This window comes from Apiospora aurea (genome assembly GCF_038362705.1).
Source record: "Apiospora aurea strain CBS 24483 chromosome Unknown utg000010l_segment0_segment0, whole genome shotgun sequence".
Taxonomy (NCBI): domain Eukaryota; kingdom Fungi; phylum Ascomycota; class Sordariomycetes; order Amphisphaeriales; family Apiosporaceae; genus Apiospora; species Apiospora aurea.
This window is the reverse complement of record NW_027117397.1, coordinates 2,217,293-2,352,348: the sequence shown is the minus strand read 5'-3', so window position 1 is coordinate 2,352,348 and position 135,056 is coordinate 2,217,293. Positions and strand designations below refer to the sequence as shown.

Here is a 135,056-nt window from a genome sequence, read left to right as displayed (position 1 = left end):
ACCCCTGGTCTACAAGCCTTGGCGCTTATAAACGAGACAGCCCTCAACATGGACATGCATATGCAGCTTACTCCCATAGAGCCCACTCCTCCATCGTCTTTTCTTCGCTCCCCCTTCTTCCATTTCCCCCACACAACCAAGACGGATCCCTGACGCCTCCAACGACGCGGGGATGTCGCTTACTATCGAAGTAGGATGGGGTCCATCGTCAGACGAAAAGTACCCAGTCACTTATCTTGACAGAGATTGCGGCATTGTCCGCACCGACTACTCTGCTCTTGTCATGCCATTGAGTGAGCGCACCTAGGCCGACGTGATGCCTCTTGGATTCGCTTTTCGTTTCGACCGACAGAGCCAACATGCAAGCGTAGTTGGGGTCCTCATGTCTGGCTACCGACGCTTGCCATCCGAGTCTGTATCAATGCCTGAGGAGAGTCGCCTCCAGCGATATTTTGAAGTCATTTCATCTGTCACTCACACTCTCAATCATATCCGTATACTTCTTCCCGTACTCCATGTTTGAGGGCAACACGGAGACCCATTATCATTGAAAGGCTATTATCACTATGCGTGTCGATGTGCAGTTCCCACCGACGACAGCTTCGGCTGCTGGCCTCTTGACCACGGTCTTACTGCTGTTCGTGGTACGGACAGCGTACAAGGCCATCGTCAACTTCTACCATGCCCGCTCCATCGGCCTGCCCCTAATCTTCTCCCCCACCGACCAGACTGGCATCGTCTGGTCCCTCCTGTCCGTGCGGTACCGCTCGCACCTGGCCCAAGTCCTTCCGGCCTGGCTGTGGCGGCGCGTCGCGCTCACGGTTCCCGGCTGGGAAGTGTACCACAAGGCGAAGCCCTTCGACGATGACGCCTCCGTGCGCGAGGGCAAGAGCCAGTCCTTCGTCCTGGTCGGACCCTCCACCTTCGAGGTCTGGACGGTCGACCCCGTCGCCGTCCACGACGTCCAGCAGCGCGTCCACGACTTCGAGCAGGCCAAGGCGCTCGCCGTGCTCCTGGGCAAGTACGGCCCCAACGTCATCACGTCCAACGGGGAGCGCTGGGCGCGGTACCGGCGGCCCGTCGCGACCGTGCTCAACGAGCGCATCTCCGGGGCCAACTTTGAGGCCGCCGTCCGGCACACCGAGGAGGTGTTTGGTCCCGCCCTCCCGTCGTCTTCGGGCCAAGGCAATGATGACGCCACCAATAAGATAAATGTGCCGCAGCTCTTCGACATGATCACCAAATTGACCTTCAACGTGCTCATCAGCGCCAGCATCGGCGACGACAAGTTCCCCTGGTCGTCAGAGGAAGCCCAGGGCCGCCGGGAGTCCGGCTACAAGTTCACCTACACCGAATCGCTTCATCTCTTCCTTGACAACTTCTACGGCATCAGCATGCTCCCGCTCTCCGTCATCAACGGCTGGCCGAAATGGCTGACCGGGTACGACAAAGTGTCAGCTGTCGGCCAGGCCATTACCGAGTACCGCCAGCGCATGCGGTCGATGCTCGACCTGGAGCGCGACCGCTTGGCCTCGGAGAAGCAATTGCAGTCCCAAGGCAAGGCCGATCTCCTGGCGCTTCTGGTCAAAGCGTCCGAGGACGAAGCCCACACCGGCATGGCTCTCACGAACGACGAGCTGGTCGCCAACTTGTTCGTGTTCATCGCGGGCGGCTTCAAGACCATCGCGGCTGCTTTGCAGACCGCGTTGGTCGCCCTGGCCGCGTACCCGCAGTGGCAGGACTGGCTTCTGGAAGAAGTCGACGCCATCGTCTCTTCCTCTTCCGAGAACGCGGACTCTTGGGAGTACGCCAAAGTCTTCCCGCAAGCCGTCCGCCACGTGGCCTTCATCTTGGAGATGATGCGGCTGCACGGCTCTTCGACCCGCCTGACCCGCATCGCGTCCGGCCCCCAGACGATGCAGACGTCCGGGGCGACTGTGCACATACCTGCCAAGACCCGGGTCCACGTCGACAGCATGGCGCTGCACGTCTTACCTTGCTGGGCCGGGATCAACCGGAAGTCCGACCCTTCCTTCGTTCATTCGAAGCCGACGGACGCGGGGGACGAGTACTCGTTCCGACCATCGCGGTGGATCAACCCGCCCGGGTCCCACAAGACTCACTACCTGCCGCCCAAGGGGACCTACGTGCCCTGGGGCACGGGCCCGCGGGTTTGCCCGGGTCAGAAGATGGCGCAGGTGGAGATCACCACCGTGATGCTGCGGATCCTCAAGGATCACCGCGTTGAGGCCTGCCCGTCTTCGCCCGGGGAAACCAAGTGCCAGGCCGAAGAGAAGTTCCAAGCGGCGCTGCACGATGTACAGTGGGGTGGTATCTTGCAGCTAAAGAGGAACAAGGATCTTTGCATCAAGTTCACTAAGCGGAAGTAAAGATCAGTGCGAGCTACTGGGAACTATTGGGTTGGAGCTAAACTCAAGATTAGGTAGTGTACCCCCAGAACCCAGGTGATGTGGCAAGGGACTCGGCATCAAGTTTACTAAGCGAATATGAAGAGCAAATCGAGCAACTGGAAACTGTTAGGCTTGGGGACAGATGCGAGATTAGGTAGTGTACCCCTGAACCAGGGGAGGGGTGGGGGGGAACGTAAAGATGGGCCCCGAACGTCTGTAGATGTGGTAGATAGAGCTATCTGCGAACCACTCAACTGGTTTCAACCTATACCGTTGATATTGGGTATCAGAAGTTCCAAAACGACCACATGCTAGAAACCCCTACTCGAATTGCTGCACAGCAGGAGAGTGCGTGTTGTTGATGCATCCTGCACAACTCCGGTCCGCTTACTGTGGCTTTTTGTAGCAATCAAAAGTCCTACGCTCGTCTTATCAAGCAAGGTTGGGTTGTAGATAGTGCACTTTCCAGCACCAATTCTTCAGCCTTGGCGGATTGACAGATAGGGGTTTCGTCGGTGAGTAAGCCCATCATGGAGTGGCTTGCAGCTTGCAGCTTGGCATATCAATAGAGAAAGCATAGATAACCAACGGCCAATTCTAGCCAGGCTTGTCCAATGGCGTCATAGACGGGGAGATATCACACAGTAGGATTGAAATGCTGGTGCTTTTCCACCGGTACCAGTATCTATGTATCTATCTGTAGGGTTCTTTCGCAGGCCACAGGTACAACCAATACTATGCATGTTGAAGTGGCATGTACATGGACATATGCAATGGCACTTTTGGGTTGGTATGCAAGGCCAAGACGGCAAATTCCATCGTAAGCCACGCACCGCGTCAGCTGCAGGCCGGGCGCCTATGTGGTAAGGCTTGCAGGCTTGGCCATGGATGGCGAGAACCTTGATGCGAGGCGGTTGCAGGGGCATTTTAGCTGGTCCAATCGGCAAATAGACCGCCCCCTTGGTCTGACCGCACAAGGATGACACTGTCCGAGAAAGGAACCCCCGCCGGGGCCCTTCCCTTGTTACTCACACGCGGCATGCATCGACAAATGCGACGCTGACAAGCTATTCCTAACAAGACGAGTGGACCATAACGAACCCCGCTGTCTCCCACGTAATCGTGGTTTGATATCGCGGGACAGGTGGTAGAATCCCAATATATTGTATCGTCATCCAATTGCGGAAAAAGGGGTTACAGTGGGGGCGCAGTCTTCCCTATTCCAGCCTTTGCAGAGGCGAATCATGGCATCATTATGACATTGCATATGCTATGGACCCCTGATCTGGAACAACAATTTTGTGTCCATCGTACCCGAGACATTGTCAACCCGAAGACGATGGCCACCATAATCATACGGCCGTATCCTGTGGGGCTTCGCATTGTGCTCCCCATCCTCCGAGCGATCTGCAGGCAAGGTGAGGGCTGTGTTGCCTGAAAGAGGACCTCTACACAACTATGAACTTCTATATTTATCCGATCGCGAACGGGGAAGGGGGAGGGGGTGTGGGATCACTGATATGCGGGGGCTTATCTTGGAAGACCGAGATGCTGCCGTTGGTGATGCCACCCCTTCCCCGGTCGCCTTCGGCGACTACTTTAGTCATGGTCAAACCCGGAGACGCACACTCTTCCTCCCGGAAAACCGCGGGGGAGTACGGATCTACGCGATCCGCCAAGATAGGATTTACTCCCTGGATGATGACTGCAGGCGGGCCAATGATCTGACCAGCTACTACAGTCCAACAAGCAGGCAAGTAAACAAACATAAATTCAACATGCAGACTTATCAACCTCGGCAAGGGTTGCGGTACTTCAAATTCGCCCGGCTTATACTCGCGAACTGCATGATGGGTGTCCTACTACACAACACACCTTCCAGAGAAAGAAAAGGTCCAAGGCTCCGGTCAGCGCGGTGTATACAGCTAAGCGACTGCAGTTGGCCATCTCGTATGTTAGACCATAAGAATCCCACGTTTCAGACCTCGAGCTGTCCCATTGGCTAGCTTTACCAGTGTATACTGACCCCATAGCTCCTCATATCTCCCCCTATAGTAGGCCCGCGGGTATCCCAGAGACTGTTCCAGGCGATGACTGCGTATATGGATGATGGAGACCAGCGGGAAGGTGTGTGCCAGGTGAGACGGGACTTCTGCACCTTGTGGCTTACTCAGATCATGACTGAGATGGAATAGGGGGGTGCTCCGGGAGGGTCGCTTACAGAGGATATGGTGAGAAGTTTGTTTATCAGCATCCATCCAGATGGAAAGTAATGCGCAGAAAGCAGAGGCTAGAACGGGAAGGATTCGGTGTGTGCTACCGTTCAGGACTGGCTTCGTTATCGATGATGTCTGATATGGGTGTCTGAGGGCTTTCACCCCATGGGGAGAGGGGGCGCTTGGATGGACAACATCGTTACGCGATACCAGTGAAGGGGGGTAGGGAAAAGATAGCAACGGATGTAGTGACAGAATTCCGAATAAGCGATTGCGATACTATTCAGCCTTTTGTGGAGGTGTATTTGTATCAGCTTAGGAGAGCATATAAAAAGGGGGCAGATGTAGAATCACGAGTCTTAAGTGTGTTTCGGACGAACTATGCTCATCCTCATCACGCAGGTCCTTGCAGTACTATTAAGCACCGTCCCTTTTTTGTTTCACTTGTATCCCCTTGATCACTAAACGTCACACATAGCCATCTCGGCTTACCATCTACTCTACCCTTTTGATACTTCCCCGTGATTCAACACCACAGCCACCATCATGGCCAACCAAGAACCCATTGCCATCTGCGGCATTTCCTATCGGGCCCCCGGCATCGGCCGCAAGGGCCTCTGGGACTACCTGGCCCAGGCCCGCTCGGCCTGGACGCGGGTGCCGGCGGACCGGTTCGAGGAGTCGGCCTACTTCCGCAAGGGCGGCGACCGGTCGGGCGTAATGAGCACGCAGGGCGCGCACTTCATCGACGAGCCCTACGGCTTCGACGCCGCCTTCTTCAACATGCGCGCCGAGGAGGCCAAGCACTCGGACCCGCAGCACCGGCTCATGCTCGAGGTCGCGCTCGAGGCTGCCGAGGACGCGGGGCTCGGCCTTCAGGACATTGCCGGCAAGAAGATCGGCGTCTTTGTCGGGTCCGGCCAGCACGAGTACGCTCAGCGGCTCGGTGATGATGAGCACGTCGTCCAGACCTTCTCGGGTACGGGAAATGCCGTCTGCATGGCTGCTAATCGCGTCTCCTACTTCTTCGACATTGACGGGCCCAGTGTCGTCTCTGACGCTGCCTGCGCCAGTAGCGTCTACGCGGCCCATGTGGCCGTCAATTCCTTGCGTAATGGCGAGTGTAATGCGGCGTTTGTGGGCACCGCATCGTTGAACTTGAGTCCGGCCGGCTGGCTCGTGCTTGAGAAGACAGGGTGAGTCCATGTTCCCCTCACAAAGATCGCATTATCATTCTATATCATAGGCCATAGCGGTCAAAACCTCATACCAAAGAAAGAAGGGCTACCGCTAACAGAATCTAATTACACCGATTCAGAGCTCTATCAGAACACGGCCGAAGCTATTCGTATGATTCGAAGGCTTCTGGATTCGGTCGGGGTGAAGGAGCAGCGTGTCTGTTCATCAAGCGTATGGAGGATGCCATCCGTGATGGTGATCCCATCCAAGCCGTGATCCGCGGGACGGCATGCAACCATAGCGGCAGGAGCGACGGCATCACCATGCCCAACGGGCTGGCCCAGCAGAAGTTGCTGTGGGCGGTACACAATGCGGCCGGGCTGGATCCGTCAGACACGCCGGTTATCGAAGTGAGTGTAGCCCCCACCCAGCATTAGCATCATTCTTCTTCTTCAACTTCCGGTACATGAGGTCGGATGCTGATTGTGACAACGCGACCAATAGGGCCATGGTACCGGCACAGGGGTCGGAGACCCCATCGAATCAGGGGCATTTACAGCAGTGCTTGGCAGAAACAGGACATCAGCAAACCCCTTACACCTTGGTTCTATAAAGTCTAACTTTGGGTGAGTGTGCCCATTTCAATGTCGAATCCCTGATATCATCTTCGAATACAAGCCATATGCTGACCCTCACGGGCTACCAGACATCTCGAAGGTGCCAGTGGAGCCCTTGCCATGGTCAAGGCCATCATGCAGGTCAAGAATGGCATCGTCCTACCGACTGCTGGCTTCGAGAACATCAACCCCAAGATCCAGGACCCGGAGAAGGTCCGGATCGCCCAGATGCCCCTTCCGTGGCCTGAGAACGAGCCTCGGAGATGCCTCATTACCAACTTCGGTAAGATCAACGTCCTATGCAAAGACTGTGTAGGCAATCGGCTGGGGTCACGGCTAACACTACTCGCTTAGGCTTCGGCGGCAGCAACTCGGCCATCATTATAGAGAAGGCACCCGAGCAGCCAGGGACGCTGAATGGAATCACGAATGGCCACAGCAACGGCGTGAACGGCCACAACAGCGTCGCTACAAATGGAACCAACGGCCACACCAATGGCACCAACGGCACCAATGGACATAGTAACGGCAGCGCAGTCCAGAGTCGACGACTCTTCACTTTCTCAGCCAAGACACAGGTGAGTACCTATACAAGGCAAGACTTGTAATCAATTGGACCGTAACTAACGACTCATGCTATTATAGAAAAGCTTGGATGCTTACTTGACGTCCTGGGATGATTACCTTGACGAAGCACCCGAGTCGCCCGACTTCTTCCGGGACCTCAGCTACACACTGGGGCAACGCCGCACTCATTTTCCCTACCGTGTTGCTGCGCCAGCAGACTCGGTAGAAGGCCTGCAGGAGGCTCTGTCTACACTGAAGCCGGTCCGAGTTAAAGATCGCATCTACAACTTCGTTTTCACCGGCCAGGGAGCACAGTAAGTGGCCCGTTTTCTAAGCCCCCGGAAGAACTTCCCGTTAGCTGACCGTGGCGATATCACAGATATGCCCGGATGGCCTTGGAGCTTAGGAGCTTCAAAGTCTTCGCGGAGGCCCTAGCAGAGGCCGAGTCGCACCTCCAGCAGTTGGGGTCACCGTGGTCCCTGCTCGAGGAGCTCAACAAGCCCGCAGAAGAGTCTCGCGTCAATGAAGCAGAGCTCAGCCAGCCGGCCTGCACATGCGTTCAGCTCGCGCTAGTGACGCTGCTTACCAGTTGGGGCATTGTACCAACAGCAGTCACCGGTCACTCCAGTGGAGAAATTGCGGCCGCCTTCGCCGCCGGCTTGGTGTCGTTCCAAGAGGCCGTTGCCGTAGCCTATTTCCGTGGTCAAGCTGCTGTTCGATTGTCCAGCCAGCAGAGTCCCGACCAGAAGGGCGGCATGTTGGCCCTCGGCGTGGGTGCCGAGGAAGCGACCAAGCTCATCGACGAGCACGGCGGCGGCTACGCGACAGTGGCAGCAGTCAACAGCTTCAACAGCGTGACGATCTCGGGTGACAAGCCAGTCATTGAGAAGGTCTTCAAGGCCGCCGAGGCGCAGGGAACCTTCGCCCGCAAGCTGAACGTGGAGATGGCCTACCACTCCCGGCACATGGAGCAAGTCGCCGGCTACTACCTCGACGCCATCACGCCTTACTGCGGTCAAGTCTCTCACGGAAAAGATGACGCTCAACGTCCGATTTTCGTTTCGTCCGTGACCGGCCAAGTCGAGGACTCGGTTGGCGCCTCGTACTGGATCAAGAACCTGGTTCGACCTGTCTTGTTTGCCAATGCTGTCCAGGGCATGTTGACGCTCTTCGAAGACAGCGACAACAAGCTGCTGAAGGCGATGCCCAAGGTCATACTCGAAGTCGGACCACATGCCGCCCTCAAGAACCCCATCAAGCAAACCGTCGAGATCGTCCAGGCCGAGAAGAACTGGGGCCCTGCCTCCTTCAGCTACGTGCCGACCCTCGTGCGCGGGACCGACGCGGAGCAAGCCGCGCTCGACCTCGCGGCGGCCCTCTACACCCTGGGCGCGCCGATCCAGCTCGGCGCCGTCAACCAGACGGGCCAGAAGAACGCACGGGTCCTGACCGAGCTGCCGTCGTACGCGTGGGACAAGACGCGGTACGAGCTGCGCCCGCGCGCGACGCACGAGAAGTTCTGCCCGGGCGAGGACTACCACCCGCTCATCGGGCGCAAGATGCCGAGCAGCGGCGGGCAGGAGCGCGCCTACAGGCAAGTCTTCACCCTCGACGAGATGCCGTGGATCCGCGACCACGTCGTCGGCGGCTCCACCATCTTCCCCATGACGGGCTACATGTCGTGCGCCATCGAGGCGGCGCGCCGGACCGTCAGCACCCAGGCCGAGGCGTTCCTCGTCACCGACTTCCACGTCTCCCGCAGTCTAGAGGTCCTCGAGGAGCAGACGGTCGACCTTGTGACCAAGCTGCGACCCGCCGCCCTCGGCGAGGGGGCCTTTTCGACCAAGGCCTGGTCGTTCGAGATCACCACGTGGGCCGAGAAGGACGGCTGGACTGTCCATTGCTGGGGCCAGATCGAGCCGGAGATGGCGGAGATGACGATGGACACGCCTACCCTCAAGAAGGGTATCCCGCTGGTCAACAACCTCGCCGCCCTCGACGAGAAGAACATCGAGGACGAGTACGCCAAGGCCGCAGTGAGAGCCACGCAGTACGGCCCCTCCTTCAAGAACAACATCAAATTCTACGAAGGAGACGGCTTTACCGTCCTGGAGCATCGGTTGAGAGATCTGGGCGAAGCGCGGACCGACCCTTTTGCTCGCGGGTCGCCGGTGAGCGTGGACCCACCCACCATCGACGGCTTCCTGCAGGGTGGTGGTCCCCTGCAGTACGATGAACAGGGCAGGAGACCGGCACAGATGCCCAACTACATCAGCCGCTTCCGTGTTTCCAACAAGATCCCATCAGAGCCCAACTCGCGCTTCGACGTCGTCATGCAAAAGCTGAGCTACGACGTCAAGGGGGCCGCTTGTACTGCAGCGTCGCCGTCTACCACCGCGCCGACAACGGCGACCTGACGCCGGTGTGCGAGTTCGAATCGTCCCGGTTCCGCAACATCGGCTCGGCCGAGGAGATCGCCGATCCGGCCGCCAATGTGCCCGACAACTGGGCGTGGGAGGTCCTGCCCAAGTTCGACTACCTGCCGGCGGACCAGCTGCGCAAGAAGGTGGCCGAGTCCGTCCCGGAGCTGGGCATCGAAGAAGACATCCGCCTCGAGAAGCTGGGACGGGCCGGTTGGTACTACATCGGCGAAGCGCTCAAGCAGACGGCTGGCGAGGACTACTCGAAGCTGCCGCACCACTATAACCGCTTCATCCACTGGGCCGCCCGGGCCTTCATCGAGTCCGGCCTGGAGTTTCCCGAGGAGCCGACCGAGCTGCTCAACGAGGTGCGAACGGCCGACGCGCAGGGCCTGCTGTGCTGCGCCATCGGCGAGAACCTCGTGGACATCCTCCACGGCGAGGTCGAGCCCCTGGAGATCATGCTGACGGACAACCGGCTCACCAAGAACTATGAGAACGGGACCAACAACTACCTTAGCGCAGTCCTGGGCTACTACGCCGAGATGCTGGCGGACCTGGAGCCCAACCAGCGCATCCTGGAGATCGGGGCCGGGACCGCCGGCTCCACCCTCCCCATCCTCGAGGGTCTTTCCAAGGACCGCGACGAGCCGGGCTTCATGAGCTACACCTTCACCGACGTGTCGACGGGCTTCTTCGAGGGCGCGCGCACCAAGCTGGAGAAGTGGACGCAGCGCATCACCTACAAGAAGCTCGACATCACCGAGGACCCCGTCGCGCAAGGCTTCGCCCTCGAAGAGTTCGACGTCGTGGTCGCGGCCAACGTTCTGCACGCGACGCCCGACATGATCAGCACCATCGCCAACGTGCGGAGCCTGCTCAAGCCCGGCGGCAAGCTCCTCCTGCTCGAGGGGAACGTGCACAACAGCATGCTGCTGCCCTTCACCCTCATGCCCGGCTGGTGGCTCTCGGAGGACAAGTACCGCGAGCACGGCGACGGGCCCATGATGACCACCTCCGTCTGGAACCAGCTGCTGCTCGACAGCGGCTTTTCGGGCGTCGATACCACCATCCCGAGTAGCTGGCACGCGGATGTGCCGCTGATGAGCGTCATCTCCTCGACGCGCATCGGCAAGCAGGACGAGAGTCACGATCTTATTATCAGCGGCCCATTCGTCCATGACGTCGAGGTCGAGTTCGCCCAGGGGTGGCCGACCTCGTCTCGAAGCAATTGGGCTGCACGGTCGATGTGAGGCCCATTGCCGAGATCGATGTTGACGATTCACCCTACTACATCTTCATCGACTCCCTCAAGGAGAGCATCATGCAAAACATGACGCGCGAAAAGTTCGAGCACCTGCAGAACCTAATCCTCCACAACACGGGTCTGCTGTACATCACCCCCGAAGGCGCCAACCCCGACGCGAACATGATCCTCGGTATGCTCCGGACGGTGCGTATGGAGTCGGACCCCAAGAACCTGACCCTGCTCCAAGACGTCCCGAGCACGCCCGCCGGGGCTTTGGCCATCCTCAAGGTGGCCGAGCGCCTCCGCGACCCCGAGGTGACGCGCCACCAGGACCAGGACCTGGTCTGGAAGGACGGCTCGATCCACTTCCCGCGCATGCTGCAGCTGAAAGACGTCAAGGAGCAGTTCGCCGTCGAGCAGAACATCGCCTTCCTCAAGAACCAGAACCTCTGGGGCAAGCCCGGCGACCGCGCGCTCGAGATGACCATCGACGTCGCCGGCAGCCCCGACACGCTCTACTTCCGCCGCACCGAGGTGGGCGAGAAGCCGCTGGGTGATGACGAGGTCATCGTCCGGGTTGAGGCGGCGGGCCTCAGCCACCGCGATCTCGAGGTCGTCTTGGGCGCCGTCCCGTGGGCCCCGCCCGGATTCGACGGGTGCGGCAAGGTCATCAAGACCGGGGCGCGCGTCTCGCACGTGCGCGAGGGCGACGATGTGTTTTTCCTCTCGCTCGAGTCCAGTGCGCTGGCGACGTACAAGCAGCTTCCCTCGTGGCAGATCGCCAGGATCCCCGAGGCCATCAGCATCACCAACGCCGCGACCATGCCGCTCGCCTACTCGCTCGCCGTCCTGGCCCTCATCCACACCGCGCGGACCCGGAAGGGCGAGACGGTACTGGTGCACGCCGCCACGGGCGCGGTCGGCCAAGCCTGCATCACGCTGGCGCAGCACCTCGGTGCCACCGTCTTCGCGACGGCCGGGACCGAGTCCAAGCGCGAGTTCCTGCACACCAGCTACGGGATCCCCAAGGAGCGCATCTTCTCGAGCCGCACGCCCGCCTTCCGCGACAGCATCATGGCGGCCACGGGCGGGCGGGGCATCGACGTCCTCGTCAACTCGCTGAGCGGCGAGCTGCTGACCGAGACGTGGGCGCTCGCGGCGCCGTACGCCCGCTTCGTCGAGGTCGGCAACAAGGATACCTTCCTCAACAACAGTCTGCCGATGCGCCCCTTCAACAGCGGCGTGACCTTCGCCGGGATCGACCTGCGCGACCTGCACAAGCACCGCCCGGACGACGTCCGCGACGTCTTCGCCGAGGTCGTGCGACTGGTGCGGAGCGGCGTCGCCCGCCCGATCGGGCCCGTGACCGAGTTCCCCGTCTCGAAGCTCTCGTCGGCCCTCAAGAAGCTCAAATCCAGCGAACACAGCGGCAAGATCGTCGTGACGCTGGGGCCGGACGAGAGCTTCGTGGCCGAGACGCCGCTGCGGCCATCCACCGTCACCATGAACCACCACGCCACCTACGTCGTCACCGGTGGGACTCGCGGTATTGGGCTGGAGCTAGCCTATTGGCTCATTGAGCACGGGGCGCGCTACATCGTCGTGCTGGGCCGGAGCGGCGCCAAGGGTGAAGACGTGCAGAAGCTCTTGGCTAAGTACGCAGATACGGACGTTACGATCCGAGCTCTCGCCTGCAACGTCGGCAAGCGCGAGGAGCTTGCCCAAGTCATGGAGTCGATCTCGGACCTTCCTCCCGTCAAGGGCGTGGTGCATAGCGCCCTTCTTCTCAGTGTAAGTCTCGTCCTCAGCCGGGCATCATGTGGTGCGGTTTATCATTCCAGGACCACACTAACAATATCTGCCTTACCAACAGGACAAACTCTTTGTGAACGCCACCTACGAAGACTGGGAGATCAACACCACCCCCAGGGTACACGGTGCATGGAACCTCCATGAGCTCATGCCAGCTGACCTCGACTTCTTCATTGCTCTCTCTTCGTTCAGTGGTGACACTGGAAACATTGGACAAGCCATCTACGCCGGCACAGCTGTAAGCACCTCCTACCCCCTATCATTCGATGCTCGGGGAAGTGGGATGACTGGACCAAGCTAACACACAATGCTTCAGGGTTTCTACGACGCCTTTGCCAAGTACCGAAACAAGCAAGGCCAGTACACCGTCTCCATCGCGCTACCCGTCGTCCTCGACGTGGGCTACGTGGTGGAGCACAACATCACGGAGCTGCTCAAGATGGCACTGGGCGCGTCCCTGACCATGGCCGACATCCGAGCCCTGTTCAAGTGCGCCGTAGCGGGCTCGCTCGAAAAGCCGACCCCTTACGTCCAGGCCTCCGGGCGCGCCACCGCGTTCAAGGTGTACGTCGACGGGCAGGCCGTCTCCAACGGTTCGTGGAAGTACTTCCACCCGGTGCACACCAAGGAGCGGCTGGCAGAGGCCGCCGCGCTGAAGAGCCGGGCCGCCGAATCCAACGCTGCGACAGGCGGCGGTGGCGAGGCGACCTCGTGGACCGCGGCCGACGACCCGGAGCAGGGGCTGACCGAGGCCCTCATCACCAAGGTCGCGGCCATGACCATGATGGAGCGCGAGGAGGTCCTGGCCGACGCGCCGCTCGACTCGTACAACTTGGACTCGCTGGTCTCGGTGGAGCTGCGCAACTGGATTCGGAGGGAGACGACGGTCGAGTTGACGCTGAGTGCTATTATGCATGCGGATAGTCTGCGGGCTCTGGCCGCTGGGATTCTGGCTCAGAGAAATGCGGAATGAGGCATTGAGAGAAGAGTACACCTTTGTTTTGATCGCTACTCTATAGGCCGTGGTTAGATCTCGTATCGTATAGTTCAAGGGCGGAAATATCGTTTCAGTTAACAACGTTTTCTTCTATCGCTAAGATGCAACCCCTACTGGCTGCCCCCCTTCACTGACCCCCCCTAAAATAGATGTAAAAATCAACAACAACAGCAATAGATAGGTCAATTGAGCAATATACACTGTATTTTAAGGTCTGTTTCGGCTCGTGCGCACTATAATAGAGTCACCCTCACTACCAGCTCGATTTGCATTAATTTCCATTACCTTACCGGCGCCCCTTTTCGGCCTTTTCCTTGGCCTTCCTTCTCTGATGTCCTTTTGAACCTCCCTAATGTTTACTATATAAACAAAGCCCTTATTGGGGTCCTTATCGACCTTCCTTCTTTTTTAAGCCCTTGTTTTCTCTAGATCTGCCTCTAGACCGGCCTTTTCCTGCTCTAATCGGCCGATCCGAGCCGTTAAATTATTAATACTCTTATCGAGCTTTTTTTTATAGTAACTTTTTAGTTAAATCACCGGTAGTAACCTTTATATTAAGTATTGTAGCCCTTAGATTTTTAACCTGCCGGCTGTTTTTCGGCGTCTCGATTTTTTTAGCCTTCGGTTTAGCCGGCTGGCGCGTATTCTCGGCGATAATGGCCTCGTCGATAACTCGTACTATGTTAAAACGCCGGAGCCTGTTATTTATCGGCTTTTCGATATTAAAGGGGTAAATACTAATTATTATTTATTTATTAGCGATAACTTTAAGGGTAAAAGCTATTTTACGTGTTTTAACTTAGGCTTAAAAAATCCCCCTTTTTAACGTAGCTATTATTAGTAATAATGTATACTAAGTCGAGCTTTTTTTAAAACCTCTTTTTTAAGACTTTAAAATAGTTAATATTTAAGGGCTAGAGTATATAGGAATTATATAATAGTAAGTAAAGGAGCTATACCTTAGCTTTTAACGCCGCTAATATAAAATTATTATCGATATAATTTCTATATTTATTAAAAATTAAGAGCCTTTATTAATTAAAATTATTAAGCTTCGTTAAGGGGATAAAAATCTTTTTTAACTATTTTAAGGCTATAGGATTAAAAGTTTATTTTTTTAGTAACGTTTTAAAAGCTTAACGTAATTCACGGTTTAATTAAATATACGGTTTAATTAAACACTTTTTTTTAATTCCGTATAACTTATATTTTATGCTTTATACTTTTATTACCTACGATAATAAATTAATAAAAAGAGAACGATATATAATTAACGCTTTAAGCGTTTTAAAAAAACTTTAAATTACGCGTACAAGCCGTAACGCGAATATATAATATTCCCTATATAACCTTATATTATCGGCGTCGCGGTGATATTTTATAACGAAATACGTAATCGTTAACGTAAAAGTTTACGAATTCCGAAAAGCAATTAATCGTAACGTGGTTTACCACTACGCGACGCATATCACTTGGCGACGCACCTCAATTCAATTCCAATACAATTAAACTTCAACGCGTAATACCTCCACAACCATAATGCCTAATCAATCCCAAGAAGATCGGATAGTTTTAGCAATTCAAGCGACACGAAACGGACCGAATCAAATAAGCCAAAGAGCAGCAGCAAAAGCTTACAACATACCCGAATCAACTTTACGCCATCGAATCCACGGCCGAACTTCAGAACGCGAAATCCGACCGAAACGACGTAAAATAAATCCAACTGAAGAGGAGGTACTTCGCAAGCATATAATTGATCTGGATATCCGAGGGATGCCTCCCGATCTCGCTGGTGTAGAAGATATGGCTAATCTCCTTACCGCGTCGCGCGGCGGCGACCGCGTCGGCAAGCACTGGGTCAGGCGCTTTATCGACCGCAACCCGGACCTGAAGACCAAAATGAATCGTCGGTACGATTACCAGAGGGCTCTTTGCGAGGATTCTAAAGTTATTTCTGCCTGGTTTGCGCTGGTCGCGAATATAAAGGCGAAATACGGGATCGTCGACGAAGACATCTGGAATTTCGACGAGACCGGCTTCATGATGGGCATGATCGGGTCAACACTCGTCGTAACACGCGCCGAGCGGCGTGGAAAGGCGAAGTCGGTCCAGCCTGGTAATCGGGAATGGTCAACGGCGATTGAATGCATTAATTCGCAGGGCTGGTGCATTCCGCCGTTCTTGATCGTTCAAGGCCAATATCACCTCGCGAACTGGTCCCGCGAAACCGATTTACCGGGCGACTGGGTGATCAAGCCGACTTCCAATGGCTGGACCAACAACGAGACAGGCCTAGACTGGATCAAACACTTCGATAAACATACCAGATCGCAGACGAAGGGTCGCTACCGCCTCCTGATTCTCGACGGCCACGAGAGCCACATTTCGGCCGAATTCGAGGCATACTGCCAGGACAACGATATTATCACTATTAGTATGCCTCCCCATTCATCGCACTTGCTCCAACCTCTCGATATAGCACTTTATTCGCCTTTAAAACGTGCTTATTCGAAAGAAATCGAGCTATTTATCAAGGCTTCTATAAACCATATTACCAAGCTCGAGTTCTTTATCGCCTTTAAAGCCGCGCATTTTACTGTTTTTACGGAAGCCAACATCAAATCTGGATTCAGCGCATCTGGTTTAGTACCTCATAACCCTGACGAGGTAATTAGCAAGCTGAATGTGCGTCTCCGGACGCCTACACCTAACCCATCCCGTCCAGGGACGGCCAGTACCTACGACCCTCAAACGCCGTCCAACCCCAACAAACAACTAAGCACTCTACTTATATCAAAAAGAGGGTGTCTACCCATCAAGGAAGCTCTCCGACGCCGATTTTAGATGCGGTAGACCAGATGGCGAAGGGTATGACCAAAATGGCCCATGAAATGACCCTTATGCGCGATAGGATGCATATGCTGGAGGAGGCTAATTTGGCACTTTCTAAGCGCCGGAGAGCCAAAAAGTCGCGAGTCCAGCTTGGAGGAGCCCTTACTATTGAGGAATCTCAGCAGCTACAGGACGAGAAGGCAAAAGGGAAGCGTTCAGCGCCCGATGAAGGTGAAAATGGGGGTTCGTCGAAGCGGAGGGCGACCGGTGGAAGGCGCTGTGGTGTTTGCGGCGAGACAGGTCATAATGCGCGAACATGTGAAAAGGATATAGAATCAAGCGAGGAATCGGATAGCGAGTAGTTTTAATTGATTTTAAGCGTTGTGGTTGAATTAATTTATGTAAAAGGGTTGAGAAGTGGAAAAGGTGCGTCGCCAAGTGATATGCGTCGCGTAGTGGTAAACCACGTTATAATATATAATTAATTTAAATTCGTAATCGTTTTCGCCTCGAATAAGTAATATTAAAAATATAGCGAATCGATTATTTAATTTATACGACGCGGGATGCGTTAGCGTTAATTAAGCTTTTAATTTCGTACGACGATAATTAAATTTCCGGATACGTTTTAACCGAAAAATCGATTATTAAAGAGTTTTTTACGAAAATCCCGACGCGTATCGCGCGTAATTTATTTTCGTACGGAATACAATTAATAAATATTTAATTTAAAAAAAGATATATATAATTTTAACGAGACCGGGTTTTTTATAGGTTAAATCTCGTTCGAAATAATCGTAATCACCTTCGATCGACGCGAAAGGCCTAGGGTAATATAATAAAAAAACCGGGAATAAGTTATAATAATATAAGGCGTCGAATTATACGGTTACGCTATCCCTTCGTATATTATTTTTATTAAGAAAACGCACTTTTTTTCTTAGTACGAAAATAGCCTATTATAGTCACGCAATCAGGTCTTTATAAAGCGGGGCTATAAATAGGTCCTGAAATAAATAGAATTTGCAACGAAGAGGAAAGGAAAGAGAAAATCGAGCTAGGGCCGATGCGGCAGATCGGTTTTAACAATAAGGTGGTGGGGCTAGTGTAGGGTTTCTATACTAATTAGCGCACAGGTTAACGCATTATATTATTACCCCCCTTTTCGTAAAAAAGCGGCGCCTCGACGGCTTTAAAAGGGATTTAAACGAAGGTGCTTTTTAATTAGAGCAGGGATTTTTTATTATAATGTATTTAGTTTTTCGCCTCGTTAATTAACGGATTTTTTTCGATATTAGTAACTCGTTATTTAAATAATTTTTATCGAAGCGGTCCTTTTTAACCGTAAGTTTTTATTACGTTAATCGTATCGGGGGGCCGGCTTTATCGAGGTTTTAACGATAAAAATCCTTTAATTTATCCGGAATATTTTTAAAGTTAAAGGCCGGGTATTAAATATTATTATTTTCTTAATTAACTTAATTCGCCTTATATTACAATTTATAATAATAGGTTCGAGATGCTTTAATTCTAAGTATTTTATATTCCGAGCTCTTAAATTCGTTAAGGTTTACGATTTTACTAGCCGGGCGCCCCGGAGCCTATCTAAGCAACGGGTTATCGAGGTCTTTAAAAAGTCGATTAATATAATAAATCCTGTTTCTTTATAAATTAAAAATATCCAGTTTATAAATATAATTATCGCGGGATAAAATACGAAAGGATTATTAAGTATAAAAAAAAGTTAACTTATCGCCGGGTTAATCCGTCCCTAAACCGGCGATCCTTTTAATATAAACCCGGTCGCTTACGTCGAAATCCGGTTTTTTTCGGTGTTTATTTACTTATTTTTTTTATCTTTTTTTAAAAAGTTAATATTACTCGCTACGCGGTTTTAATATATTTTTTAATAGTTTATATATTTTATTAAGCTTAGGTTCGACTTAATTTCTCGTTAAAAGGAAGTCTTTTTTAAGTTTTAAGTTCTCTTTTTTTAATCGAAATAGCTCTAGGGCTTAAAACCCCGTTCTATTTCGAAGGGGGATATTTTTTTAAGGGAGTTATACGAGATTATAGCCTAAACGTAGTTTAAAACGGGTAACGTATTAACCTAATTATTTTAATAATAAGTTAAGAATAGTCGTAATTATTAGTTTATATATTTATTTATAATTTCTATTTAACCGGTTATATTATAATATATCGTAAAGGCGAACGTTTATTTAATACCTAATATTTAATAAATCTCTTTTATAAAGGAGGCCGTAAATTAGGTGCTTTTATCGCTAATTACGGTTCGTAGTAATCCGAACACTCGAAACGGCTTTTAATAATAAAGCTAGGCGGTTTTTTTCGCGTTTACGTTTTTATTATAAAGGGAGGTTTAATTATATTTTATTAAGTAATCGACGACCGTTATTATTATATCGTAGTCCGTTTTTTTATCCGGGGGTTTATAACTTTGAAGTTTATTACTACGTTTTATTACGATTAGTTAAATACCGAGAGTAATTAAAGTTTCCCTTGTATTTTTATACATAAGATTTTAATTAGCCTGTATATATAATTAATAACGAATACGTTATAATCGTTTATTAATCCTAGCTATTAATAGTTTTAAAAAACTAGCTTTTTAATCTTAATTATTTTTAAATAAGTAATCGTTATTCGGTAATAAATATTTTCGATAATCCTCGTTTAAAGGTTATTTTTTAATAAAACCGCTAGTTTTCCTTTATAAACTAATAGTTTATTAATTAATATAAAGTCTTTATAACTTATATACGCTTTTTCGCGTAAAACTTCGAGGTTTTTCGATTATCGATTAACGTCGAGTAGGGTATTTAAAAGGGATATTTTTAATAAATCGGGGGGCAAGATATTATCCCTTAATAATATAATTTTAATATCGGCGGCTTTAAGGCTAAATTTTAATAGCGGGCTTAAGCGTTTAAAAATAGTTTAGTGTTTTTCGCTTTCCTTCTTAGTTTTAAAAGTTTTTAATTCCTCCGCTTTTCGAAATAACGCGTTTACGACGATGTTATTTTTTCCGGGCCGGTAAATAATAATAAAGTTATACTGGGTTAAAATTTCGGTTTAGCGGATTTATTAAAAATTGAAATATTATTTAATATTAAAATATTTAAGCGCGTAATAATCGGTAATAATAGTAAACGGTTTAAAGCGTTAAAGCTCGATTAATTTTACGCGTTAATAATATAAACTTCGAATTATAATAAGTAACTTTTTATTATAAATAAAGTAATTAAACTCTAGTTTTTAAAGGGATTCCGAGAAATACCCGACTAGGTGTTATTTCGTATCGTTCTACTTTTAAAAAAAGACGCTAGTAATAATATAATCGAACGAGTCGGTTTCGAGCTTCGTTTTCTTTTCGTAATCGAAATACGAAAAAACTAGTACTTATAATAAAATATTTTTTAATTCGTTAAAAATAGCTTACTATTTAATTCTTTAAATTTATAATTAATCCGATTTCGTTAATATTATTAACGGTTTAATGATTTTATTATAATCCTTAACGAACTTATAATAAAAATTATAAAATCTAAGGAACGATTATATTACCTTTATATTTATCGGTAGAGATTAATCCTTTACCGCGGAAATTTTATTAAGGTTTACGGCGATACTATCGGTTTTAATAATAAAGCCGAGGTATTTAGTTTTTATTACGTTAAATTCGCACTTTTTAAGGTTAGTTTAAAGGCCGGCTTCTAATAGTTTCTAAAGAACCTTTCTTATATACTCTTCGTATTAAAGAGGATCTTTAAAATAAATAAGGATATTATCGATATAAATATAATAAAAGTCATTAAATTATTCCCGTAATAAGTTATTAATAAATCTCTAAAAAGTAAATAGTCTATTAATTAGCCCGAATAAGAGGACTTTATATTTATACGCTTCGTATCGGGTTTAAAAAATCGTTAAGTTTTTATCTTTCTCTTTTAAGCGGACTTTATAAAAGGCCTACCGGATATTAATTTTAATATAAATTTTTATTTTAATTATTTTATTAAGAGTTTCCTCGATTAATAATAACGAATATCGGTCTTTTCGCGTAATAGCGTTTAATTTCCGGAAGTTTATATAAGAACGAAGTCCGCCGTCGCTTTTAAAAGCTATAAATACTAGAGCCGTTTAGGGGGCGTCGTTCGATATAATAAAGCTTTTTTAAAGGTTTTTCGAGATATATTTTCGGGTTATAATAAGCTTTTTAGGAATATTTTATAGAGTAAGCTATAGCTTAAATTATTTAGTTTTATACTATCTATTAATTCGATTTTATAGTTTATTAATCCGCGGTATTTAATTAATTTATCGGACTATGCCTTACTAAATATATAATAAAAATCCTTATATATTTTAAGTATTATTTCTTTTACTTTTTAGCGTAGCTTATTTTCGTTCTCGGGCAAAGAGTTATCTCGGAAAGTCTCCTTTTTTTAAATAAACTTATCGATTTAGTAAAGGGTAACTTTATAAATTTAACATAAGTCGTTCTTTTTTATACTCCGATAAAAACTTAAAGCGTTTAAAATTACTATATCGGGTATTCGTTAACGGTATTAGCCTATAGCGTCGCGGGCGAGGCGATAAAGTCCGCGCTTATTTTTTTAATCGTAATAAGGCGTATATTTTAATGTCCGTTCGCGATTATTACCGAGTTATTTTAGTTCCCGTAGTTTATTATTAAAATTACGCTATATTTTAATTATTTTTTTATTTAATCGGTAAATAATACGCGAATAGATTTTTAAGATTTAAATTTCTTCCTTTATAGCGGGGGGGACTAAGAGTATTAAATAACCGCGTACCTTCCCTTTATATAAAACGGGCTTTTAATTAAAAAAAATCGGCCGTTTTATTCCCGTTTATCCTTTTTAATTTAAGCTTCTAAAGCCTTATTCCTAGTATCCGTATTTTTTTAATAGCTCGGATATTATAATAATATACTTACCTCGTTCACCGGTATATTCGTATTTTTAATAGGGTTTTAATTATTAAGGTAGTTTAAGTAGCGAGTCCTTAGGCAAATAACGATATCGTGTTCCTCGAATCATTTTTGTCTAATAATAAGGTTATATCCTATATTAATTACTACGAAAAGGATTAGCCCGGTGTTTTAATAGTAAATTTATAAGTTAACGAATATTATTACGTTAAGGAATTAAAAAAGTTTATTATTAAAACTCTTAATTTCGTAGGGTTAAAAAGCGGTTACTCGCCTTATATTTAATTATTTAATTACTTTACCCGTAAAATTTACGCTTATAAATAAATAACCGGATACTCCCGTATTAACGAACATTACAGTAATAAATAACGATAATTTATTACTATTTATAATATATTTAAAGGTTAAAGAAAGTCTTTTAATTAGTTTCTATAGAAAGTCGAATAATATCGTTATTAAATTATTTTTAACGGTAATTAATATTTATCCTAAGAGGGAGTCTTTATTCCTTAAAATTAATTTTTTAATTCCTCTAGCTCGATGAGGGTTTAATTAAGTTTACGGTTATTAAAGGGGAGGTTAAGTAACGCTCTTCCGTATTTTTAATAAATCTCGTTAATATCGATAAGTTTACGTTCTCCGGCATTATATTATTTTAAGGGGTAGTTAGTTTTCCGATAGCTAGTTTAATAATAATTAAAGTATTATCCTTCCTTTATTAGCTTTTAAGTTTTTTTTAACGGTAATAAAAAGAGGGTAAGTTTTAATTAAAGAGATACTTACCTACGGGGTGGGCTTAATAAAAGCAGGGGTTTTAAAAGTACTAGCTTTATCGTTTTTATTACGGGAATTATTTTTACCCGTTTACGAGGAGAAGGGTTTATTAAATCGCTTTTTTTTCGTTCGCGTTTATAAAGCTTTAAATTATTTATTTATAATACTTAACGTAAACGTTAAAATTAATAGTTTCGTCGAAATATATCGTAATAGTAATAATTATAACGCGGGGTATAAGTTTATCGTGGAAGCTTTCTTTTTAAAAAGTATAGGGGAGTTTTTTTTCTCCGGTTAATTTAACGAAATCGGAAAGGAACTTTTAGTAACCGGCTAAAGAAGTTATTTTTAGTTAATCGTATTCTTTTTTACCTTTTCGCGAAAAGTATAGTCGAAATATCGCTTTTAAAAGTAATCGAGGAGCTCGTTAATAGTAATAATATAATTAAGGTAGTAATCTCGGAGGAAAAGTAAAAGTTTACGAATAATATCGCTTTTTACGTAGTTACGAATAGCGCTAAATACTTAATTATCGGAAAAAAATAATCGGTATTTTTAGTTCGTATATTTTTAATTTAATAGAATTAAACTTTAAAAAAACCTTTATCCTTATTTTTATTACTATAGAAGTTATTAACCTTAACTTTACGATTTTTTTATAGCGAGTGCCTTTATTATTAATAGTCGTGAAAGGAGTATTATTACGTTTATTTATAATTAATCGAGTAACGGCGGTTTAAGCGTTATATAATTATTTTAATTAGTTCGTTAATTCGATATTAGCCTTTATAAGGTCGGTGGTTAAGTCGTTTATAATTATTTTTACCTATTTTTAAGTAATAACGGCTTTATTATAAGCCTTAGTTAATTTTTTAAGGTAATTTTTAACGAGTCGAGTTTATTATTTAATCCGTTAATTTTAAGCTGCTCTTTTATTAAGTTCTCGCCTTTATAAATATTATAGTAATCGAAAAAAAGAGCGAAGCTAAGTATTTAGTTTAAATAGCGGTTAATTTTAATTAAGAGTTTACTTAGCGGGCCTTAACGTAAAAGTTAAATATTTATACCGTATAGGTATAATTTAATAAGAATATAAAGCGTATTTCTTAAAATAGTTCGTTCGGGTTATTATATATTTTTTTAAACTCGTTAAAGGTAATAAGTTTACTTTTAAAAGGTTATTTAGCTTTTTCGATTTTAATTTACGGGGCGAAAGGGAAGGTAGCTTTATTACCGTCGCGAGTGTATCGATTAAATAAGGCGTTTAACCGAGCTTAAAGGTCGTTACCGTTTAAGTCGTTAATTATAATATTATATCGTAAAGATTAGGCCTCCTTTTATAATCGTTCGAAGTCGGTGAGGGTGTAAAAACCCTATCCGTTTTTTACGTTATCGGGGTTATTTTAAGCGGTCTGTATTTATTCGACCTTTAAATTAATTAATAGGCTGTATCGGTTTAAGGATCGGCAGAAAAGGCGAGTTAACTTCTTATCGGATTTTTTAAGTGTCACGGGTAGTAATTAAATATTAAAATAGGTAGGGCGACGTTAGTTTTATTATTACAGTTTCTTAAGTATCGGTAATTATATAACGAAAACGTAATTCGAAGAGTTACGAAATAAAGGATCGAGAGTAAAGGTTTTCGAAAAAGGGCGCTCTTTGAACGTTCGTATATAGCGTTAAATATAATAGTTAACCCGTTAAGGGCCGAGGGTTTATTTTAATATTTAAAGCTGTAATAATACCCCTTTTTTTTAAAACGAAATACCGTTAACGCGAAATAATAGGGTAAAATTTAAACGGTTTAGCCGGTTTAAATAATATAATACTTAATTAGTTTAAATAAGTAATTTTTAGCGTAATTTTTAGTTAAGCGGTAAATTCTTTAATTTAATTTAAGTAGGTTTAAGTTTATTCGAATAACGGCGATAATAATTCGTTACGATCTCGGTATAATTTTTTAAATATACGGCAGGTTTTTTAATCGGTTTATTATATCTTATTTATTTAACGGTATATTTTAAGCGAAAACGGTTATCGCGGCCTCGGCGGTCTTAACGGGAGTTTAGGATCTCTTTAATATTCTATTTTTCGATACCCTTTACCTCTACAGATAAGGGAGGGTTTTATCGTTATTTAAGTAAAGGGTTCTCGGTAACGAGCTTTAATAGGTTAACGTAAAATACGGGGTAAATTTTTATCGAAATAGGTAGTTTTAAACGGTACGCGTATAAACTAATAACCTTTTTAATCGTGAATAGCCCCAAGTTTTTCTAATCTAATTTTTTTATAAACGGAGCGTTTATATATTATAAGTATTAAACTATACTTTTTAATTAATTAAAAATCGGCGGGCAGGTTTACGCTTATAGTTTACGTATTTTTCTTATCGGTTTTAAGCTAAACGAATTTCGGCTTAAAAATATTTATATATTTCTTTTATTCGGCGAGCGAGGTTTTTAACGTTTTTCGCGGCGATTTTATTATTCGGTACGGTAAATTTAAAATTAAAACGCGGATAAAACCCGTAATTCGCGAAAAAGGGCGTTATACTTATATTTTCGCTAATTATATTATTAATCGCGAACTCGGTTAACGGTAATTATTTTACGTAGTCGTTTTATAAATATAATACCTAGCTTTATAAGTATTATTTTAAAAACGCGTTAACGATTTTTATTTACTTATTAGTTTTAAAGTAATAAATAATAAATAGGCGGGATTTTATTCCTAAACGGCGGATTAAATATTTCTAGAAATTGGAAACGAATTAGGGGCCTCGGTCCGATACAATCGTTTTTAGGAGTCCGTAAAGCTTTTATATATATTTCGTGTATAAACGGGCGATTTTTTCGGAATTATAGGTACCTTTATAATATATAAAGTGTTTTATTTTAATTAAACGGTTAATTATAATTAGAATAGCGTCGTAGTTTTCGTTTTTCGGTAAGTAAATAATAAAGTTTATCGATAAATTTTATTAAACTTTTTAAGGGATAAAGAAAAGTCTTAATATTTTTTAGCGGGGCTCGCGAGAATTAATAATTTTTTTATAAGTATAATAGTTTTTAATTTAAGTTTTAATATATATTAATATATTAAGCTAATAATAGTTTCGAAATAACGCTTTATAAGTATATAAACGTTTTATATATCCGGTTACGGGGAAAACGTAATATATTTTTAAAAAGTTTTACGTATAATTTCGATAAATTAAGGATATATAGTTTTCTTCGATAAAATAAGTATTAATCCTTTATTTCGTACTCGATTAAAAAAATCCGCGGGTAACGGGTTTTTTCGGTTTTTAAGGCGTTAATAATAAATAAAAATTCTTTATTTTTTAAGTAGCCTTCGTTAAAAAGAAATTATAGTTAAGCCGGGACGGTCGGGATAAGTGTTTCTTTTTCCGGGGGCGGTTTAAAAGCGGCGAAGTCGGCTAAGTCGATATCGTCGGTAAACTCGGTATTAACGGTAGGTTTATTAACGGGTAAAACTATTTAAAACTTAGTTTAGGATCGAGTAATCGAAAATAAGCTTAAAAAGTTAAAAAATCGGCGAAACGAACATATTTATATAAATAAACTAGCGGTTATCCGGGGTTAAAAATGTTTTATTCGTAGTCGAAAAGGTATTCGAAATTAACGCGCTTTAATACTATTTAATTTTAATATTTTAAGCGTTTATCCCCCTTTTTTAATAAATTTTTTAACCTTTTAATTAAAACGTTAAGCTTAATTCTTTACTTTTTTAAACGATACGTAATCTTAAAATTAAAACGTAATAAAAATTCGGATTATCGAGCTTATTTTTAGTTTAATAATTTCGTTATCGTAAAGTATTTTAAATTTTTATAATCCGTAATTACTTTAATCGAGAAAACGGCGCTTTTTAATTCGGGCCGCTATTTTTCGAAATAGTAAATAATAACTAATAGTTTTTTATTATAAATTTCGTAGTTATATTTCGTTATAAAGTATTTTTTCGAATAAAACGTTACCGGCCGTAATATCCCTTTTATCGTTATATTATAATAATACTCCGGCTAATATAAAATCGAACGCGTCGGTTTTTAAAACGACCTTTTTATCCTAATTAAATAGTATTAATACCGGCGCCTTTATAAATGCTTTTTTTAATCTTTAAAAAGCGTTTTTATAGTCTCGGGTTTAATAAAAAGGTACGCCTTTCCTTATTAAGTTTATTATTAACGCGATAATCTTAAAAAAATCGCGGATAAACCTTTAATAAAAGTTTTTAAACTTAATAAAGGCTTATATATCGGTTAAATAGGCCGGCGTAACTTAGTTTTTAATCGTTTTAATTTTTTTCGGATTTATCCGGATCCTTTTAACGTTTACGATTATTCCTAAGAATATCGTTTCCTAGACAGCGAATTCGTATTTTTTTAGCTTTACGAATAACCTTAATTTTTTAAGGCTTACAGAACTTTTCGAACGTATTCGGTATATTCCTTCCGCGTTCGGTTATAAACTAAAATATCGTTTAAATACGCGGTATAAAATTAGTTTAAATAAAACCTTAGGGTATCGTTTATAAACCTTTAAAATATTAACGGTGCGCCCGTTAAGCCGAACGGTATAACTAAACTTTTAAATAAGCTAAACTGTGTATAAAAAGCGGTTAGGTACTTTTATTCTTATTTTATACGTATAACGTTAAAAACGGCAATAATATTTAATTTCGTAAAATATTTTATTTTTTTTAAATTATTTAATAACTTTTTAATTAAAAATAGCGGGTAACGGTCTTTAACGGTAATATTATTTAACCCTCGGTAATTAATATAAAATCGAAGGTCTTTATTAGCCTTTTTAACGAATAAGACGGGGGACGCGGTAAGGGAAAAGCTAAGGCGTATAAACTCTTTTTATAGGTTTTCGTTTAATTATTCTCTTAACGCGGTTAGCTTATTCCTCGATATCGGGTATAATAATTTAAAAAGCGGAGTTTTTTTATACGAATTAAATACGGTAATCGTAATTACGGTGTAACGGTAAGTTTTTCGCCTTTTACGGCGAGAATACGTCGGTATAATTAAATAGTTTAAAAGGGATAGTCGATACGGGTTTAAAAGCTCCTCTTTTTTAATAGCTAGTCGATTTTTTTTAATATAATTATAAATATACAGTAATCGCGTCGCTAATATAATTAATAAGCGCGGAGGGATATTTTCGCAATATTTATATATTTTAATTTTTTAAGTCGAGCGGGCAGGTTTATTAGGCGGTTTTTTAACGGTACGTCGTATATCGCTTTAATTTTCGCCGGATTCTTTGGCGTATTATAATATTTCCGGTAATAATCGCTATTAAAAGTAAAAGTATGTCCGAAAAACCCGATCTTCGGGTCGTGCTTTTTTAATTAAGGTAGGCCTAGTATTATAAGGTAATGCGCGAGCTAAGTAACGAATAGCTTTACGGTTTTAATATAGTCTTTAATAATTAAGTTAACGGTAATATAATAAGTAACGGCGCCGAAGCTATAATTCGAGCCGTTAAAGGTTATTAGTTTAATAGGGTTCGATAATTTATTTAAGGGTAAATTGTAATGGTCGGCTTAATTTTAGTTTACGAACTTTATGCCGTTAGCGTTAATATCGGTTATAATATAACGTGGTTTACCACTACGCGACGTATATTACTTAGCGACGCACCTTAATTTAATTCTAATATAATTAAACTTTAACGCGTAATATTTTTATAACTATAATATTTAATTAATCCTAAAAAAATCGGATAGTTTTAATAATTTAAACGATACGAAACGAACCGAATTAAATAAGCTAAAAAGTAACAATAAAAGTTTATAATATACCCGAATTAATTTTACGCTATCGAATCTACGGCCGAATTTTAAAACGCGAAATCCGACCGAAACGACGTAAAATAAATTTAATTAAAAAAGAGGTATTTTATAAATATATAATTAATTTAAATATTTAAAGGATGCCTCCCGATTTCGCTGGTATAAAAAATATGGCTAATCTTTTTTACCGCGTCGCGCGGCGGCGACCGCGTCGGTAAATATTAAGTTAAACGCTTTATTAACCGTAACCCGGACTTAAAAATTAAAATAAATCGTCGGTATAATTATTAAAAGGTTTTTTACGAGAATTTTAAAATTATTTTTACTTAGTTTACGTTGGTTATAAATATAAAAGCGAAATACGGGATCGTTAACGAAAATATTAAAATTTTAACGAAACCGGTTTTATAATAAGTATAATCGGGTTAATATTCGTCGTAATACGCGCCGAGCGGCGTAAAAAAGCGAAGTCGGTTTAATTTAATAATCGGGAATAAGTAACGGCGATTAAATATATTAATTCGTAAAGCTAATATATTCCGCTATTTTTAATCGTTTAAAGTTAATATTACTTCGCGAATTAGTCCCGCGAAACTGATTTACTAAGTAATTAAGTGATTAAGCCGATTTTTAATAATTAGATTAATAACGAGATAAGCTTAAATTAAATTAAGTATTTTAATAAATATATTAAATTATAAACGAAAGGTTATTACCGCTTTTTAATTCTCGATAACTATAAGAGCTATATTTCGGTTAAATTCGAGGTATATTACCAAGATAACGATATTATTACTATTAGTATATTTCCTTATTCATCGCATTTATTTTAACCTTTTAATATAGTACTTTATTTATTTTTAAAACGTGTTTATTCGAAAAAATCGAGCTATTTATTAAAGTTTTTATAAACTATATTATTAAGCTCGAATTCTTTATTACTTTTAAAGCCGCGTATTTTACTATTTTTACGGAAGTTAATATTAAATTTAGATTTAGCGTATTTAGTTTAATACTTTATAACCTTAATAAAGTAATTAATAAGCTAAATATGCGTTTCCGAACGCTTACACTTAACCTATTTTATTTAGGGACGGCTAGTACCTACGACCTTTAAACGCCGTTTAACCCCTAATAAATAACTAAGCACTCTACTTATATTAAAAAAGGGTGTTTACCTATTAAAAAAGCTCTTCGACGCCGATTTTAAATACGGTAAACTAAATAGTAAAGGGTATAACTAAAATAGCTTATAAAATAACCTTTATACGCGATAAAATATATATATTAAAAAGGTTAATTTAGCACTTTTTAAACGCCGAAAAATTAAAAAATCGCGAGTTTAGTTTAAAAAAGCCCTTATTATTAAAAAATCTTAGTAATTATAAAATAAAAAGGTAAAAAAAGAAGCGTTTAGCGCCCGATAAAAATAAAAATAAAGGTTCGTCGAAACGGAGGGCGACCGGTAAAAAGCGCTGTAATATTTATAGCGAAATAGGTTATAATACGCGAATATATAAAAAAGATATAAAATTAAGCGAGGAATCGGATAACGAGTAATTTTAATTGATTTTAAGCGTTATAATTAAATTAATCTATATAAAAAGGTTAAGAAATGAAAAAGGTGCGTCGCTAAGTGATATGCGTCGCGTAGTAATAAACCACGTTACGTTAATAATAGTTTTTTATTTAATTTTAAAGTAATAAGTAAGATTAAAAAGTTTAAGCGTAGCCCGGCTTTTTTTATACGGACTGGCTTCGTACCGCGGCTTCGGAAATTCGGAGCGTTTAATTTCGAGGGGTACGTATAATACGAGCTTAATAACGATTTATATTAAGCTTATTCTATTTATCGAATTCTAAGTGTTTAAGGTCGGGCTAAAGGACTAGGCAAGGAGACGAGTGGTAAGACGAATAAGTTTTAATAAAGGGCTAGTGGTTTTAATAAATCGAAGTCGGGATTAAAAACGAGTATTAAGTAGCGAGTAATTAAACATTAAGTAGCTTTTTTCGCTATAACGAAAACATTCTCTTTATTTATATCGTTCGTTTTTATAGGTATAATTAAAGTTTATAGGGTTATTTTTAAATATTAAAACGGTAAAAGAAACCCGAGACGAAAACGAGGACGGGCGGCGAACTAGTTTAAATACGAGCGGAGTACGGATAGTATTAAACGGAACCGAGCTAAGGGCGCGAACGGACTATTTTTTCGCGGCTTATTATTTATATTAATAAAAGCGGTTATTTAAGAACTATAAATACTTAACGTACTAAGTATATTTTCGAGTAAGCGCGGGGTTATAAAGCAGTATATTTTATAGTTTTTACGATATATTTTAAAATAATAACGGTTAAAAAGCTTCGAAGGGCATTTTTTTTTCGAATACGAAACGTTAAAACTCCGCGTAGTATACGTTAAAATTTTAGTTTTTTTAACGGTATTAGTATAATCGGTTACGGGCGTTTTAAACTCGGTTAAAATCGCTAAAAACGGTTTCGATATATTTTAAAAAGTCGGCGTAATCGGGGAAATTAAGAACGTTTTTATAAACACGGGGTAAAATTAAATCGTAAACCCGGCTTTTTAAACGGCCGGCTATATATACTAAGCGGGACGTAAAGGTTAAAAAACGGTCTTCGTTTTAAGTTATTTTACCGTATATTTAAGCGAAGAAGCGACGGAGGTTTTAACGGGACTTATCGAACTTTATTAAGTTAAAAAGCTTTTTACTTTTAATAAAAAATTCGAAACGGCGAATAATAAGCGGCGTATATAATCCCGGTATTAAGCCTATAAATAAATTAATATCGGCGGGGGGTAACGAAAACGAGTATAAAAGCGTTTAAAGTAAAAGTAGTCGAAAAAGTAATTATAATAAAAATAGCGGCGAAAAAGGTTAACGCCTTTTTTATACGTAATTATTTAATAAGCTCGTTTTTTAAAAACAACTTATTCCGGTAAGCTTTTTTTAATAGGTTACGATAACTTATTTTTAAATAAATCGAACCTGCGTATCCGCGAGTTAAGCTTACGTGTTTACGAGTTAAGATTTCGCCGAGTTTAGCTCGATTTTTAGCTTATTAACGTAATTATAAAAACCGAAATTATATTAGAACTAAGCCTCTAGATTAAACGTAACTACGTTTTTAAACGCATTAAAAATACGGGCGTTTATAAGGACATTAAGTTAAATAATTATCGCGGCGAGGGTCGCGATATTTATAAAAAAAGCTACGTAATATTACGGGCAGTAATTAAATATTAAAATAAATAAAGCAGCGTTAATTTTATTATTATAATTTCTTAAGTATCGATAATTATATAACGAAAACGTAACTCGAAGAGCTATAAAATAAAGAATTAAGAATAAAGGTTTTCGGGAAAAGGCGCTTTCCGAGCGTCCGTGCGCAGCGCTAAGCATAGTAGTCGGCCCGTTAGAGGCCGAGGGCTTATTTTAGTATTTAGAGCCGTAATATTAAGTTTATTAATAGGCTTTACGAAAGCGTTTTAATTAAAACGTATATATTACTTAGCTTTCGCTTAAAAGGCGCGGTTATTCTTATTACGTATTATAACGCGTTTATATTAAAATAAGTCGTTAAATATTAAGAAATTTAGCGTTAATTAATTAATACTTATTTTTATCGCACGGCGGCGAGAGTAATATTAATTAATTCGAATAATTAAGTAAAATATTATACTATTAAATAATAAAAAGGGCGGTCGCAAATAATTACGCAATTAAGTCTTTATAAAACGAAGCTGTAAATAAGTCTTAAAATAAATAGAATTTACGACGAAGAGAAAAGGAAAGAGAAAATCGAGCTAGGGCTAATACGGCAGATCGGTTTTAATAATAGGGTGGTGGGGCTAGTGTGGGGTCTCCACACTAACCAGCGCACAGGTTAACGCACTATATTATTATTACCGAAAAACTAAGTAACGTGGTTTACTAGTACGCGACGTATATCACTTAGCAACGCACTTTTTTTACTTCTCGACTTTTTTATATAAATTAATTTAATTATAACGCTTAAAATTAATTAAAATTACTCGCTATTTAATTCCTCGCTTAATTTTATATCTTTTTTATATATTTACGTATTATAACCTATTTCGCCGTAAATACTACAGCGTCTTTTACCGGTCGCCTTTCACTTTAACGAACCCCTATTTTTACTTTTATCGGGCGCTAAACGCTTCCTTTTTACCTTTTCGTTTTATAGCTACTAAAATTCCTTAATAATAAGGGCTTTTTTAAGCTAAATTCGCGATTTTTTAGTTCTCCGGCGCTTAAAAAGTGTTAAATTAGCTTCTTTTAATATATATATTTTATTACGTATAAGGGTTATTTTATAAGCTATTTTAGTTATATTTTTCGCTATTTAGTTTACCGTATTTAAAATCGGTGTCGGAGAGCTTTTTTAATAGGTAAACACTTTTTTTAATATAAATAAAATATTTAATTATTTATTAAAGGTTAAACAGCGTTTAAAGGTTGTAAGTACTAATCGTCCTTAAACGGAATAGGTTAAATATAAGCGTCCGGAAACGTATATTTAATTTATTAATTACTTCGTTAAGGTTATAAAATATTAAACTAAATACACTAAATTTAAATTTAATATTAATTTTCGTAAAAATAGTAAAATACGCGGTTTTAAAGGCGATAAAGAATTCGAGCTTAATAATATAGTTTATAAAAGCTTTAATAAATAGCTCGATTTTTTTCGAATAAGTACGCTTTAAAAACGAATAAAGTACTATATTAAAAAATTAAAGTAAATGCGATAAATAAGGAGGTATACTAATAGTAATAATATCGTTATCTTAGTAATATACCTCGAATTCGGCCGAAATATAGCTTTCGTGGCCGTCGAGAATTAAAAAACGGTAATAACCTTTCGTTTATAATCTAATATATTTATTAAAATACTTAATCTAGTCTAAGCTTATTTTATTATTAATTTAATTATTAAAAATCGGCTTAATTACCTAATCGCCCGGTAAATCGGTTTCGCGAGACTAGTTCGCGAGGTAATATTAACTTTAAACGATTAAAAATAGCGGAATATACTAGCTTTACAAATTAATATATTTAATCGCCGTTACCTATTCCCGATTATTAAATTAAACCGACTTCGCTTTTTTACGCTGCTCGGCGCGTATTACGACGAATATTAACCCGATTATACTTATTATAAAACCGGTTTCGTTAAAATTTTAATATTTTCGTTAACGATCCCGTATTTCGCTTTTATATTTACGACTAACGTAAACTAAGTAAAAATAATTTTAAAACTTTCGTAAAAAACCTTTTAATAATTATATCGACGATTTATTTTAATTTTTAAGTCCGGGTTACGGTTAATAAAGCGTTTAATTTAATATTTACCGACGCGGTCGCCGCCGCGCGACGCGGTAAAAAGATTAGCCATATTTTTATACTAGCGAAATCGGGAGGCATCCTTTAAATATTTAAATTAATTATATATTTATAAAATACCTTTTCTTTAATTAGATTTATTTTACGTTGTTTCGGTCGGATTTCGCGTTTTAAAGTTCGGCCGTAAATTCGATAGCATAAAATTAATTCGGGTATATTATAAGCTTTTATTACTACTCTTTAGCTTATTTAATTCGGTCCGTTTCGTATCGCTTAAATTATTAAAACTATCCGATCTTTTTAGGATTAATTAAGCATTATAATTATAGAAATATTACGCGTTAAAGTTTAATTATATTAGAATTAAATTAAAGTGCGTCGCCAAGTAATATACGTCGCGTAGTGGTAAACCACGTTAATCGTAATTACTAAAAATAACTGGACCACGAATAAAAAAAGCGAGGACTAAATTTAATACTTCGATAAATATACGAAGTTTTATATAAAAAATACTTACCGCCTATTAATTCTTAACGGCTATAAAAGTTATTACTCGATAGTTTTCGAGCTTTACTATAAAAAGAATTCGATTATTATACTCTATATACCTTTTTATTCGTCGTATAAACTCTAACTTTTTAATGTCGGCTATTTTCGTACGTTAAAAAAAGCGTACGGAAAAAAAAAAAAGGTTTTATACGGGCGTATATTACCTATATTTTAAAAGAGGACTTCTTACTAGCGTTTTTAAAAACGTTCTAAGCGATTTTTACCGTTTTAAATATATAAGGAGGTTTTCGAGGAACAGGACTCGTTCCGTACGATCCGGAATATATTATTTTATAATTAAATATAAAGTTACGTACTTTAATATTTCCGGGGACGTTTTCCGGCTTACTTATTCTTTAAGAATTAAAAACCTTAAATAACCCGATTAAGGCTTAATTTTAAACCGAATACGTTCGAAACCGTATTATACGGTATTAAAATAGTTCTCCGACGTCGATTTTAATTAAACTTAATTAAATTACGAAAAGTATAACGTAGATAATATATCGGCTCGCTTTTTTAAAAAGTAAAATAACCGTACTACGAGAGGTAAATAAGATACTTAACCGGCGCCGCCGTACGAAAAAAAAAAACGGCTATAAGATAAAGGATTACTTCGTATATAAATTAAAGAAAACCTATAGTTTTAAAAGGATATTAATAAACAATTATAGGATAAATCGCGCCGAAATAATAATTATACGAAAAGGCTTAAAACGCGCCCGCGACGCTATAAAATTTATAAGGAGCCCGGGTATAATACGCGCACTTATTAAAATAATATAAAAATATTTAAAAAAAGGATTCCGATTAATTTTAATATATGAAATATATTATAATAAAATTAATTTATATTTCGTTATACGAGGCCTTAGAAAGTATTTAATTAAACCGTGTATTTAATTAAACCGTGGATTACGTTAATCCTTATATTTATAGTTAATTTCGTTCTTTTTTTAAAGGAATTATTATTACTAAACCGATTAGCTTTTAAATATAATTAAAGGCGGTAAAGTATTATTAATAGTATTAATATACTTTAAAATAATTACCTACTTACGATTAACCGAGTCGTTCCGTATTAAACTTTAATAAGCGGCAGGTCCGATTATTATAATACCTTCCCTTATTGTTATCGCAGTTTTTACTTTATCGGCGTTAAATTTAAATCGAGCGGGTATACTATTAATAATAACAGTGTTAAGCCGATTAAAAAACCCTCGCACGGCCCCGTTTAATGTGTATACGAAGCGCCGAAAATCCATCGCTTTAACACGCACGGTCCTAAGGGCCGGATAACGTCTTAGAAAACGGTGTACCCATCGCTTGCCGATAAGGTAATCGACCTTTTTTGTAAGGAGGATGCGCTGAGTATATATGCGAAATAACCGATGCGTTAATACGTAGCCTAGGCTAACCTGGAAAAGGGCCTATTTGGCTAAAAAGGTCTCTTCGGCAAGGGTGAAGAGCTGAAAGGCCTTATACTTCTCTTTTTTCGAAAGTTAACCCCTAAGTCGGTTGCGAAGGGTGCCCCTGTTGATGTTGTGGTCTTTGGCCGCACGGTTGATGCTTCCGCCGGCCAGCACGGCCTGGACCGCCTGCGCAATGCGTGCTTCTTTAGTCATGTTAGTAATAGTGAAAAGAGGAAAAAAAAAGAAAGAGATTAATCTACTTCAATTGGGAGACGAGTAAGATTTAACCCCTTTATATACTGTTGTTGTTGCTCAGGGGCTCTAGAATCATCTGAAATCAGGAGGGGTCAATCAGAGGGGGGGCAGCCAAGTAGGGGTTGCATCTTAATCCACCCAAACTGTTACCAACCGTGGGAGCGCAATCGCTCTTCATTTTGTGGTGGTTTGTATACCTGTATAATGGAAGGTGCTGCTCTTGACTGTACCTCTCCTGTTTCGTTCGCGGGCCATTCGTTTCCGTTTCGTTTCTTCCGAGGCATGGCATAACTCTTTTGGCTTCTATCCTATCCAGGGCTTGGTATTTCGACTTGTCGTGGGTACACATGCCTACCATCCACTTCGTGAACAGGAGTCACATAAGGTTTCGCTTCCGCTTCGTTGAGACGGTTACCTCCCACCTCGGTGCCAAAAGTCCTCTTGTTGTTGCTGTTGTTGTTGTCACCATCCGCGCCAATGCTGCCCACTGACGAGTGCGGGCCCGCAGTCGCTGTGTTGCCTCCTTTCGGTCTTTCCTTTTTCCAGATTCGGGACGCCCGCCACACTCCCGCCATTAAGAAAACCAGGGCCGTCACGAACCCGAATAGGATGCCGAGCACGGTACCTGTCAGGAGAGGCTTGTCGCCGACATTGGGCTCTGCCGTCGCCGTGTACCAAACAGTCGCCGTCGGTGCCGCCGATGAGCTGCTCGGTTCCGGTGGGTCGCTCCGAGACGATGAGCTTTTCGAAGACCATGAGTTGCTGGGAGCCGATAGACCATCGGCGGTTTCTGCTGGCTCTTTGCTGGTGATGTTGTAGTGCGTGGTGGCGGTATCCAGTCCGTTGGATACCTGTGAGTAATATACACTGATGAACGAAAGGTCGAGGCCGTCGGTCGAGACTGTACAGTCATACATTGAGCCTCGGATATCATCTTGATACTGCATCAGCCAAGTAGATATGGTGTAGTAAGGCCAGTTTGCTACTCACTCTCAATTTGGGCAGACAGGCCACCCATTCTGCCTCCTGGACGGCTGTCTTGCCACAGTTCCAGCTCTCAGCGCCCTCCTGAATTGTTCAGGCTCCATTCTTCGCCCATTGCGTCACCGAATACGAGTAGCTTATTGTTTGAATAGTCCTTGTTGGGGCCCCGCAGTCCATGGTGCCAGGAACTCGCCGGCTCGTGTTGCAGGGATGAGGAAGACGGCAAGAAGGGTAACGACTCGCTTCCAGGATGCCATTGATCGTGTATTGAGCATCTGTTTGGTACAATTCCAGCGATAGAATCCAGTGGTCCCGAAGTTATGGAGTGGAAATCGAGAGAAAGGGAAACCCCTGGATAGGGGGTAAACAACGAATATTGGCAGTACAGCCGATGTATGCCAAGTCTAAAAGCAAGCGGTAGCTTACGTAGTTCGATTTTGCTAAGGACTTTACGGAGCTTTATATTAAATATACTATAAATCGTTTTTCGTCATAAGTTACGGCTATACTCCCGTATCGTTATTCTACCAAAATCCGCCTCAAGCGAAGGTGCGAATCCGTTGTCTGCTAACGCCTTTTGGCCCCTGGATGCCAGATTGGGAGATCTAGATGTCAGAACCTACAGACACGTTCGCGGGAGAGTTATGGCATTTTATCGAGCACCCTGAGCCACAATATGTCCCCAGAGCTTGGGTGGAGGAGATGGGGTAAATAAGAGAAGCGACAGCGATCATGGCCCCTGAATACCACAACAGGGGGGGCTCAAGGTGATGTGACTTGGATACCCAACATTCGGTACTTTATTCTCTTCCAATGGCGCATAAAAGCTCCATGTATTGTGCTACTTCCGTACTATGTATTGAACGCTTGACTACGCACGTGCTGCCTTTCTCATTCAATTGAGGTATACGCTGAACCAGGCCCATTCTCACTCATTCACTTACTATCAGTCTATCTTATAGAATGTCACCTAATTTGACTGGCTTGTCGTTATTATCCGAGCTTCAATACACTCCTCCCAGTCTGTAATATAATTACCGACCTACGCCAAGAACGCCCAGCACATACGACATCACGCAGTTCACTCGTATGAAATTTGGGGTTCCCGGCCTCGCCTCTTGGGTATATACCTACGCAACCATAGGCAGTGGAATCTTGGATTGCAGATTCGGCCCCCAAACGCAGCCGTCTCCTCTGCAATGCATACCGCCCCCAATCTCCCCCTTCCCCTCACCACCCTCCCTCTTTCCCCGCCTCCCCTGACCTGCCACGTCCCCAAAGGAGAAAGAAAAAAAAGTAAGGAATGCATACCAGTGTTTGCCGCGTGGCCGTAACGTCTTGAATGGGTTTAAGAATGCGAGGTGTGAGTAGCCTTTTCTCGTGTGTCTGACTGCCCCCTCGGTCGAATTGGGGGCCGGATCGGTAAGGAGGGTAACAGGCTAAGACACGCATTCAATCGGTCCACGCATCGTGGGGGCAATCAATCGCCTAAGGCTGAGAGAGCTTCAGTGTGTGTGTGTGTGTGTGTGTGTGTGAGATGGGTGCCGCCGCCCCAAATGCAAGGGAGAGGGCTCAGGGGTTCGGGGTCGCCGAGAGAGAGGAGTAGGTTGTGGTGCAGCTCACTCGACGCAGGTAGGTCGTGCTGCATGTTGGCGCGTCCCCGATTGCCCTGCAGCTCCCAGCACCGACTTCAATCTCATTGGGGGGCTCGCTCACTTCTCTCTAAGCAAGTAATCTCCCCTCAATCGATTGAACCCGGGATCTTATCAGACAATGGCGAAGTAATAGTAGCGGAAGAAGAAAATTGATGATCATCAAGAGGATGGCTGCTCCATGCATGCAGGACTGCATGCAATCCACCCCGCGCCCCCTTCTTTGATCTGACGGGAATAAGCAATCAAGAAAAGTCGACATCCATCCATTCCCCTCATTGGTGCCGGATGCAGGTGGCACATCCCTGAGCCCCAAAGGGTCAATCTCATGCATGGAATGACCCCAAGAAGCTTCGGAAGCAGCACAAGGTGAAGAGCATTCCTTGCATTGGTCTGCCCACGGCCTGTAGTAGGTCCACCAGTCCATCTCAAAACATGGGAAAACCAGCATCGCATCACAAGGGAAGGCAAGAAGGCGCTAGGTTAGAGTAGAAACACGCTCTATATTGTTTTCGACTCGATCTGGCCAAGAGAGGATAGGCCCTCCTGCAGTTGAACCAGAATACATCCCAACCGCTTCCATTATTTCAGTACCCTAGAACGCCAGATTTGATAAGCTTGTGGCCCCCTCCACGTCCCATACATTGACACGTGAAGCTGTACTTTCGCAGCACATTCAGTCGTATCAGTAGAATGTATCCATCTGCGGTGTCATGTGACTTGATTGGCATTCAGTCTTGATTTGCGAAACTGTACTCCTCCAGCAGTGATGGCATCGTATATCCAAACATAACAAGCCAATAATCCCGCTTTACATACTTCAGGGCCAGAGGTGATGTGACACCTGCGGGTATCCAGTTAATAGAATGATCGATCGCTGATCATAATGATGTCGTGTTTTACTCGGAAAAGTATGCCGTACGGCTGCCGTAGTAGATGATGTTGTGGAAGAATAGACCGAATGGCTCATCTAGGACTTCTCCTTATTATCCCAACCCCATACTTGGGAGAGGTATTTCTCCATGTTGACGCGCTTCGTCTTCATGTCTAGCATCCAAGGATGCTCGAGCATTCTCCACGGGCTAGCCCGACGCGTGGGCTCCTTTTCGAGACTGCAAGATAGGGTTAGCGTGCGTCGCTTGTAAATGAGCTACGACGTAGTACTTACCAGCACTCAATAAAGTATTTGAAGCTGTCGCTCCAGAGAATATTGGCGTCGGGCTCATCCTTGAGCTTGGGAATTGGTTGCCGTACGATATATGTGAGCAGGTCGATTAGACCGGCCTTGGGCTGCATCTCAGTACCATCGGCAGGGAACGGGAAGCGATGCTGAGCCACTTCCAATAGCGTAACTCCTGTGGACCATACGTCGCTAGTAATGGTGTAGCTTTGACCCGTGATACGCTCAGGAGCCATGTAGTAACTAGTTCCAATGAAGGTATTGGCCTCTCCCTTGGTACCGAAATCTCCGGAAACACCGAAATCGCAGAGTTTCACGTCGCCGTTCCGGCAGATCAAAATGTTGCTAGGCTTGATGTCTCGGTGGATAATCTTCTTGGAGTGGAGATACGTCAAGCCGGCTAGGACGCCTTCGGCAATTTTGCCAAGTACCTTTTCGCCGGTACGGCCGCCCAGGCGTTTGACCTCCTTATATATGCTGTCGAGAGATCCGCCCTCGCAAAATTCCATGGAGATGGAAATTGTCGCAGTAGCCGGGTCAACAAAGGCGCCGTAATAGCGGCAGATATGTTCCGAGGCGCATTCCTTGTTGAAGTTGATCTCGCGCACAATTTGTTTCTTCACATCCGGGTCGGGGTTGGTCGTGATGACCTTCAGAGCAAATACTGTCTTTCCGCCTGTCAGCTTGCATCGGGTGACCGCACCTCCCGCACCCTCGCCTAGGCTACCCAGCTCGACGATTCTCTTCTCCAGGCTTGCAATTCGCCAGCCATCGTCGTCTAGGTCCTCGACATCGGCAGTCCGAGCCTTTTCGATTGTGAGTTTATCGAATTGGGCTTCCAAGCCGTGCATGCTGCCATCGCGCTCCATACCAATGCCGCCCTCGCTCCTCTCCGAATATATCGAACCAACAGCCGATACGGGATCAGGCGTTCCTTGTGGCCGCGATCCACCGATGCCGTACTGTGATGCAAAGGACAAGGCAGAGAATTGAGATCCTGCTGATGTAGGGTTACTGGCACGGCCATCCATGGGACCAAAGCTGCCTGATCTCGAGTGTGCCGCGCTGCTCTCACTGCCTCCGCTTGCTGATTGTCCCGGCTGAATACCGAATTGCCGCGGGGGCTGCTCGGAAGGTACTATTGTGCTGCCCATAGGCGTGGCGAGGTGAAGCGTCGGCAATGCCGGGCGAGTGCTTTGCGCGGCGCCCACTGGTTTGGCATTTGGCGATGGGGGAATGGCGAGGCCCAATCTCGGTGTCCGCCCTCCGCCCGGACGTCCGCCGCCGAGGGCAGGCCTGAGCAGAGGAGCTGGCGACGACATGAGGGGGACGGGACTGCTGGTATTAGAGAGGGTCGGCGGGGTAGGAGTTTCGAGCGTCGGGATCGAGGCCTTCATTGTGAAGAGAGAGCTGTTAGCATTCTGTGACTCAAAGATCTATCGGCGCTGCAGGATCTCTCGTCCTTGGGCACCAGTGCGTGTGTGCGAAAACAAAGAAGGGTGGCAGGAGGGACATTGTGGAGGGAACGAAAGGGTTCAATTACAGGTTGGGACCCCGATCCAGAGTTCCCTTGTTCAGACATTGTTGCACCGTTGTACAGGCGACTCGAAAGCTGCAGGGGCAACAGCTAGGCACCGAGGCGTCGAGGAAGAGTTGCGCAGAGATACAGGTCCAGAGTTCGGGGTACTCTGATTGCTGTTGTTTGCCCAACTCCAGGTGCAGGCGTCGCTGGGTGTGATCGGAGACTCGGGGTGTTTGTTCTCCAGTAGGTCCGAAGCGAAGTTGTGTGCAGCAATCCTGTCGGCGAAACTGGGCAACCGCTTTACAAGATCGACAGAGACAGATCAAGTGCTTGTTGTTGTACGACAGCCGAAGCAATATATATATTATTGTTTGTGACGTAGATTATGATCGGTTGTCCGCAGAAGGGCGTTTCTGCGTGGTGACTGCCAAGGCCAATCAGGCTCAGCTAACACGATCCGGTCGGTCGGTAGGAAGTGTCAGAGTGTCAGGTCAATAAATCGGGTCAGTCTAGCGATGCCGATGATGTATGTATGATTCGAGAAAGCGATACAACAAGAAAGACAACGAATGAATGATATCTGGTCTGGTCTGGCCGGGAGCAGAAGAACAAGTCTACCTAAAAAGCCGAGAAGTTGTCAACAACAAGGGAGGAGGAGGATTGACTGTTGCAGGTTGTTCCCGTGCGTGCGTGACCCCCTCCATTTGAGGGAAGGGTTTCTGGTATGTGGGTGAGTGTGGAAGGAGTGGAGAGGGAGCAGGAGCAGGTTTGGGCCTGACTGGCCAGCCTGGGCTCGGGTCTTGGGCGTGCTGAGGGGAACGCGCCACTACTGGCCAGAGCTGCCTTCCTAGCGGGCTGGGTACGTACAGGCTGAGCAAGGCCCAGAGACGGTATGACCCTTGCTGACCCTTGGCCCCAACCTTGGGATGCAGGGATGGCCGGCATCAGATCCAGAAATCCATGCGTGTAGCCCGTGTAGCCCAGGCGTAGGCGCCTAATCTGCAGGAATCAAAATCCCAGGGTGGAGGCCGCAACGCCAAACCTGACACCTGGGCATTGATTTGATCAATCAGTTGATGATACATCCATACAGCCAGCCAGTCAGGCAAACAGCCAAACATGAATGGACGCATGGTACCTGTCATATCCTGTCAGCGTTCAATGATGCGGCTGTCCTGGAGCGACAAGTTGGCTGCCTGCTGCTGCCTCGCTCGGCATAGCGAAGAAGCTGGGGGCTGTTTTCTCGATGGTGGTCCAACTCTGGCCGACGGACCGAAGTGCAACGGGTGCATTAGCGGGGTCGCCAGCAACTGCTACTTCAATGATTGATGGCCCTAGACCCCTCCAGCCCAGCATCGCTTTCAATGTTCCCTGTCCGTCCTCCTTTGGTGCTAACCTAGGACTTGAAGCCGACTGGCACATAACCGGCATGCCACTGTTATGGGGAACCAGGTTCGAGACAAGGCCTGGCGGCTAACGATGCTGGGGAGCGAAATTCGCGAAACGGCTGATGGGACGATCAGATGCTTGAGGAGTCTGAGGAAGCCGCCATTTGATGTTTGTTTGCTGCAACTCGCCGTGGTACTGCATACGCCTGTAGCCAACCACTCGGATCACATCAACACACCCATAACATGGAAAGTTGGGGACCTCGATTACTAGGGATAGGGATTAGGTGTCGCTGGTCGTGTCGCAGCCAGCCAGCCGCCACTCCTGGCCGAATTGAGTAGGCCATCCCCACCCCAATCCAGCCAAAGGCGACCATGTGTGCTTCGAGGAGGCGTCGAGCGTCGGCCAGTGATAGGCAGTAGGTGTGGTAAGCTGTGCAGGATGCATTCCGCCCTCGCTTCATCCCCACCGCCGCATGCTACTACTTGGCGCTGATCAGATGGGTGTGCAGCAAACAGCGTTATGATGAAATCAAAATGCTGGATTGACGGAGCGGTAGGGTAGCTGACGGATGAGTAAGATTTCAGTCGCTCGTTTCCATCCCAGGCATGCCGTTCGTCAAAGCCCGTCTGTATCGTGCCGTCGGCTGCTCACTTGTCACCTAGTGTGGGAATTGACGTGTATCAAAATGCGCGTACCCAACGTTACATGCACTAGCTACGAGACTTGGACATGCGATGTTGGGATGGGATCGCCGTACGCTTCTTCTTTCCTTCTTCCCGCAATGCACACTTTTCGACAACGCCAAATGCTGCAATGTCCTTTCGCGTTTGACAGTAGTGCTGACACCGGCCGGTGGCATCTCCAAATGAAACAGTTCTACCTACTCCATCCAACCTTATGTCGGCACTGGCCGAGAGGACTAGGCATCATATGCAATTTAGATGCGGCCCAATGGGTTGCATGTATGTAGGTGAGAACAGGTAGGTCTCAGATTTCCAGTTGCCGTGCATGCTGCGAATGAACGCTTTCCGCCCCCCTCGAACAGGGGCGAATCAAAGGAAATCGTCCGAAACATCGTGGGCAGCTCTTGGTCAATGTCTTCTGTCTGAGGCTCAACAACGTATCAATCGTTGATGGGACGGTGTATTATTGCCTAGATAGGTATTGCCTTTCGCGTTTGTCGGACGATTAATCCAGCTGCGGGCCAATTGGGGCAGCAAGGCATGAGATAGTGGTTTGTTTTGAGTCTTTGCGAGACTGAAACTCTGAGTGACGACTTCGCGATTCCGTTATTGATCCATCGATTGCTTAATGGTTGGCCATCGCTGAGGTCGCATTGGCCCTTGGCGAAGATGATCGCTTGGCTTGCCCCAAGCAGGCCGATTGCATGACGGATGAGATGAAGGAGTCGATGCGGCGTGTCCCGACCGCGATTGCATTGCGCCGATCGTCTGCCTACACTGGGTTTGCTGGCGTCTAAAGATCATGGGCAGTTGCAAGGGGTCCAAATCACATATTGTTGAGACCACCATTCCGTCCAATTACCGGTCGGTTCGGTTTGTTGGTAAGGTCGGGATCGAATGGGCATCCTCCGACTCGACCGTTCCCAGCCTTTCAACGCCCCACCAGCAGCGAATTCCAAGCATGTACTGTGTTGAACAAACTCCAACAACGACATTGATACCGTATGCGTTTGCTAGTAGAGCTTTATCGTATGCGTCCCGTACATGCTAGTGTACATACCGAGGATGCAAAGAACCCCCAAGTACCCCCTGGCAGCTGGGATCTCTTCCTTCGCCTTAGTGCAGTCTCTAAGCGCCGAGCGTCTAATTATACGCGGTTGCCGGTGTTCATTGGCCGACCCAGCTCCACCCCAGGCGATCAAAAAAACGCCTACCCCACTAAAACTTTTGGTCGCTTCAACCTGTCGGCTAAATCTCACCAAAGATTTTCACATCAACCCCCAATCAGGACACCATGGCGCCCAGTATTTCTAAAAAGGAGATGGAAATCACGTCACCGTCGTCCGACGACTCGAATGTTGAGTCCCAGGCCTCCCTTGGAAGTGCCGGGGACGACGACGGAAGCGATGCCGCGGCCCTGTCCGGCTCAGACTCGGACTCGCTAGACAGTGATACGCCCAGGAAGAAGCGCAAAGTGAGCGTCGATGTTGAGGTCGACCCGGTGGATGATGAGCCATACCACGCTGGCATAATCTCTTCCATAGCGGTCCCTTCGCGCGTCGGGAGGAAAACGGGGGGACCAGCACAGGGAGCACCGGCACCTGCTGCCCCGAGTGACTTCGGTCTCGTGATGGACACCACCCCGGCCAGTGTTCCCCTGGAGCTTGATACGACATTCGAGTCACTCGGTTTAAGGCCGTGGCTCATTCAGTCTCTGTCCAACATGGCCATTCGCCGGCCGACAAAGATTCAGAAGGAGACCATCCCGCAAATTCTGCAGGGCAAGGACTGCATCGGTGGGAGTAGGACAGGTTCCGGAAAGACAGTCGCATTCGCCACTCCCATCTTGCAAAGGCTTGCCGAGGACCCCAGTTGTATCTTTGCTGTTGTCCTTACTGCTACGAGGTATGTTACTGTATCGAAGACCCTCTGCCCACTACTCCCACTGACAAGCGTAGGGAATTGGCACTGCAAATATACGAACAGTTCAAGGCCATTTCAGCTGCCCAAACCTTGAAGGCCTGCTTGATAACAGGCGGTTCGGACATGAGATCTCAAGCCATCGCGTTAGCGCAGAGGCCGCACTTGATCATTGCCACACCCGGTCGTCTCGCAGACCATATCCGGAGTTCTGGGCAGGATACAATCGCGGGCCTCAACCGAGTCAAGTTCCTCGTCCTCGATGAAGCAGATCGCCTTCTCGCCTCCGACGGCCCCGGAAGCATGGTGCCCGATCTGGAAGAGTGCCTCGGCGCCCTCCCGCCGTCCGACGAGCGGCAGACGTTGCTCTTCACCGCCACCATGACGCCCGAAGTGCGCGCGCTCGAGAACCGGCCCCGGAAGCCCGGCAAGGCGCCCGTCTTCGTCTCGGTCGTCGACAACCAGGCCCTTGCCATCCCGGCGACCCTGAGCCAGATGTACATCCAGGTCCCCGTGACGCACAAGGAGCACTACCTCCACACCTTCCTCCTGACGGACGAGAACGTCGAGAAGAGCATCATCGTATTCGTGAACAAGGGTCAGACGTGCGAGTACTTGCACCATTTGCTCCGCCTGCTCGACCACCGCGTCGTCTCCCTCAGCAGCAAGCTGCCGCAGCGCGAGCGCATCAACAACCTCGGCCGCTTCCGCGCCTCTGCGGCGCGCATCCTGGTCGCGACCGACGTCGCCGCCCGTGGTCTCGATATCCCCGAGGTCTCGATGGTCGTCAACTACGACCTGCCGCGCAACCCAGACGACTACATCCACCGCGTCGGTCGTACCGCCCGAGCGGGCCGCAAGGGTGACGCCGTCTCATTCGTCGGCCAGCGCGATGTCGATCTCGTCTTGGCCATCGAGAAGCGCGTCGGCCGCCCCATGGAGGCTTGGGAGGAGGAGGGCGTCAACCTCGAGACCCGCGTCGTCCGCGACGCGCTCAAGCTCGTCGGCGAGAAGAAGCGGGAGGCGTTGCTGGAGATGGAGGAGAATCGCGAGGTTGGCGGAAAGCGGAAGCGCGGCATGCAGAAATTACGGGCATAGATTCACATTCATGCCTACTGAGGGCATCCTTACCCCCAAATTGGGATTACATACTTGCGTTTCAGGGCTGGATTGGGCGTTGGGTGTCAAGTCCATAATAGACCTACATAGACCGGCGCATGGTGTCAAAAAGCGGATGTTATAGAAACCGTAATTTCAGAGTTTACACATTACCATTACCTTCATTCCAGTATCTCGTTTCAAGTCCACTGCCCTCTCACCATTTCCCCCTCATTGGGAAATTTGGCACCTTTGTCAGATAACGGTACCTCCGCAAGCAGCTAAGCCAGAAGAGGATGGACGATGACCGGGTATGCGGCTCCATCCATCGTATCAGATCATGGAACAGAGTAGGCGGCGCCGGAAAAAAATGTACAGTAAGCTGACGGCAGTGGCCCCAGTACGAGAAGCACGCCAATCTTATCTCTTCCTTCCCTTCCTTCCCATTGATGCATGCCCCTGGCAAAGACAGGGATCCCGAACTCAGCCCTATCGCGTGGCCTCCCTGTCGCCTCTCGCTCTTACTCGCAACCTTTGGGGTTTAGGGGTGAAACATAGCCCCCCCCCGGTCAAGCCACGTCAGGAGAACAGAAGAAGGAGGGGTGTGGGGATGGAACGGGCGGGATGGGTCGGTGTGTATTACTTCAGCTGACGCCTGCCGCCGGCTGGGAAACGTAGCATGCTGCTGTTGGCTTGCTAGTAGTAGGTATGGTCAGCCCAGTTTCCCAAGGGCGCCTTGACAAATACATATGCACTCCTCGTCCCTTTGACCACAATCTGTTGATGTGGGAACAGGCCCTGGATGTTTTCCTTTCCCCGTGTGGGATTGTCATGCTCTTCCTCTGCGTGCTTATCGGCGATAGGAGCTTCAAGACTCACATGGAAAGGATGGGGAAGAGGTTGCGCGCGCGAGGGTGCGTCGACCTTCGTACTTGCAGATATGGCAGTCTTGCTGCTCATTGCTGCATGCATATAACTTCAGGGCGAACCTACACATGGACACACTACAGGGTTAGGAGGAGGAACATTCGGGCTCGGCACGGTAACAAGAACCCGGCAACATCTTCGGGAGGGGGTGGTTGTCAGCCATTCGGACTCGCCATACGCCGAGCGCTCACGTCACCTGCATAGCAAGCCACGTACACGTATGTAGGCATGTACCTCCGAGAACCTGCCCCGGCCGAGTTTTCCTAACCCGTAATTGAATGCGACAGGGAAAAGAGAAGGTAGTTATTCCCTAGCCGATGAGCAAAACGCATCTCGAGTGCAGGTGCGCGCCTCATGGCAGGGTACGGAGACACTCCAGTCCGTATTGAACGGGACCGACAGCGTTCCGAGGAAAGGGGTGAGTTTCGCACCAATGAAATGGCAGCGCCTTGTAAGTTACCCCCTAAGGGAACTCACCCCCTGGAGCCTTAATACAAAACCGCATTGCCGTGGCAAAAAGTTTGATAGATGGAAACAAAGAGCATAATCATAATTGAACATCAAAGACATTCGTAGCAGAGAGTGTGTTCAGATAGATTCCACGGATAACATTAGGGAACACGTAAGCATATGCGGTTTTGGCTGCGAGATCCATGACCGCCAAGCCGATGAAGGATTCCTCCCCTGGGTCAAGGCAAAGAAAGACGCTTCGTATTAGCAAACGCGACCGGAGAGGCTTAATATGCCATCTAGACGAAACAAAATCGGACCTGCCAAGAGGACCCCTGCCCAGAAAGGATCCTCGGTCTGCGGACTCCCTGCGTCATGCAACCCGATCTGCCCAGACCCTCTGGACTTCGGCGGCGAGCGGTAGGCTAGGCCAAGGCCACCTTTTCCCGGCCACGGCAATCAGATCGGCAAGAATAGAGATAGAAGAAGCAAATACCAAGCATTTTCAGACCATCGAGGAATCCGATGAGGGAATAGGGAACAAGAGCTTTTCAGGGGAAGATCACCTTGGCTTAGATCACCAAGAAAGGGGGAGATCGGGACGCAGATATATCCACGATCAACAGGGCGCGTGCGGCAGTGCGCGGCCGCCCGAGCGGGCGGGCCAAGAGGCGGGCTACGGCATTGTCATTGTATGCCGTTCGAGTCACGTCGTTCCGAGGACGGGCGCGTGTGCGTGTCCCCCGAATCGGAGGGTCTTTCGAACGCTCCGAGCCTCCCAAGCGGCTTGGCCGCATAGCAGACACTGGGAACAAACCGGGGGCCCACCCCTCCCTTGACGCCCGTCCAGTGTCCAAGCCTCGCGAGCACGATTCAAGGCGGTGCGTGTATTCGCTGGCAACAACCTACTTGGGATGAATTTAGGGGCAGGGCTTGGGCTGCCCGAGCCATCCAACATTCGATCCATGCGGCGCAAAAAGATTATATATCAGCTATATTTAGTTTCCATCCTACAGATAGGATCTCGTGAGCCATATCCTGAAAACTGCCTACCTCGTTGTAGCGGATAGTGTGATCGAGAGTGGCAGGTCGCTCGCTCGCTGCTGCTGCCTTCTGATGTTTTTGAGTTTCGGGAAGCAGCCGCATCAATCGCAAGACATCGATCGCCGATCTGGGGTCAAAAGGGGTAAAGCTGCCTCGAAAGGTACATGGTTCACGCCCTGTCAGTTCGTCGCCGAAGGGTCAAATGTGGCCCACACGCACTCGATGAATGTCCATTAAAGGTAGAACCTTGATTTAAGAGTTGACGTTCCTGACACCCGCGTCCGCGCAGCTCTCTTTACAGACGCAATGACGTCTGTTATTTGGGTTTGGGGCTTGGCTTGATTCAAAGCGGAAAGGGGTAGAAAAGAAAGATGCCGCCTCCGAGCCGAGACACGGTCCCTCGGGAACATCCAGAAGTCTGAGGGTGAGGTCGATAGGTACTCGGAAAACACCCGGAGATGACTGCGCACCGATATGAGTCAAAGATAATGTGCATCTTGGCATGTCAAATGACCCCTCTCGGGATTATCCAGCGGACGACGAGCAAAGGCCAAAGGGGACATCCGCAATTGGGTTGGCGAGCGAGCGAGCGGGCGAGAAAGTTTCGAGTGCAGAGCAGAGTTCAGCCGGCCGTAAGAGCTGGCGAAAAGGTCTTGGCGCTCGGATTTACCAGATATGCCCAATACCCATATCCCCGATGGAGTTGTGCTTGCTTCTCGCTACTGCTCCACATTATCAGGGCAGACTTTGTTCTCGCTGCTTGCCCGCCCGCTGATTGATATGCGAGTGTGCGTTATGTACTTACAGAAGAAGGTACGTGCGTGCGTGCGTTTGCGGGCGTGCACGAGGCACAGGATGGAAAGAGCGGCCAAGCGGCTGCACTGCACTGCACTGCACCAGATGGTCGGATGGGCCTAAAGAGGGAGGGGGAGGCAGGCAGGCAGGAGAAGTGAACACTTATTATTAGCGGAGCACTTATTGCCCCATCCACTGTCAGCTGTCTTTTTTGCATCGTACCCAGCTGCGCCAGGGGGAGGGGGGGTAACGATATGAATTTGTGACCGACACTCTTCTTTTTCTCCAACCCCTCGACTGCCACCTTGATATTCAAATCAGGTTAAGGTAGCGAGGATGTGCAAGGCAGGTGGCCGGGGGCCCTGCCATTCTGTAAATTTTCTTTTCTTTTTGATCAAATTCTGATATGCAATACCTGGCCAGTTGTGTGTCGTCGGTGGATAGCGGTAGGGGTGCAAGTGGTGCAAGTGGTGCAGGTGGTGCAAGTGATGACTGCGATGAAAGAAAAAAAATATGGTTACAGGGAGCGTCGCTAGCGGAGCACGCGCATGGGCATTGGCATCGGCCTGCCAGCAGTGCCCGAATATCGCGGTTACCTGGGATAAAATACACAGGTCCATCTAATAAAGAATGTCGCATTGGGTATGTCAAATTTCAGAGAAACTCAAGCTTGGCGATAACTTGGCTTCCCGGTTCAGATTGATGTCATCGTCAGTTACTGTCACTTTATCCCAGCCCTTCCGTTCCGTGATAGCCGTACCTAGCATATTGATAAGGGGCAGGCCTGTCTGCCTTCGCAGAGACGCGCGATAGCGAGACTGCGAGACCGCGAGACTGCGAAGCGGCGTGGTCGCTAGCTGTTCACACACCCCCTCCTAGGTAGCAATTAGATGCTACCTAGAGTCCCGGAATCTTGTCAGTAACCACCAACCCCTGGCCTACTGACATATAAGTGAGTACATACCAGGTAATCTACATGATCTACGTCCAATGGTAGGCATTCCTCGACCTGGAGAACCCGGAAGCCCGAGCTGCGCGGGCACGTGCCGGCAACTCGGAGCTTATCATTCCCCCTCTGAACGCCGAGAGGAAGGATGTGTCGGAAACTTCAGGGCAGGAGATGCCCTCCCAACGCCGGCCTGCTGGGCTGGGAACGTTTCGATTCCATCAACTTCCTTCCCTTCCTGTTCCTTGAGACACATCCTCCATTAAAACGAAACCGTCGCGGGGCCACGCGGCGGCATGCTCGTTGCCCCGGTGAACCGTTGGGCGTGTCGCAAGTGATCAGATGGTATCCCCCAATCTGGCTGCCTGATCAGGCCCTACTGCTTGGCGGTGACTGGGCTGGGGGAGGGGTGAGGAGGGGTGTGGTGTGTAAGTCGCTTTTTTTCCTTCTTGGTGAAATCTGGCGAAAACAGAAAAAAAAAAAAAAAAAAGGATTGTCTATGGCTCCGCTACCAATTTCCCGTTCCAGCAAATACTCAGGTAAGCAGGCACGCACCCATCCATTGTCGAAACTCGATTTCGAACTCAATGGTACCTGATGGTGGCTGGGTAACAAACAAATGCTGACATGCAGTGACCTAGTCGCAAAGCACATCGTAAAGGCGGTAATGAGGATTTGGAATCGACATTGTGTGTCTCTAGTATTCCGGCCTATCAGAGGAAACCGCCGGCGCTGCTACGTTACGCTCCTGTCGTGTCCCAAAGGAGATGACCGAAGCGAGTCGGCGACAAGAGGCGTGAAGTGTGGCTTGGCCAGGTCGGTTTCTACGTTGGGCTGCTGCTAGTCAGTATCCGTATGTTTAATTGATCTCCTCAGCCCTACAGGCAGTATGCATCTTATACAATGGGCGCTCCACCACCGTACTTTTGCATGCGCAAATCATCCCAAGCTTCAACCAGCTCATCAATACGAGACTAAACTAGGGCCGACCGTCGAATGACCTCAACTATTTCCCTATATTTTCCTATTTGTCACCTCAACCATCCATCGTGGGAACACTTTGGTTTTTTTCTGCGGGAGGACCCCTGAAAACAGCCAATAATTGCTTGTCAAACCGTAGCCAGGGGCCGAAAAATAAGAAAAAGGGGAGAAAGTTAGGGCGGTGGCCCTTTTCACGATGGCCTCGCCGCAAGCGTCGAATAGCAAGAGGTCGTAGTTTCAGGCCGGACATGCGCGGGCACCACCCCCGGCGTGACGTGGCTACCCATGCGCATATCATTGAGCATGCAGACCCTGCGCGGCCAGCAGGCCCCAAGCCCAACAAAAAAAAAAAAAAAAAAGTAAAAGTAATGAATCAATTGAATGGGGATGAAATGATAATTGACGATCGGATCAGCCAATGTCAGTCAATACGATGCTGCATAACGACACATTCTCGTTATGCGCCGTAACACGGCGACGAAAGGGAATACGCATGGGTGATCCGTCATCACGAACCTAAAATACTAGGTTCATCGTAGGGCAGGCAGCAAAGCCACAATGGTCTCGGGATATCGGCCAATAGGCGTCTCTGCCAGGTACGTCGTATCGTATAGACGGCCGCTCGGCTTCTTCACGACACCACGCCCAGGCCGAGGGGGCAGCCAAGGGGACGGATTGAACTCGATAATGTTCCAACGATATGACATGTTTTAGTCGTATCGAGTCATCCCCGAAAAGGCGGACGACTGACACGGGTTGGCGACCTGCAACCTGCGACACGCTGCGGCACTGCGACCGTTCCGGTAGCTCGGGATGGCCATGATGTTCGATGATTCATCCCATGTCAGAATGAACGAGCATGGTGCAGGCGGGACAGGACAAGCCACAACATCGAATCAACGGTGAGCCGATAAGCAACCGTAAACTTGATTTCCCACCACTGCATGCAATGCAAGCAGCAGCAGAAGGGACACCGAAACAAAAGACGAAGGAGATGGCGAGAGGATTCAATTGGACATTACCGCCAGAGGCATGCAGTCCAGGTAGCCAGTCAGTCATACAACGATCGCACGTTACATACAGCGTACACAAGAGAAAATCACAATGTACTGTAGATGCGGCACGGCACACAGGCCCTGGTGCTGGCAGTTGTATCCAATAATAATCAGGTACGCTCCGACTGAAGCCAGGCCATCATGTGGCTTATCTAATGTATGTGAAACGGATACCTCGATACATGTTTGATGCGTGTCATCGCGACAGCGTCATGGATGATGCTGTTCAATGGCCAGGGCGCAATGGATAGAGTCGATCGCTAATCTGCATGCCCGGCTCCAGAGGTCAATCTAGGCCTTTCATATTCTCATCTGTGATTCGATCCCATTCTTTTCGTTTCAGAGCTCAAATGAGAGGGAAGCGCACAGAAGGGGGGCACGTAATGGAGGAGGAGCGTTGGTATAGCTCGGGAGTGGAATCCACAGTTGGGTATGAATTATTAATCGGCCGTTTGCGATGCTGAACAATCCGTTTTTTTTTTTCCCTCTTCCCTCTGGAGTGGGGGGCTGTTTTATTCTTTTCGGCGCTCTGGAAAGAGCGGAGCTCCTGCGGGCGCAGGTTTTACCACTATGTATGACAGGCACACACACACACATGGCTGACAGGAACGAGGACCGGACTTGTGGGATTCATCAGCAACCGAGCCAAAGCCGAGGCCGATACGTCGACAGAGATCGAGTCACAGCGGGAAGAAGATGCACGCCCTAAAAGGCCAGCCAACGGAGCGACGGTGACTCTTACCAATGTCACCGGCGGGGAGCTTGGCTGCACGGGCTGGGGTTAAGCCATGGACTTTATGGCTTTTACACAGGCTGCCTTGTACCCGGGAAGATTGGTAACGTCGTCCATAGTCCATCCGGAGACTTTTTGTGTGCGGTGGGGACCGGTTGTACGTGTATTGTGGCTTCCGGCATGCGCAAGAAATTATGAAAGCGTCAACTGGAGTACAACTGCTGGGACCCGCTGCTGGCAGGCCTTGCAGCCGGCGCCTGGCAGGGCCAAGATCCAGCATGGGGAGGCTACCAATGCTACTGGGCCCCCCTGCCAGCCCAGCCCATAGCCACGAGACAGGCACGGGTCAAGTTAAAGCAGGACGGCGATTATGCGAGAACGAGTCTATGCGACGCGGGCAGAGAGGCAGAAAGGAGGTATGCAGGTATGTACTGCAACGGGCGGCTTGGACTGCAAAACCCGAAATCCGTCTGGGGTCAGGTACTGTAGGCGACAAGCTCCAACCTTAGCAAGCAAGGTACATGCTGGGCATAATTCGTAATACGCACTTTTTATTGCTTTCCCTACCTTGCGAAGCGGCGGATTACATGTACACCGCCCATATACGTGGATTACACAAGCAGCTGCATACTAGCCCTGTGGCCCTGTGGCCCAGTGGAGCGGGCGACAAAGCAAAAGGCCAAGCAGGCTTGCAACTGGCGCAAAGGTTGGATTGGATGTACCTTGACCACGCCCACGCCCTTGGCCCTCGCTAGATTTCGTCCGGCCGCTCCCTCCGGCATCCTGTCTTCTGATCCGTTTAAGACCGAGACGTCGGTGTGTGGACACATGAGGACAGCGACTTTACTCCCTGCACACCCCCTCCATCAGGCGGGTCTTTCGTCTTGTTCTTCTCGCTCGCCAGCATTACAAAAGAATCCATCGCCCTCCGTCCGCTCATGGCCATTCCCTCTCTCCCTCTCGAGATCCCTCACAGTATATTCTATCTATAACCAGAGTCTATACATATCTTCCGTGACCAGCATCAACAAAGCCAAAGCCTAGCTGCTCCAGTGCCTGCCCAATCTATTTGCCTCCCTTGGAACTGCTCACGAGCCTCGTTTCATCCTACTCGACCGTACCAGGTACCGAAAACGGCACCTATCCCTGTCTCATCTCACGAAGTACTCCGGTACCCTGCCAGGCCCCCCACCGAATCCAGCTTCTGGGACCGCTGAACCCTGCCTTACATCAATTATACAAAAAGGCACGCCTTAGTCGCTTCTGCCGCCTGACTCACAGGTCGACCAGAGATTTGCAAGACTACTCGTTGCATTGCACCATAATAGACACAGGCCACACAATCGTGCTGTCTCTACTTCTACCTAGCTCTCATCATTCAAAATGGTGACTACAACATCTTTCTCGCCTCTACACCCTACTTCCTCCTCTACCACTACATCATCACACACCTCCACCTCCACAGCGTCACCACTCGCAAAGAAGATGTCTATCACACAAACATACTTCCTGGCCCACAAGGCCCGGGCCAAGCTCTCTCGCGAGGCTGCCCAACCCGATCACAACCTCCGCCTCTTGGTCGGCCACGCCAACCTGCTCGACTCCCTGATGCTCGACCTGGCCGAAGCTGAGCGGGAACAGGAGAGCTGGTTCAACCAGTCCGTCCGCGGCGCCAACCCCAAGAACAACGAGGAGAGGCACATCCAGTGGGCCGACTCCGTACCAACCCGCTCCGAGGAGGACTGGGAGGCCGATTCTTCAGACTCCGAGTCCGACTCGGACGACAGCGACTTCGACGAGGAGGACGAGGACGTTGAGATGGCCGATGTCGTCTCCCTGAAGCGAATGCCCTCTTACACACCCGCCACACCCCAACTACCATCGATACAAGTGGACGAGGTGCTGGACGATGACGATGCCGAGGAGGACGATGAGGAGGACTTCGCCGCTCTTACTCTTACACGATCGCCGTCTCACTCCGCATCGCCACCCGAGCTCGACCTCGACTCCGAATCATCGGATGACGAATCGATGCCGCCGTCGCCACCTTTTGCATCCATCCCCACATTCAGCGACAAGCGCAGGGAAAGCACAGCTGCCGAGGCCTACGACTCGAAAGCGTCAGAGGATGATGACAAGGCCGATTTCTACAACGACGGATACTACCTGCCGCCGCGGAACCCCAACCGCCTAGTATCTGCCATATCGGTCTACTAAGTGACTTACAACCACCAGTCACTTTTTATCATCTCCTCTCGTGTTTTTTTACTCTCTTGCATCTTGGGCGGCGTTACGAAAAGAATATACCACGACGGCATGGCATGAACTTTACAAGCGTAGCGAATCTTTGCATTTCATTGTTTTTTATTATTATTACGGACTGGGCTTCGCATAGCAGCAGAGCTCTATGACACAGCCCACAGCTCTAAGGAGCTTTGGTACTCGGGATTGAACAGAACGGGGATTACACCACTCTCAGAAAGGAATTTTATCAAGTTGGGGGAAGCTATCGGAAGCGCAGGCGGGAAGTTGCACAGAACAAGTTGGCGGGGCGCTGATCGCTCCCATGGCTCATGGAGCCGAATGGTCGAGTGGTCTTGGAACGCCTTGGAGGTTCATCACAGTTACAATTACAACTACAGCTACTTTACCTCCTTAGCAGCGAGTGGAAGGATACAATACAAATTCAAAAAAAAAAAAAAAAAAAAAAAAAAAAAAGGTTCAATTTTGTTTCATGCATAACTCGTGAATTGCCAGGATGATATGATCTGCTGTATCTAGCTCAATCCAATCGACATCATATCACCACTTATCATCCCCCAACAGGGCAACTCTATCGAGTCAGTTGATCCCGAGCTCGAGTTCGGCCGATGATGCTTGAGTGATTCGCCGATGGCGTCAATGCGACATCGGACTCTCTCTTCTGGGAGTATCTGTCAATCGTGCTGTAACAAGAGCCCTTCTTTGACTTTGGTGCTAAGTAATCAAGTCACCCGTCGGAGACAATCCGACACTCCTGAATCATCCTCGGGGACTGGCCTTTTAGCTGAGCCTGGATTCGATTCGCGACTTCGCTCGCTTGCTCGCTTGCTCGGTAAGCGAGTCCGGCCGCGAATGATGGGCGAGCCAAGGTACCGTACCGACCGTACCCAGCTATCGAATTAACCTTTCCGCCCGTTTTTTTCGAAGTCTACGACAGCTATTGAGGTCATACAGCTACTGTTGGAAAAATGGATTACCCTAGGTATGTATGTACTTGTTGTAGACATTCCGTATTGCCGAATCGCATCATCATCCCCCCTTTTTCGGATTCTTCGTAGGCGGAGATCTTGTCCGAGCAAAAATGCGGCTTTTTGCTTTTGGCAATGTTGTGTGATATTTTTTTCGTCCTGTTTGTTCCCGCGCGCCCGCCGATCAATTGATGTGGATGGACGATTGATGATGTTATTTTGCTTTGGTAATCCGCCCACCAACCCTGCCGTTCTGTCATGCCAACTGAATGGCCAGGGCAGGCAGTGGGCTAGAACCTCGCCCCCCTTGTTGCTCATCCCATGCCTTTCTTTTCGCAATGCTCATTCCTTGATGGCTAAAATTCAAGTTCTCAACTGCTTACGTATTGTACTTCGTACTATCCGTCCCTCCCCTCAATGAAGGTTTACGACGAATTCGTCTCTTCTCGCAAGGCAGGGACGGGAGAGGAACGGGCTGGATTCAATGGGTTTACTAATGCCGTTCGTCATCCACCCCCCCTCCCCCTATCTAAGTAGTTTCTCGATGGCGCGCCCTTTCTACCTACCTATTCCACGACGCACCGTTTTCTCGTCGTCAGCCGATGATGCCTTGTTTTCGTCCGTCGCAAGTCCATTACGCATAGCGAGCGAAACGCAAGCGAACTACCTAATGTCTCCGTACCAGCGCGCACATGGTCCGCTGTCCGTCGGGTTCATCCTGGCGCCCTCGTAAAGTATGGCTGGCTAGTTAGTCCCTTGGGAACGGAACGCCGTTTGGCTTGGGAGCTTGGTACGGGTACGCGGATAAGGAGCGACACGGTTAGTTTTTCAGCACTTGGGGGTTAGCCGGCCATGCGTTTGGATCCTCGGTCCCTTGGCTTTTACCCGCACCCCAACCATTTGAATACATGCACTTGTATTTACGTTTCTCAAACAGAAGGACAAGGACAAACTCAATGGCCCGTATCTCCGACCCCCTTCGTACTTCGGAACGCAATGCACTAATTGGTATGCTGCTGATGGGCGGTGGTGGTGGGTGGCAGGCAGGTAGGTAGGTGGTCGGATGAGTCTCTCCCCGTGCTGACTGACTACCGCCTGCCCGCTTATCACCGTATCAATCTAGCAATCGTCGTGGTGCCCCCCAGCCAATCGGCGGCCGCCATTCGCGCATCATGGTACTCATTGGTTGGTCCCTTCCAGATCCGCAGGGTCCTTTGGCTGGTGCCTGTGTCAAGTGCGTCGAGCTTCAACTCAATCCGCAATTCTCACTTGTGTACATACGTACTCCGTAAGCGTGTACCTAATCTACGTGCCTGTGCCCCCCCGCTTGGTTGAATCGACGTGGTCGAATGAGGATGTTGCAATCCGGGTGCCTGGATGATTGATACGATACGATCGCTTTTTGCTCACTCTCCCAGTCAAGTAATATCAGGGTATCAGGTCGGTCAAGCCAGCCAGCCGCTATCTCTCTTCTTTCCTCGCTTGGCTGGCTCGACTTGGCCTGGCTTGGCCTATCTAACTCTTGGTTTGTGGGGTAGATACGAAAAGGCATTGATCACGGGTCGAGGTCTCGTCCCTTGATCCGCCCGGGCTGGCTAGGCTGGCTGGGCCCCGCGGGTAGCTCAGTCCAAGGCAGGTTTAGCTGTCAGGGCAGACAGGGCAGGCCAAACGATTTCCCCTGTCCGTGAGTGAGCCGGGGCGGACCTGTCCTCAGCAGCGAAACGTCGAACGGTCAATCCCGTGAGCCGTGCCTCAATGCAACAACCCCCTCAAATCCGCTCTGCCCCCCTTGCGACTAGTAGTATCATTCACAACGCAACCAGGTTCCATACAGTCACTGCGTGTTACCTACCGTAAAGTTGCCAGGCTCACGGAGGAGGGTCTGGGTCTATGCACAAACAGACACACGGCAACGTACCGTTCTCATACGATAGGACTGAGACCGTCGTCCGTTTTCGAGACTCCCCTTATGCAGTGTCCATTGACGATACGCACACGAATAGTACGATCAGCCCATTTCGTTTCTGTTGGGAAGGGGAATGCGCAAATCCACGGCAGATAGAATCTAGGTTGCTGCATGTAGCAATAAAACCAAAGTTCCGAATTCCTTATTTCCTTGTATACACACACCCCAAGAAAAACGCAGATGCCAGCCGCGGTTCAACGGAAACGGAGATCCTGCTCTCCCCGTCTGCTGCCTCTCCCTTTGGCGACGCCGAGGCAAAGGACCCTGCATGAGCAAAGGATGCCAAATGCGAGTTCCATTCATCGTCATCATCGCTCGGCTTGAGTTTCTCCAAAAGGTGCCCTGCGTGTCTGCCGGCACAATCGGCCAACCACTACGAAGCTCCCCAACCCGGCGTGCTGCCGTTGTCGTTTGGGCAGACATGTGCGATGGTCAGCAGGGCCGCATACCGCGGTGTTTACTCATCCCCCATATCCCGCAGTTGGATTCCTACCCCGAATTGATGCGACGGCCGGCCAGTATCATCATCTCCTATCATTTCCCCAAATGAGGTGTAACAATAAGCGGCAGCTGACTGCATGAACACCCACCGCCATCTTCTCCCGACTCTGCGGAACACGTAGGTTAGGAGAGTGCGCAGTCAGTATCTCACATTATTAACCTGCTCAGTACAAATTCACTTGTGCTTCTTTCAGTTTTGTGCATCGTATACTCGGGACACAGATGAAGTATATCTCGGTTACCCCGTATTGTGACCAACTGTGACCAAGTACCAAGTAACGAAAGAGAGCCGCGTATTACGCGTAATGCCCTCTGACGGGGTCCTATTTCCCCGTTTCCACCCCAACGCGAATGGGCTTGCGTGTTCAAGCAGAGTCAACAATGGGCGAACGACATCCAATCAATGCACTTACGATCGACGACGGATGCCTGCATTCTCATTACACAACCCAGCAGTTTGTCCGTTTCCGGGGTTCCAGGTGTAGTTGTCGTTGCCGCTCCTGTAGGGAACGACGGACGCGCTGAGCTCTGATACACCGGAAGGGCTGATTCTCGGCTGATTCCCCGCAAGGAGAGAGAGCCCACAAGGAGCCGGAGGCCTAGAACACCGAAACTGAAAACGGTCTCGACAAAGTTGAAGCCTTTCCCACTCTTACCCACAGAACCCACTCCGAGATGCTGTGTCAAGCGGTTCTCCGCCCTGCGCCAGAGCCAGAATCTATGTATGTACCGTCTTATTGAACGTGTGTTCATCCCCACCTATATGCGTGTAAAAGTATGTGCAGAAGCACCAGACTGGATAGGTATCCAGAATGCCAACGCGCCAAGCGCTGCTTCGAACACACCTTCATGCTGACTGGTCGCATAGTCGCAGTCTGCTGGCTAGCCCATCTGCCTGTCTGCCTTACACAATAGATACTGGATGCTGATGCGTTGTAGACTGTATGATAAGTGGTGGTGGTGTAGATATAAACAAATCTCGCCTTGCCCACTTTCGCTCCCTGACTCTCCAACCGGCTGCTCTCCTTCCAGCTTTTGAGGGGAAAGGGAGAACTGAGGTCCAGTGTTTGCCTTGCGAGAGCCGTTTCGACCGACGATCGAGGCCTTATGAGAGGCGCAACAGGCGGCACACATCGAGCATAACTCTCCAGTTTTGACTTACGCACATGTCTGTAGGTACTAGGACAACGCAACCGCCCCTGGGATGTAACCGATCGGCCGATTGCCAGCCGTCAGCCGTGAGGACCCCCCTCAAAAAAAAAAAAAAAAAAAAAAAAAAAAAAAAGTTGGCACTCCCGCCGCGCCGAGGTAGATTAGACTGAGATTGAGTAAAACCAACCAACCCAACCCCACACACCAAAACCTGAACCGTGATGTTTCGAATAAGCTTGTCAAGCCACAAGTGTATATCTCTGCATACGCCGCAGGGTACTACTGCCAAGCTATCCCGGTGTTCACACCTTGCGGAGAGGGGGGGAGGGTACCTGACTTTGACTACTTGACTAGCGAGAGACAGTATGCACACACAGATTCTCCCCCCACCGCCATCAGGTCGCATCAGCCCGTCGTGGTAGCGGGCAGAAATGCGGTGAATGATTCATCGGCCGCTGCAGCCTCCAGCGACGCTCTTCTGCAGCAACGCAACCACCAGCACACCACCACCATATGCAGCCAGCAATCTAACAGATACCTGCCTACCTACCTGGTGATGCGTTGGTGTGTGCACCACACTTCCCAAGCTCCCGCTCCCCGCCCTCCTGATTGGCTGGTGATCAGCGGCGGTGGCTTCGGCTGATAGGGCGGGACGACCAAGCTGGCGGTGTTTGGGTGTCTCGGGTGCCTTGGAGCTCCGGGTGAATCACCCGGCCATTGGCTGGGGGCGTGAGGGCATTTTTCTCGATTGCCCAAATGGCGGAGAAACAGTTGCAGAAGGCCGGCAAGGCAAAAAGCAAGGCAACGCCGCAAAGGCAAGGTCTTACCTGGCAGCCGCATGCTCATTTACGCACACCACAGCTTGTGCCTGACCGGTAAGTGGGCGGACGGCGTTTTGCTACAACACCAAAAGGAAATCAACCGGCGACCCCTCTCTCCAGATTTTCCTCGCCGAGACCCAATGAGGCTCGTGAGGCCTGCTATCGAGATGCAGCTTGGAAACCGGCGGGTGCGCCGCGCACCTCCACCCTCCACCCCGGGGGCAGACTAGTGGTGTCGATAGCCATGGACCAGGCTGCCAAGTGTGTCCATGTGTGACCATGTGAGGCTCAAGCATGGTACACCGGAGCTAATAGTATGGACGGGAAGAAATGATAGATTGACTTAACCCAGCCAGTGCAGGTGGGACACAGGTTCACACCGGAAGGCGGTCAACGAGTCAATCGCGCTGCATCCGAGATTGGGGGGCCATCGCAGGATGTTTCCTGCTGTTTCTCTGGGCGTCCAATGCAGACAATATGCATGGTGTCGTCGCTGTAATCTTAACATATCCGTACATGCACACTGCGGCCCCGAACGTGACGGGGCCGCGAGTAACAAACAGTTATGCCGAGATTGTGACTACCGAAACCAGTCGTAAGCTGGAACCCGTTACCAGCGTGCAGCAAGTATTGCCAGCGTTGTAGCCACATATAGGTGGCACTTGGTGGTTGGCGACCTTCAGCGGGTCTGGAAAGCCTCAAAGCTTCGGACCAGACGCCACGACACAGCGACACACTTGTTTTTGTTATCTCGATCGATGGGGAACGAGATCTCAACTGACAGTCCGAGGTGACTCCGGCCGTTAGGTTGCTTGCTCCTGGCGCTGAGACGGTACTGTAGGGCCAGATGGCCGATGGGGCGCTCCCCAGTTAATAATACCGAGCCCGTTTGTCCAATATCAAGTCTTTTGCCGCCGTGACACGCGGCATGTTGTTTCAACCACCTCGATCACGGGACGAAGTGGTCCGTAATGATACAACCACCCTGCGTAGAGTCATCCGTCCGGACGTGGACGTGCCAAGAAACGGCACCGTTAATGAAGATCCCGTTGCTCATCATGTGTGTGTGAGGTAAGTTAAGGTTAAGTTGTAACCTAGAGGTCCTTCGGGCGGTCGGAATCTTAAGACCGCCAAAATCCGTTACCCCCACCTAATTTTCCCGCAATGGCCGGTTAACGCCAGTTGCTTTGCAATCCAACCCAACCTGACATCATCGGCCGACATTTTTCGAGGTGTGCGAATGCTCGAACGCGGATATACACCGATCGCTGATGAGGTCAAGGGTCTGTGAGCACATGCGGCTTCATAGCTTGTGACCTTCCTTTGATTCCTAGTACCGACGTCACGAGGCTGCCAAGGAAAAAAAAAAAAAAAGCTCAGCCTTATCGTTTGAAGACAGAACTTGGCCATCTTCGTCGGCACGATGCAAGCCCTGCCTCGATGCGCCGGAGTGCGCCCCGCGACGACGGCGGCGGCGGTAGTTGTATGGAGAAGCGTCGCACGGCCAGGGTCCCGAAATGCCTCGTTCGTTTGCAGCTCTTGCCTCAACGCCTCGAACCGAACCTTCTCGAGCTCGTCACGATGTAGTACCACCGACAACGACAACAACCGCGCCCCTGCCCCGACAGCCCCGACAGCCCCGACAGCCCCGCCTCCATCGTCAGGCTACGCAGCCCTGCCCTCGCGCCGCCTCATCTCCATCGCCGGCGCCGAGGCCGCCAAGTTCCTGCAGGGCATGATCACGTCCAACATGGCCGACCTGACGACGACGACGTCGCAGCGCCTGGCGGCGGCCGGCTTCTACACGGGCTTCCTGCAGGCGACGGGCCGCGTCCTGTACGACGTCTTCGTCTACCCCGACCGGCTCGGCCTGGGCCCCGCTGATGGCCCGCCGGCGTCCGCCTTCCTGGTCGAGTGCGACGACGCGCGGGCGGGGGCACTGATGCGGCATCTCAAGAAGTACAAGCTGCGCAGCAAGTTCAAGTTCCGGCTCCTCGACCCGGAGGAATGTTTGGTGTGGCAGGCGTGGGACGACGCTGCCTACTCCGCCAGCCGAGATGGGACAACGGAGGATGGGGCGGATAAAATCATAACAAACCTCCTGCCGGACCAGCATGGCAAGATCGTCCTGCGCGACCCGCGGTCCCCGACCATGGGCCTCCGCGTCCTGGGTCGCGGGAACGATACACCTCAGGTGCAGGCGGAGCCGAGCGACGCGGACGCGTACCGCATCCGGCGTTACCTCGACGGCGTTGCCGAAGGCGCGACCGAGATCCAACCTGATGCGGCGCTGCCGCTCGAGGCGAACATGGACTGGATGGGCGGCATCGATTTCCGCAAGGGCTGCTACCTGGGCCAGGAGCTGACGATCCGGACCAAGCACCGGGGCGTCGTGCGGAAGCGGATCCTGCCCGTCGTGCTGTATGGCGAGAACGAAGCGCCGCCAGAGACGCTCGAGTACAAGCCTTCGGCGACGCCAGAAGGTGGATTGTCGGCTGCCGAGGTCCCACGCTTACTCAGTATAGGCCGCACCGGCAAGAAGGGCCGTAGCGCGGGCAGCTTCCTCGACGGCGTGGGAAATATCGGGCTCGGGCTCTGTCGTCTGCAGATGATGACCGACGTCCAGCTTCCCGGTGAGGCAGAGACAGCTCCCTTCGACCCGAGTAAGGAGTTTCTGATGCAGTGGGGTGGCGATGAGGAGGGTAACGGGGCTCGGAAGCTCAAGGTCAAGGCATTCGTGCCGGAGTGGCTGAGGTCCAAGATCAGCGAAGGGAATGAAGGGGCACCCAAGTCGTAAAGACCATGAAAGCTGAAGAGCTTGTCTGCACAGGGCTGCGGCTATGCGAAGGCAGACCTCCGACCGACCAATGTATCATTACTCGATGTATCCTACCACGTGTACGAGGTACGACGAATAATACCCCTTAAACATATCAGTGTGAGAAGGCAACCTGCTACAGAGTTTTATATATGTTATGTCCCGTGACTTGAAGACCGAGGATTACTAATGTCGGCTTGACGCTTTCTGCATGCATCACAACTCATTCCAGCGGTAGACTAAGAGTCGGACATACACATGCTGGTAGGAAGGAACTGTTTACGGGTATATTAATTAGTTATACGAAGCAATGCTGCTGGGTACGACGGTTGGCGGCAGTCGCATGCACCTGCTAATGTCATACGTTGTCAAGCACCACCTTCACCATCACTACCGTGAAGGCCGCCAGCGCCGCGAGTCTACAACCTTCGGCCCCGCCACTCGCGCTGCTACTCTTATCCTTCGGCGTCGCGGTCGAAGAAGTCGGAGATGGCAAGGCCGTCTTCGACGCCATCGAGGCACTGTAGCTCGCGGCGGCAGAGGGGAACGCCGCCCCCTCCCAGCGCGCGCACCCGTCCGGCACGTAGGCGTCCAGGGCCGCTTGCGAGTCCAGGCCGAGCTCCTGGGGGGTGATTACTTGTTGCTTGCCCCCGTACGCGTCGGGGCAGTAGTTGACGACAGCGTCGACGCCCTCGCACTGGTCGATGCAGGCCCTGGCGTTGGCGAGGTCCGCGGGCGTGTAGTCCGACTCGAACTTGGCCCCGAACGCCTCGTGCGCGCACCGCCGCGCGCACGGGTACGCGCCGCAGGGCACCGTGCGCAGGTCGAAGTCGGGCCAGGGCCGGCCCTGCAGCTCGAACGGGTAGAAGCCCGAGCCCGAGCCGCCGCTCGTGCCGTCCGGGGCCGACGACGACATGCCCGTCAGGTTGAAGCCGGTCCAGTTGTTGTCGTACTGCAGGCTCGACTGGTTCCCGCCGTACAGCGTCTTGCGCCACGCGCTCGCGCTCAGGTTCGCGAGCGTCGCGGTGTAGCCCGTCGCGTTGCGGTCGAACTCGGTGCTCGCGAGGTCGTACCAGGGCCCGTCGGGGCCGGCGCCGGCGGGGATACCCGGGGCGATGACGAGGTCGGTGATTTGGGATTTGCCGCCGTTGGTGGCGTGGGCGTCGTCCTGGTTCAGGGGGACGCAGTCGATCAGCACGCAGATGGGGCCCGACGTGACGGTGCATTTGGACGGGTCCTTGGCCGCGGAGCAGCCTCGGGGGTCGTTGGGACCGCTGGATGCGCGCGCGAGCATCACTTGCAGGGAGTTCCAGCGCGGGTCCGGGTCGAAGGTGCCGCCGCCCAGGGTGTCGCGGTACTGCGTGTAGTTGACCGCTTTCACCAGGAATGGCGTCTCCGCCTTCGCCGCGAGACGCGAGCATGTCCGGAATGGACCAATAGGGTCATCGAGCGTGCAGCAGTCGGCCGCTGCCTGGGAGACCAGCAGGGCGGCGCTGCCGAGCAGGGCCGTAAGGAGCGAGGTGTGAGAATGCATTAGGGGCGAAGGTCAACGCCAAACCACGATGTAAAAAGAAGCACTAGAGCGAGCGAGTGACTTGGTGAGTTGCCAAGACCAAGCCTCGAGTCTCGGCAAACTAGAAAGCCATGAGTGAGGTTGGATTAGGCAGTTGTTTACCTCTGAGATTCAGACCGCGATGGCCCGTTCCTTAGCGGCGGAATTACGAGACCAACTAATTAGGCATCAGGGGCCGCGCTAACCACATTTTAGAAGCCCTTTGTTTAGAGGAACCAAGTCATCCTCAACGAGGGTTGCAGAGAAACCACCTGCCTGCGATATGTTCATGTGGCTCATGCTATGGCTGGTACTACTGCGCCATAGAGCAAACCCCAGCCCTTCTCCTGCCATTATAAAACACCGGTACTCAAGTTTCCAAAAAGTGTCTCTACTTCCCATCTGACGTGAATGAAAGCAGCATTCCTGTAACTATTTCAGATCCGCTGGATAATGAAGTTGTAGTTTTACACAGTCTTTATAACGATTAATTCAGTAATACCTTGTCATAAGTGTAATGCCCAGCTTAACCAAGCCCCAGGCGTATGTCCTCCAAATCATGACTTTCCCAGCTCTCCTTTTTAATGTGCCCAACACCTTTCCGATACGCCACCCCATCAACCCATTCGATCCAAAGAACGCCATACCACTCCCGAAACTGCGGAGGATCCACGACCACGGCATCCCGCCTTACTACAAGCCTTCTCTGGAGGCAAATTGCGACGAGCTCGATGGTACGGCTTTCGTCCACGTCCGCGGCCGGAAACTCGACTGCGTGCTCATCGGATGATACTTGAAGGTAGCCACAGCGGCCATGGCCTCCTCTCCCCAAAACACATAACTGAGCAGGGAGAAGTTCCCTGCTGTAATTAGATCTCCGGCTCCTCCTAACAGCGAACATTCCACGTTTCGTGTCACAAGATAGGAAGGGCCATTGCGATAGTGGCATGTCTATTGCTCCGGTTTCCACCGATGCCTTTTATAGGGAATGGGCGCCAGTAGTGGTCTCCGGGCAGGCTCGGGTGCTTATATACATAGTCACCCAGCACATGGAACGCTTCTTCGTCTTCTTCGTCTTCCTCGTCTCCTTCGTTTTCTTCGTTTTCCTCGCTTTCTTCGTCTTTCCCGCTTATGGAAATGTATTTCAATATGTCGAATCTCTCCTTTGTCCACCCTTCCTTGAGTAGAGATTCCGATTGACCCTTCTTAAAGAAGTCGCCATCATGATCTAGAAATGTCGATCGGATCGCATACTTCGTGCTCGAAGTCGGGGTCTCCTGCATGTACCATTGCGTGATGCGTCTTGTTATGGGCCGGCGGAGAGAACCCTCAAACAGCTCCCCGCTATGCTCGTCGATGGCGAACGTGTACCCCTTCCAGCCTAGCCAAGACCAAGACGGTAACTTGGATCCGTGTAAAATTGTGTGATCCTTGCCCGAATGAATACGCCTTTGCACTGGCAACTGTGGTGCTGTCCGCATCAACGCGGAATCAAAGCATGCCACTGCAAGGCCATAGATAAAGCCGCCGTCAAATGAGCGGCCTACTAATGAAAGGAAGCCGCTGGTCCCTGCCAAGGCGTCTTCTGGGAAACTCAGCTCCCTGCTGTTACACTCGTTGATCGGCACCGTGAGCTCGTCAAACCCCGGCTTCCCCAAAGGTATTTGTGGGAATCGAAACTTGTCGTTCAGCGTATGGGACCGCACGTCAGCACCATACATGCCCTCGTGGTGCGTCGCGGACGAGCAGCCCCAGTGGAACTGGTTGCCGCCAATGACGAGCCGTCTTTTCGAGAGAGAATATTCCGGAAACGCCCAGGCCCGTTTGAAATAAGGGCTGGAATTGCGGTGGCATCCCATGTCCGGGTTTTGTCGGACAACTACCTGGCAGCTTTCCCCCAGCGAGAATTTGGGTTGCAAGAGCTCCCGTGGCGGGGAGGCTCCCTTCAACCCTGGTATCCCGTGGTTCGCATCTCCATCGGTGGCGACGATAGTAAGCTTGGCGGAGGCGTAAATGACCCCCATTAGTTGCAGTTGCGCCCTCGTCTGCTCCCCGTTATTTTGGACAATGCAAAGGGCATCGACCCATAGATATCGTTCGCCCAGAAGGCGGGTCAACCCGACGGCGTGCTTCACTGTTGGCGAGACACGGCTGGCGAACCGAGTCTGTAACAACGCCCCTGGCAGTCGAAGTGTGTCTAGGATGCTAAGGTCATTTTGCAGATGTGCCGTTCCGCCTCCCCAGCGGTAGCTCAGCGCGGCGTACTCTTGAACACCATGCCCAGACACTATGCAGTGTTTGGTGGTATCGATCAGCCAAGATGGTGAGGAGGTCTGGGCAAGCTTCATGGGGTTATCGCAGCAGTCTCGGTGTTCCGTCAGGCATTCGTGCATCCATTCTCGGAGCACGTCCGGATCAACCCAATCTGGGTGAAGGATACTTCCCAGCCCAGGTGTCGGTAATTTGCACGACGGGTCGAGCAAGAGCAAGTGGCAAATTAGACCGTGGGTGAAAACGTCATTTCCTCGAGGAAATGGTGAACTGCCACTTGTCCAAGAAATCTGTGCACTTCCGTTTCCATGAAATTTAGTGAGTAGTCGTTCTTGTGGATTTGGTGGTGTCTCGGTAAAGAAGGGCCCAGGCAAGGCTTCCCAAAGATTTCTCCTAGTGTACAATGGTAGACAACAATAGAATTCTCATACGAATCTTTCTCCCAGGTTAGCCCTGCCCTGATACTCAGACAGACACTACATGTCATTTTAACGTAACTCAGCTCATGCTGGACTGGGAGGCTGGGCGTATCCATATGCATCTTGAGCCTGGAATAAGAAGACGATGTTTCATCGAATAGCGCCGGAGCGTGGAATCGACGTATGGAGACTGGCTCAAGCCGTGCGAGATCCTTCTTGCTTCGTTAGCCACCGCTGCTGGCCCGGCATAGCGAAGGCTCTCCCAATTCGTATGGAACCAAGTACTTGTGTGAAACTTTGCAAATGGGAAACAAAATGTGCCCAGTTTAGGAAGTTTGGGATCGAACAGATTCTCGCAGATTCCTCGTTGTCTCGGGAAAGGAGGAACGAAGAGGAAAAAAAGTTATGATGGCGGAGAGGGACGCACTAAAGACTTGTCGACCTCAGCCGCACACAGGTCTTGGGCCCCCGAAACGCGGGAGGGTACACGTAAGACCAGTCACCACGGGGCCGTACGACACGGCTGCCCCAAACCCCACTCCCTCTGAGTAAGACATAGCTGAAGCCGAGCCTACCAGCTTATTCCCATCGTTATTTCCCAAACGTACGCCTGTAGCACTCTCACTCTACCGTCTTTCCTGATTACTTAAGTACTTCAGGTTGCCATCCTGACCAGAACTAGTGGCTTTCCGCTCTGCACAATGTCATTGGGTGAGACCAGCACCTTCTCGACCTTGGCTCCGGCAAGCCGATCATCCGCCCCGACGTTGATCTCCATCTTCATGGCCTCGAGGATGGCGACGACCTGCCCTTTCCCTATTACTTGGCCCTCTTGGGCCAACACCTTCCACACATTCGCGTTGACCGGCGCTTCGATAGCCTCAATTTTCGGATCTGTGATTTGTTAGAGATCATGTAGTCAGCATTTGGTTTCCTTGTATAACACACTCATCTAAGGGGGTAGTCTCTGGCTGTTGGATTCACTCACCATTCAGAAGCGCCTCAATGTTATCCACGGAAATACCCTTAGCTTGCTTCTCCTCGTCCCACTTGGCCAGTAGTTCCTTCTCCAGCCGCACCATCTTATCCTGACACTCCTTCTGCCGCTTCTTCATCACAGCGACCTCGTACCGCGAGCTCTCCAGCAGCGCATTATGCGCCCCCATGTCGAACGTCGCGTCCTCGACCTTGAACCGATACCGCCCGGACTTGAAGAGCGCCATCTGCCGGTCGTACTCGCCCTCATCGACCTCCTCGAACGTAATAACATCCATATCCTCGAACTTCCAAGGCCTCTCCTGCGAGAACCCCTCCTTGTACCCCAACGTATCCACCCCCGGAATCGTCAGCCCAGCCATCATGTATCCCCCCGGCGAATCGACCGGGTAAATGGCCAGGCACGACCCGCCCCACGAGACCGTCCCCTCGGGCGTCCAGGTCCGGCTCGGATTCATCTTGGGCGCGTTGAGCCGGTGCCGCGGGTCCGCGGGCAGGCACTCGGGCAGCGCCATGAAGAACCCCACGCCCACGCAGACGAACGCGGCCTCGAGCCAGAGACGCCGGAACTCGGCCGCGCTGAGCCCGTTGTTGGCCGCCACGAAGTCGAACGTGTCGGGCAGGTAGCTCGCGTAGGGCCGCTGGTTCGCCATGTACCTCGCCGCGCACTCGGCGAGTTTGGGGTGCGTGAAGGTTAGAGGCAGGGTGAAGCGCCGGCTCGGGACGCGCGCGGACCGGAGGTCGCCTAGGTCGGACTCTAGCGAGATGAGGTGGTCGAGGAGCTGCCCGCGGGGGACTGCGAGGGCGTTGTAGTATATCATCATCGAGTTGCCGATGCAGACTGTGTTGTATATGCCCTCACCCGTTGCGGAGAAGCGGACTGTGCTGGTGCCGGCTTCGAGTTTGCGTTTGAGCCCCGTGGTGCGGCACTTATGGTTGATGTCGAAGCTGCCATGGCCGTAGTCGACGAGTAGGTAGTCGTCTCCGCCTTGGCGGTACGAGACACGCGGACGGGCTTCCGTTTTTTCGAGGAGCATTATCAAGGCCGGCTCGGGATCGGCGTTTGCAGAAGTACTCGGGCTTCGTGAATTGGTATTCTCTAGAGGATTGACAATACCACTCAGGTCATTACCAGTTGAACCTTCATTACGTCCGGCCAGATGTTTCGCCAAGGTCGAGACGTAATCTTCCTGTGCTCTGCGCGCCCGGAGCGCCTCGTCGAGAGATACGGGGCGAAACCTGACCTTGTCACCAGATCGGAGCTGTCCAACCTTCCAATAATCCGCCTTCACGACCGTGAACGGACAGACGAACCCGCCAAAGTCGGGACAGTCGTTCGGCAGAAGAACCGGCTCATCGCCCGTGAAGTTGATACCGCCCATGGGATACCCGTACTCAATGACATTGCTCGGATGGGCGCCCCCATCACCGCCGTCCGCCCGCGCCCATTTCGGCCGCGGGCCGATCAGCCGTATGCCGCCGCGAGCGGCGTTATGCGATATCTCCCAGGTGGTGCTGTAGAACATATCGATATCTTCCTTGGTCACATAATCTTCGCAGTATGGTCCGTGCATGACCTGGAGATCCCAGCAATCGTGGGAATAGTTGGGCAGTAGCTCCTTCGGTATGGAGGCCGGTTCCGCTAGGTTGGGAGGCAGTTTGTCGGCAATCTTCAAGAGATCCCCGGCGCGAATAGGCCGGCCTTGGTACCCGCCAACCAAGGTCATGGGCACCGTAGCTTTGGACCCGAACCACTCCGCCACGTTGAGAAAGCCGCCGTACACCGCCAAGTACGCCCCTACACCCCGCCCCCGACAGCGTCTTCCCGATCGTCAGCCGCCGCCCGGCCGATATCCTGACCCGTGTCCACATCGGAAAGGCAGCGGCGTCGCCGTCCAACGTCGCCGACATGCCCGCGCCCGTGAGCGCCACGACGGCATCGCCCAGGAACAGCAGGTCGGGACCGGTCAGCGTTATCTCTAGGCCTTCTGTGCCGAGGGGATTGCCGACCAGCGAGTTGGCGAGCTGAAAAGCGACGGGATCCATAGGGCCGCCGTGGCCGAAGCCCCTCCCAATAGTGGGACGGCCTGGGTAGTCTTGGACGAGGGTGTACGCCCCGCCGGCTAGGACGTCTATCGCGGGCGGGCGGAAGTTGAAGGTCGAGAGGAACTGCGTTATTGTTTTGCCGGCTTGGAATTTCGGGTCTTGCAGGATCGCCTGCAGGAAGTCCAGGTTTGTTGGGGGTCCGCATATGACGGTTTTGGCCAGGACCTCTTGTAGTCCCGATAGGGATTCTGTTCGGGATGGGCCGTGGTGAATGACTTTAGCCAGCAGCGGGTCTACGATTACACCTCATGTTAGTACTTGACAGTATCACAAGGCGGACCTAACCCTCGGGGTTTCCGACAGAGCAATCATCGACTAGAGTTTGACAGCCACTTACCGTAATGAGGACTGACTGTAATGCCAGCTCGTACCCATGTGTCCAAACGCGTCCCCGGAAGCTGGCACCACTCCACCTTTTGTAGCAGACCCGGAGAAGGGGCGTATTCTTTCGCAGGATTCTCGGCGTATACCCGGACCTCGACAGCATGACCCGTCGGCTCTTTCCCCGCTTCCGCCAGTCTATCCATGTCACCAGAAGACAGCCCCCCTTGTCCGCCCAGTACCGCGTCAGCCTGCCGGAGCATCAAGGCGACAAGATCGACCCCGTACACCATCTCAGTCACACCGTGCTCCACCTGCAGCCGCGTATTCATCTCCAGAAAGAAGAAGTCCCCCGTCTCGTCGTCGACCAGAAACTCCAGCGTGCCCGCGCTGGCGTACTGCACCGACTCGGCCAACGCAATGGCAGCTTCGGCCAGGCTCCGCCTTAACTCCGGCTTCTTCGTCGTCACGAACGGGCTCGGGCACTCTTCAATGACCTTCTGGTGCCGCCGCTGAATACTGCACTCCCGCTCCCCCGAGCGCCGCCACCCGGCCCCGGCCATCGCCGAAGACTTGCACCTCGATATGGTGCGCCGCGGGGTAGTATTTCTCCAAAAACACCCCCGAGCCCCGGAACAGCGCCTCCCCGCGCGCCCGCACCGACTCGAACGCGGCCCGGAGCTCGGTCTCGTCCGCGCACGTCTGCAGGCCCATGCCGCCGCCGCCCGCCGTCGACTTGAGCATGACCGGGTACCCCCGGGCAGCGCCTCGGCCACGGTCCGACACGCATCGTCCGCGTTCCCCAACAACCCTTCACTTCCGGGCACGACCGGCACGCCCGCCTTGGTCGCCAATGCCCGCGCCGTGTGCTTCAGGCCGAATTGCTCGATGCTCTCCGGGCTCGGGCCGACGAAGTGCAGGCCCACGGCCGCGGCCGCCCGCGCGAACCCGGCGTTCTCGGACAGGAATCCGTAGCCGGGAATCACGGCCTGGGCGCCCGCCTCGCACGCAATGCGCAGGATCTGGTCGCCGTCCAGGTACGCGTGTGCCGCGGGCCCGTCCAGTAGGCGCGCTTCGTCCGCGTCGGCGACGTGCTGGGACGCGGAGTCGGGCTCGGTGTAGATGGCGATGGTGCGGAGGCCGAGGTGCTTGGCGGTCTTGATGATGCGGACGGCGATTTCGCCGCGGTTGGCGATGAGGATGGTTTTTAGATGGTCCATCTTTGCGTTGGTTGGTAGGTAGTAATGATCAGTCAACCATATCTCATCCTATGTCGCATCAAGATGCATGCACTCCATTTATAAGCAGAGCGCAGCCTGCAGGATAGATAGGCGATGCATCAGGCTCGTCGTCGACGCATGATACGCGATGCATCTCTGCACTTGTCGTTTCGGTGTAACGGCATTTGCGGGGGATCTGCATAGGATCGGCAGTAAGATAGGATGCTTGTCCCTGCAAGATAAGTGAAATGTTGGGGTAGGAGATAAGGAGAACCCGCATATATGCCGAGATAGGCAGCTGCACGCGTGATAAAGTTCCAGTTGGAGTAAACAAACCAGTCAAGTGAGCTGGCAAGTGACGACATGGGCCATAAAGGGTCAAAAGATTTGGAGACCGCCCCAATCAATACCAACCCCATCTCCAAGTGCCCCTGGCCCTAGATTACGGCGAGGTACGGTAACCCTATTTCGACCTTCTCAAGTGATCCGGGTCCGAGGAATGCCAAATCTAACCACCTTTCCCCTATTTTCTCCCACGTCCAACACATATCCGCCCATAATGCCGCCGCGCAAAGCCTACATCAACGTTGACCTCGGAGAGGGTACGGCAATTACAGCTGCGGGCCGGACGAGCTCCTCATCCCCATGATCGACCACGCCAACGTGGCCTGTGGTTTCCAGTACGTCCCGAGGCAACCCAACATGACATATCACCCCTAGCACGTTAAAACCCTCCGAAACTAACACACAACGAACCAGCGCCGGCGACCCCCTCCACATGCAGCAAGCCGTCCGCGCCTGCAAGGAGCGCGGCATCAAAATCGGCGCCCACCCGGGCCTGCCCGACGTGCAGGGCTTCGGCCGGCGCGAGATGAAGCTGAGCCCCGAGGAGCACACGGCCAACGTCATCTACCAAGTCGGCGCGCTGCGGGGCTTCCTCGCCGCCGAGGGCGCGGAGCTGCACCACGTCAAGCCGCACGGGATCCTGTACGGGATGATGTGCCGGGACGCCGACGTGTGTCGGGCCGTGTACGCGGGGTTGCCGCCGGGGGTCAAAGTGTTCGGGCTGGCGGGGACGTGCCAGGAGACGGTGGCCGCGGAGATGGGGCTCGAGTTCGTCGCGGAGCTGTATGGGGATGTGAAGTATGATGACGAGGGCAGGCTGGTTATTGATCGGGTCAAGAAGCCGTGGAAGAGGGAGGATGTGAAGAGGCATGTGCGGCAGCAGCTGGAGGACTCGGCTGTTACTTCATCGGTTTCGGGTAAGGTGGTTCCGCTGCCGACCAAGGACTACGCCATTTCGGTGTGCTGTCACTCCGACTCGCCCGGCTGCGTCGAGATTGTGACGGCTACGAGGGAAGTGGTTGATGAGTATAATAAGGCCAACGGCTTCTAGTCAATGCCCCACTTAGCAGTCGCCACTGGCTGTAATCGGCGGTTGGTATGTATATAGATCTAAATCTTGTCACGGCCCCATGACGGAAATATATGCAAGTAGCCCGTGCCCCCCGCATCCAATATAGGCATGTATCTCGATAGATAGAACAGTGGGCAGTGGGAGATCTGTTGCCTCTTTAGCACTACAACGTTATGTCTATCACCGGCCAGGCTCAACCAAACACACGCCAAGACCGCGACGCCGGACTATATATCCCTACAATACTGCGGTACATACGTTGAAACCTCCCCATAATGATCCACAATCGCTGCCCACCGAGGGGTTCCACGAGTAAAAGTCGTCGAGCGAAACGCCGGCGCTGACGGCGATGTCGTAGCACCCGTCGCCCGACACGACCAGGTGGAACGCGGTGCAGCTGCCCACCATGCCGGTCCCGGCCGAGGTCGACGTGGGCTTGCTAGTAGTGGTCTCCTGTGGTCGACTGAATGTTGTGGTGGGAGTTGACTTGATGAAGTTGACCTCGACACAGTAGGACATGTTCTTGATCATGTTGCAGCCTGGGCCTAATTGAGCAACGCTGGGGTTCTGATATGGTTGAGTTAATATCGTGGGCTTCTCATCATACAGCGAGTAGGGACTTCTTACCCATGGTTTGAATTGATCCAGACTCACGCCCAACGTCGCGGTGATCTTGTCACATGTGAGTGCGTAAGAGTCCTGCACCCAGGCACTGCAGCTCGACGCAGCTCCTGGGGCGGGCGTGCCATCTGGGGCTACCAAATACGCATCGACCCGGCTCAATGCCAGGGCTATTCTTCCTACATTCGCCTTAATTACGGACAACGCAAAACTGCACTCAGTGACGACAACGGCTATTCCAGTTTGGGGTTGTGGTACAAGCTGTAAGCACATCCTGGTACGTGAGATTCCTATACACTACTGACAGTACTTACTCAGGCATACTCTTCTGCGACTCTGCTTGTCCATTCTGCCCGCCTGGAGTTTTTGGTAATCCCCATGGGGGTAGCAGCGGGAACGGGAACCCCGACGACCCCGATGACCCTGAAGATCAGAGATTAACACACCCAAGCTATGTGCCGATGACCTGGGGTGCTACGAGTACCATAACGGACATGCCTTCAGTGGCGACGACCCCCTCATCGTGCCAGGCCTGTTAAACGCCCCAGCCTCCTCCAGAGGTTGCATGAGCACTTCGGGTATATCTACAAGTACCGGGGCGTTTCCCAAATCCACCATACATCCACCGTCCTTCTTCCTTACCCAAAACTTTGGTTCTCTCTACCTATCAACACCAATCCGCAGAACCTGTTCCCTCGCAACCTGACAACCTGGAACAAGATAAAGGCATGCCTTTTACCCAAACCATGTACACGATTGAAAAGCTAACAGTCCAATATAGGATCAACACCTGATTGTCCACATCTTACGCTGCCTGTAAACAGCGAAAGGGTGCCCCCAGGAACGCTAGAGGTTCCTATTTCATATGCCGATGGGCCCAAGCGATGGATACCGTATGCCATTATCGAGTACGAGAACGTCCAGTTGGCAACCGAAGCATGGTGTTGGACCGACAAGGGCTGGGCTGGCTGGGCCAATAAGGGACTGCACAGTTTCGACATTGGCCCCTCCTCTTCCCCCTACTCCGAAGTCAGCCTGAGCCTGTTTGTGAGGAGCTCCCCGAATGCTACCGGACCACCTCGGCATGAGCTGCTAGGGTCCATCAGATTGAACCCTTCTGCCGAGAGATGGCGTTCTCATCAGAAGGGTATACGAAGAAGGGTCGAGCTTGATGGTGGCGTTGCGGGGATACAACTGGGGATTCGCTGGCTCGAGCATGAACCACTGCCCTTGGAAGACAAATCCTGGAGTGTCCGAGAGGAATATGGCAGTGGCGAGCTTTTTCACGTCGAAAAGAAAACGGCGCCTGACAGATGGCTAGGTCGGCACTACGCCATGAAAACCTACACAGCTGGCTCATGTCACCGAGTACCTCGTACTGAGCAGCCCACTGGAAGAGTTCCGGCTCTTCGCCGGCTGTGAGGATTGGCGCGAGATAGGCCGCCTCAGAAATGCGGTCGAAGAAGATGATGTATCGAAGCCAGCTTTGTGCCCAGCTGAGGACGGGGACTGGGACATAGATGGAACTCGAGGCATCGAACTTTTCATTTCCATAATCGGAACACCGATGAGATTCGTCCAGCTTTTCCGAACGCCCTGGATGCTACGGCCACGGGTGCCATGAGTCCCTCGGACGGTCCACCTCCTCTGGAAAGCCACCAGCCCAGCCAGAGAGAGTTGAAAGATGCGCTTGCATCTGCTTTGGAATCAGGATACGGCGCGACAGTCGTCTCGCAGATCGTCACCTATGGCGTCGACTTGAACGCGGCTATTCTCGGGCTCGCCCCCGCGCACGAAATACACGACACGGAGTTCTTGTCCGTCCTGTCCCCCGAGATCGACCTCACACCCCTAGAATGGGCCGTGGAGCACGGCAGCGCCGACCTGGTCTAGCCCCCCGCCGCCGCCTCTCCAAGCCGAGCACTTCTACGCTCCGCTGGTCCTGGGGATCTGGCGCGGCGACGCGGCCATGGTCCGGACGCTGCTCGCGCACGGCGCGGATCCGAACCTCGGGTACCACGCGCTCGAGCGCCGGCGGCGGGAGCGGTACCATGACGAGGATTCGCCGCTGTCCGAGACGCCCGTGGTCCGGTGCGGGCGGCCTGCGCAGCTGGCTATGGAGCTCGGGCGCGGCGAGATTGTGGGACTGCTGCTGGAGGCCGGGGCGGATGTTTGGCTGCCGCATTCGGACTGGGCCGTGCCGCCGGAGGAGTCGGATAAGTTGCCTACGGGCCATGCGTGTCCGTTGGTGCCGAGGAAGGTGTACCTGGAGGTTACAGCTGGGTTGAAGGAGGCGGTGGCATCCCGGACGGCTGACGTTGCAGGGGCCTGAGGCACCACAGATCTGAACAACGAAGTTGTATATGAACACACTTCTCGTCACTAGACCGGACTTAGTGAGCGAAACTGGCATGTTCAGTTATATTATATAATATGTGCTCGAACCGGTCGCAGCATGGCGCCTTTCTGTTCTCAATCAAAGGGGATACGGCCGCTCAGCCTAGGCTAAAGCCACGAGCCGGGAGAGTCTGAAAGAAATATAATCTAAAGGGCATTTGCTTTTATGTGGTATGATGTGTACCAACGCCCCGGCTGTTTATCATAATGGATCTCGTTTTATTCGCGCTTACCAGGATATGCTAATCTAGACACGATGGGCCAATCGTAGCTCATGCAGTCCGCAAACGCAATGAGACCGGCTTTAAGTAAGTCGGCAACTCCAAACCCTCTAGAAGAAGCCAGCACTGGAGAAGTCTACCTACTTGACCACCCGATGCACCTTCACCCGCAGCCCCTTCGAGTCCTCCGGCATGACCGGAACGACCGTATCGCTCGTAATCACCAAATCCGCCGCCGACGTCTCAAACAGCTCCAGCGCGCCCACGTCGTCCTTGCCGCGCACCTCGCTGGTCCCGTACACCCGGAACAGCGCCGCGAGCGTCAGATAGAGCTCCGCGTACGCGAGGTTCATGCCCAGGCACGCCCGCCCGCCCTTGCCGAACGAGACGAGGTACCGGTCCAGCCGCGGGTTCTCGACCCAGCGCTCGGGGCGGAAGGCGTGCGAGTCCGCGAACACGCGCTCGTCGTGGTGCACCAGGTTGCTCGTCATGCTCAGGGGCGTGCCCGGCGGGATGCGCCACTCGCGCCCGCCCGCGCTGTAGACGAGGGTCTCGTCGGGGCAGATGCGGTGGAGGCGGTGCGAGATGGCGTGGCTGAGGCGCACGCCTTCCTGGACCACGCCCGTTAGGAAGGGCAGGCGCTCGAGCGCGGCTAGACTGAGCGGCTGCGCCGGGTCCGGGATGGCGGCCTCGAGCTCCTTCTTCAGCTGTGTTAGGATGGCGGGCGAGGCGAGGGTGAAATACGTCGAGACGCCCAGTGCCCAGGCCGTCGTGATGGTGCCCGCGGCGACGACGACCTCGCCCTCCTGCCAGAGGCGGTCGCTCGACTTGTCGTAGTCGGACAGCTTGCTGTTGAGGATCTCGTGGAAGATGGTGCGCTGCGTCTTCTCGTACGAGTGCGTCTGGTGCGCGTGCTGGATCTCGGCGACCTGCTGCTTGACGTTGGTCTGGAGCTGCGCGTAGGCGCCCATGGCGGGGCTCAGTCGGAGCAGCCACGAGATCGGTAGCTTCCGGAGCATGTCCATCAGCCACGGGAAGTGCTTCAGCACGTGGCCGGACTTGCCGCCCTGCAGCATTGCGTCTCGGAAGGAGGGGTCGAAGTCTGGGGCCTGGAGACGGTCCTCGCTCCTTCCAAAGGCGTAGTACTCAACAATATCTACTCATGAGTCAGTGAGGCAAGATCTACTGTAGGTATGAAGAGCGTGTCTTACCGTTGGTCAACGCGGCATAAGCATCGTCGAGCTTCATTGTGGCCCCGCTCGTAGCGAACTCCTGCAGACGCCCCAGCAGAATGGCCATATTCCGGTCAACAAGTGGCTGTAAGGCCCGCACGCTCTGCTTCGAGAAGTACGGCGATAGCGCCGCTCTGCGCACGCGGTGCTCATCGTGCCCGAGAGTGCCAATCAGGCTCTCGTCGACGCCGAAGGAGCGGGTGATCCAATCCCACTTATCGCGCTTCCGCCCGCTGCCGGCGTAGATAGTGTCATAGAAGTCCGGGTCTACAATATGGATTTCATCCGGGTTGATGCGGATGATAGGGCCTTGCAAATCTGTCAGTATACCGGCTCATCAAAGCCCTGACGAACGGGGTCGGCACCCACCATATTGCTTGTGCAACCGACCGATCTTGAAGGTGTACTCGGGCTCGGCAACCACATCGTACCAGAACTCATACCAGTACGTCCACGCCGCCAGCCTCGGCCCTGGAAAATGCGCGATGGGACTCAAATACAGACGGTAGACGGTGAGGTACAGTATATAGATGATGGGGAATGCGATAAGGGATACCAGCGGCACAGACTGGCCGAGTACATCGATAGACGAGATTGATATGGACATGTTGACAAACAAATGTGTGAAGAGAAACGAGGAATTCAGAGGCCGGGGAAGCTTGGTGCGGGCTCTCTTGCAACCTAGCACCAGTGCAAGTAACGACCTCGGACTCCGACTCCCGAGCGGCGGACATGCATGTATGCGTATTTATGATCTATCCAGACGACACCTGCTGGCGCGGGATACTAGATGCCACAGTCAGTCCTCGGTGGGAATATTGGTTGCACCGATTGGCTGTCTTTGATAGGGGGTGGTGGATCCACTACTATTATTGAACTCGGGCCCGCTTGCAAAGATCTTGGTCGGTTCTTATCTTACGGCGTCACGGTGAGCATGCAGGTGGTCAGCACAACCATGCCCAGAGTCTTACATCAGCGGTACTTTGAGGCCAGTCAACACGAAACGGGCGGGACCGCGTCAGTAGCGCCGCGCGGGTCTGGGTTATTGGATCTCCGGGTTGCATGTGATACGTCACGTACCGCCTTACACGACATGTCAGGTATCTAGGTGGCTCGGAACGGCCTGCTCTGTACTCTCCCCCCCTCGCCTCTACGGAAGTTTGGAAATGGATCACCGTCTTGGCTGGATCGATGTAGATACCTGAAATAGACGTAAAGGGAGTTTGAAACAATTCCTCACAGGTACCCAAGTCAGACACCTGTCTTAAAGTAATAAAGCAGTTGCCGACGAATTCCTATTGCTATTACTTTGGTATTGAAAGCAAGCTTCCAGCCATGGAGCCGTTGTCGTACCAGTCGAAGCTTGTCCCCGCCGACGAAGCCAGTAGGACGGGCTGTTTCACCACGCTTCCCATTCGCATTCACCCCCGAGATGACCTAGCGGACGCAGCAAGCCACCGCTTTGTAAGAGACTGGGCGAGAGAGATTGGCGATGGCCGGGAGAAGAAAACGCATTTTTCTTTCTCGCCAGTGGGGAATTGGTCCTCACTCATATACCCGGAGGCTATCCCGGAGCGGCTGGGCGTGTTGGCCTACCTCTCCGACCTGGGCCTGATTCATGACGGTAAATTTGCCCTCACCCTTTTTCCTATCATGTGTAAGTTGGTTAACAGTCGTGTATAGATAAGGGCGAGGGCCTCAGCATTGAGGATGCTAAGGCCGAGAACGACGAACTTCATGCAGCTTTGGATCCGGATGATGAGCGAAGCCTGTCCCCGGACTCGCGAGCCATGAAGACCAAGAAGCTCGTCTCGCAGTGCATTCTTGAGTGTGTCAATCTCGACCATGAACTCGGTCTGAACATGCTCGCTGCATTTCGCGACGTCTGGCTGGCGATAAGCGAGAAGAACAGCGACAAGGAGGCGCAGACCATCGCGGAATACCTGCAGTATCGCAGCGAAAACGGTGGAATGCTGTGAGTAAAGCGAGCGCTTCTCCATCTTCCCAGGCTGACCATAATACAGTGTCTTCTGGCCTATGCTCCAGTTCAGCCTTGCGATATCCCTCTCCGAGGCCGACGGCAAGCTCGCGCAGCCTATGATTGATGCAGCCACTGAAGGCCTTCTGTTGGCCAACGATTACTTCAGCTGGGAGCGAGAATGCAGAGAACTGGAGTCCGGACATTCACAGCGGATTGTGAGTGCCGTTGAATTGTTTATCAGAACCGAAGGTCTTTCACCCGAGGCCGCCAAGGACGAAGTCAAACGAAGAATCATCAAGTCCGAGAGCGACTTTTGCCAGCGCCGTGATGAACTATACAGGGCCCAGCCAGATACGCCTGTGAAACTGAGGAGGTGGATTGATTGCGCCGGCTTGGCCGTGTCGGGGAATCACTACTGGTGCTCCGCTTGCCCGAGGCAGAATGCGTGGAAGAACAAGACTCTTGCCAACGGCACCAATGGTACTGATAATGCCATCAGCACCAATGGCACCAAGACCAATCACGGCGCCAATGGTGTCAACGGCACCATTGGCAACGGAACCAAAAGGGCATTTTCGCCGAGCACAGAAGACGATGCACCGACAAAGAAGAGGAAGAACTCATACGCCAACGTATCTGACCACAGCAACAGCAGCAGTCTTGACCACTACGACGTTTCCAGTTGCCCGCTCTACGAGCCCTCAAGTCTTGCCCTGGACGCGCCCGCAGACTACATCTCCAGCATGCCCTCCAAAGGCGTCCGAGGCGCCCTCATCGACGCCCTCAACACCTGGCTCCACGTCCCCCCGGCCGCAATCCAGCGCATCACCTCCGTAGTCAACACCCTGCACAACGCATCCCTCATTCTGGACGATCTCCAGGACAACTCCCCTCTGCGCCGGGGCCTGCCGGCCGCCCACGTCATCTTCGGGCCGGCCCAGTCCATCAACAGCGCGACCTTCATGTTCGTCCGCGCCGTGGGCCAAGTCGCGCACGGCCTGAGCCCCGCGGCCCTGACGGCGGTGCTCGAGGAGCTCGAGGGCCTCTACCTCGGCCAGAGCTGGGACCTGTACTGGAAGCACAACCTGGTCTGCCCGGGCGAGGCCGAGTACGTCAACATGGTCGATCACAAGACGGGCGGCATGTTCCGGATGCTGCTGCGGATGCTGCAGGCCGAGAGCGGCGCCGCAGCATCTACTACTACTACGACACAAACGCCACCGATGACGCCGCCGTCACCCCTGGACTTTGAGCGTCTCACCCTCCTCTTCGGCCGCTTCTTCCAGATCCGCGACGACTACATGAACTTCGGCGACTACGCCGCGCAAAAGGGCCTCTGCGAGGACCTCGATGAGGGCAAGTTCTCGTACCCCGTCGTCTACTGCCTCGCGCACCACCCGGAGTACCGGGGCCACATCCTGGGCGTGTTCCGGCAGCGGCCCACCTCGACCTCGAGCAACGGGTCGTCCCCGCCGCTGTCCAAGGAGTGCAAGGCGCACCTGACGGCGTGCCTGAAGAAGAGCGGGGCGTTCGACAAGACCCTGGAGTGCTTGCGGGACCTGGAGCGCGAGCTCGAGGGGGAGATTGGGCGGCTGGAGCGGGCGGCGGGGGAGGCGAATCCGATGCTGCGGCTGTGCCTTGCGAAGCTCAGTGTTAAGGGGATTGCTAGGGTCCAATAGGCGAGGTTATCTCATTGGCGCGGGTTACTCTGTAGTGCTGTAGTTACTTGATTTGTTGGCGTACATGAATGCAGATTTTACCAAGCATGCTATCCGGCATGCCCAATCAGGGGCTAACACCGGGTGAGAACCTGTCCCAAAAGCCAGCATACTTGTAAGCAGTACTCTCTAGTTGTGTCAGATTACGTGCAGCCCTCCACCAACCTCCTGCCAAGCCCGAAGCCAAGATTGGTTGGGTAATGATCCTTCATGGGTTTACTAGCTTACGCAAGAGAAGATTGGCAGGCATTACATTGGTGGAGGGTAGTGTCTTATCAGTCGAAAGCACTCCCGGGCCCAGCCATGACGGCTCTCACATCAGCCGCCGCATCTGCGGCCAAGATCAATAGTCAGACAGCCGATCGCCCGGGTGCCTAGACACCGAGTATACACGATACTCGCAGGGTCACATACGAATCCCACGTATGCGGTCAGCAATGCCGGGTCCGCCTTACGTGGGCGTAGTCCGGATGTACCCGACTGGCATATCTCGCCCTCGGGGGATTACCTGGCCCCAAGGCAAACCTGTTTGCATGTGAGACCTCAGGTGTTGGCCCCGGAAGATAAACGAGGACTTGACGTGGTTCGTACGGGTAGCCTTTCACGCTGCACTACAGTAACCACGTACCAGACGTGATTGTCAAACGCAAACATTGTGTGCGATCCATTGTAATTGAAGCAAAATGCGACAATCATGGCACCTGATCTGGCCCGGCGCTCTCTGTGCCTGTATTGGACGAAGCCAGGCTCTGGAAGCAGACTATGCCGCATGCAATAGCGCAGTACGTATCACCACGATGTAGCCCGGACACAAAGAAAGGGGCCATCTAACATGCGTAGTGTACCGCTCTATCTAGCCAAGGAATGTCGGTGACACCACTTGGCACCTATGTTGCACCATTCAGTCAGGAGTCTCTTCGAGTGTCGGAGGGCGATGGCAAACTGCTCTTTTGGGCGCAGCAGCAGCAATCCGCCAGGCCGGCCTGTCTTGTCTACGCCCGGTCCGCCGAGGAGATCGCCGCCGTGGTGGGGACGGCGCGGACTACCGGGTGCCCTTTCGCCATACGGGGCGGAGGACATTCCGATATCCCGGGGGCGAGCAACATCGACGGCGGCATCACGGTGAACATGGCCGGCCTCGGCGACGTTGTGGTGGACGAGAGCACCGGAGTGGCTCGGGTGGGCGCCGGCGCCAAATGGGGCGACGTATATGCGGAACTCGAGAAAACCAACCGGACGGTCGTGGGCGGCCGGCTGAGGGACGTGGGAGTAGGGGGACTGTTGCTGGGCGGGGGGCTAAGCCACTTCTCCGGCTTGCACGGCTGGGCTTGTGATAACGTTCGCAACTACGAGGTACTCACCGATGTCGATACGACACCATACCATCATGCCTGTGTTCTAACGCCTTCGTGTACCACAGGTTGTGCTTGCGAACGGCAGCGTCATCAACGTGTCGCAATCCACCCATACGGACCTGTACCGCGCCCTTCGGGGCGGCGGCAACAACTTTGGTGTTATCACACGATTTGACCTGGACATGTTTCCCCAAGGTCCGATATGGGGAGGTCTGCACGTGTGGCCGCTGCTGCCCTCGGTTACCTCCACCATCACGGGGGCGTTTGTCAAGTTTGCCCACGAGGCACCGTCCGACCCGCACGTGTCACTCTTTGCGGGCCTGGGATACATGCAAGGCAGCTTCGCCTGGGCCGTGGGACAGTACGACACGCTCGGTCGGGAGGAGCCTCCTACCTTTGCCCAGTTCCGGGATGATCCCGAGAGGTACGGGGCCAACAAGATTGCCAGCACCGCGCGGGTGACGTCGCTGACAGACCTTGCCAACGAGCTCAACCAGTCCGAGCCGCCGGGACGGCGTAGCAGATTCACGACGGCGACATTCATGGTTGATCAAAAGCTGTTACAGCAGATGGGGGCTTTTACGTGGAGCAGGTCAAAAAAGCGTTAGGGAACGGTTTGGACAGGGATGAAGGGTTTGCGCCAATGTTGGGAATCCAACCACTAACACGAAGCATCCTCAAGGAACAGGCAAAGCGCGGTGGGAACGTGATGGGCCTCGATGAGGAGGAGGGGCCACTAATGAGTGAGTAATATCTTCCCCCCCACCATAATCAGGCCGTTGCTGACGGCATCACTTCTACCAAAGTCTGCTCTTTTGGATGGGAGTGGTCCCACGAATCCGATGATGGGAGCGTCATTGCCGGGATCAAGGCTGTGCTGGAGCAGTCCATAGCAGCCGCCAAGGAGAGAGGGCTCTATCACCCGTTCAAGTACATGAACTACGCAGCCGAAGACCAGGATCCAATTGCGAGTTATGGGGTAGACAATGTCGAGTTCCTGAAGAAGGTCCAGAACATGTACGATGCCGATGGGCTGTTTAGGGAGCTAGTCCCTGGGTGGTTCAAGGTCGTGTAATTGGTACCCCTTGCCCTCCACATGCTGTGTTACATAATACAAGCAAGAAGAGCACTTGTGAAAAAAACCTCGGCCACGTGAATATTTTCAGAGAACATGGCATCACAGTGATACGTCACTGCCCTAGCCTGATGTTGCCAGGTCTTGGCCTGACGGGTGATGACGTGGTAAATGTCGTGGTCTAGGCCTTGCATGTTGACGAACTAATTCGCCTCGGCACGTAGCTTCTTGGGCGTCTGCAGTCATACTTGGAAGGATTCTAGGCCTTTGACAGCTCGCACACCATCTGCGGGGCGTTACACCGGATGGGAAAGATGTAACCTAAGACATGACTGCATGACAAACGCCGACGTTGGCGGCTTGTTCGTCCGCCATCCCCCCGCAGTAAGCACGGGAACTGGACCCGACTTCAACTACTGAAGCCTGGACTCCGACTAAGCACTACGTCCTTCGGTACCAGACTGCAGATGCTGCGCAACGATACACCAACTTGTCTCACGCCCGAGCCTTTGGGCGCGATAAGGAGCCCAAATAGTGTCCTGCACGCATGCATGTCATTCTGCACTGTATTTTCACCATGCGGACCAGGCCCCAGGGGGGACTTGCAACCGCCAGAATCGTGCGATATTGACTATGGTACCAATTTGACGTTGATGTTCTTCTTGTTTCCCCGTGATACTGGTACAGCGATTGACTGTTCATCTCCCCTTCTATTACTGTTTCACTAATCGCCAAAACCGACACCTATCATGGCAGTACTGTCTCTGTTACCAGCTTGGAGCTGGGGACAGCAAGTCGGCATTATATTGGGCATCGTAAGTTGTGTCATTCGGTCTTTAGGGTTGCCTATATTCTCTGATCTATCTAATAATCAAAGTTTGTCCTCGCTACGGCAGCAGTAGTGGTATATGGCTGCTTCTTCCACCCAATATCCCATGTGCCCGGGCCATTTCTGGCCAAATTCTCTCCGGTGCGTTTTCATACAAAAGCCTCGTTAAGTAACTTGTTCCTAACAATCCCCAGCTATGGATTATGAGGGCGTTGTACCGCCTGCGTTTCAACTCGGAATTACAGGCACTCCACCAGAAATATGGTAAGATGGTCGTCCATGCCATGACGTTTCCGAGAAACGCAACTGACACAGTCCTAGGACCTGCGGTACGGATTGGCCCCAATGAAGTATCATTTGCCTCCCTGGAGGCCGAGACCACAATCTACGCAAAGCAAGAGGACGGCCGGTTCTCCAAGGATGGGACCTTCCTGACGCTCTTCTCGGACCTGGTTCTAAACGCGCCCACCCTCATCACCATACCGGATCCGGCACTCCACAGGAGACTGCACAAAGTGATTGAGCAAGCATTCACGCCTCAAGCGCGTGCAAAGCAGGAGCCTATCCAGAAGCTCCATATCGATATGGCCATTTCCGAGATGGACGAGAATGTAGAAAGGGGAAGTGTGATGGATCTCGCGGACACGCTGGAAACGATGTTCTGGGAAATCATTGGGGACCTGGCTTTCGGGGAGCCGCTCATGTCCGGAAAGCGCCGTGAGTCGCGAAGGGGCCTGTTTAAAACGACAGAGAGCTAACCTGAGGTCAGCAACGTACGAGGCCTTGAAGAAACGCGGTAAAGCATCTATGCCCATGATCGAAGCGCTGAGCTTCTGCCTCACAATGCCCGGAATCGCGCAAGCGCTGCAGCTCGCCAGGGGACTTGTCACAGCAGTAACACCGTCCTCGCAGCTCTCCAAGCTTGTACCGTCGACCAAACTACGCGAGTAAGTATGCATCCCGTGCTTTTCATACCGGTACTCCCGCTGACTTTCCCACAGCTGCATCGAACGGCAAGACGGCAGAGAGGACTTTCTCACCGCCATCATGGGCAGCGAGAAGCAAGGCCTGACACTCGACGCGGATGCCTTCTTCAGCAACGCCATGGGCCTGACGTTAGCAATCTGACCACCTGCCCAAACACAGAGCTTTTACTGACAGGCAGGCACACCAAGACTGGCCGGCTACCAGACTACGGCTACAACATTGGCCGCCACGTTTTACCACGTTCTGCGCTATCCCGATGCCTATCGCCGGCTCTGTGTCGAAGTCCGCTCCAGCCTCGCCAGTGAAGACGACATCACCGGGGAACGGCTTGCCCGCCTCCCCTTCCTCAACGCCTGCGTCCGCGAGACCTTGCGTCTGCTCCCCCTGCCAACGGCAAGACGGCGCAGCGCACCGCGCCCGAGGGCACCATAGCGGGGCTCTACATCCCCGCCGGCACCATCGTCTCGGCCGACCTGTACACGATCCAGCGGTCGCCGGAGCACTTTGCCGACCCCGCTGCCTTCCGCCCGGAAAGGTGGTTAGACGGTGCGGAAAAAGAGCGCCGAGTTCCACGCCGACAACCCGGCCGCTTACCGCCCTTTTCTGATTGGGAGCAGGGCGTGTATTGGCCGGCACATGGCGCAGCAGAGCATTCGGCTCATTGTGGCGAGTTTGCTGTGGAGGTACGACTTTGAGCTCCTGGATCCGGAGGGGTTTGTTTGGGAACGAGACGCAGGTAGCAGCCTTATTTACACTGACTATAAGGTCAATGTTCATGTGAAGAGAATCGGCGGTAGGGAATAAGGGGTACGGCATGGATTAAAATCCTTTTGTTAATTCGGCCTAAATATCACACTACCATGTTGAAGCCGTTGCGCCGTATTGATCTAGGTCCTATGATCCACTCTTAAACCTATTCAGTTCTCTGCTGGTGGTGATGATGATTAGTATAAAGTTACTAGTCTACGACATTCAATGAATAGTGAATTCTTCCTCGGTCAATTCTCCTGTTTCCCAAGCTTCGATAACTTCCCCTTTCGTAATCCCAGGCACATAACACTCTCCTACCAGCCTGTACCTACTACCTGAACCCTTCCTGAGAATGAATGGCACCATGCAACCAAATAGTACGCATACGATGTCGCCTTGGTCCACGGCCTTGGGTCCCAGTCCGATGTGTCCTTGCCTCGTGACGAAAGGCTTTCGATATGGACTCCATATCCCTCCTGCGTCAATGAAACGGGCCTCTTCGCCTGCAACGTCCTGCCGTCGTGGCGACTCGGAGAGAACAGGCTGAGACGCAGGTGAATGGGCCGGACGAAATCCGCATCTACGAGCATAAGCTTCAAAGTCTGCCATCTCGCCCATAAACATCCCGCACGTCATTGTCATAACAAAGGCCTCGGTCCGCCTCTGGCCTGGCGGGTACCGAACGCTAGTCACATCTTCGTGGCTGGCTAGGAGGCCTGCGAGGCATTCCACAAGACCTCGACGCTCGGGATCCTCGCCACGCCACATATGTCTGTCCATCTGTGGGCCAATGTCTGAGACGATGTCGAACTGGATTCCTGTGACGACAAGGGACCGCTGCGGCTCAAAGATCCTGTACCTTGCGGGGTGTACCAGAGAGGCCTTGAAGGTCCTGCCTCTGATCCCAGCCCAGAGCATATTCGCCGCGGGCGGCTCGTGCCACCGCGGGGCGAAGGATGGGAGAGGGTCGGTGTCGACGCCCTGAGCGTCGTTGTGGTGGACCGCGGAAAGGAGCTGCAGTGAGTTGCATTCCCGAAGAACGCTCATGGCAATCCTGGCGCTCATTTCGTCTTGCGACAAGCCGTAGTCGGGATCCATCAAAAGGGCGCCGCTCGTCGTGAAAGCAGAGGGGTGCGACAACAAGGCATACACTTTGTCAAGCATGTTGGTTGTATTGAAGCACCTGGCTTCTCCCAGAGTCTCAACGAGCGACCGGCGACGGCCGCTCGGAGAGAAGAGCCAGTAGAGGTCGACACATCGCTGCAAACCCTCGGTCATATCGAAGTGCTCCGCAAACGCGGATGCTCTATCGTCAATGCAGCCGGCGACGTCGGCAAGTTGTTGCCATGGGATCGTTCTTGTGCCGCATAGCACCGTCGCATCGGTTGCCAACCCAGCTTCCTGGATGACCCAGACTCTCGTAAACCAAGGCGAACTGAAGACCCTGGACAGGTTCTCCCAAAGTTCCCGTTCGATGGCGCTGAGTTGTGAAAGCCCCTCTGGGTCAGCATACTCCACCAGTCCAAACCACTCCAGATCGTTCGAGATCTCTCTCCGAGACGGTATTTCAAGTTGCTTTGGCCGGAACCGCGGATAGGTGTGCGTCGCAATCTGTTTGGCAAGGTCGAAAGCACCACCGGCGATACCCCCCTGATCTGAACCAAGCCAGATAATGACTCCTGTAGCCAGCGAGTAGATTTGGCCCATTAGAGCGACTTGGTGGTTCTTCTCTCTAACATCGCCCCTCTGGTTGATACATATTGCATCCGCCCAGACCAGCTTTTGAGCGGATCTATCACGCAGTGCGAGGAGGGCACTGTGTAGGCTACTTTGTATCGTCAAAGGTGCGCCATTGCAGATAATGTTCATACTGGTGTTTGAGGTGCCCCAGACATAGGATAGTGCTGTATACGGTGCACAATTACGAAGGGGGGCGACCTGTAGGGATACACTGATCACGTCGGGTGGCTCGCCTGGGCTCAGCTCAAGCAGCCCGATATATTCGCCCCGTGGAATGGCGGTGTAAACATACTCGGCACTTGTCATGATGTGTCAGGATGCGTCCCTTTGTATACAGATAGAGAGTGCTGCTCGGCAGTTATCTCACAGCGAATAGATATAGATCCGCACTGTTTTGTCACCCCTTTTCCGCTACCCCGCCCCTTTGCCGCAACAGATATCCGCTTGAAGCGGAAAGGAACATGTAACTTAGCCAGCCAGCAGGCCGGTTCTCTTGGATATCTACGAGAAGTTCCGTCTATAGCAAGTGTGTTCGAAGGCGTGGCGGAACAACCCAATCTCGGTCCGCGTGGTCTTCTTTAGCCGGGCCTTAGCAATCAGCCACGCATTCTTAAACGCAGGATTTGGATGTAAATATTTGACTATATAGGTATCCATACATGTATCCATATAACCACCGTATCCATTCCCCCTACCCCTAGAATCCTCCATGTAACCACAGCGCAGCCATACGAGATCTCTTCCTCAGGCTTTGTGCTACGTGTAGGCAAGAACGGCAGAATAGGACTTGCCCACTTTCGCTCAAGAACTCAGTGTACCGGCATGGTCTGCCATTGAGTGGGCGCATCTTCGATAGAAGGCTCACGTAAGAAGGTGGGAGGATTGGACAGCGAAACCGATTCGGCATTTGTGCGTCCTGCCGCTCCTAGCGCTATGGCGGTGGCTATGCCTTGCGCTGGTGCCTACAGCTGCAGGCAAATACCGGTTGCAACCAATCGCGTGGAAGCATGCGAAAAGATGGGCTTGCACAAGAACGTTTCAGCTGCCAAGATTCACTACTAGAAGCTGCTGCAGCCGAGGCTGGCTATTTAATACCTGAAGTGGGATGATGATTGCTCCTTTGCTCGCTTCTTGGTATTTCAAATTTTCATCGCGATAGGCAAAGTGGCGGGGGCGTAGGCACCAGACGGCCACAGACTGCGGTACTTCCAGCAATGGATACCATCATCCCCGGCAATGATTCAGAAGCAGTCCAGCTCTCACGGCGACCCTGGCTAGAGACCCCTCTGGATCCTACCAAGTCCCAAATCCGCCTCCTGACACTGCGCCGCGGCCGGACCCCAGACCCCATCCTCGTCGACCTCCACGTGGTCTCACTGGACCCCTTCTGCTCCTCTAACAACTCCTCAAACACCAACTTCGAGACCCTCTCCTACGTCTGGGGCGACCCCTCCAAGACGGAACCCATAACCGTCTCCGGCGTCCCCTTCGCCGCGACGCGCAACCTCGCCGAGTTCCTGCGCTGCCTGCGCCTCCCCAACGCCGAGCGCGTCGTCTGGGCCGACGCCATCTGCATCGACCAGACCAGCGTCGCGGAGAAGAGCCACCAGGTCGGCCTCATGGCGCGCATCTACCGGCAAGCTTCCAAGGCCGCGATCTGGTTCGGGCACTTCGCGGACTCGTGGCAGGATGGCATTGTCACGGCGGTGCAGGAGGCCGATGAGGAGGCGACGGCGTACGTGCCGACGTCGCGGATGACGGCGCGGATGTGGGATGAGGCGGAGAGGTACTGCGCCGCGCAGAAGGATCGATTCCTGAGCGTGGGCGGGAAGCTGCTGCCCAGGCCGGCTCACGATATCACCAGTTATGATGATGGAGAAGACGCCCCGCTGGAGGAGCTCCTCTTCGAAACCCTCAGCATCCTCGACTCTTTGGTTAGGGAAAGCACCTCTGGGAATTCCCGCTCCTGTACCGCGACCCCAGCACCCGCTCCGGCCTCGCCATGAACCGGAAATGGCCGCTGACCCTCGACTGCGCGCGCTGGCTCCTGACGCGGCCCTGGTGGTCGCGGGTCTGGACCCTGCAGGAGGCGGTGCTGCCGCGCGTCGACGCTGTCGTTTATATCGGCACGTTGCCCGTGCGTTTCTCGCGCATCGTTAACGGCGGACACGCCTTCTCGGATCATTGGCTCGGGGATTGCTGCAAGCGCGTCTGTAACCTGGCGGCGGCGAGGTACCAGAGGTTTCCGCACCGGCATTGGTTGTCGGCGCAGCAGGTCCATGGGCACCGGCGGCATTTTTCTCCCTCCTCCGATTCCTCTGGCGGCATCTCACCACTCGCAAAGGGACAGAAGGGAGGAAATTGCGACAATAACGACGCCCCCTTCATCAGCATCATCGAAGCCATCAGCTCGACCCAATGGCGCCGCGCCACCGACCCCCGCGACCACTTCTTCGGCATCCTGGGCCTGTTGCCCCAGGCGTGGCACTCCTACTTCCAAGAAGTCGGGTACGGGCGCAGCGCCGGATCACTGTTCGCGCAGTGCACGAAGCTGTTGTACGTCAACGACGGGCATCTACGACAGCTCGGCTGCGTCATCGGCACCCGAAGGTCGGAGGTGCAGGGTTTGCCCACGTGGGCCATCGATCTCAGTCGGGGCCTCGGTCATGACCAGGACGGCGCCGACCGTTGGGCTCTGTACGACGCGTATCCGGGGTCGGAGTATGACGACGACACGTCGGGGGTCAAGTTCATGAAGGACCTGCAGGATCCCGCGCTGAGAGTTCGAGGAATTTGCGTCGGTACTGTGGCCGCCTGCGCGAGCGGCGCGAACAAAAGCAGCTGGAGCAGCAACGCCAAGAACCCCGGGCCGAAGCCAATCGTGGATCAAGAAGAAGTCCAACAAACCCTAGACCTCGTGACCGAATGGAAGTGCCTCTACGAAGCGCGCCGCCGCCCGCACCCGAATCCTGACCACAGCCCAACATCTAATAGCGTAGACGACGACATCGACGACCCCTTCTGGCGCACCGCCCTCATGGACCGCGACATCTGGCGCTACTGGCTCCACAAGCGCCGCCCCCTCCCCGCCGCCAAACTGCGCGACATCCGGTCGTGGTTCCGCCACTTCGCCGCGACGGCCGACTGCCGCGACCTCGCGCCGGACCAGCAGCTGGGCGCCGCGGGGCGCGGGACGTACCACTACCGCGCCCTGGCCCTGAATATGGAGAAGTGCCGGTTCCTCTGTACCGACGACAACAGGCCAGGGCTGGGGCCTCACGAAGCAGCTGTGGGAGATGAGATCTTCATCTTGGCGGGTTGTCGGTCGCCTGCGGTACTTCGACCGATTATCAACGGCGGTGACACGGAGGGAGCGCAGAAACCCTTGAAGAGGAGGGACGGGAAAGCGACGAAAACCAAGAAATACCGATTCGTCGGCCTATGTTTTGTAGACGGATGGATGTACGGCAAGGCAGCATCACAGCAACGATCGTGGCAGTCATTAGAGCTATATTGATAGACAATAGCAGTACCGTAATTGTATCTCGTTCGTCGCTAGAAATAGAGACGCTGTGGCTATTCCCTCGTAAAGCTTGGTATACACTTCGCTTCTTATCTACTTGTTGGTTGCCCTTATCAACCAGCTATTCCCTTCCGTCCTTGACAAAGCGCCTGAAACGCCGCCCCTATTTTATGTTCCCTTGTAAAACTCCTGAAAATGCTCATGCACAGTTGGGTATGAAGAATAATGCAATGCCGCCAAAAAAAAAAAACCCGACAAACTCCCAGTCTTTTTCTTCATCCCGTACACCTCCCTCGGTTTGGTATGGTGTATGTGGTGTCGGCGAACTTCCCTCTCTCCCTGAGCAGTCTTATGCTGCGTACTTGCGTACGGGGGCAGCTGCCTTCATTCCAAGTCCTCCAGGGTTCGGTACTTCATCTCGAGCACCCACTTGTCGTCGAAGTCGATTCCGCGGCGCAATCTAGTCGCAGCTTTCCGCCAGATGCTGGCGCCAAGTCCGATATCCGCGAGGTAGAACTTCCACTCCTCCACCATCAAGTCGCCGTCATCCTGTCCGATCTCCACGGCCTTCAGCAGTCCTTGCTTGGGGGCACCCAGAGCGACAACGTAGCGGGGATGCACGTATAGCTTGGCGCCGTCAATGACATTGACCGTGCCCTTAGTCGGGTCTACGCCGCTGGGGATGTCGATCGCGAGAACGAAGGCCTCGTTGCGGTTCGCCCACTCCATGAGCTCGTACGTCGTGGCTTGGTCGCTCGGACGCAGCTCTTCGAACGTGATCGAAAGACCGAGTAGAGCATCGATGATGAGCGTGACAGAGACCTGTGATGAGGCCGCCAAGCTTGTAGCGTTCTTACTAAGGTTCTCAAATAGCTGCGCCTTGGAGCATACAGCGCCGCCAAAGTTGCGGAAGAGCCGAATCTGGCGTCGGAATTCCTCGATGAGCTCCTTTTCACGCTCAATACCGACCACACAGACCAGGACGTTAATCCCGCGGTTCCGCAGATGCCGAGCGGCGGAGATAGCTCGGATACCGGACTTGTTGTTACCAGCCAAGACAACAATGGTGGGCGCGTTGGGAGGCGAAGCAGTGGCGCTGCGAAGTTTGATGGCGGGATCATCAAGCGCAGTCAAGGCCACCTCAGCCACGCTGCGGCCTGCGTTCTCGGCCATCAAGTCCTCGCTCAACCCGATCTCGTTATGGGCAATGTTCTCCAGATTCAACATCTGGAGATGCGTCACCGTCTCTATGCGTCGGTTCAAAGGCACGGCGTAGAACCCCTCTCCACTTATCGGCAGGGGTGGTTGCTTTTCAGTGTTAGCACTCCTGCGTATGCCTGAATGCGTGCGGAAATGCACCTGGTATGCAAGGTTGTCGGCGGGCTGTCTTACATTGGAGTTGCCACGACTTGGTCCTCCCATGCCTTGTACCGCACTGGTACTCGCCTTACGAGACTGGGACCGCCTGGAGTTGGACATCCGTGAGTCGCCTCGCATACGAGAGTTTCGGCCGCTGCCTTCCCGCCCACTCATTTGCTTTTCACCACCGTTAACGGTTGCGTCATCCGCCTCGCTTTTCCAGAAATCGTCGGGTGTCTCCTTCAACTTCGGTGTGGTCGACGGGACGTCCAGCACGTTTTCCGTATAGTGTAGGTTCTTGCCGCCCGCCGTTCCTGGCTTGGGTCTCGGTAACCGGTTATGTGACACGAGACGTTCAGCGTCATCGACCTTATCCTGTTGCCGCATCTCGTCGAATATGGTCCGCTTATCGAACTTAGCCAAGCTTCCCTCGAAATCGAAGTCGCCGGCCTCCTGAACGTCAGTCACATCCTCCGAGGCCCAACCATTATCGGCGTTTGGCGGCTGGCGGCCCTTCTGGCTCTTCTTAAGGGATGCGAAAGGCTGGAAAGACTTGGTGGACTGCAGTATCGGGGTCTGTCGCCATCCGGGTCCTTGCTCAGTAGGCTTAGCGCTAGAGGTGGGCGTGGCATCGCCGTCATTCTTGCGGTTTCCGTTGCGACCACCCCTACGTTGTCGCTGCCGAGACTTCTTACTCTTGGCAGTTGCTTGCCCATCAACAGCCTGAGGGGCGGTCGGGGTGGCATTCAGCGCTTCGTCGTCCTCGGTCGTGTCGTTCTGGTCCAGGTCGTCTCCGACGGCGGGTGACTTCCCTGCGGGAGCATTGCTGGCATTGGCATCGATAGTCAACTTGTTAAGTGCTCTCGCTAGAGGCGTGGTCTCCAGGACGGCGGTATCAGGGCGCTTAGCTGGGCTGGGACCGGAGGATCGTGCTGGGCGAGGCGAGACGATGGACGGGGGATCGCGCTTTTCGCTCGTGTTGGGAGGTTGGGGGTTGCGATTTTCGTCATTGCGGATCGAGGTCGGTCTTCTTCCGATGTTGATGATGGCCGGGTCTTGAAAGCTCGCGTTAGATGGCTTTGGGGGCGCCGGGGCTGCAGCAACATCAGCATGGACCGTGTTTGGCGGTGGCTGTTCGTTGTACGACTGCTGTGGCGTCTCTCTGATGTCCTTGATTAGAGCCGGGTTCAGGTCCAAGGTCGACAAGTGCTGGCCGGTATTCAAGATGTGGACTGCATGTACAAAGCGGTGTCAGCAGCCCTCATGCGGACAAGGGGATGTCGATGCATCGCATCGGGATGGAGAGTGAATAATCGGACGTACCTTGGTGCAGGGCCAGCAGCTGGTTGGGGACGATGGAATAGATGGTGCCCACCAATGTCAAATCCTTAGGTTCGTTCAAGATCACCGTCATACGCATTCCCAAGAACTGGTCGGCCATGGTGGGCAGTTGGAGGGGAGAGAGGGCGAGGGAGAGAGAAAGAGTTGAATGTTAAGAGATGCGCATGTGCCGACTTCACAGATTGACAGATGAACTCGAGGGCGGGACGGATGGTGGTTGCTCGACTTTGACCGAAAGGCTGGAGGGATGGCAGGCCCACGATAGTGTACTCGAGGGTCAGTAAGGTACGAGTCACTTTTAATTTATCTTTGGAGCTTATCGAACCTTTTGGACGTGGGTTCAAGGTTAGGTATCCAGGCAATGGAGGGGGCAAATGGAACTTGGCAAGTTTAGCTCCTGGGGGCGGCGGTTGCAGCTGCTTCTGCTGCTTATCGATAAGCAAGTACCGGTACCTCTAGAGAGCCCGATCGCTGCCTAGCTTCTCCCCTCGGCCACTACCTCCCCCTATTCTGAGCCGAGTTTTGAATAGGGTTAGCCTGTGGAAGGATTACTCAGTCATCGGGAACAGAACAGCGGTGTTAGACAGGCCCTTCGAAAAGCCTTGGATCGGCGTGGTATACTTGGACAATATATTCATTACATCTACATCAGTTCCGTTGCTGCCAGTCGCACTCGCAGCCATAACCACCAAAGTCCCGCCGCTAACAGCAACGTCGTATCAACGCGCCCACAGGTATCTCGTCATTTCTTGAGGCTAAGTGAATTATCAACCCAGTTTCGCTCCGTCTCAAAAACTCCGTCCCTATGCTAGGTATGTTCCGACCATCATCGTGCCGTGTCTCGCACTCGACCTGCAATTGCGCCTTCACTTCTAACCATACGACGCCGCCATCGCTTCTTCGTCATCGTCTATACCGATAATCTTCCTGCCCTTGGGCTCCGTTCGGCCCCGCGAAGTGAAATCGGCCATTGAGGGTGTTGGCTTCTTCTTGATGGCCGATTCCGCGCTGTATAGTCTGTTGTAGAACTGGATCACGCGGGGATGCGCCATGACCCTGTTCTTGTCGAACCGTAGTACCTGCAGTCCTTGCTTATTCGTGGCACGACTGAGCGCCACATACGCTTGCCCCTTCTCGAACACCTTGCCGAGATCGACTTTGACTCTCTCCAATGTTTGCCCTTGTGCCTTGTGGATTGAAAGGGCCCAGGCGAGAATCAGGGGTACCTGTCTCCGCTGTGCTTGGATTTCGCCGTTGGGGAGCTCTACCTTCCAGTCTTCGGGCAGCATCAACAGGGTCCTGTGGCTCCCATCGACGCAGGTGAACTGCACAACTGGGTATTCCTTCAGGTCCTTGGTCGAATCAGGATCTCGGCTGAAGGCTTTGATCTTCTTCTTGGCGCGGCCCTCCGGGTCTTCTTCGTCATCGGAGCCCTCGTTTGATGTACTCCATATCTCGAATGTCGCTTCACACATAAAGCCCTTAACCTTGCCCAGTGAGCCATTCACTAACGTCTCATCCAGGTTCTTGATCAGCATGACCTGAGCCCCTTTTCTCAGCTCGATGGCCTTCGGTGCCATCATGTTCTCGAGTAATCTGTCTTTGATGTCGGGATGGCCCGTATCTGTAGCGTCGAACCTTTGGGTTGAACCTGGTAGATTTCGTAACCGCTGCTCATTCGATCTATCAACCTCTTGTCGCGTAGGGAACAGCTCTGTCACATCCAGGCCGTCGTCGAACGACAGGGGCCTGGCGAGCTGTTTGAAAGTCTGCACAGTTTGCTCGCTAATTCTGCCCAGTCGCATCTCGTTGAGCATATTGGCGAATTCTGTTCGGATGTTAGCCACTGCCATCCATACAAGTTTTGCGGGGAAATTTCACCTGGATCCCGTTGACGGAAAACCTGCGTCAGACCAATGGTATGGTCGATTGACGTAGTCCAGGTCGCGGCCTCAAAGGCAAACTTGACATCCCGTTTCTGCTTGTCTGGGACTGGGGGCAATTGGAAGAAGTCGCCTGTGATGACGAGCTGTATACCTCCCCAGGGTCGTCCATTGTTCCGTATGGTTCGGGCAATCTGGGCCAGCTTGTCGAAAAGATCGCCGTCTACCATGGACACCTCATCAACGATAAGGGTCTTGGTGCGCAGCCAACGATTCTTGGCCTTCTGGTTGCGGCGAATCTTCTTCACCAGCGTGGGCACATCCTCTTTGCCCAACCCGATTCCAGCGAAGCTGTGCAGGGTCTGTCCTCCGATATTGCATGCTGCCAGTCCGGTGGATGCTGTGACACTCACTCGTTCGGGGTCACGTGCCCACTTCTTCTTCAGCTGATCGATGATGGCTCGCATCAGAACAGACTTTCCTGTTCCAGCAGGACCAGTGAAGAATACGCTTTGATTCTGCTCTATGACCAAATCAATGACATGGCGTTGCTCCAAGCTGAGCGAGACTGCGGCATTCTTCTTGATCGCGTGAGAGTCAGTGGCGGCGCGTAGATCATCCGGCACCGCGGAGCCTTCCGTGGAGAAGGCACGAGTCGAGCCGGGGAGGTTCTTGGTCTTGTTTTTGAGCTGCGCCCTCTTGTCCTTGATTGCACTTTGAGTCGTGTCCCACATCATGGACTTGTCTTTGGGCTTTGCTGGAGTAGCCAACACAGCGCTTTCTTTCTCCGCAACCGCATCAAGGTCAATCGGGTCTTCCTTGGTCGCAGCCTGCGACCAATGCTTTGGTAGCTGTCGTTTCTTCTTGATGGGCTGTTCGGTAGCATGAGTGACAGGAGATTGGCGTTTCGGCGGGGGCTGATTCGTCGCTTGAGGGGGGAAGCGGTGCGCCTCGGGAGAAGAAGTCCATGGTATCGGTATGGTTGCCTGGCTTGTAGGAGGGGCAGATACTGGCGACTCAGGTACTTGTTTGGTGGGCTTGGGAGGTGGCGGCAGACTCGGAAGGGCGGATGGGCACGCATAATCCAACTCCAGGTCGTCGTCGTCGCTAAAGTCGTCCTCGGCTATGTAGACCAAGTCAGTAGCGCCGCCTCGGAACGAGCCCGTCTGTTGGGAGGTGGTGACGGACTCTTCCTTGAACGAGTCGGCTTTGCTGTAGAGGGTGGCGAAGCCGTCGGAAGGCTTGATGAAGCTGGTCACAGACGCTCCGGTGTTCGTTCTGGACATGGAATTGCGCGATCTCGGCTGTAGTTGACTTTGGCCAGCTGCCTTCGAAGACCCTAAATTCGCACCTGTCGCACCACGGCTGTGGCCTCCGCTGACCAAATCGACGATGTTGCCATCGTGCGGGCTGCTCGAGGGAAAGAGTTGCTTGGAGAGATCAGGCTTGCCAGGTTGGGCTTTGGAAGCAGGCGGCGCCGAAGCCTGATACCTGGTCGCAGCTTTTCCCAGCATCGTATAGGCTTCTAGTGGTCTAGAAGATGTGCTGATTATGTCTGCATGCCTCTGTAAGGCACAAGCAAGCGCTCGTTGCTGTGAAGAGAGGGCAACAACCGGGTTCCGGTACGCGAATAAGGGTCTCGAAGGCGGGAGAATGCGGATGGCGGCCGGTAGCATGCAGGTGTTTCTGTTGTCGTAAAGAAGGTGTTGTGGTGGCCGGTCGACCACACTCAGTGTTTTGGTTCCGGGTCTGGGTTTGGGTCTTCAGCTGGGGGGTCAATGAATTGATTTTAGATAGCACTCAAGCAAGGCGCGTTTTGGGGCGCGTAAACCGTCAATTTACACGAGGAGGGGCCAATTAGATGGGTGGATTGGGCCGCTCAGATGGTCTGTGCGGCAATGCCGTTGCAGTTAGGTCACGGCGTAACAATTTCCTGTCTCTGCCCTCTAATCCATACCTACCTAAACAGATGCTTGCGACACCGCGGTCATTTGCAACTGGATGGGCGGGAGGGCAACTTTGAAGTTATTTGGTCCCTTTATTTTCTTCGCGAATTAGAAATGTCTGATGCATCTTGTATTTAGACCATTGGATTGTAAATACCGTCCGGCAGCTGCTGGAAACCCTGTTCACGGATGGCTTAACTACTGCGCTGCTAGAGGGTTGAGGGCGTGTGCCATCTTGGCTGCACTTAGAAGTAACCTAGCATTCCAACACTGGTTGGTTTGCAGCCTCCCTTCCAGGCAGCAGCTGCACCATGTCAATCAACACACGCCGCTCAAAAGAAGACCGATGGGATTCATGGATTCCTTACCTGTTTCCCAATTCTTCCGTGCTTTGATTCTTTGAGCGTAATTTCCATTCGGAGGTGTCTCGAGAAAGGAATACCGCCGGTCGCGATACTGCATCACCAAATATCCTATTGCAGGGACACACTCGTTCAATCTACAGCCTACAGTGACGCTCGTCAACTCGCAGGCAAAGCTTCTGCGCCAGCCCTTCCTTGACTCTGCAGCGCCCAACAATCTTTTCTTCAAGCTGCCATCATGAGTAAAAAGCCTCGTAGCTCTGAGGCGGAGGATGAGGAACGGCGCCAATACGCCGTTGGCGGCACCACGCTCAAAGAACTGGACGCGAAGTAAATTGATGTCTAAGTCGCAACATTAAAACGCATGAGTGCTGACCATCATCGCCAGATACCCATATCGGCCCAAGAACCACTCCAGGACTTGGCTGTTCTCTGAATTATATCAGAGCTTGTTTGACCCGCTGAACGAGAACAAGAAGAAGCCAACAGGGCCCAACGTGCATCGCACCAAGCTTGGTCCCCATGGCTCCAATAAGATATCGCCTCATGAGCAGAGGCGCTCCATCATCGAGCAGTTCTTCTCGAGATGGCGGACTGAAGTCGGCAATGACATCTACCCTGCCATGCGCCTCATCATCCCGAGCCAAGATCGGGATCGGAATGTCTATGGTCTCAAGGAGAATGCTATCGGCAAACTCTTTGTCAAGATCCTGAAAATTGACAGGAACTCAGAAGATGGGAAGGCCCTGCTGCGTTGGAAAGACCCCGGTCAGAGGGTCAGTTCCATGGCTGGCGACTTCAGTGGAAGATGCCATGAAGTCATCTCGAGGCGCCCGATGCGGATGGACCCGGGCAACATGACGATAGCCGACGTTAATGAGATGCTCGACAAGCTTTCCGCCGCTTCTGGAGAAAAAGAGCAATTGCCCATTCTCGAAACCATCTACCACCAGATGAACGCGGACGAGCTCATGTGGCTCATTCGCATCATACTGAAACAGATGAAAGTCGGTGCGACGGAGAAGACATTCTTGAACTTATGGCATGCCGACGGCGATACACTCTTCAACGTATCGTCCAACCTTCGCCGCGTGTGTTGGCAGCTCCACAGTCCCGATATCGACCTCCACGGCCGCCAGAGCCAAATCGAGCTCTTCCAGATCTTCCAGCCGCAGTTGGCCCAGTTTCAATTTTCGGGTACATTTCAGAAAATGGTCGATGTACTCACCCGGAGCCACCGTACCGAAACGGACAATGACTTCTGGATCGAAGAGAAGCTGGATGGCGAACGCATGCAAATGCATATGCTGAGGGACGACACAGTACAGGGTGGTATGAGGTTCGCCTACTGGTCACGACAGGCCAAGAACTATACGTATCTCTACGGTAACGGTTTCTTCGACGAAAAGTCCTCCCTTACAAGACATCTCAGGGACGCGTTCCTCCCCGAAGTCAACAGCCTCATCCTCGACGGAGAGATGGTGACGTGGGACATGGACATTGACAAGATCATGAACTTCGGGACGCTAAAGACGGCCGCGCTGGCGGCGCAGAAGAACCCTTTCGACCAGACCGGGCCACGACCACTGTACCGAGTATTTGATATTCTGTACTTGAATGGCAACGACCTCAGGCAGTACATGCTGCGCGACCGCCGCCACGCTCTCGAAAAGGCCGTCAAAGGTGTGCACCGCAGGTTGGAACTTCATCCACATGAAACAGCTACGAGCCCGGAAGTTATCGAGCCAGCCCTTCGGACAGTTGTCGCTAATGCGTCCGAGGGTCTCGTACTCAAAGATCCTCGATCTGTGTACACTCTGAACAGCCGAAACGATGACTGGATCAAGGTCAAGCCAGAGTACATGGACGACCTGGGGGAGAACGTCGATGTCGTGGTTATCGGAGGTTACTACGGTTCAGGTCACCGTGGAGGCAGGCTGTCGTCTTTCCTCTGCGGGCTCCGGCCTACGAGGAACGACGTACAAGCGGGTGTCAACCCGGAGACATGCTTCAGTTTCTGCAAAGTGGGCGGAGGTTTCAAGGGCGAAGACTATCAGCAGATCCTTGAGATGACCGAAGGAAAATGGCACGACTGGGACAGGAAGAATCCACCGTCCCAGTACGTGGTCCTCGGCGGCGGCGAGGCGAAGCAAGCCGAGCGGCCGGATAAATGGATCCGCCCTTCAGAGTCGTTCGTGATCTCCGCCAAGGCGGCCAGCGCCACCACGTCCGACCAGTTCGCCAAGCTGATCACCCTGCGCTTCCCGCGGTTCAAGGGTCTCCGCCTGGACCGGACGTGGGACTCGGCGCTCGACTACGATGAGTTCGTGACGCTCCGCAAACGCATGGAGGAGGCGACGGCGGGCAAGACGATGAAGATGGAGAAGAAGCGGGCGCGTGCCAGCAAGCGCGTCAAGAAGGAGGTCGTCATCGCGGGGCAAGACAAGGCCGCGGCGGCCGCCGTGTTCGAGGGCCCGCGGTCGCACGTGTTTGCGCATCTCGAGTTTTGTGTTTTGAGCGACTCGACGCAGCCACGAAAGTCCAAGGCGCAGATCGAGGCGCTCATTAAGGACCACGGCGGGAATATCTCACAGAGGGCCGTCGCGGATGGGAAGATGATTCTTGTCGCGGACAAGAAGGTCGTGAAAGTGGCGAGTCTGATCAAGGCTGGGGAGGTGGATATTGTTCGGCCGAAGTGGGTGTTTGATTGCCTTGGCGAGGGCAACAACTTCGTGCTGCCCTATGAGCCGGCGCACTTGCTGCACGCGACAGATCGGCTGCGGGACTGGGCCTCGGAGAACGTTGACGAGTTCGGGGATAGTTATGCCCGGAATCTTAGCGTGAGGGAGTTCCGGGACCTGTTGATGGATATGCCCAAGAAGGAGATCGACTACGAGCCCTTCGACAAACAGCTGTTCGTCACCCAGCTGGAAGAGCGCGGTCACGACTTGGGTAATCTGAAGTGCTACCTGTTCTGGCGCAATGTGGTTTTCTTCGCGGTGGGCGAGTCGATATCGCCAATTAGTGTCCTCAAGTTCAAGAACTGGGTAAGGTTCGGCGGCGGTGTCATATCAGAAGACCTGGATGACATCTCCGTTACACACGTCGTCGTAGTCGGCGCTGATGAGCAGAGTGAGAGGGAGCTCAGTGCAAAGGTACGGGCGACTATTAGTAAGAGGACTCCGATACCCCGTGTAGTTACACAGTTTTGGCTCGAAGAGTGCTGGAAGGAGAGCACATTGCTTGATGAGGAGAGATATGCCCCGGCATAGTCCTTTGGGGCGGTGGAGTCGGCGGGTTTCTTGATGTTAGCTTAGCTGTTGAACAAGGTCGTCACATCGTATGTCTGAAGCTAGTCGTCATGTACCATGATAGAAACAGTTGATAGAAGTAACAGGCAATAAATTTTCAGATTGCTTGACTATTCCACTTCCTAATATTCTTTCTCCTCGAGATTGGAGCCAACATATACCATCCTGTACGTTTATTTGCCAATCGTCAAGAACAACCGGTCACCCACGTCGCCCACGCCCGGCTTCAGCATCCCGTTGCCCGTCAGCTCGGTATCGACGCCTGCGACCCAGATCTCGACGGCATCGGGCCACTCGTTGGCGGCGCGCTTGATGCCCTCGGACGCGGCGACGACCGAGAGCACGAGGATGCGCTTGACGCCCCACTCGCGCAGCGTCTGGATGGCGGCGGCGCAGGTCCCGCCCGTCGCGATGACGGGGTCCAGGATGATGGCGAGGCTCGCGGTCGGCTCGTTGGTGGTGGCGGACACGTGCTGCGGGAGGTTGTTGTAGTACTCGACCGGTTCGAGGGTGGAGGGCTCGCGGTAGAGGCCTAGGTGGTGCACGGGGACGGGGTTGGGGAGGAGGGTTTGGATGGCTGTTGGCGTTGGGAAGGATATATAGCTGGTTAGCAAATTGCCAAGGTTGCATGTTGAAGGTAGGGGGTAGGAGGGATAGAGTTACCTTCTACCATGCCTAGACCGGATCGCAGGATGGGTACGAGGGAGAGGGCTTGCGGCTCGATTGTGGTTGTTGTGTACTCGAATCCGATGGGAGTTTCGTCCTATGACAGTCACCGTTAGCTATGGTGTAGAATACAGCTTGGTGGTTTTGTTGTTGGAAGCAGTAGATGCGGTCTGTTGCTGTGCTTACCTTCGGGCCATCTACCGGGGTCAAGGCCGTGGCCAGGGCCTCAATGCCGACGATTGTAGCGATCTCGTTGACAAGGGTCTTCACTTCGCGTGAGGACGTGCTCTTGGATCGGAGCAGACTCAGCTTGCCCAGCAGGCAAGGGTGTCGGGAGACATGAACGTTGGACGGAAGGAACATGTTGTGGACAGGTGGTATGGGAACGGGCGGTCCGGGTATTCGGGACTTGTGCTGTGTTACTATCGAGGAGATGCTAGATGGCTGAACAACAGAAACCGTGGGATGTCCTAATCAATGATGGCAAACCAGATGAGACGAGACGGTGTACAAATGAGAGCAAGAACGTCTCAATGACCACCCAACGTCGAGCTAAACCCTGCACTACCTGCTGTGTGTGCTCACGAGGGACTTCCTATGCCGGAGTCCAGCCTATCTCGCAGATGGCGGAGTGTCCGTTCGTCCAGTTGGTGGTCGGTCATGCGGCATTGCATGGCTGGGAGCGCGGGGTTCTCTGGGCTCTCTGGGCTCTGGGTGCCCTGCTGGGCGCTCTGTTTGGGTACCTGTCCTGGAGATAAGCGATAAGCTTGGGGGGAGCAACAGCGGTGGGGAGCTACCCCTGTAGCGCTGGCCTCAACCCACTAAGGTTATCTGGGGGAGGATCCGAACAGCGGACTAGAGCCGCCAGGCGGGGCTTTACGTAAGGCTGGGCAAGAAAACAAACAATTCAATTCCCAGCCTGCATCTACCGAAGCAATTGCTTTTCTCGGCTCGATAGACCGACAGGCACCATGCGACCAGGATCTTGGGACAAATGACGCTATCCCGAGATGCAACAAGAACTCCATCTCTCCTCTTGTTACACACGTCTCGTTGCTCTCGGTTAGAGGGGCGTACTTTACAGTCGACGTGCACCACCCCAATTGTACTCGACGGTGCACGCGACGTACAATGACGCAAGCGCAAAACCCGGGCGAGGTTACCTCGGTTCATCCCGACGCGACGTCACAACAAGATAGACATGGCGACAAGGTCTTGAATGACGGGGGGGGAGACGCCAGCTAACTCTGAGTCATTGAAATCGAGTAATCCTATCTCGAAGCAGCATGGAGATGGAGAGCCAACACAGGACTGCGGCCCGAACGAACACAGGGGCACCTCCGCCAAGCCGGAGTCCGGAGACCACCGGCTCGCAGGTGCCAAGACAGGACACCCGCACTCATCTTCGCAAGTCTCCACTGGACAGACCAGCCGACATCGCCGCGCTTCGTCTGCCTCGAGGTTCGACTACGATGTTCCAGATTCGTACGCGAACATTGCTGAGGCATCTGCTTTCGCGCCGATTGAGAACCGCGATGACGCCGAGATCTACGAGCACCGGTCGTCCCTAGAGCGGACGAGGAGCCTGGATCAACAATACAGCAGAGATCAGCAGAGGCGGCGGCGAGATAGTGAGTCTCAAGCGGGAAAGCTGCCGCCAGAAAAGGAACCATCTCGCGAGACCTATGAAGTCTCCCGGCTGGCCACCCAGCTTTACACCATCTCGTACTTGATCCTGTTTTCCATCTTCGGGACTCTGGCAAGGCTTGGGCTACAAGCCTTGACCTACTACCCAGGCGCGCCGTTGGCTACCAGCGTGGTTTGGCCCAACTTCGCAGGATGTATTGTGATGGGCTTCTTGTCGGAAGATCGCAAGCTGTTCCTCAACGAATGGGGAACTCCCACCTACCACCAGCAAATCCAACAGGCCAAGAAAGCCAGCGAAGACGAAGGCAGCGGAAACTCCAGCCCGGGGCGCGCTGCTGATATTGACCTTGCTGCCGCGAAGAAGGCGCACATGGCCACCAAGAAGACGATCCCGCTCTACATTGGCCTGGCGACCGGCTTCTGCGGCTCGTTCACATCCTTCTCCTCCTTCATCCGCGATGTCTTCCTCGCTCTTTCCAACGACCTGAATACCCCCGACGGTGGCAGTACCACCACGCCACGAAACGGCGGCTTTTCTTTCATGGCCTTGCTTGCGGTCATTCTCACCACCGTGTCCCTGTCTATCTCGGGTCTGTTCGTTGGGGCCCACCTTGCCATCTGCCTTGAGCCCGTGATACCGTCGCTGCCGTTCTTTGCGACGCGCAAGATCGTCGATAGAGTCTGTGTGCTTCTGGCATGGGGCTGCTGGCTTGGCGCAGTTCTCCTTTCCATCTTTCCACCAGACCGCTCCTCGCACCGTGGGGCATCGGAGGCGTGGCGGGGTCGCGCCGCTTTCGCCCTGGTGTTCGCGCCGCTTGGGTGCCTCGGCCGGTTCTACGCGTCAATGTACCTAAACGGCCGCATCGCCTCCTTCCCCCTCGGCACCTTCGCTGTCAATATCTTCGGCACCGCGGTCTTGGGCATGGCTTGGGATTTCGCGCATGTCCCATCGGGCGGGGTCATCGGATGCCAGGTGCTCCAGGGCATCGAGGACGGGTTCTGCGGGTGCCTTACTACGGTTTCGACCTGGGTTTCCGAATTGACGGGATTGAGAAGGCGGCATGCCTATATCTACGGGTTTACCAGCGTCGCTGTCGGTCTAGCGTTCATGGTCGCAATCATGGGCGGCTTGAGGTGGAGTCACGGTTTTGCGAGTTTGAAGTGTTTACACTGATCTCTGTTTATTGGCAGATCATTCCATGTTTTGTTTCCCTGTCATATTATATTCCCACGTATACGCGATACCTCTTTGACTCTGTATATAACATTGTAAGTTTCCCATAAGAACTGGCCTCATGCAGCTGGCATTCTCATCTCCGGACAGACATCCAGGATATGTCGAAATATCCTGTCCGCCGCCTCCATGGGGGTTATATCGGTGACGTCCAACTCAAGCGAGCCGCCCTCGGCGGCAAATTTGTTGAACCGGTGAGTCCGCGTCTTCTCCCGCAGCATCTTGACCCAAGACGCATCCACGAGCGTGCCCCCGCGCGCTACCCGGTCCGCCGCGCCCACCCGCTTCAGATGGGCCTCCTCATCGCACGACAGCACGACTGAAATCAGATCGGACCGCCGCTGCCGCGCAGCGCAGACGTACTCTGCGCAGACGCCCGCGCCGACGAGGTCGGCCGTCTGGCTGTCGGTGAAAATGTAGGCGTGGTGGTGGGTGGCGGGGTTCTTGGCCAGGGCCTCGAAGACGGCGAAGCGGAGGTCCTGGCCCAGGTCGTGGTAACCCGGCTCCGCCCGGTCGATGACGGCGGCGGTGGCCTGGTTGACGAGGCGGTTCATCTCCACGAGGCGGGCGGAGGCGTACTTGTTCAGGAGGGCTTGGAGGCGGCGGGCGACGGTGAGCTTGCCGACGCCCGGGTCGCCGTTGATGTGGATTAGGGGGAGGGGTTTGGGGAAGGACTTGAAGGGGTTTAGGTCGTCCATGGTGTTGGTATTGGGTGTAGAGATGGGATGAGGGCCGAGAGTATGGGATGGATTGCCGTTGATTGTATAGAAGCCCCCTGATGGTTGGTTGTATGAGGGGTGCTTGTTATAATTTTTGGTCGTCCAACGGCACCAGGTGAAATGGTCTCGAAATTTTAGATGGAATGTGTTCAGAGACTCGTTTCTAATTGATCACGAAGAAGAGGTCCGTAGGATATATACATGTTCAAACGATCGCGCTTCCCCTTTCTCCGAAGACATTAATCGTGTCGGTGAAATATGCTTTCTCAATTGCCTGGTACAATACCTGGCCACCTCCGGCTGAACACCCAGCAGAATTCACTTGGGGAATGAACTATCACGGTCTCCGATTTAGGTATGTTGAAAATATATCACCGTAGGAGACTGGTAGATGGGTCATACTCCTAACTCAACCTTTCGCGGATGGGTAATCCAGGAAAGGACCAATTCGATTATATAACCAACGGTCATTTCGGCAATTAACAATGTTCCCTTTTAAAACCCCAATGTGGTGTATATCTGTGGTTAATGGGATTTCAGCTTGTCATTGGACGTCTTTCGGGATTGCCATGGAGCAAATCGCCAGACCTGAGCGGCGTCCCATCCACAATATCAGCCTACCGGCTCTTCTGATGCTAAATAACTATTCAAGGCAATGCTGAACCTGTACGGGAATCCTCCTTACCATAGTTAGCCAGTGCGTCAATGGTCTTCATCACTCGGGTTGACAGCTGTCGAAAGATCCTTGGGGGGGCTGTCAAATCTGTTTGGCTAGACATCCTCCAAATTGAGAATCCAGACATCGCCGCCACCACATGTAGACTCACTGACGTGGCCACACCAGCGCCCACGTACTTATAGTAGCGTTGGTGTGGCGATGTTGATGTATGTGCGGAGTACGGAGTGTGATGAAAATGCCATGCATCGCCAGCTGATCGGTAGCGATAGGTTTAGAATCTGATCTGACACTATTATATCTTAAGCCTTGTACGAGGCTTTGCACACCGTGGTTTCACTCTAAGGGCCCGTACTATAAGCCGACAGGGTGGGTTAGATATATCTATAGGTTGGCTCAACCGTTGTGGATATTTCACGAGTGTCGTCTATATAGTAAGTAAACTATGGTGTATTATGGAGCGTGTCATGAGCCAATTCTAGGATTGCCCGGCATACTTGAGCCACTGCCTCTAGACGGTCTGAGCTTTGGATCCGATTCCAAAGACCTGTTATCTCTCTTGCACAGACTGATCTGATAGTATTCAGACACATTTATCGGGATGGTGTCTATTATGTATAGTCCGCTCAGTGCTTCTGGTGTATATAAGGCGACTTTTGTCCGCGTGGGAAACAGCTCTTACGGCATCATCCCCATTATCGCAATATATTCTTTCTGAGTCGATGTGTGTTGAGTTTGCTCGGTTTTGAGCCACTTGGTTCTCTTGGCCTGCGCTGGTATAAGTCGAAAAGCAAAACAGCATGAAAAGCTAATCCCCATCATCGCACTAATACATTAAGCTTTCTCTCTCTCTCTCTTGCAGATTCAGTATTAACAAATCTTGAATATTGACCTCTTTCAAGAAGTTGGAATGATTTTTGTTTATAATTATTAATGTTTAACTGGAGTTAATACACACAATTTCTTCCAAGATGCATGCTACTACCATCTTCCTGGCCGTCCTCAGCCTCGCCGCCAAGGCCATGGGCGCTCCCTCCAACGCCTCCGTCGAGAGACGATTCGAGGGCGGGTGGTGCGGTGTCCACGTCCACTTGCTGAAGCAGTGGCCACCCGATCTCGAGTTTTCCGTGACCGTCAAAGTCTTTGACGCCAAACAGTCCTACGTGACCCAAGGCGATTTCAAAGCCCGGGTGGACAGTGTCATGGGCGGCAGCATCGGCGGCAACGGCTTGCCCAAGGATCTGGTCTTTACCATATACCTGCGCAATGATAGCCCGGTAAGTAATTCAACTTTTTTTTCCCCGATATTAATGCCCGTTTCTACCGCCTGTTAAGTAAATTGCATACCAGCTAGCCGTATATTGTAGGTTTCCTTTGAATACGACAACGAGCAGTGGGAATCGGGCAAGCCTCGCTCAGAGAATGATCACTGCAAAGTTGGCAAATGGAAACATATCGGCTTCTTGTCGCGTAAATTGAAGTTGGATATGGACTGTGGCTTCACCTGTTAAGCTAGCCCTGGGCCCCTTTTCTCTTCTGGACGGTCAGGGGAACACGTTATTATCTTTGATGGGTTGGGTTGATCCTGAACTTGGAGGAGAGGAGCCGTTTTCTTGTTATGGATTCAATTTATCTTCCACCTTTCTTTAGCTAGCACTTATGAAATACAATCCTTTGCTATATACCTTACCCAAAGTTAGATCAGCGTTATCTCCGTACGCGGTGCGTTGTCAAAGATCCGGCCACCGTTGAACCCGCCAAAAAGAATGAAAGCACCGACCCTGTGATATTTGTCCGGGTCAGCATTCCGAATGAAAAGCTTTCGTCCCGACGGGTGGGTCTTTTACTTTCCATAGAAGACAAAATGAAGTTCTGATTCCCATGAGCCTACCAGGTAGGTTTCGTCGAAAGCCCTTCCCAAAGGCTTCGCGAACCTAGCAGTAGAGGGTAATGTGTCTTGCGGTTAGCCAAGAAGCGGTTATGCCATGTTGTCAAGACTTCCGAGACGTTCAGATCTGCTGCCGTTCCAAGATCTCGGGTTTCTCCCGTGTCTTGTTCGGCTTCTTCACCGTTGGCCCCTTTACTTGGCTGGACTGCAGACATGATCTCATAACAACTTCCAGCATCATCGAGTTTGAGTTCGGGCTTCTTGAAGACTCCCAACTGTTCTCGGAAATCCCACGAGAACATGCTCTGCAAACATGATGCAGTCTTTCTCTCCCAAAGTAGAGGATTCACCGTGAACACTGCTCCATTTGCATTGTTCAGCCCCGCCTAGTCCATGTTGAAAACACTTTCTCGCCCTCTAAAGGCCGCCAGAATACGGGGATCCTCGTGATTGACCACGAGTTCGAAACCTGAGGAAAGACTGCATAGATATTCTTCTCCAAAATGAAGCTACGCGATAAACCCAAACTCGGCAGACAAAATGCGTTGAGACATTTCTAGAAGCTGGCTGTGCGCCATTGTCTCAGAAGGGTCGAGTTGTGAATGGGGTTCTTCTTTGAGCAGCACCCTCGACCTTTGTCACGAGACAGACATCAAAGAAGGGCCGAAATATCCTCTGCACAATGGACTTCATAGAAACCCGAATTCGCTTTCGTCGAATAGGTGTACTTGCTAAACCCCTTTCGTCATCTCGCCAAAAACGGTATGATCTGGGGATGGCCCCCAAACGTCCTGGGATCACCTTCGCCGAACTCGTCGAGTAGGAGTCTAGCTTTCACACAAAGGACTTGCGCGTTCTCGTTAGGATGTATCTCATAAGTGCACCGAGCCTGGGACAGCGGCGTCTCGATACTGTCTACCGTTTCTCTTGTCGTCAGCTCTTAGTCCAAGAAGCCCCTGAAACGGCCCGCCATGAAAGCCGTAGTAGTAGAAGAGACTGCCAAGCAGATCGAGAAACGCCTTGGTATCAACTGGTCTCCCACCCAGAAAAAGAAGTACCTCGACTCGATCAAGACAGTGTACTTGAAGAGACTGGAAACCCCATATCCCGTAAATGACTTCTACACCGCAGGCACCCAAAAGGCGCAGAATGAGTGGGATGCCTACTGGAAGGGCAAGCCCCTGAAGGATCCGCGATACAACAAGGGCCTGCGGCGCGGCACGAAGACGATCGACTTCTCGAAGCTCCAGTACATCATCGAGCAGGACGAGAGCGTGCAGTTCCGCGACGAGGACACTAAGGAGCTCGTCATGGTCGTGCTCCGCAACTTCTTCCCCGACGAGGCGATGCGCGAGGCCTTCACCGAGATCTGCCTCGACGTGGTCGACCGCCGCCGCGACGACCGGCGCGAGGACCCGGGCCAGCTGTGCCACTTCGGCTACACGTGCGGGTCGCGGCACCAGCCCGGGCTGCGGCTCGCGACCTGCAACAAGCGGCTCAACACGCCCGCGCGCCAGGCGTACGAGCGCCGGCTCAACCACAGGGCGCAGGGCATGGCGAGCCTGGGGTGGAATATACTCAAGTCCCGGCTGCCGAACGAGATCATTCAGGACTACGAGGACGCCATTGCCAACTCGGGGGCGCCGCGCATGGACATGATGCGCGAGGAGAAGAACTTCAGTTTCGATTTCAATGGGAAGTCGGTCACCTTCGATGATTTGGACCTGGCGCCGCCGTCGGGGCTGTGCTCTATCAACTACTCGCGTTTCACCCACAAGGAGAACAACGGGAACCGGTTCTTCATTGCGTGCACGACGCAGGCGCCGACCGACCCGACCAAGGGAGGCAACTTTTACAATGCCTCGTACGGCATCATGCTGAAAGGTGAGTAAGCGCAGATGACTACTTACACATCATCGTACATGCAGGCACGTCGTAAAGGGGAGGCTGACATAATCCTCAAACCAATCACGTGTAGCGGCCACAAATACGGTTACGTCGTGGATGCCGAAAGACTACCACGGTACGACCCTGTACGAGATGGTCGAGGGACCGGAGAAGCGGGCGGGCTATGAGGTCCGGCCCGACGGCGGCATCAACACGGGCTTTTCGTTTGAGGTGTCCAAGATGATCCGCAACGCCGTCAAGCAGGGGGGCAAGCGCAAACTCGATTCCTCTTCCTCGTTGGCGGTTCCTTCATCGTCGGCGTCCTCGTCGTCCGCTGCCGAAGAGATCACAGTCCGCGAGCCGCGGGCGTTTAAGAAGCAACGCGTTGCGCGCCGTCGTCGGGTTGCCGCGGTGGCGGTCGACGGCGATGATCAAGATAGTAGTAGTGATTACCAGCCGTGAAGGTAGCAAGGAGGGATATGTAGGACATGGTTACATAAGTTCGCGATATAGATGTTCCAAACTTGCTTGCGCCAATGGTTCCAAAGTCAATTTGACATGTGTCACAGGGCAACGTTTTGACGTGCAAATGCATGAGCGAAGATCAAGCAAGCTGCCAAGTCGGCGCAATGCTTTAACCCAAGCAAGAATAGGAGGGGCAGGGTTATGCTGGCCAATGAGCCCTGGGCTGGTTTATTTTAGTGGCGGGATTGGCACCAAGCGCAGTGCCTAAAAAGCCAACTAATAAACCACTGGCAGACAGGCAGGCGGATGGCGGAGACTCCTCCTCGTGAAACGCCGCCGTTCAAGACAGTTGGCCCGACGGAGACGGACTTTTGAGCATGTCCTGGAGAGGCCGAATTAATTACGGGCAACCATGCTCGTGAAGGGTGTGGCCGCTGCTTGGCAATTAACCTTAATCGACAGCAAATGCCGGCAGTCGACCAGTAATCAGTCAGCCAACGTCAGCAGAAAAGGGAAGTGTTCGCCGCCGGTGCTTCTGCATGCCTTCCAAACTTGTCCCGAGGCGACCGACTCACCGATGCCGAGCCCGACCAAGACCAAACCGGTCACCACTTCCCAATCTGGGCGGCGCAGTGCCCCTGATTCGCGCAGTTGGCCTCGCTTACCCGATATTGGTGGCATTTCTGAATGCGACTTCCATTGCAGCCAAGCTCTAGGCCACTGCAGATTCGGCTGGGTGCATGTGAACTGGTGGAGCGCTGCCACTGCACCCCCTGTCGCATCGCAGTTTCGCTGGTTAGGCCAGCCCAGCAGCCAGCGCTACAGAAGGCTTGGCGGCCGACCTGTCCGATGAGCCGAGGCGCAAAGGTGTTTCTATGGGCCTCCGGCATGGCGACCGTCCCTACAAAACCCCGTTATTAACAATCGTCATGCCATTGACGACATGGATTCGTTCTCTCGGCTCCATATTTCTGCCTCGTAGCCGACTCTCGAATCTCTCTCTCCCTGGCCCTGGCTGCCGGCGCACACAGCAACAATCCGCAATTCGTGTCGCGGCGTGATGCGATCTTGACGGCACGGTTACGTTACGCCTGGCTCGGCTGAATAATCACGGCACTTCTGCGAGAACCAGATTCTGCACTGCACCAGCCCGCACTGCCCGCTTTCCCTATCTGGTTCCCCAAGAGATCAGTGGATCGGGACCGGCGAAAATGGTTCGACAGCGGCCCTCCGCGTCGCAAAGCTCGCAAAGCCCGCAAAGTCCACTGCGGGCAATGGCAGCAGTGGACCTGCCGACGACTCCAGGGTCTCTGAAGGCCGCTAAAAACTTAGGGGAGGGAGTAGCCCAGCACATTCCGGAATGCAGTGCAGGGGCAGGGAAGGGCGAAGGCGCCACAGCTATAAATTTATTTCATGCCCATGGACTTCTGCGACAAGCCCATCCCGGAGCTGAAGCAGCTTATACCAACTTTTTCCTGGTTGCAGATCACTTCAGCTTGACCTCTTCCTCCTACTAATTCTTCAACCGACCAGCCTACTTTACTTACCTACTTATTTTATACCAGTTCATCAACCAGTTCTTTTCTTCGTCAGCCGACCTCGATCGACTGATATACTGAGTTGACATCATCGAACCTACCCCACATCTGAGTCGGTCTGCCGGTGTTCAGAATGTCGGAAAGCACTCCGGTACCCGAGCCTCCGGGACTGCCCTTCCTGGGCTGGAATGTTAGCGAAATCGACCCTCGGTGCCCTTTGAAGTCACTGAAGTCCCTTGCCGACAAGTATGGCGAGATTTACCGCCTCAACCTCCCCACCGGCCCTCTCGTCGTTCTCAGCACTCATGACCTGGTCGACGAGGCGTGCGATGAGAAGCGTTTCATCAAGATCCCCGATTCCGCTCTGAAGGAGATTAGAGACGCCGTTCACGACGGTCTTTTCACCGCCTTCATCGACGAGGAGAACTGGGGCATTGCCCACCGAGTCCTAGTTCCCGCTTTCGGCCCCGTGAGCATCCGAGGCATGTTCGATGAGATGCGAGACATCGCCGGCCAATTGGCCATGAAGTGGGCCCGCTACGGCTCCAACACCCCGATCATGGTCACGGACGACTTCACGCGCCTGGCCCTCGACACATTAGCGCTCTGCTCCATGGACTACCGCTTCAACAGTTTCTACAAGCCTGAGATGCACCCGTTCGTCGAGGCCATGGGTGACTTCCTCGTCGAGGCTGGCAACCGGTCTCGCCGTCCGGCCGTCGCTTCGTGGTTCTACAGCAAGGAGAACCAGAAGTACTATGAGGACATCGAGACTCTCCGCAAGACTGCGGACGAGGTGCTTCAGGAGCGCAAGGCGAACCCTAGCGACCGTAAGGATTTGATGGGCGCCATGCTGAACGGTGTCGATTCCCGGACTGGCAAGAAGATGACCGATCAGTCAATCACCGACAACTTGATCACGTTCTTGATTGCCGGTCACGAGACCACCAGTGGCCTGCTCTCTTTCACATTCGCGCAACTGCTGAAGCACCCCGAAGTCTACCGCAAAGCCCAGGAAGAAGTCGACAACGTTATCGGCAAGGGCCAGATCACCGTGGACCACTTGTCGAAGCTCCCCTACCTCAACGCCATCCTTCGCGAGGTTCTCAGACTCGACGCGCCCATCCCGGCGTTCGGCGTGCATGCCAAGGAAGACATGCTCCTGGCCGGCAAGTACCCCATCCAGGCCAAAGACAGACTGCTGCTCCTTCTTTCCAAGTCCCACCTGGACCCCGCCGTCTTCGGCGATGACGCAAACGAGTTCAAGCCCGAGCGCATGCTCGACGAGAACTTCGAGAAGCTCCCGCGCAACGCCTGGAAGCCCTTCGGCAATGGCGCTCGTGGCTGCATCGGCAGGCCGTTCGCTTGGCAGGAGGCGCTGCTGGCTATCGCCATGCTGCTGCAGAACTTCAACTTCGTCATGGACAGATACGACGGCGACATCAAGCAGACCTTGACCATCAAGCCCGATGAGTTCTACATGCGAGCCATTCTCCGTGATGGCATGACGCCCACCCAGCTGGAGCATCGCTTGTCTGGCACTAGCCCAGAGAAGGCCGCAAGCTCCAAGGCATCAAGAGACGGCACACCAGTGCCGGGTACTGGTGCTGGAAAGCCCTTGACTGTCCTCTACGGTTCCAACAGCGGCACTTGTGAAGCCTTGGCTCAGCGTCTGGCTTCCGATGCGCCGCGTCACGGGTTCAAGGTCGAGAAGCTGGACTGCATGGACAGCTCTTTCGGAAGCCTGCCCAAGGATCAGCCGACTGTCGTCATTACTGCCTCGTACGAGGGCCAGCCTCCTGACAACGCCGGCCTTTTCGTCAACTGGGTCGAGAGCATCAAGGACGCCAGCACTCTCAAGGACTCCTCCTATGCCGTGTTTGGCTGCGGTCACCACGAGTGGGCCCAGACCTTCCACCGCATTCCCAAGCTCGTCAATGACAAGCTCGCAGAGGCTGGCGCCGAGCGACTTGCGCCCATCGGTCTTGCCGATGTCGCCAGCGGCGATTGCTTCACCGACTTCGAGGCCTGGGAGGATGAGCAGCTCTGGCCCGCTCTTGCCAAGCGCTACGGCGCTTCCCAGGGCGAGGAGGAGCCGTTCCTCGCCTCTGCCCTCAGTGTTACTGTCGACAAGCCACGCTTGTCTACTCTCCGACAAGACCTGATGGAAGCCGAGGTTGTGGAGAGCCGCTCATTGACAGCCGAGGGCGAGCCGGTCAAGAGGCATCTCGAGATCAAGCTGCCCAGCTCCTCCACCTACCGGGCCGGCGACTACCTGGCCGTCCTGCCGATCAACCCAGCGGTCACGGTCCAGCGCGCCCTGAAGCGCTTCGGTCTCGCCTGGGACGCCAGTCTCACCATCAAGACCGATGCGCAGACCTCGCTGCCCACCGGCATGCCCGTCTCGGCCAACGACATCTTCGGCGCCTACGTCGAGCTGGCGCAGCCCGCGACCAAGCGCAACATCGCCGTGCTGGCCGAATTCTCCGTGGACGAGAAGGTCAAGGCCGAGCTCCAGCACCTCGCTGCTGACGCTTTCGCGACCGAGGTCATTGCCAAGCGCGTGTCCGTGCTCGACCTGCTTGAGAAGTACCCGGCCATTGACCTGCCCCTGGCTTCGTTCCTTACCATGCTCCCGCCCATGCGCGTGCGTCAATAGTAAGTTCATACTACCTCTCTTTGCTATGACACATTCAACTGACAATACTCTCAGTTCCATTTCATCTTCGCCGCTCTGGAACCCATCCCACGTCACCCTGACGTTCTCCCTCCTGGACGCCCCGTCCAAGTCGGGCCAGGGCCAGTACGTCGGCGTCGCGTCCACGTACCTGTCCGCCCTGAAGCCCGGCGACCGACTCAACGTCTCGATCCGCCCGTCGCACACGGCCTTCCACCTGCCCGTGGACAGCGAGACGACCCCGATCATCTGCGTCGCGGCCGGCACGGGCCTGGCCCCCTTCCGCGGCTTCATCCAGGAGCGCGCGGCGATGCTGGGCGCGGGCCGCAAGCTGGCGCCGGCGACGCTGTACTACGGTTGCCGCGAGGCGGGCCGGGATGACCTGTACTCGGACGAGCTGTCCGGGTGGGAGCGGTCGGGCGCGGTCCGGGTGCGGCGCGTGTACAGCCGCAAGCCCGAGGCGAGCGGGGGGCAGAAGTACGTGCAGGACGCCATCTGGGAGGACCGGCTCGACGTCAAGGAGGCGTGGAACGCGGGCGCCCGGCTGTACATCTGCGGCAGCAAGGCGGTGGGGGACGCGGTCACGGAGGTGGCGCTCAAGATGCATCGGGCGGCGAAGCTCAAGGAGGAGGGGGTGGAGATTAGTGAGGAGGAGGCGAAGGTTTGGTGGGATGAGTTGAGGAATGCGCGGTATGCTACTGATGTCTTTGACTAAGCAGTACGTTTTACCTTTTGGGCATTTATTGGGTTGCCGGACAGCCATAAGCACCGACTTGCGGCAGCATGTCTTACATTGACAGCATGTTGGCACGGCGTCTCGGTGGGAAATACGGGTTAGATGAAGGTGGAATTCGGAAGACTGCGGCCTTGATAATGCACCGCATGTAAAAAGAATATGTATAAATCATCAACGCAAGAGCAATTGTCTATTACGATCTCAATCCCAGTCCCTTCATACCTTGGCCATCACAAGCCACCGCCTACCCAAACACGCCCACCGACTGAAGATGAAACTGATGAAGCTCAAGCCCAACACGGCGCACAGGAAAACCACGTACGCTGTCGGCCCAACGCTCTCGACCAACTCGCCGCTGATGGGGATGCAGACGAGCGTCGCGAGACTGGCCACAAAGTACATGGTCCCGTAGTAGCGCCCAAACTCGTCGGCGCGGCACAGCTGCCCCACGCACGCCGGCGTCAGCGCCATCCAGCCGCCCGTGCCGAACCCGAAGAGGGCCGCGAAGGCGTAGAGGGCGCCCAGCGACGTCTGGCCCAGGGGCAGCCACAGCGCGAGCATCCAGACCAGCGTGAACACGGTCATGGCGAGCACCATGTTGAAGCGGCCGACCTTGTCCGCGAGCCAGCCGGGGCCCAGCCGGCCGAGGCAGCTGGCGCCGTTGAGGAGGGCGATGAGGTAGAAGCCCGTCGTCTCGGCAGGGTTTACTAGGGCGGCGTAGGTGGGCAGGAGGCCGAGGGCGCTGAAGAGGACGATTTCGAAGCCGAAGACGCTGACGGTTAGGAGGGCGAAGCGGAGGTCGGCGAAGATGGCGAGCGAGATGATGGGTTGGTCTCGGGTCTTCTCGCGCTCACCTGGGGGGTTTCGTCGGCGGGAGCGGAGCGGGGGGGTTCGGGCTTTCATTAAGAGGTTGCTGGTGAGCAGGCAGCCCGCGAAGATGAAGCCCAAAATCCGGATCGACCAGGCGTACCCGTACCGCGGGATGGTAGCCTGCAGGATCAGCGGCAGGGTGAGTCCGCCGAACGAACTCCCAATCATCACGACGCCCTGCGCGAACCCCTCCGCCGCTCAAACCAATGCGCCACCACCGCCAACGGCGTCGTCGTCAGCGCGGCGGCCGAGACGCCGCCCAGGACGCCGCAGCACAGCAAAAAGTGCCAGAACTGCGTGCACTCGGCCAGCAAAAAGATCATCAGCAGGTACCCCGCGGACCCGCCGAGTGCGATCCAGCGGGGCCCGTACCGGTCGAAGAGGGGGCCGACCCAGAGCCCCAGGGCGAGGCTCAGGTAGGTGAAGACGGAGGGGATCCAGCCGACGTCGCGCGAGGTCAGGTGGGCGAGCTGGTGGGCGTGCCAGTGGGACTGCAGGGTGCCGATGCTGACCATGAAGCCGAAGGAGGCGAAGGACATGGCGAAGGCGGAGAGGACCACGAGCCAGGCACGGAGGCCGCCTTCGGGGAAGGGGTCGGCCGGGGAAGGTGCGGTGTAGGTGTCGAGCGGGGGGTGGTGGCGGGCCGGCTTCAAGTTCGGGGTTGTTAATTCCGGCGCCGCGGCCATGGAGGGGGTGTGGGACGACGACCCCCGATGCGGTGCCTTCTTTACTGGGATCCCAGGCAGGTCGCCGCCGTCGATGGCTCCTGCTCCTTTAGATCCCCGCGACACCACTCGCGACAGGCTCTGCCTCAGCTGCTCGAAGGTCTCGTCGGGCTCCGGCTGGGCCCCCCGGCGGCATGTGCTGGAGATGCACTGTGGGATTGGACGCTGCGTCCATGACCGCGGAGTTTGCCGATGCTTGATTATATCAGTGTTGGTAGGCTGTTAACACTTGTCCCGAGATCTACAAAAAAAAACGATGCAGTATTCCGATGGATGGGCGAAGAACGGGATATGCATTTGATATGGACGATTGTTATAGAAGATGGATCAAATACCATTCCTCATTCTATGAGTAATTGGCTTCCGCGGACCGGCCCAGCCAGGACATGCCGAATGGGCATTAGCATCGAGTCAAACTAGGAATCGGGCGTCGACGGACGGTCTAGGGGCCGAACCGGCGGGATCGAAGGGTCCATGGTGGTGTGGAGAAACAACCCCGAAGGGTTTCCCGCAAAGAGAAAACTCCACTTTGCTATCGTCTGTTCCACCCCTTTTTCTTTTAGCCGGACGTTTCTGACTGGACGCCCCACGATCTACAACCCCGTGGGACAGATGCAAATACCAGCTCGAGATATCCTTCCGAAACAGACTAGCACACGGAGAATCGTGATGATTAGGGTCTGAGTATACGTAAAAAGCAAAGATCTCGTTCGCTGCCACGGTACACGTAGGAGGAAGGGGGCGAAGAAAGTCCATTCGCCAACCATAGTAATGTTTGGTTTTTCTTTTAGACTCTTTCAGGAAACTGGTTCCCGGTATCCACTAGTATAGTTAAAGTCCTGGTAAAGCCAGGCTATTACACGGGGTACTGTGTCTGTGAGTTTATTCTCTCTAGGCGGAGTTAGCCTTGAGTGACTTTGGAAAGGCTAAATAAAAGAAGAACAGAAAAAAAAAAAGGATTCCTACCCACATCAAGAAGAGAAAACTACGACTTGGAAATAATTCTACGCAACTTGAAATCAGCCTTCATCACAAATACTCTATCTGATTACTATAAAAAGTTCCACTCACAAATTCAGGCTGGAATTTACTTTGTCTCTGGCTACTTCCGGTTCGTTCGCTTTCGTTGGCTCACGACTTGAGACTGGACTCAGGCAGGACCTTCTATCATCGCAAACCATAGGGTAACATCTCACAGATACCCCAAGAGCCCAGTTTACAAGTATGGAAACAAATGTGTCCTCCCCGCTTCGCTTCCAGTCGCTCCCTCCTGAGATTCGCACAGCTATCCTGGAGTTTTCTCTGAGGCGGAATGAGTTCATCCGCGTGTTTGATCCGTACCGCATAGGCAACTCGATTCGCAGCGGCATTTTGAACCAAAACATCAGTCTCAGCAAGTCGGATACTTCGGCGTGGGATGACCTTGCAGCCCGCGGGCTTTACCAACCAGACGACGATGACACGGAAGATGACGACAAATTGTTCGAGGACCTGAAGCGGGTTGCACTCTTCCAAGTCAGCAAGCAGGTCTACCGGGAAGCCTTCCCGGTGTTCATGCGCTGCAACACCTTCCTCGTACTGGGCCCGAAAGTTGGCGTGGAATGGATGACCCTTTTCATGTGGGATCCTGTTCCCGCGTTCACGATGGGCAAGGTGATCTGCTGGGTCGAGCTCGCGGAGCAAAGGAATCCAGCGATGACTTGGCTGCGCTTCGTGGAGATGTTGCAGAAGCACACGCCCAAGTGTGTCAATTTCGCCTTCAACCTCTTACCCGACGGACAGGAGGATTTTGCCTGGGATTGGCATGAATATTGGGCAAAGAGGTCCTACAAACTCCCTACAGCGGAAGGTCCGAAGCGGTTGAGATTCCCGGAATGGCTGGCACTTCACTTCGAGGAGGTCAAGATGGGGTTTTACAGGACTTTGGGGGATATCAAGCAGTAAATAGAAGATGAAGAGAAATGTACTCGCCTGTCGCTCGTCCCTGAAGAGGGCACTGATCAATAGAGTCCCTCTTGCAACAAATCATTCACTTTTCTTTTTTGCTCCTTAATCAAATATCGTATCACGCAGTGCAACAAGAGCTGCAGACGCGGGTTGGACCCAATGCCTTGAAATGCTTAAAATAATATTGACGCAGTTTGAATACCATGGTTTGATAAAAGCTTCAAGATAAACTTCAACATAGGGAGGATAAAAAAAAGCCCATCCGATCGCTATGGATTAGAGCCAACAGAATAAAAAGATATATATACTCTGTCCGTTATTCTTTGTGCGAATTGGGTACAAATCAAAACATTGCCACTATCCTTGCTATCCGCCCTGCAGATTTTATTGGGCTCCAGACCGTGACGCACAAGACGCCATGGCTTCGACAACACACAATCCCTTCCGGACCACTCTACTCAGTCTCCCCGCAGAACTCCGCAACCAGATTTGGGGACTGGTCGTCCGGCGCGAAAAGCCCGTCCACCTCCGCCCGCCCTCGCCCGTGAGCGGGCAGGCCAACAACAAGACCGCCAAGCTCGACGCCCTGGACGGACGCCTCCTCGCCGCCTTCCGCCATTCCGTCAATCCCACCACGAGGGCGGCGAGCGGTCCCGCACGTTCTTCTTCCTCCTCTACTCCTCCGTCCTCTAGCAACGCCGTCTTCCGGGTCAACCTCCAGTGCTTCGTCGAAGCCTTCGCCGTGTTCTGCTCCGTCAACAAGTTCCTCGCGACGGACCCCCACTGCGCCCAGTCCTGTCTCCGGATCATCTACAACCCCAACATCCCGCGCAGCGTCCACCCGAAGCTGGGTCCCGTGACCTTCTGGATTGACGGAGCCACCCGCGCGAGGGACTGGGTCGAGCTGACGCATTACTTGAAGCGGACGCAGCAATGGGGGATGAGCACCGCGAGCCAGCTGCGGCTGTTCTTCCGGACGCCCAATGTTGACGTCGCCACGAGGAACTGGGAGAGGACGTACTGTACCGAGCCCACCCGGTTCGTGGTGGCGTCCACGAGGGATCCGCCCGGGCGGATTGACGTGTTTGGGAAGTTGGGGCGGATAACGGAGGCGGACAGGAGTTATAGTAGGGTTCCCGGTCTGTCCGTGCTCCAGCTTGCGTCTTGCTTGTTCGAGACCGAGATTGGGTTCTGCGAGACGCTGGCACATGTCCCCTTTTAGGACGAGATGGTTTCGAACTGTCAGGGCCAAAGCACATTTGTCACCCGGTTGGTTGGCTTTGGTCGGATCCGTGGCTTCCCCGGTGGGCGGGTTCCGACTGAGATGGCTATCATGGCTTACTCGGCTTCCCGATTAACTGGCTATGTATATGCGTTCCCTGAATAGAAGAAATCAATACGCCGCTAGATATCCATCTCATTTACAATAATACATACATATGTACAACCTCCATGGAAAATCCCTGTATCAATTTGTTACTGTTGTCGGCAAGGCCCCTCATCCCTTTTCCGCAAGCCTGTTCTTTCCCGAGATACCGCCTGTCGCCAATCACAGCCTAGGCTTGGGCCGGCTAACGACTACATCCTGCGTGCTGGTCATCAGCAGCTCGCCCGTGTCCCGGTTCCAGAAGCGCTGCTCGGCGCTGAGCCGCCCGTCCGCGCCCCAGGAGATGCGGCTCTCGCACACCATCCACTCCTCGGCCCGGGCCGTGGGGTCGTGGAACGAGATGCGGCTGTTCAGGCTGATGGTCATGGCCAGCTCCCGCCACTCCCGGGGTATCGAGTCCCAGTTCTGGAAGAGCCACAGCTCGAAGAGGGACTGGTCCGACAAGAGCGCCATGGACGCCAGGTTGACGGGGTCGGACAGCGTCAGCGGCGTGGACGCGTTGTTGGCCCGCACGTAGCCGCGGATGCGGGTCTGGGAGGGGCCGCCGCCGTACCCGGATTTGGTGAAGGGGAGCAGTCGCCACTCGAACGGGTCGTCCGCCTCGACGCCCATGCGCTTCAGCTTCTCCTCGCCGATCTGGAAGCTCATCTGCTTGAAGCCCTGGCCCGGCAGGTCCCGGGGCGCGAACCCTTCCATGTCCGGCATGGCGTCCGCAAACGTCAGGCCGTCGCTGTGGTCGTCGGGCCTGCCTTCCACCGCCGTCGGGCGGCGGGGCTTCCGCTTCTGAAAGGACAGGATGGACACGTACAGCCACGGACCGCCCTCGGCTTGGGTGGCCCGTACGACGCGGGTGCAGTACGAGCGCCCGTCCGCGGTGCGTTCGACGCGGTAGACGACCGTGCGGCTCGCCTTGACGGGGCGGAGAAACGACGACTGCGACGAGTACAGGTCAAAGTCGTCGGGCACCGTGGCGTAGGCGGCCGATATGGCCTGGCCTATCACGGAGCCGCCAAACGCGCCGTCACCGATAGGTTGCTGGATAAGAGGCCTGGTTGGGTTCATCAGTAAGTACGTAAGCAGCGGTGACGACGTGGGATGAGCGGGCGACGTACCCTTCGTTGGCATAATTGTCCGGCTTTGTCACAGGCAGCGGAGCGACGACGGAGACGAGGGCTTCCAGCAACGATGGTGGCGCCGCCATACTTATTGAAGCATCTGGAGAGGCGTTTTGTTTGTTGGTTTCGAGAGGACGAAGAAAGGGATCACACCTGACCGACGGTCACGACGCGGGTTATGTGAGGTTGGGTCAACGTCCCATTCCCATGGAGATATTTACCCCACATGGCCAACTCACCATCAACAATGTGGCCCTTGCATGTGTGCTCCTCATCCGCGGGTCCGGACCAACCGCTGACAGTATGTATGGGCCTCCCTGGGTCCTGGCGCGCCCAACGGCTTGGTACTTGCGGCACGGGTCGCCATATAGTGGGTGCCGACCAAGGTTGAGGGGGCAGCGGGAAACATTGGCCAGCTATGGATCCTCAGCGATGGTGCTTGTATAACCGGGCCCTTCGATCCGTGGGGTGAAAAACACCAGCATCGGTCCGTCGTTGCGCGGCAGACGCTGCATCGTACAACTGACATTCGTCCTCTCTTTCACGTCCCGCACCCAGGCCGGGATCGCCGTCTCCTACATTCCCCTGATGGCCGGCGGCCGTCTCGAAATCGAAGTACCACAGGAGACTGGCCGGAAACAGGCTGCACTGTAGATGCGCCATGACCTTGCTGGCGCACCCACGAGCGCCGGCAGAGAAGCGAACGAATACGCCTTTCGTTACCGGTCGCAACATTGCACCAGCTGGGATTAGTATTGACCTCATCAAGCCGCCGTTCAGGCCTGAACTCAGAGAGGTCTCCGGAAAATAGTCCGGATTGTGGGGAATGCAGTAAGTGTGTTCACACGCCAACATGTACCCCAGGAGGTACCACGTGTCCGTCAACGACAAACCGGGGTCCTTGCTCCTTCTCGGAGGAATCCGACAGCTCCCTCCACAAGGTCCCCGGAGCTGGCGGGGAGATGCTTGCGGCCGGCGAGCTCCGGACCGCCCTTGCTACTCTCCCCCGAGTCAAAGCTAGACCGAATCGCCTCGCGGACGAGCTTGCGCTTGAATCGGTGCAGTGACTTGCCAACGGCATTGAAGATACCATAGACCCCAGGGGCAGCTGCAGTATATCAGTACGCTATCACACGGTAGAAAGCGTTAAAAGATTTATAATTACCCGATTAAGGCCTTGATACTATATAGAACGGGTAAACGGTAATGAACTGGCATAGTTAAAAATAAATATAACCAAGGCAAATTCATCGTCCTGGACTACACTTAGATACCTCAAGGCGCGTCCTTGTTCCAATTGGCTAATGAATCCTCTTCCTTGGGAAACTTGCGAAACATGTCGGCCAGCTTATCCATCGGCGTGGCCATCAAACCCATGACGGACTCAAAGACCGGGTTCTCGCCGGCGCTGGGGTGGCTGCGTGTAGGTACAAAGTACTTTGTCCGTTCAAAGGTCTTGGCCAGCCTCTCCGACTCGCCTTCGCCGTCGGCGCTCCGGATGGCCTGTTCCAGCTCTGGCAGATCCTTCTCCTCCTCTTCCTTAATGTGTTGTGACAGCACCTGCCACAGCTCTTTGATTTTGGGTACATGGTTGGGGTCGTCGCCCCTCAGATTCTGATACTCCTTCAATAGCTCTTTGACCTGTAGCAAAAAGTAAGTACACGGATTTTTGAATCAGAACATGGCATTGCAAGATACCCGATGGTGTTGTGCCCGGTCGTCGTCCGCGAGGTGCTTTCCCTTGGCACCCATGTACTCCTCCATGGCCGGGTAGACAACCAGCTCCTCGGCGATGGAATGGCGTGCCAACTCCCAAGTAAACTGGTTGCCATAGCGAGCGCGGTGGTCGGCATCATCGGTCAAGACGACCTCGTTGTAGTACTTCCTGAGCTCTCGGTGGTCCTTGGTGATGGCGTCTCCGATTGTGGACAACGAGGCGATCCTCGTGCTCATCGGCTTGTACGCAGACGCGAGAGCGGATTGAGAGGGGAAGGCTCGAATGAGCGGGCGGACTCCTGATAGTTTCATATTGGAACAGAATGGTTTGTAATGGGGGGTTTCACAGCGCGCATCGATCATCAACACCTGGAACAGTTGACGATCTTTATATTACCTACCAAACAGTGAACTTGATTCGCCTTACTCGGTAATTTTGACAAATAGGAGGCTCTCCATTGGATCGGGAGATCTATGAGGCGTAGCATTACCTCATGAACTCACTTTAGCCAATCGAGAGTCACATATTAGTAGTGGTGACATCAATATTGACATGTGGTTGGGCGATCAACTCTTTGTCGGCACCCACATGTCACTATGAGGCCTTGAAGAAGCCGTGCGGGCTGTCGCACACGGGGTGTTAGGTCCGGGCCGCCGTCACGATGAGGTCATGGCCCATCCGTCCCGCCCGGAGCCAATCACATACCGTCCCATATTTCCTGTCATGCCTGGAAATGTAGTCAAGATATAGTTTAGGGTTTACCTTTTTCGGCAACCTGGCCAACTCCCATTCGAGCGTACATTTAAAATTCCGCTGACGAGATGCATGGAAGTGTGCATATCACTGTCCTGTCTGCCAATCAGGATCCTTTCCGAGGTCAGCCAGCCCGGCATTGTACACGAACCTTGAGATCATCGTGTGTATCAGGTAGGTTTGGTGGGTGAATATGAAGCTGGCCAGCCCTCTTCCAACGAGCAAGGCGTTCGGCCTTTATGTATGTACGGCCAGCCGCCCCCTGGGCTGTTTCCGGTCCTGGCTCGATAGTTGCCCGCACCTGTTAGCCTACTATATTGGAGTGCAGACACGGACGAGTAGCAGCAGCAATGGCGCATTAGTGCGACTAGTGGGTCAGGTCCCTTGAACACACTATAATGGCTGATAGCTCTACGTACTACAAGTTCACGGTCACCCACTACCGCCGACCGGAGCACACCCACGAAGCCTTCATGAAGTGGATCATCGAGGAGCATCTGCCAGCTGCCATGCCAATCTTCAAGAAACACGGCGTTGTTGAATACTCGCTCGTAAGTGAAGTTCCTTCTCAACCTGCTCTTGCCGTAAAGGACGGCTCAAAGGGGGACCACTGTCCTTACGTCCCAACCCAGTTTGAGACGCCGGCTCCTTTGAACAGCATGCTGAAGGAATCCTTTAGCAAGACCCGTGCCGGCTGGGACTGCGCCGACTTCGACTGCTACATCGAGCATTTCCTTCCCAGCGTCGATGGGGCAGATCACACCCTACCTGCTGAGAACAGGTGAAGTTGTCAACATGGCAAAGTGAGAGGCGACGTTGCGAGTTCGAGTCCTGGTTTGCAGTTCATCACCACGTATTACGATAGCCATGGCTGATTAGAACTGTATACATGTGGCTTATTGGCCCCTGTCGTGTCAGTGTTGATTGCGGACACCAAGACAAGAATTGAATCAAAAATAGATGCGTTCTGCAGAGCGGCGTATGCCCCTGACTACTGCCCACCGCAGTGATAAAGTCGGAGTCGGAGTTCATAGCCAATAATTGGACGTGCCTCCGCTGTAACATCTGGGAGCCATGACTAGTTCTACCAAGTGGCCAGTGCCTCCAATCTGTCAGTGGGATAGGGATAGGGGCAATAGAGTTTGGTTCGATAGCGGTTGGCAGGAGCTAACATCGTAACAGAAGTACAACGCCAACAGGATATAGATACGACACCGGAGCAGGCCAGGGACGAGAGCGGGGTGAGTGTTCCTACGCCATTAACATGCCAGGTCCTTACCTGCATCATCTGTGCGATAAGGGGCAACGTGGCAGCACGTATTTTGCAGGGGGTCGCGGGCCTGACTCATGCGCTTGTCCAACTCTAATCAACGTTGCATCAGGAACGGAAGAACAAATGCATAGTGCCAGTGATGCGTACGGAGTATGTTGGCTTTAGCTTTCGGCTATGTATGGGTGCAGCAGTAGTTTCACGTCTTTCTCGGTTCTTCCCATTCCTTTCATGAGTTGGCAGCTTACCTCGATTAAACTGAGTGCTCCTTTATCGGCTATCTGAAAATCCCCCTGCTGATCATTGTGACGAGCGGTCAATCCCGAATATGGTTCTCTGGCCCGTGCCGTTTCATCCACTGCCAACGGCGATATGGGAGGACATGGTACAGGTAAGTATAAAATCCGCCAGGTTCAGGCTTCTGTGATTGGTTACCAGGGCAAAGGCCGACCCGTCAAATCTGCGAGATACAAGTAATGTCGCACTCCACGCAACCCAGCCCACACTGGCGGACACTAGAGCCCGTTATTGGCTCTATTATCCCAGCATCCTCAGTGCCAAGCATCTGAAAGCTTCCTTCTTTATGGCGTCGGGCGGGTCACGACATTTATCGGCCGGCGGTCGCACTCAAAACCCCGTCGGACAACACCACCAATGGTCGCCCTACGTATGGGGCAAAATCACGACTTTAGTCCCTTTGCCCACATCTCACAGCCTGCTTACTGTGGAGGCACCTGGAAGGGCTTGCTAGATGCGTAGTAAGCCCAGCGTGTCAATCACCCTTTTTAGGTTTTCGCCGTCTTTGCAGGCAGCCCAGGTATAGCTGGCTATACAATGCTTGCAGAGATTTCTCGGCTATCTGGCCCTTGGATCTCGTATACTTAAATCGGCTATGCTGTGCTGATCTGTCCGATCGGTTGGTCCAGTGGTGCTCTGCAGACTTCTCTTCGATTGTTAGCTCGGACCTGATACTGGCTCATCCCGAGCCCTGTATAGTCTGTCCACCATGCGTTTCTCCCTGGGATCGAGCCTCCTGCTCCTCTCCTCGGCCGCAGCCTACACGCCCGAACCCACTGACCAGACGGACGCCGTCGCCGCGAAGAGCTTCGAGACTCTCAAGAACGCCGTTGCCGACGGTTCCTTGAAAAAGGAGCTCGCCACCAGGGGCGTCTCGCAAGAGTGCACCATTGCCAACGCCGCAGTTCGAAAGGAATAGTACGTTGCATGTACACATCGGGTTTCTGCCTTGCAAGTTCACATGCTCACTACCACAACAGCGCCGACCTCTCAGATGCGGAGAAGACCGACTACATCGATGCCGTCAGGTGTCTGATGACCAAACCGTCCATCACCCCGCCCGAGTTGGTCCCTGGTGCCCGCACCCGCTATGACGACTTCGTGGCGACCCATATGAACCTGACCAGGACCATTCATATGACCGGAAACTTCTTGTCTTGGCACAGGTGCTTTGGCCCTCTCCGCCCATGTTATGATCTACTCTAACCAGTGACATCTGGACAGGTACTTCGTCTACACCTGGGAGACAGCCCTGCGCGACGAATGCGGCTACAAGGGCTACCAGCCCTACTGGAACTGGGTCAAGTCGTCCATGGACCCCATCCACTCGCCCTACATGGACGGCAGCCCGACGTCCCAGGGCGGCAACGGCGTCTACGCGCCCCACAAGTGCACCCCCTTCGTCAACAACTCGACCCTGTGCATCCCGCAGGCCGAGGGCGGCGGCTGCGTCGAGACGGGGCCCTACGGCGTCATCACGGCCAACATCTCGGCCACGTCGCCCACCTTCTTCCCCGACAGCGGTGATGTGCCCGTCGGCCCCATGTTCAGCTACAGCCCGCGCTGCCTCAAGCGGGACATCTCGCCCTGGATGACGTCGCAGTGGCTGACCGACAACGTAAGTAGCCCTCGAATAAGGAGTCGCCCCAGACCCTACGAGCAACAAAACATAAACTGACCAACGTTACTGCAGCACACCATGGAGCTCTTCGCCAGCCCCTCGCACGACATCGCCGTCTTCCAAGACCTGCTGCAGATCGACCAGCCCCAGGGCCCCATCTGCGTGCACTCGGCGGGCCACTTCACGTGGAACGGCGACCCGGGCGGCGACGTATACAACTCTCCCGGGGACCCGTTATTCTGGCTCTTGCATGCTAATGTAGACCGGGTGTGGTGGATGTGGCAGAACCAAGCCCCTATCGAGCGCTCCTTCAGCATCGCGGGCACCCGCACCATGGCCAACGAGCCGCCCAGCGCCAACGCCACGCTCGACGATCTGCTCGATATGGGGTTCAATGGGGACCAGTCGCCGGTGCGGGAGCATGTGAGTACGGTTGGGGGGGCCGTACTGCTATGTCTACGCTTAAAGTGAGACAAATAGTGTTGGTATCGCCAGTTCAGGGGCGTTTAGCACCAAAAAGGGGTCACGTGCGACTTGCGCACGAACTACCTTTTCCTTCGTACGAAAGAGGCCGAACAATATCAAACTGTGCGCATGAGATACTAGGTTACGAAGATATTAGATTAGCAACGTTAATGTAATGACGAACCTCAAGAGTCAATATCATTCGCCACGATGTATTCGGCTGCTGCTGGTCCATGAAAAGTCCTGTTCTTTCCGCACCTGACGTGATGAATGCTTCAAACGTATGACAGCACAGAGTCAGTACCTTCCCCCGTTATGGGGCGAGCAGCAAGAACATTCAGATGTTGGTACTTGAGGAAAAGCTTGCTCTTTGCGAACTCTTTGCTTCTACTAATCAGAAGTGGTATACTGGCGGTGCCGTAGAGCCGCCTCGGTACGAATTCATAGATGAGATCCACGTCGTAAATCTTGGCAAGCAGAGTCTGCAAATCGTGCGGCCCGGTGGGTAATTGTCCGCGAGAAGGTGCTTTTTCTTTTCTGGCGTCTTATGGCGGTACCGGATCAAGGGATATTCGTTACATCTCATCCCCGGCCGGCAGTTAAATGAATCCGGAGGGCGGAGGCATGTCCGAACCCTGCCGACTCCGACTCCGGCAATTGATCAGCAGCGGTTGAAACATCATTACTCAAACCGGCACGCTTGGCACGATTATAGGACCATGGGGCCCCGAACCGTGGTTCATGACGAGCTCCGATCACCCGATTCGGTGTGCTGCCATTGGCGCGAAATTGCAACCCCCAGCGCCACGCCGTTTCAGACAAGCAATGATCGGCGCCGAGACCGACTGAATGGGACATGCCCGCCCGGCTTCCTGTCCCGAAATGCTACCCTCGTCATCCGCCCAGGCTTGCTTTTTCTTTTCTCGCCCACGTACATGAATTTGCTGGTTACCTTGGCTCGCCCAATAGATTGATTGGTTTCGTGACTGCATCTACGCCGGAGCTGGCCGCGTCGCACAAACCTGGGAAACGGAAGAAGGGATTCGTGCGCCAATACGCCTGAGTGTGACGCAGTCAGGCGGCTCACCCGCGTAGAGCTCATGTCCAGGTCCACCCCTATCCTGGCCATTATGTAATGCTTTGGTGGCTGGGTGAGTGGCAGCAAGGACTAGCCAGGCACCGGCAGCACCTGATTCGCGGAATAAGATTTGCAGACCCGGGGAATTCCATCCGGATCAAAGGTTGCGGGCAGAGGCATATACGCTTGTGAGTATAGGTCAAGACATGCATTAGAGAAAAGTACTCCCCTGAGTCGCAGCTCATATAAAGTCCACGGAGGCTCCCCCAGTGTTTCAGCCATCGTCACTCCCACATCGTGTTCAGCCAAATCAAGCATTGTCCCGTCCCTAGTGTGTAGCTTGTTCAAAGTGAGAGTTCGTCTCATACTCCCAAAATAACAACACCGTCAACAACGGACCCATCGCCAGCATGAAGGCCACCACCATTGCCTGCCTCCTCGGGCCTGCGGGGATCCTCGCTGCTCCCACCGTCGTGGGCCGTGCGGCGCCCTCGCAGAGCATCAACGACCTCTTCAAGGCCAAGGGCAAGCTGTACTACGGCAACATCGCCGACCCCCAGTCTCTGGGCAACTCGCAGACCACCGACATCCTCAAGGCCGGCTTCGGTCAGCTGACCGCAGAGAACTCCAGTGAGTACCGGACTCTTTCCCCTTGGAAATAGCGTGGACACTTGCTAACAGCGTGCTAGTGAAATGGGACGCCACTGAGCCCACGCGCGGAGGCTTCAGCTTCTCCGGCTCGGACCAGGTCGCCAACTTCGCCACCTCCAACGGCATGCTGATCCGCGGCCACACCCTGCTCTGGCACTCGCAGATCCCGCAGTGGGTGCAGCAGATCACCGACAAGGCCGAGCTGACGCAGGTCCTGCAAGACCACATCAACGGCGTCATGGGCCAGTACAAGGGCAAAGTCTACGCCTGGGTAAGTCACTCAGTACCCCCCCTTTCCTGAGGTGAGTCCATATCATTGACATAGATGCCTTGTGCAGGACGTCGTCAACGAAATCTTCAACGAAGACGGCTCCCTCCGCCCCTCGGTCTGGTCCAACGTGCTCGGCGAGGACTTCGTGCGCATCGCGTTCGAGGCCGCGCGCGCCGCCGACCCGGCCGCCAAGCTGTACATCAACGACTACAACCTGGACAGCGCCACCTACGCCAAGACGACGACGGGGATGCGGGACCACGTCAAGAAATGGCTGGCCGCGGGCGTGCCCATCGACGGCATCGGCACGCAGTCGCACCTGGGCGCGGGCGCGTCGTCGGGGACGCAGGGCGCGCTCGAGGCCCTCGCGTCGTCCGGGGTTTCCGAGGTCGCGATTACCGAGCTCGATATCGCGGGCGCGGCGGCGAACGACTACGTCGCGGTCACGAATGCTTGCTTGGCGGTGGAGAAGTGTGTGGGCATTACGGTTTGGGGGTTACGGACTCGGTAAGTGTTTCCTCCTTCGTCACCTCTAGACTGTCCGCGATTCGGCTGTGTTGTGCTTCGTGCTTGCTGCCTATCTCCATTGCCGTTTTTGCTCGTACTAACCTTACGGGACTGTAGCAATCGTGGCGCAACGGGGAGAACCCTACCCTGTTCGATGGCAGCTTCAACGAGAAGGCTGCCTACGGCGCCATTGTCCAGGCCCTTTCCTAGGGTGTTTTCAGGACAAGGCCCTATCAGGACAGGAGTGGCTATTACGTGTTGGATTAAGCATTGGAGTTTTTGTATATACCTTCATCATATGGAAACTCGCTGACACTATACGACTGTTCTGGTTCTGCATGAAGATACCAAGTTACCCGTACAGCTGACTATTGAAACTTTTCTTCTGAAAGACTCAAATCGAATTATTCGAACACTACTGATGTACATTCTTGAAAGTTAATTGGCACGATCGTTACTACTTTTCTTTTATCGCGGGTGTTCTGTGTTGGGGCCAACAAGACCACACGTCAGATTGGATAGACCCTGTATCTTCCAGGGGCACCACATATGCTCAACAGTATACTAGCCCACGCAAAGCTAGAGGCCCAAAGAATGCCACTATCTAGAAATAATGCATGACCGCGGGTCGTAAGCGGCCTGCTAACCTAGAAGCTAACCCAGACCCGCCAGTGTGGAGACGAGGCGTTCCTCTTCACGGCAATCTGACCTCGGTATGCTTTTCTGATTAGTGATCGGGTTTAGATATAGGTCGTCGGGAATTCGAGACTCAATTGGTGAAATTGGCCTGTCCATTTGTCTCGGCCAACATACACAGCAAATCAAAATGCCCGGAAAGCAGACGGCCGAAGTCCAAGGCGCTAAGAGCAACGCCGCCATCAACAATGGCATGTAAGTCTACCCTTACCAGCTGTCTTTCTTTTTCCAGGGGCTAGGGGCTGACTTCGACAACAGACGCAATCCCAAAGGCATCAGAAAAGGCATCATCTCCCTCGCCTTCCTCGGCCTGATCCCCGTAACCGACTACCTCGCCCGGACCGGCCCCCTCCAGTGGCTCCTCCGCCAAACCGTGGCCTTGGTCCCGGGATGCGCCGCGGCTTCGGACATCACCCGCGGGCGCATGATCCCCGCCCTCTCGGCCCTGTACCTCTTCGCGACCTACGGCGCCAGCGGCGCCCTCTCGCTCGCGGGCCAGGCTATGGCGCGGCCCACGGGCTCGGGCTCGGGCGCGGGCGCGGGTGCGGACGCCGACGCCGCCGCCGACGCCGCGTCGCATCCGCGGCGGCACGTCCACGAGCTCGAGGGCGTCCCGCTGCGCCTCCGCAGTGCGCACTACGGGCTGCTCGAGAACTTGGCGGCGTATGGGCTCGCGGCCGCGCTGGCGCAGACGGTGAGCCCGGCGGACCCGCATTTGGTCGGGCTGTTGGGGCTGCATGTGGTGGGCAAGGTGTTTGTGTACTACCCGGCGTACTTGGCGGATGTGCCGGCGCTGAGGGGGCTGAGCCATATACTGGCGACGGCGGCGGTGATTAATGTTTGTTGGAGGCTGGCTACTGCGGCGGTTGCTGCTTGAGATGGGGGATAGGAGGGGGTTGGTTGGGTTTAAAATGGGTTGGGGATGGGTAGAGGATGCCGGTGAGTAAAAAGGAGATGGACATGTGATGGAGCAAAAGTACTTTGACGAATGCGGCCTTGGAGATTTCCCTGGGTATCGCTTTGCATTTTCTTTCGCTATTACAATCCTGTCGTCATATTTTAAAGCCCAAAATTATCTCCAGATGCTACTCGTAATTGTGTTGTTCATGTCGGGAAGTCCCTGGCCCCTTCAGCAGTGGCCCCGTCTCGGGCTCATCCAAGAGCCGCAAGGATTTCTGAGCTGTTTCCTAGGAAGCCTACGGGGCGAAGTTTATTAGCAACAATATCTCGCAGTGTCGTAGAACGGCGCTGGGGAAGATTTTCGTACTATAACCGTCGGCATTATACCGCGTCATCTGCGTCGTATAGTCCGGGCTGATCGTAGCACTCAAGTCGTCCACGTACACCGTATCGTATCCTGGGCGTCCCCGTAATCAGTATCCCGTATCCAGTATCCCCCTCAAGACAAGATCATATTCATACCTTTGAAGTGAGCATCCACCAGCGTGCTCCAGACGCACTGGTCCGCGTTGACGCCGCCGAAGAATATGGTCGTGATCTGGTTCTCCTGCAGCCAGAGCCCGAACGGCGTCTGCGGGCCCCACAGCCCGCTCAGCCGGTTCTTATGGAATAGGAGGTCTGTCCCCGCCGCGAGACCCTCGTCCATCATCGGGCCCAGCGGACCCCACGGCCGGGCGTTCCACGTGCCGCGCATGAGCATGGGGCCGGCGTCGACCATGTTTGTCGAGTTCCTGTTGTTATTACTGGCATTGTCTGTCGTCTCATTGGAGGAGGAGGGCGGGGACGGAGAGTCTTCCACCATGCCCATCTCGCCCCCGAAGCTCTTGTCCGGCCGCATCGTGCCGCCCGAGAAGCCGGCCATGAAGGCCGGCGGCATCATGGACAGGTCGTACTGGGTCAAACCCCAGTTGACCCACGCGACCTTCATGCCGCTCTTCCTAAATGCCTTGATCATGTCGACGGCGGGCCCGCTCGCCGCGGCACGTCCGGCCTCGGCCGCTGGGGTCAGCGACGAGTGCAGGAACAGGTTCTGGTAGTCGACGAGGGCCAGGACGGTGCGGCGGGGCTCGATGATGACGGCCGGGTGCGAGGCCGTCTTGACCATGGGGATCAGCTTGGGTTCGGTGATGCGCATGGTGGCGCCGCGCGTCAGGTCGACGGTGCCGTTGGGGAGGACGGTCCAGTAGTTGTACTGGTTCCCCAGCTTCTTCTCGGGGCCGTTGTAGCCGTTGCCCACGAGGCCGTAGGTTTGGCGGCGGCCGAGGGCGGCGGCGGCGGCGGCTGGTGGGGAGGATGGGGATTGGGGTATGGAGAGCGCGGCGACGGCCGCTGCCGATGACAGGATCGCGGTAGTAGTAGTCAATATATGCATTGTTGAATACGTGAAAAGGCGTTATGGCTTGGGATAGTATTGGGGGTCGACGAAATATCAAGGTCTCCTTTTTTCCGTTCAGCCACTAGAATCAGGGCAAAACTTATTAGAGTTAATGTTCACCGGCCTTGGGAAGTGTGAGATGTAGGGTGTTGCCAAGCTTCGTGACGATGGAATCAGGGCCCAGCCTTCACGCCTACTTATACACAAATGATATATGCGTAGACCAAGGCTTTGCAACCCCTCCCCAGCCTGGTCTAGCGGCTCCAGAATGCCGCATGTTGGTTTGGCGTTTAAGCTTTCGCCTAGGTAACCTTTGCGACCAGGGAGATGATCCCATCGTGCGTGTACTCACCCCAGCTCGCTCACGCAGGAATGGGGGCCGGTACTCCTCCTGCATCCGCTCTCCTGTTAGTGAAAATTTGCGGCGATAACCCCACGCGATGTTGATTTACCCGCTATGCCTTGCCAAGGGCTACCTGCCTTTGGTCCCTCTAGACTCCTCTGAACGCAGGACTAGGCTGTAAACTGCCCTAGAACAGTACACCGTTCTGAGTGCTGAGAGGGGGCGGTAAGGCTACCGCCTTGCTACGGCAGGCACAGAAACCTTGTTCGGCATCAGAGACCCGGTTCTAGTGGACAGTCTACCGCAGCGGATATTGACGTCAGACCATGGCAGTTTCGGCAAATGGAATCTCGGTCAGTCACACGAGTCGTGGGTAAAAGGTCTGGACTCGAGACATGCGATGGCTACGAATATGGAGGGGGTGGAGGCGCGGGGAAGGAAAGGGATGCAGTAGTAGCCAGGAGGATATAGTACTGGGTTCCTCACAATAGAGTTTGAATAGGCGACCACCCTATTGGCCGGCTCCCTCATGCAATACTCATGGCCGTGCAGGACGTTCGCATTACTAATGCAATGCAACCCTACACCGACACGGCTGC

At 52.5% G+C, this 135,056-nt stretch overlaps 42 protein-coding genes across 42 annotated transcripts; 25 read left to right on the top strand and 17 right to left on the bottom strand.

Annotated features, from left to right (window-relative positions):
* Positions 1-566: 566 nt before the first annotated feature.
* On the top strand, positions 567-2,390 carry PG986_014743 (uncharacterized protein; the record flags this gene model as incomplete). The annotated part of the gene is made up of 1 exon (XM_066850965.1): positions 567-2,390. The coding sequence occupies one exon, from the start codon at positions 567-569 to the stop codon at positions 2,388-2,390; it is 1,824 nt and encodes a 607-aa protein (XP_066693203.1).
* Positions 2,391-5,173: 2,783 nt separating this feature from the next.
* PG986_014742 (polyketide synthase) lies at positions 5,174-13,444 on the top strand (the record flags this gene model as incomplete). The annotated part of the gene is made up of 11 exons (XM_066850964.1): positions 5,174-5,823; positions 5,946-6,216; positions 6,311-6,432; positions 6,513-6,706; positions 6,778-7,001; positions 7,069-7,304; positions 7,370-9,273; positions 9,351-10,556; positions 10,616-12,450; positions 12,533-12,709; positions 12,788-13,444. 11 exons carry the CDS (start codon positions 5,174-5,176, stop codon positions 13,442-13,444), a joined length of 7,476 nt encoding a protein of 2,491 aa, XP_066693202.1.
* A 22,357-nt stretch (positions 13,445-35,801) lies between these two features.
* PG986_014741 (uncharacterized protein) lies at positions 35,802-36,511 on the bottom strand (the record flags this gene model as incomplete). Its single annotated transcript, XM_066850963.1, has 2 exons — positions 35,802-36,394; positions 36,484-36,511. The coding sequence occupies 2 exons, from the start codon at positions 36,509-36,511 to the stop codon at positions 35,802-35,804; spliced, it is 621 nt and encodes a 206-aa protein (XP_066693201.1).
* Positions 36,512-39,099: 2,588 nt separating this feature from the next.
* On the bottom strand, positions 39,100-40,706 carry PG986_014740 (uncharacterized protein; the record flags this gene model as incomplete). Its single annotated transcript, XM_066850962.1, has 2 exons — positions 39,100-39,241; positions 39,298-40,706. 2 exons carry the CDS (start codon positions 40,704-40,706, stop codon positions 39,100-39,102), a joined length of 1,551 nt encoding a protein of 516 aa, XP_066693200.1.
* A 3,494-nt stretch (positions 40,707-44,200) lies between these two features.
* Positions 44,201-45,924, top strand: PG986_014739 (ATP-dependent RNA helicase DBP8; the record flags this gene model as incomplete). Its single annotated transcript, XM_066850961.1, has 2 exons — positions 44,201-44,811; positions 44,865-45,924. 2 exons carry the CDS (start codon positions 44,201-44,203, stop codon positions 45,922-45,924), a joined length of 1,671 nt encoding a protein of 556 aa, XP_066693199.1.
* Positions 45,925-54,238: 8,314 nt separating this feature from the next.
* Positions 54,239-55,072, top strand: PG986_014738 (uncharacterized protein; the record flags this gene model as incomplete). The annotated part of the gene is made up of 1 exon (XM_066850960.1): positions 54,239-55,072. One exon carries the CDS (start codon positions 54,239-54,241, stop codon positions 55,070-55,072), a length of 834 nt encoding a protein of 277 aa, XP_066693198.1.
* A 5,388-nt stretch (positions 55,073-60,460) lies between these two features.
* PG986_014737 (uncharacterized protein) lies at positions 60,461-60,802 on the top strand (the record flags this gene model as incomplete). The annotated part of the gene is made up of 2 exons (XM_066850959.1): positions 60,461-60,579; positions 60,646-60,802. The coding sequence occupies 2 exons, from the start codon at positions 60,461-60,463 to the stop codon at positions 60,800-60,802; spliced, it is 276 nt and encodes a 91-aa protein (XP_066693197.1).
* A 1,146-nt stretch (positions 60,803-61,948) lies between these two features.
* On the top strand, positions 61,949-63,322 carry PG986_014736 (uncharacterized protein; the record flags this gene model as incomplete). The annotated part of the gene is made up of 1 exon (XM_066850958.1): positions 61,949-63,322. One exon carries the CDS (start codon positions 61,949-61,951, stop codon positions 63,320-63,322), a length of 1,374 nt encoding a protein of 457 aa, XP_066693196.1.
* Positions 63,323-63,701: 379 nt separating this feature from the next.
* Positions 63,702-64,877, bottom strand: PG986_014735 (uncharacterized protein; the record flags this gene model as incomplete). Its single annotated transcript, XM_066850957.1, has 1 exon — positions 63,702-64,877. One exon carries the CDS (start codon positions 64,875-64,877, stop codon positions 63,702-63,704), a length of 1,176 nt encoding a protein of 391 aa, XP_066693195.1.
* A 577-nt stretch (positions 64,878-65,454) lies between these two features.
* Positions 65,455-65,685, top strand: PG986_014734 (uncharacterized protein; the record flags this gene model as incomplete). Its single annotated transcript, XM_066850956.1, has 1 exon — positions 65,455-65,685. One exon carries the CDS (start codon positions 65,455-65,457, stop codon positions 65,683-65,685), a length of 231 nt encoding a protein of 76 aa, XP_066693194.1.
* Positions 65,686-65,809: 124 nt separating this feature from the next.
* PG986_014733 (HET-domain-containing protein) lies at positions 65,810-67,243 on the bottom strand (the record flags this gene model as incomplete). The annotated part of the gene is made up of 1 exon (XM_066850955.1): positions 65,810-67,243. One exon carries the CDS (start codon positions 67,241-67,243, stop codon positions 65,810-65,812), a length of 1,434 nt encoding a protein of 477 aa, XP_066693193.1.
* A 997-nt stretch (positions 67,244-68,240) lies between these two features.
* Positions 68,241-72,228, bottom strand: PG986_014732 (urea carboxylase; the record flags this gene model as incomplete). Its single annotated transcript, XM_066850954.1, has 4 exons — positions 68,241-68,479; positions 68,574-70,335; positions 70,364-70,920; positions 71,025-72,228. The coding sequence occupies 4 exons, from the start codon at positions 72,226-72,228 to the stop codon at positions 68,241-68,243; spliced, it is 3,762 nt and encodes a 1,253-aa protein (XP_066693192.1).
* Positions 72,229-72,787: 559 nt separating this feature from the next.
* PG986_014731 (uncharacterized protein) lies at positions 72,788-73,624 on the top strand (the record flags this gene model as incomplete). The annotated part of the gene is made up of 3 exons (XM_066850953.1): positions 72,788-72,814; positions 72,862-72,908; positions 72,988-73,624. 3 exons carry the CDS (start codon positions 72,788-72,790, stop codon positions 73,622-73,624), a joined length of 711 nt encoding a protein of 236 aa, XP_066693191.1.
* Positions 73,625-73,882: 258 nt separating this feature from the next.
* PG986_014730 (uncharacterized protein) lies at positions 73,883-74,176 on the bottom strand (the record flags this gene model as incomplete). The annotated part of the gene is made up of 1 exon (XM_066850952.1): positions 73,883-74,176. The coding sequence occupies one exon, from the start codon at positions 74,174-74,176 to the stop codon at positions 73,883-73,885; it is 294 nt and encodes a 97-aa protein (XP_066693190.1).
* A 468-nt stretch (positions 74,177-74,644) lies between these two features.
* PG986_014729 (uncharacterized protein) lies at positions 74,645-76,159 on the top strand (the record flags this gene model as incomplete). The annotated part of the gene is made up of 4 exons (XM_066850951.1): positions 74,645-74,650; positions 74,718-74,844; positions 75,048-75,626; positions 75,849-76,159. 4 exons carry the CDS (start codon positions 74,645-74,647, stop codon positions 76,157-76,159), a joined length of 1,023 nt encoding a protein of 340 aa, XP_066693189.1.
* Positions 76,160-76,235: 76 nt separating this feature from the next.
* On the top strand, positions 76,236-76,598 carry PG986_014728 (kinase-like protein; the record flags this gene model as incomplete). Its single annotated transcript, XM_066850950.1, has 1 exon — positions 76,236-76,598. One exon carries the CDS (start codon positions 76,236-76,238, stop codon positions 76,596-76,598), a length of 363 nt encoding a protein of 120 aa, XP_066693188.1.
* Positions 76,599-77,024: 426 nt separating this feature from the next.
* PG986_014727 (uncharacterized protein) lies at positions 77,025-78,723 on the bottom strand (the record flags this gene model as incomplete). Its single annotated transcript, XM_066850949.1, has 3 exons — positions 77,025-78,040; positions 78,096-78,425; positions 78,486-78,723. 3 exons carry the CDS (start codon positions 78,721-78,723, stop codon positions 77,025-77,027), a joined length of 1,584 nt encoding a protein of 527 aa, XP_066693187.1.
* A 728-nt stretch (positions 78,724-79,451) lies between these two features.
* On the top strand, positions 79,452-81,776 carry PG986_014726 (uncharacterized protein; the record flags this gene model as incomplete). Its single annotated transcript, XM_066850948.1, has 3 exons — positions 79,452-79,740; positions 79,800-80,091; positions 80,141-81,776. 3 exons carry the CDS (start codon positions 79,452-79,454, stop codon positions 81,774-81,776), a joined length of 2,217 nt encoding a protein of 738 aa, XP_066693186.1.
* Positions 81,777-82,498: 722 nt separating this feature from the next.
* On the top strand, positions 82,499-84,245 carry PG986_014725 (FAD binding domain protein; the record flags this gene model as incomplete). The annotated part of the gene is made up of 5 exons (XM_066850947.1): positions 82,499-82,597; positions 82,656-83,168; positions 83,236-83,686; positions 83,737-83,913; positions 83,977-84,245. 5 exons carry the CDS (start codon positions 82,499-82,501, stop codon positions 84,243-84,245), a joined length of 1,509 nt encoding a protein of 502 aa, XP_066693185.1.
* A 749-nt stretch (positions 84,246-84,994) lies between these two features.
* On the top strand, positions 84,995-87,009 carry PG986_014724 (uncharacterized protein; the record flags this gene model as incomplete). Its single annotated transcript, XM_066850946.1, has 9 exons — positions 84,995-85,060; positions 85,123-85,215; positions 85,269-85,338; positions 85,396-85,791; positions 85,844-86,021; positions 86,076-86,189; positions 86,250-86,418; positions 86,469-86,744; positions 86,983-87,009. 9 exons carry the CDS (start codon positions 84,995-84,997, stop codon positions 87,007-87,009), a joined length of 1,389 nt encoding a protein of 462 aa, XP_066693184.1.
* Positions 87,010-87,033: 24 nt separating this feature from the next.
* PG986_014723 (uncharacterized protein) lies at positions 87,034-88,857 on the bottom strand (the record flags this gene model as incomplete). Its single annotated transcript, XM_066850945.1, has 2 exons — positions 87,034-88,361; positions 88,641-88,857. 2 exons carry the CDS (start codon positions 88,855-88,857, stop codon positions 87,034-87,036), a joined length of 1,545 nt encoding a protein of 514 aa, XP_066693183.1.
* Positions 88,858-90,553: 1,696 nt separating this feature from the next.
* Positions 90,554-92,068, top strand: PG986_014722 (uncharacterized protein; the record flags this gene model as incomplete). The annotated part of the gene is made up of 1 exon (XM_066850944.1): positions 90,554-92,068. One exon carries the CDS (start codon positions 90,554-90,556, stop codon positions 92,066-92,068), a length of 1,515 nt encoding a protein of 504 aa, XP_066693182.1.
* Positions 92,069-92,458: 390 nt separating this feature from the next.
* Positions 92,459-94,874, bottom strand: PG986_014721 (uncharacterized protein; the record flags this gene model as incomplete). The annotated part of the gene is made up of 2 exons (XM_066850943.1): positions 92,459-94,665; positions 94,757-94,874. 2 exons carry the CDS (start codon positions 94,872-94,874, stop codon positions 92,459-92,461), a joined length of 2,325 nt encoding a protein of 774 aa, XP_066693181.1.
* Positions 94,875-95,646: 772 nt separating this feature from the next.
* Positions 95,647-98,333, bottom strand: PG986_014720 (uncharacterized protein; the record flags this gene model as incomplete). The annotated part of the gene is made up of 2 exons (XM_066850942.1): positions 95,647-96,602; positions 96,656-98,333. 2 exons carry the CDS (start codon positions 98,331-98,333, stop codon positions 95,647-95,649), a joined length of 2,634 nt encoding a protein of 877 aa, XP_066693180.1.
* Positions 98,334-99,203: 870 nt separating this feature from the next.
* PG986_014719 (DNA ligase 4) lies at positions 99,204-102,237 on the top strand (the record flags this gene model as incomplete). The annotated part of the gene is made up of 2 exons (XM_066850941.1): positions 99,204-99,295; positions 99,354-102,237. The coding sequence occupies 2 exons, from the start codon at positions 99,204-99,206 to the stop codon at positions 102,235-102,237; spliced, it is 2,976 nt and encodes a 991-aa protein (XP_066693179.1).
* A 212-nt stretch (positions 102,238-102,449) lies between these two features.
* PG986_014718 (uracil phosphoribosyltransferase-domain-containing protein) lies at positions 102,450-103,305 on the bottom strand (the record flags this gene model as incomplete). The annotated part of the gene is made up of 3 exons (XM_066850940.1): positions 102,450-102,853; positions 102,940-103,039; positions 103,129-103,305. 3 exons carry the CDS (start codon positions 103,303-103,305, stop codon positions 102,450-102,452), a joined length of 681 nt encoding a protein of 226 aa, XP_066693178.1.
* An 856-nt stretch (positions 103,306-104,161) lies between these two features.
* Positions 104,162-105,763, top strand: PG986_014717 (uncharacterized protein; the record flags this gene model as incomplete). Its single annotated transcript, XM_066850939.1, has 1 exon — positions 104,162-105,763. The coding sequence occupies one exon, from the start codon at positions 104,162-104,164 to the stop codon at positions 105,761-105,763; it is 1,602 nt and encodes a 533-aa protein (XP_066693177.1).
* Positions 105,764-105,882: 119 nt separating this feature from the next.
* On the bottom strand, positions 105,883-106,521 carry PG986_014716 (uncharacterized protein; the record flags this gene model as incomplete). Its single annotated transcript, XM_066850938.1, has 1 exon — positions 105,883-106,521. One exon carries the CDS (start codon positions 106,519-106,521, stop codon positions 105,883-105,885), a length of 639 nt encoding a protein of 212 aa, XP_066693176.1.
* Positions 106,522-108,189: 1,668 nt separating this feature from the next.
* Positions 108,190-108,729, top strand: PG986_014715 (uncharacterized protein; the record flags this gene model as incomplete). Its single annotated transcript, XM_066850937.1, has 2 exons — positions 108,190-108,495; positions 108,586-108,729. 2 exons carry the CDS (start codon positions 108,190-108,192, stop codon positions 108,727-108,729), a joined length of 450 nt encoding a protein of 149 aa, XP_066693175.1.
* Positions 108,730-109,061: 332 nt separating this feature from the next.
* Positions 109,062-109,408, bottom strand: PG986_014714 (uncharacterized protein; the record flags this gene model as incomplete). Its single annotated transcript, XM_066850936.1, has 2 exons — positions 109,062-109,105; positions 109,153-109,408. The coding sequence occupies 2 exons, from the start codon at positions 109,406-109,408 to the stop codon at positions 109,062-109,064; spliced, it is 300 nt and encodes a 99-aa protein (XP_066693174.1).
* A 669-nt stretch (positions 109,409-110,077) lies between these two features.
* Positions 110,078-111,455, top strand: PG986_014713 (uncharacterized protein; the record flags this gene model as incomplete). Its single annotated transcript, XM_066850935.1, has 2 exons — positions 110,078-110,990; positions 111,085-111,455. The coding sequence occupies 2 exons, from the start codon at positions 110,078-110,080 to the stop codon at positions 111,453-111,455; spliced, it is 1,284 nt and encodes a 427-aa protein (XP_066693173.1).
* Positions 111,456-113,129: 1,674 nt separating this feature from the next.
* Positions 113,130-116,388, top strand: PG986_014712 (uncharacterized protein; the record flags this gene model as incomplete). Its single annotated transcript, XM_066850934.1, has 2 exons — positions 113,130-115,654; positions 115,710-116,388. The coding sequence occupies 2 exons, from the start codon at positions 113,130-113,132 to the stop codon at positions 116,386-116,388; spliced, it is 3,204 nt and encodes a 1,067-aa protein (XP_066693172.1).
* A 237-nt stretch (positions 116,389-116,625) lies between these two features.
* PG986_014711 (uncharacterized protein) lies at positions 116,626-117,965 on the bottom strand (the record flags this gene model as incomplete). Its single annotated transcript, XM_066850933.1, has 2 exons — positions 116,626-117,399; positions 117,495-117,965. 2 exons carry the CDS (start codon positions 117,963-117,965, stop codon positions 116,626-116,628), a joined length of 1,245 nt encoding a protein of 414 aa, XP_066693171.1.
* A 1,263-nt stretch (positions 117,966-119,228) lies between these two features.
* PG986_014710 (uncharacterized protein) lies at positions 119,229-119,948 on the top strand (the record flags this gene model as incomplete). Its single annotated transcript, XM_066850932.1, has 1 exon — positions 119,229-119,948. One exon carries the CDS (start codon positions 119,229-119,231, stop codon positions 119,946-119,948), a length of 720 nt encoding a protein of 239 aa, XP_066693170.1.
* A 421-nt stretch (positions 119,949-120,369) lies between these two features.
* PG986_014709 (uncharacterized protein) lies at positions 120,370-121,173 on the top strand (the record flags this gene model as incomplete). Its single annotated transcript, XM_066850931.1, has 1 exon — positions 120,370-121,173. One exon carries the CDS (start codon positions 120,370-120,372, stop codon positions 121,171-121,173), a length of 804 nt encoding a protein of 267 aa, XP_066693169.1.
* Positions 121,174-121,500: 327 nt separating this feature from the next.
* On the bottom strand, positions 121,501-122,539 carry PG986_014708 (uncharacterized protein; the record flags this gene model as incomplete). Its single annotated transcript, XM_066850930.1, has 2 exons — positions 121,501-122,386; positions 122,451-122,539. 2 exons carry the CDS (start codon positions 122,537-122,539, stop codon positions 121,501-121,503), a joined length of 975 nt encoding a protein of 324 aa, XP_066693168.1.
* Positions 122,540-123,728: 1,189 nt separating this feature from the next.
* PG986_014707 (uncharacterized protein) lies at positions 123,729-124,481 on the bottom strand (the record flags this gene model as incomplete). Its single annotated transcript, XM_066850929.1, has 2 exons — positions 123,729-124,094; positions 124,152-124,481. 2 exons carry the CDS (start codon positions 124,479-124,481, stop codon positions 123,729-123,731), a joined length of 696 nt encoding a protein of 231 aa, XP_066693167.1.
* An 840-nt stretch (positions 124,482-125,321) lies between these two features.
* Positions 125,322-125,708, top strand: PG986_014706 (uncharacterized protein; the record flags this gene model as incomplete). Its single annotated transcript, XM_066850928.1, has 1 exon — positions 125,322-125,708. One exon carries the CDS (start codon positions 125,322-125,324, stop codon positions 125,706-125,708), a length of 387 nt encoding a protein of 128 aa, XP_066693166.1.
* Positions 125,709-127,199: 1,491 nt separating this feature from the next.
* On the top strand, positions 127,200-128,582 carry PG986_014705 (uncharacterized protein; the record flags this gene model as incomplete). Its single annotated transcript, XM_066850927.1, has 4 exons — positions 127,200-127,408; positions 127,471-127,656; positions 127,715-128,108; positions 128,184-128,582. The coding sequence occupies 4 exons, from the start codon at positions 127,200-127,202 to the stop codon at positions 128,580-128,582; spliced, it is 1,188 nt and encodes a 395-aa protein (XP_066693165.1).
* Positions 128,583-130,064: 1,482 nt separating this feature from the next.
* PG986_014704 (endo-1-4-beta-xylanase) lies at positions 130,065-131,293 on the top strand (the record flags this gene model as incomplete). Its single annotated transcript, XM_066850926.1, has 4 exons — positions 130,065-130,284; positions 130,344-130,576; positions 130,644-131,063; positions 131,201-131,293. The coding sequence occupies 4 exons, from the start codon at positions 130,065-130,067 to the stop codon at positions 131,291-131,293; spliced, it is 966 nt and encodes a 321-aa protein (XP_066693164.1).
* Positions 131,294-131,909: 616 nt separating this feature from the next.
* On the top strand, positions 131,910-132,656 carry PG986_014703 (uncharacterized protein; the record flags this gene model as incomplete). The annotated part of the gene is made up of 2 exons (XM_066850925.1): positions 131,910-131,974; positions 132,038-132,656. The coding sequence occupies 2 exons, from the start codon at positions 131,910-131,912 to the stop codon at positions 132,654-132,656; spliced, it is 684 nt and encodes a 227-aa protein (XP_066693163.1).
* A 275-nt stretch (positions 132,657-132,931) lies between these two features.
* Positions 132,932-134,111, bottom strand: PG986_014702 (Isochorismatase hydrolase; the record flags this gene model as incomplete). The annotated part of the gene is made up of 3 exons (XM_066850924.1): positions 132,932-132,975; positions 133,047-133,136; positions 133,202-134,111. 3 exons carry the CDS (start codon positions 134,109-134,111, stop codon positions 132,932-132,934), a joined length of 1,044 nt encoding a protein of 347 aa, XP_066693162.1.
* Between the last annotated feature and the right edge of the window lie 945 nt (positions 134,112-135,056).